The sequence below is a fragment of the Pristis pectinata genome, chromosome 29 (genome assembly GCF_009764475.1).
Source record: "Pristis pectinata isolate sPriPec2 chromosome 29, sPriPec2.1.pri, whole genome shotgun sequence".
Taxonomy (NCBI): domain Eukaryota; kingdom Metazoa; phylum Chordata; class Chondrichthyes; order Rhinopristiformes; family Pristidae; genus Pristis; species Pristis pectinata.
In genome coordinates this window covers 27,846,578-27,990,756 of record NC_067433.1, presented here as the reverse complement: position 1 = coordinate 27,990,756, position 144,179 = coordinate 27,846,578, and the positions used below count along the sequence as shown (strand labels likewise).

Sequence of the window (144,179 nt, the reverse complement as noted above, 5' to 3'; positions counted from 1 at the left end):
CATGGACAGAAAAGGAATGAATGGATATGGGCCAAATGAAGGACATGGGAGCAAGGTAGACAGGCATCTCGGACGTTATGGAGAATTCGGGTGAAGGGTCTGTTTCAGTGCTGTACGATGCTATCTTTCATTAGAGTACCGTCTTCAGATGTCAGCGACAGTGAATCGAAGTAGCAATGTCGTCATGTGGAATATCCAATATGTTTGCTATTGAAATACATATATTTTGCAATGCCTTTATTTTCATTGATGACATGGATTGTGCAAATAATTTAATGACTCTGATACTTTCAACGAAATTATATTTTGCATTTGCAATGTTGATAGTGAACTGAAATCGCAGAGAGAATATTCTCGACATTACATGCATATCACGACATTGTGCATTTCAGCCGCCTACATGTGTTATCTTTCCTTTATTTTGCAGGTAAAACTTACAGAAAATCAGGTATTCATTCTTTCAACTCGAGTCATGATGGAAAGGAAGGAAATCTGTGTTGAAACCTATAGGATGTCCTTTTCAGATTTTCATCAAGATGAACACACAGTTCTTCACTGCGTTACCATCACTCGACTTATTTTCCCAATCAGACACGTTGACACATTAGATTTGAAACCACTTGCATTATTTTGTTCCCTATAGCTTGAATGAAAGCGATTTTATTCTGCCTGATTGACACATGTTGAAACATAACTTATTAAATCATTCTCCGGGAATTAAGACCATTTTTCTTGATGATCGATCGGTTGTAAACGTTTTAGATATCTCCCTGCAGATTCTTAAAACTCCGGAGGGTATTAGATGAATTGTACTGTGATTTGATTATGCTTTGCTTTATGGACCCTGCAATAGTATGCTTGACCGTTTGCAGCAATTGCACACTCGTATTGTTCAATGTAAAATTCGAACAACGTAATAAATATTTCAGATGAAATTTTGTATTAATATGATCGTATTTTGTCATAACACGTGTGCAAATCTCAGAGACACAATACAGCCGTCCATTAATCCCTTGTGATTTCAAAGTATGAGCAGGTGATGCAGTCTGGACTTTCATGACCAGTTAATTTTTCTCAAGTAGCTGCGAATGACGGTTCAACAATCAGTGCAATAAATAGAAACAGGACAATGTGCCGTTTGGTATGACGACTTACCATATTGCGAAACCTTGGTAAACGCCAGCTCAAATGATCATGTGGCGATAAATATTATAGCCAAAACAATAAGGAATAAACAATGAGCAAGCAATCACATCAAAGAGAGAGAAACTGAGAAGAGTATAGAATTATGTTGTTTGTGTAGCGGTTGCTACCGCGGAATAAAACAAGACTCTACTCGGAGGATTGCCAAACAGAACTGGTTTATTTTCCCGCCTTGTGCGGGCCCTTTAAGGGAGAAAAACTCCCGCCCAAAAAAGCCGGCAATGACGTAAGTCCTACGTCATCAGGACTTTCCCGCGCGCGGGTTTTCCCCGTCGCTCGGAAAGACGAGGCCCGCCGCCATCTTGGGCCTCGTCGCTCCGACGCCGCGCGACCCGACTGCCGAGCCGGTTCGCCCGACTAGACGGTGAGTCGCCACATTTGAAACACAAGGAAGCAATGTCGTCACTTTAGTTTCAAAGACAGAGCTGGAGCAGGGGTGCAGGAGGAGATTAATATGAGGAGCTGATTCACAAGATATTATTTCAGAGATGTCCTTGGCAATAATCTCTTGCCTCTTAACTCAATCACTGAACCAACACCATGAATACAGAGCATCTTCCCATTACCACGCAGCTGTTTGTTAATGCTTTCTATACACATAGAGCTTGCGATGTCTTAATATCAGGACTTGTGCTGTACAATTTACCTAGTTATTTCATTCAGTGAAAATGAAACTGACAGTCTTTTATTAACAAATCACGATTTTTTTAGCATTCCCAAAGATGCACAGATAATCTCACTAAAAGGAGTGATAGCTCAGTCACCTTTACTCAGAAAAAATGTTATTTCGACAAATTGTAGAAATCATAGCACTTTGGAAAATTTTCCCCCTTTCTCGGCAACTGTTGGGATTTAACTAAATTAAGAATTCTCATCGACTGTTCCAAAGTTTAATTGCTTACTCTGGTAACAGGACAAGTACATGTTTGTTTTTGAAGCTTAATTTGTTTCTTCAAAGAATGAACTGATCAAAGTTAGATTCTGTGTTGGTTCTGGGTGCGTCAAGGAAGGTAGAAATTCATGCTGGTTCCGTTGGTGCTCCACTGGTTGTGACAGCCTGGATCTTCTTTGTGAGATGCGATCCTCGATTGCAATTCCAACATTTAATGATCACCCCAAATTGCTATTAAAATGGCAATGCTAGACAGGTCCTTAGAACAACAGCCGAGTTATATCGCACGAAAATATTCCCTTTGACCAATCCAGAATTCTCCGATCAGCCTTTTCTGCTCATCCAATATCAATTTCATTTTATTCACCGAGGTTTCCATTAACTTCGCACTGGATGCAATTTAAACTAGCTGTTAACCAATTTATCTTCATGCCTTTGATTGAGATGTGGAAACAAAAAGGAGCAAGGGAGAAAACACCCGTAATCACAAGAAGAACTTTAAATTATTCATGCAATTTATTGTCTTTATTCGAACCCCGAAGACCCTTATCGATACAATTAATTGGAGCTGATCACCCACATTTACCACACCTTGTGAAAAGTGTCGAATGTATCAATTGGCACAACTCTCAGAAACATTGCAGCCTCACGTGGTGGTGTAAATTAATGGTCCTTTGACTGGAAAAAATCCAGGATTTTGGGAAACAGATTCAAAGCCTCGAGCTCAAAGCCACAACGGAAACTGCGACATTTAAAATGAATAAATAATCTCGAACTGAAAGTCCAGTCTCAGTAACAGAAGCTCTGAATATCTGGGGTGTTGCAAGCACCCATCTCGTTCCCGAACATCTTTCAAGGGATACCTTCTGTTGTATTTCTTCCATGGCTCCAATCCAGCAAAGGGCTCAATTCTTATCTGCCGCCTCAATTCAGAGTCAATTAAAGCAAGTCAATAAATGCCGTCCTTACCAGCGATGCCATATGCTATCAATGAATAATTTCAAAAAAGGAGTGGAAGAAAATACCTGAGGGCGAAGAAATACTTTCATATTGTCGTGGTTAGCGGAATGGACATGGCATGATCAGTGCAGGTGAAATGTATGTTTTGCAGAGTAATTTTTGAAATCATTGAATCTTGCAGCACAACAACCTTCAGCCCTTTGTTTATGTGTCAGCGCCTTAACGGAACCATCCACTTTAATCCCATACCATCTTGCTTTCCCCAATAGCCCTTAAACATAATTCATCATGAATATATAGACAGATTTTCTTTTTAGAGTCATCGTTAAATCCCCATCGACAACTCTTCCAGTGTTTGAATTCCACATCATAACATTCGTTGTGTATTGTGTGAACACAGTTTCATTTCCCCTGTGGTTCTTTGGAAACTAGATGCAATCTGTATCCACCCTGTACTTCCCTCCAACAGTTTACAGTTTACGCTTTTTTTTGAAAAATCTTAATAATTTTGAACACTTTCACACACGTGTCTCAACTTCCCCCTTCATTGTTGTCTTGATGAAGTCCCGAATATGCATAAAGAGCTTAGTGATGGCAACACAGATGACATTTGATTTTTGTGTAACATGATGTGTCATGGAAAACTATTTGCCCAATCGCATTCATCGGTTTCCAGGTAAGTATTTTGCGGATTTGAACGGATCCAACATCAGTGTGTGGCGTGCTGAGTAACTCATGTCTCACTCTGCTTTTGTCAAAAGGAAATCTGCCTCTTTCACCGAGTGAAAACTGTGTCTAGCCTGAGCATAGAACTGGAAGCCTCATTAGTTTGACTGGATTTCCCCAGTTGGAGACCAATTGACTACATTTGGTCCACACTCATCTAAATATCTCCTGCCCATGTTGCTGTCAAAATGCATTTTAAAAGGTGCCTCCAGCACTTTCTCTGGCAGATCATTCCATATACCCATCATTATCTGAGTAATAGACTTCGCTCGATGGTTCAGCGTAATTATTTAACCTATGACCTCAAAACTATGACCTCTGGGTTTAGACTACACGACCATGGCGAAATGACTGCAATAATCCGACTAATATACACCCCAATGAGTTTTGGAAACCTACATGTGGTCGCCCCACTGTATCCTTTGCTTCAGAGAAAACAATCACAATATATCCTCCCTCGCCTATTAACTGAAGACCTCCAGTCCGCCAACATCCTTGCGAATCTTTTACGTTCGTGGTCCAGCAGATTTGCAGCCTCACTCTATTATGGCGCCCAGAACTGCAAACAGTATCCAAGTGCGGTCTCATCAACGTGTCGTGAAGCTGCACAATGACATCCCAACTCTGGTACTCAATTTGTCTACCGAAGAAGCCAAGCGAGTCATACGTCTTCTTTACTACCCAATCTGCTTGCGTCGCCACTTTCAGCGGAATATGTGTTTTTAATCTTAATTCCCTGTTCTATGACGCTCTCCAGGACCCTGTTGTTCACTCTGCATATTCTGCCCTGGATTAACACTCGAAACACTATCATTTCACATCTGTCTGATTGAAATTCCATCCGCCATTTCCTTGCCACTTTCGCAGTTGAACAACATCCTGTTGCAACCTTAAACATACGTAGTCACTGTACAAGACGCCATCAATTTTGTTGTGATCCGCAAACGGTATAATCACACCAATTACGTTCTCATGCAAATCATGAAGATGTGTGGCATTCAGCAGGGGACGCAGCACTGATTTCTGCGGCAAACCACCACATAGGCCTTCAATATGACAAGAAACTATCCACTAAAATGTTCTGCAGCCTTTCCAGTTTAATCGGCATTTTTCTGTAGTTTGGCGACCAGAGCTGCACAGAACATTCTAGATGCTGTCTCACCAATGTCTTCTGTAGCTGTAACAAAACCTCCCTACTCTTGCGCTCAAAGCCTCGTCCGGTGAAGTTAAGAATATCATACACCTTCATCACCACTTGTCTACTTTTGTCTCTACTGGCAGGGACCTGTGTATTTGAATCCCGAGGCTTCATTGTTGTACAGCACTCCCTCGGGTCCTGCCCTTCAGTGTGTATGTCGTGACTTGGCTCAACTACATCACATCACGCTTGTCCGTGTTCTATTTTATCTGTTATTCGTTTTCTCACTTTAAAGTTAAACCAGATCATGTTGTAACCTCAGAAAATCTTCTTCACTGACTTGGTGTCATAATGCAATCCTACTAATCATGCCACATACATATGAAACGCATAACAGGGAATCATTCGTAAAACCAATGTGCTGATAATTGATAATTAGTTGCTTAAATTGCTGCCTAATGCGTTCCGATTCCGGAAACTGTGACTTCGAAAGGGAAATGTTGAAATTTTCCTCATTTATTGAAGAAGTGGAGGAAGTTTGGGAAACATAAAACAGCTCTCTGTGTTTGCAAACTGTTGTGGGGAAGTGACTGAGATTTGCAGCGTGGACCAATTTTGTCATCTTGTGGTATATGTGAATTTATGAAATTCACGATGTTTAAATAACAAAAACAAAATCGTTTCAATGTTCTATGTGTACGTTCGGTAATAAGAACGATTGATATGTTGAGAAGAGATTTTGAGAGTAACATCAACAGAATTGTTTCGTGTGTTAATAAAGACATACATTTGCTGAATTGGCCTTTTCTAATGTGAGTGTTCAGACCTGCTCAGTTACTCAGCGGGAAACATCCTTTATAAACGTAAGATTAAGGAACTTATCATGGCGCAGGAGGAGTCTCTGAAAGTTTATCCTCCATTAATTTTTAAATACTCTAATTTTTAAATTTAGTGTTCTTGAGATGTGAGGGTGAGGAAGATTCTGACTTTTATTATCCAAGTACGAATTTCTTTGCCAAGATGTGTCCAACATTTAAACACATGGACGGACTGGAGGTACAGCGAGTTCAGGCAGTGTAGAGATGAAATTAATGTCCACAGTGGGACATAAGTACAGCAAGATGGGCTTTTACAGCAATATGTCACAAATTATTTTAATCAAGTATTTTGATTTTGTATTTGAACTGAGATTCGCAAAATAACATGCAATAATTCAGTTGTGCCATTTACGTTCAGGCCTCCACAATAAACATGCAGTTGCTGAGCCCATCGACTTTTAATTTCAGCTGCAGTCCCAGTTTATTATACTGCCGAACATGCAACAGCAACATACAGAAACTGCTTAATACAACATTGGATTGACATCCTAGATTTTGGGGTTAAATCCATGCAAAGTGATTTCAATCCACACTCTTGGGTGATGAAGAATGAGAAGTATAGGGACCCATTGAGCCAAAGCCAAAGCAAATTCAAAGGTTATACCGAAGTGACTAACAGGTGGTAAGCAAATCACTTTGGAATTGACTGAATGAGAGTGTGTTCAGAGTAAGTTCTTCCAAGGAATTACCTCGGCAGTGTTCTTGGTTGTAGTGGGGCACCTAATGATGCCAACGCTCTTTAGTTTGATTAAGCCTTGCAACGTTAATGCAAACTAAATGGTGAAGTATGAATGATTAATCCTTCGCAATAATCCCACGAGACAAATTTGGTGTAAATAAATGTTAACTGAAACAAGGCACTTCAGAAAGAATAACGGAATACACGACCACTCCACTCAAATTCTCATCAAAAACTTTGCCCAACGTGGCGCATAAAGGAGAACTCCATAAGTGACGTGAGATTGACTGCCCTTGGCAACAAAGGAGTATTTGAGCATTCATGGCATCAAGGAGATCGAGTAAAACTGAAAACAATGGCTGTCAAAGGGAAACAAATCAATGCCTGGTGTCATACCTCGTAGAATGACAGGTTGTTGTGGTTGCAGAAGGTTAATGCTCCCATCCGAAGAAATTACTGTTGTAGTTCCTGAGGGCCATAACTTATTCCCAGCAAACTTCAGATGCTTCAAAATGGCATTAACTCCGGAGTACGGATATGTGTTATGTTCAACTGCATTTACAAACCTTCAGAAGGTGAAGCAGCTCATTCCTCCATGAAACAAGACCTGAGCATCAATTAATCAAAGGTTGATAATTGGCAAGTAACATGAGCACGACAGAGTTTCAAGGCATTGACAAACTTCAACGTGAATGAGTGCCACTACAAAGCCTTGATATTCAGTCGGATTACCATTAGCACCAGATTAGCAAACATAGGGTTGAAGACTGAGCAGTAAATTAAATGGACATGCGACATAAATACGACGAGAGTTGTTCAAAGACTGGATATCCTGCTGCGAATAACACCTCCTATCACTTAAAAGCCTTTCCAATACCCACGTGGACTAAGCGAGACACAGAAAATGTTCTCCACTTGCCTGTATGAGTGAACTTCTATCAATGATCAAGAAGCTCAAAACAGATCAGGCCCAGTGATGAAAAAGTCACTCCTTCCGTATACATTGTCTCCACCATCAGTAAACTTTGTTTAGAGCTACATTTTCGGCTGTGCCAGCGCAATACCAAACCAGTGAGTTCCACTATCAAGAAGGAATAGAACAGTAAGTGCAGGCGCCCACCTCTACATATATCATCGCTACACCAAGGCACACTCCATCCTGATCTGGAACTATTTTTCCAGTTCTCGAACGTCGCTGGAACTGCACGATGCGCTTGCCTCCACCAGAAGGATTAGAGTTTGAGGAAGGAGTTCACCAACTCCTTCCCATGGATATTTGTGTTTGGCGATAAATGCTGGACTTGGTAGCACTGCCTGGATACAGAAAAAAAATACATATATTAAAACAAATCCCTGCAACTAATTCTGTGCATGTTCTCAAAAATGCTGTTTATATTGCTTGAAATTTCATGTAGCTGAGTATCGCATACCATTCAGGTAGTAGGCACCAAATAAAACACCATTTATATAAAACTTTTCTTTTGGTAGTTTTATGGTCTGCCCTAACAGCTTGGAGCTGCCTTTACGTGTGCAAATGTTGTATATTTCAATATATTTCATGGAGCAAATGAGGATAATTATTCCCTTTGCAACAGGATCAGTACCAGAGGATGGAGATAAAAGATACTATGCCTAAAACCAATAAAATAAGAAGAAATCTGTTAGTTTCGATGCTCCAGGAGATTATGCAGGTAAATTATGAAGTTTTGCGCAGTCAATGCATACAATGCATTGTAGTCCTGCAAATTACTTATTCTTCAATTTGTGAAGGACGTTGTTGTACACTCTTGATATAATATGCTTAAAGGCACTGATGGGAAATAGTTATTGACGCTGTAGAATTCACAAATATGCACAATTGCTTGGCATGATGAACCCAAGCCTCTCAGATGAATGTAAACATTCCGCACTTATTAATCTATTTGCTTTTAATCATTCGCCAAATTACATATTTTGGGAAATTGGTGATAGTTAGGTTTCATACGGTCTATCTTGTCTACGCCTTCGGAAACCCAAATACTATTCCGTGATGACAACTTGAGGGCAGATGCGTACCGTGAGTGCAGACCTCCAGAGACTGCTGTTAAACAGGTTTACAAGAAAGATTTATTCTTGTTGAAGGCAATTTCCATTCAGTTATAATCTGCTTCATATCGAAGTTGAAGCAGCAAAAGCTCTGCACAGAACTAAATAATTATAAAACTCAAAGGAGATGAGAGGCTTCGTCAGACCCATTCGTTTCCTCACTTTGAAAAAAATAAACGGGACATTTACCAGTCACAGTGGTACTGGTTGGTTTGTGATTGTGTGATTCAATCCAGTCCGGAGCGTGACAGTTCTTTGTCACTTCTATTCAAAACCTTTCGTATTTTTTCTGTGCCGATATTAACCTCCTGTTGTCGAAGTGAATTCGAGACCGGACGGACTTGCTCAGTTCTCCCATATGCCAACAGACAGGTCGTGACTTGTTTTCGGATTAATGATGCAAACAGATGAATGCAGTACAAATGGTAACATGAGGACAAGAGCAAGCCTGTTCAACATTTCTCCATGATTATCATGGACAGATCTTGAGAAAAGTTCAAATCACAGATGAAGTTCAGAGCCAGAGAGTCATGCAGCACAGAAAAATGCCCTTTGGCCGAGCATGTCCACGTTTTGGTACCAATGGAAATTAATGGAACTTACCAGCGTTCCAGCTATTGTTTAATATGCATTGGCGTTTCATTTTATTTATCAGATCCTTCTTGAAGTTTGTCCTGTGGCTACCGTCACCGTCATCACTCATCAGGTCGTGCACTCCAGAATGGAATTACCGTCTAATTAATAAAATTATTTCTCAGATCAACTGTCAACTACATACATGTTAATACTATGCTGTATAGCCTTCGACACCTCAGCCCTGGAGAAAGAAATTCTTATGATCCACCACATCGACTTGTCTCTCGGCTTTGTACATCTGCATCAGAATCCCGCTCAGTTTATTCTGCGCCAGGAATATCTATCTTGCTTTTGTACCTTGTCCGCGTAACCAAAACATTCCAGCTCAGGTAATATCCTGGTGAATGTTCTCTGCAGCCTCTCCAGTAAAATGGCATTCTTCCTGCAGAGAAGCACGGAAAAGAACATGACAATTGTCGTCCCAGCGAATTTTGTATAAAGTTTCACAAAACGTCCCTGTATTATGCACTGTCCTCGACGAGTGAAGGAAATCAATCAATATGTCTTCTTCGTCAGGCTGTCTCCCTTTGCTGCCACCTTCATGATATTTGTCAGAATTCACAAAATGCATCATCCACACTTGGAGTCACAGAGCCATAGAACTATAGAACAGGGATTCTTCGGCCCAACTTAATCGTGACGACCAAGTTTCCCAGCTGAGCTAGCCCCATCTGTCTGCGTTTGTACCATGTCCTTCTGGATCTTTCAAATCCGGTTCAATTGTTTTTCTTTGATGTGCTCATTGACCCTGCGACTGCCACATCCTCTGGCAGCTCGTGACATAAGACACCGCCCTCTGTATGGTAAAAGTTACCCCTCAAATCCATTTTAAATCTTTATCATCTCACTTTAAAACTATGCATTCTGGTTTTTGACTCACCTACCCTGGGAAAAGATACCGGCAAGCCGCTTTACCTATGCCACTAATAATTTTATAAATCACAAACGCTGGAATCTTATAAAGTAAGGTGGTGATAGGAAGCATTAAAGGAAAGGTGAAGGGCAGATGGAACCAGAATATCGACGGTATTCGGTGGGTAAAATATGCGTGGAACCAGGAAAGAAACGAAATGGGTGATGCTGTGGGAATGCGAATAAAAATTGGAGACCAAAGGAAGTATCAAAATACGAGACAGAGAGGGGGAACACGTGACTAAGCGTTTCCTGACATTGGAAAACTTAGTGTTCACCCAATCGAGTTATACACTCCCCAGGCAGTACGACCACTCACCGTGCGACACTTGCCTTTTACACTTTGTTCCACAGCAGTGTTGCGAAACCTGTCGTCTATTAGGTAATTCTGTGAAATACCACGCTGACCCAAACGTCCCCAGTTCTTTCTGTTCAAACCCATTCTATTCCCTGGTACATTCTAATCCCTGGACAATCCGGTTAAACTGCAATTAAACTTCTCCATTGATGACGGCATAGTATTTGGCAGGTTATATCTGACAAACAAAAGGTAGCTTTGAGTTTTAGGAACTTAGTGTTCTCTGGGGCAGTTTAATGTCAACCTGCAACCATTTAAAGTACTTCTCAACAGACGGGTTCACTGATCGGCTGCTTAATTGTCAACGGATTATGCAACTAGTTCTGAATTAACGACGAAAGCTACCGATGGCTTTGACTGGAAACTCTGCATCAACAGCTCAAATATTTGATTAATGCGAGTTGGATATTACAATAGATTTCGACACATGTTGAGGACAAACTGTGTCTGTTACGAAAATACTCCTAATTGAAAAGAAAGCAGGGAGTGGGAAACAATGACATTGCATGGAATTGGGACTTTGGTCTTAATACTAGTGACTGGCCCCCAGGATGCGTTACCAAGAACGAACGCGCCTCTGGGATTATCGCTAAAAGCGGCCATGATAGTACTATGAAGAGAGATATATTATGGACGGGGCAGTGCTGCCACGAACCTGATAAAATACAGAAATTTGCCTCATAGCTCGATGCTTAGAGGCTGTTAATGAAGGATGGGGTTTTACTGGCTGTGGAAAAGCTGCAGACGCTCACTGCTGAGATGTGGGGCTCGTGGACGCAGTCGCGCCTGAAGGTCAGTGTTGCCAACTGCTCCGTGAGTTGATAGACGGTGCGGGATCCTGCGTCTTCCGAAACACACCATCACACCACGTGATGGAAGCTGATTTTTATGGCCAGGAATGTTTGATATATAATACCTCTTCTGGATGCTAAGTATATCTTTGGGTTTCCATCGTTTTGCAGAAATATTTAAAAGTGGTTTGTTTTCCGCAAATTTGGCTGAACAGGTGATATTTTATGTGAGGTGGAGTCGCAGCGGTTCCCTGAGAAAGAAGACCAATTTACGCTGCTGGAATGTCAGCTCCATTTCAATTGTGAGATCTATTTGCAAGGTGCTCCTGAGATCCAAGATACATTGCAACGTGTTCCCTACAAGATAGATTCATCCAGGACGTTCGTGGGAATTGATATATCTTACCGATTGTCCTTTCCATGTGAAATATATCTCAGTTGATGCCTTGTATACGTAAAGGATTTCTGTAATTTGAGATATATTTTTAAATGAATTCCTGGATTGTAATGTGTATTGCAGGTGGGACCAGAATGTCAGATTGGAACAGGACCTTGCAGAAAATGATCACTGGACTTAAGACTCATTTCATAGAATCTCCAAAACACTGTAGTCCATGACATGGCGATGGGAGGCATTTCACTTGCATCGACAGGATTGTCAAAAATGCATTGTCGTGTCATATGTTTTCATTGCACCCTTTCGGACACAGACATATTACACAGGGCGACGAGGATACAAAATGTATCATGGAGGGTTCCCGTAGTTTATCTTACGGTACAGTATTTCTCTGAAATGTGACTTTTTCGATTTCATTTTCTATTGTACGGCGTTCTTCTTGCAAAAAATTACAATGGCCCACGTGGACACAGATAAAAGTGAAGCAATACATTTTCGGCAGGAAAAGGAGAAAGGCAGCATACTGCTATTTTGGTGGATTGGCAAGTATTGACGGACGATGAGAATTGGATATTCTTGTACACCAGCCACTGGAAGAAAAAAAAATGCAAGTACAGCATGCAGGTAAGAAAAATGTCGAGAATGACTACAAAGGAAATGGACATGATCAGAGGGTCATTCAGTGGAGAACGTTGTAAATAGTCAGATGCCTCTCTCTCAGCAGATTCAGATTTCCAAGATGCATGGTATGTGTATAAGACTTCCGACGTTGTTGACACTACCCACAGCAAACAGGTAACGCAACTGGTTTTAACATTTTTTTTACTGACAGGATGTTGGATCCATGAATTTCATCAGCAAACTGGAACTTTTCTGTCTTTGAAAGATGTTCAATTCATGCGACTGAATTTCTTGGAATGATTTGTTGTTCATGTTAATGAAATTCGTGTCTGAATGTGTCCAATCTCGACAGCAGTTACAGCATCGTGTTAATATTCGTCATATTTTATTTGGATTATTCCATGCAATTTCAAGTGTTCTCTAGGATATCATTAATATTGCTGGTTGATTGTCAACCGACGGTCATTGCTCCATAGACTATTTCCCAAAATCTGAACTGTGGAGTGAAGTAATTTCTGATCTCAGCCCTAGAATGGCCAATGGCAGACACAAGATTTTTAAGGTTATGTTGGAGATGCAGTTATATTCAGAGGGGAAGTTCTATTTCCAAAGATGATCTCTGTATTTTATTACTGACTTGAGGTCAGATAATCTTCAAATTGGTTCACATCAGTTGTGAATGATGCATTTGAGCTCGCAAACCATTTACAAATTTTTCTGTTACAATCCCTTTTTCTTCTTGTAAACCTCCCACTAGCACTTCGTTGACTTCAGAAAAAAGTTTTCACCTGCAGTGAGCTTTGAGTAGTATGTAGTGTCTTATACTTTGTTAAATTTCCAGTTCTCCTTAAATTCAATGCAGAACATAATGATGTTCGTAAAGCAAGTCAGAATTAGAGCCAAGTTTTTAGAAGGTGCATCATTCATCAACCGAATTTAATGGAACTATCCATACTTTCAACTTAATTCATCAAAGTACTTAAATAATTCAATTTTTGTGCAGAGGCAAAATTGGGAGCAATGATGTATAAAATTACTTCATTTTGCGTGTGCAACACAATGGCATGCCACTTCCCTTATTAACCTTTAGTCTTTAACAGAATTTTAGTTTTTCACCCTCTGTGGAACCGCATCTGGATTGACATTTTACTCCTGTGGCTAACTTCATCACTACACACACTTGTACCACATTTCCAGGTATGTTCCATTGTGAAGGCAAGCATATCAATTCCCTGGAAGACTTATATTATAATTTTCCGAAAACGTTGTACCTTCAGCCAAGTGTCTGAGTTACTGCAAAGCCAGTTTGGGACTTTACCCCAAGGTGGGATTGTGTTGCAATTTAGATACAATTAGGTGGCCACTCCTCTTTGTTTTTTTTTGCATTTCCTTCAAGTCTTTTGTCAAGATGTGGGTCATCTGTCCTTTAGCTTTGTGTTATTTTTGGTCAGAGAGGATTAGCAAGAAACATCATTAAAAAGGTAAACAATTGCAAGGTATTTTGCAGTTGATTGCATTATGATATCCTCCTGAACCAGATTGACACCAGATCTCTCAATACTTTATCCCTGGTGGAAAAATGGCAAACGTGCTAAAAGGAGCGAGATGAGACACCTGGTTGAGTGGTGCCGCAACAACAACCTCTCACTTGATGTCAGTAAAACTAAAGAACTGATTGTTGACTTCGGGGGGGAAGGAGGGTGAACATTTGACAGTTTTATTGGATAAAATGTATTTCTTGTAAATGTTGTGTATCTGATGCTATGTGGCTGTGATGCGGCTGCAGGTAATTTTTTCATTGCAAGTGTGCATACATGGACTTGTGCATATCTCTTCTCATGACCCTTCTCTCTAATGAGTAAAGACCTAGCTCCCTTGGATTCTCCTCATAATGCATACTCTCTAAACCAGGCAGCATCCTTCAAATCTCCCCAACATCCTTTCCAACGTTTCCATATCCTTCCTATAATGAGGCGACCCGAACTGGACACAGTACTCTAAGTGTGGTCTAACCAGAGTTTTGTAGAGCTACATCATTACACCATGGTTCTTAAACTCGATCCCACGACTTATGAAAGCTAACATCCCATAAGCTTTCTTAACTACCCTATCCACCTGTGAGGCAACTTTCAGTGATCTGTGGATATAAACCCCCAGATCCCTCTGCTTCTCCACACTTCCAAGAATGCTGCCATTAACTTTGTTCTCTGCCTTGGAGTTTGTGCTTCCAAAGTCTACCACCTCACACTTCTCCGGATTGAATTCCATCTGCCTCTTCTCAGCCCAGCTCTGCATCCTATCAGTGTTCCTCTGCAATGATCGACAATCCTCCAGACTATCCACAACACCACCAACCTTTGTGTCATCCGCAAACTTTCCAACCCACCCTTCAACCCCCTCTTCTTAGTCATTAATAAAATTCACGAAAAGTAGAGGTCCCAGAACCGATAATTGTGGGACACAACTAGTCACAGCCATCCAATCTGAATGCACTACCTCCACAACAACCCTCTGCTTTCTACAGGAAAGCCAATTCTGAATCCACACGGCCAAGCTAACATGGATCCCATGTCCTCGGACCTGCTGAGAAAGCCTATCATGTTAAAACCCTGTCAAATGCCTTACTAAAATCAATGTAGACTACGTCTACTGCACTACCCTCACAATCTGTCTGGTTATCTACTCAAAGAACCCTATCAGCCGTGTGAGACAAAATCTGCTCTTCACAAAACCATGCTGGTTCTCCCTGATCAGACCATTATTCTTCAAATACCTATAGATACTATCTCTAAGAATCCTTTCCAACATCTTGCCAACCACAGACGTAAGGCTCACAGAATATCAAATTAGTAAAGATACATGTTTCCCATTTATCATCGGGAAAAGACAATCAGCGATTACGATATCTTTGCCTTTAATGTGAGTTATCATGAGATCAAACTCTTGCAAAATTAAACTCCAGTCTAACAGCCTTCTGTTTTCGTTTTTCACTAGGCTCAGGGACACCAATGGGTTATGATCTGTATACATAGTCAATGGTTTCTGAGCGGTGCAAACATATACACTGAAATGTTGCAAGGCTAAAACAAGTGACAGTAATTCTTTCTCTATGGTGGAATAATTCTTTTGATGCTCATTAATTTTTTTTGAAAAGTAACCTACAGAATAGTCAGTATCATCAAGGTCACCCTTCTGCAACAACACAGCTCCTTCAGCTTCATCACTGGCATCGACAGCTAATGAAAAAAGCTTTTCAACGTCAGATGACTTGAGCACATGATGGCAGCATAAAATGGCTTTCAGCTTCTCAAATGCTTCTTGACAAGGATCTGTCCAAACAAAGTTCACTTCCTTGTTCAGAAGATTAGTTAGGGGAAGAGCAATATCAGCAAAGTTTTTACAAAATTTACGATAATATTCAACCATTTCCAAAAATCTTCCAACAGTCCTCGTGCCCATGGAAACAGGAAACTCATATATTTCTTGAACCTTTGCCTGAACAGGAGCTAACTTGCATTGACCTGCAACATAACCAAGTCACGTCACAGTGGCATGGCCAAATTCACTTTTAGCCAAGTTAACTGTAAGGTTGGTCTCGGAAAGTCATTCAAGCAACCTTTCTAACGTAGAGATATGATCTTCGCATGTATAATTCCCTGTCACTAAGTAGTCAATGTAGGCATCTGTATGCTTTAACTCATGAATCACTGAATTAATCATTCTTTGAAATGTTGCCGGAGCATTTTTCATTCCAAATGGCAAAACATTATATTCATACAATCCAGAAGGGGTTGCAAATGCAGAAATCTCCCTTCCTCTATCTATCTGTTAATGGAACACACCAGTACCCTTTTAATAGGTCAATCTTCTTTGTAAGAAATTTAGCCTTTCCCACTCTGTCTTTGCAATCATGCACTGTCGGAATAGGGTAAGCATCTGACTTCGTTACAACATTCACTTTTCTGTAATCTGTGCAAAATCAAATAGTTCTATCAGGTTTAGGCAGAATAATACAGGGCGAACTCCAGTTTGAAGTGGAACGTCTAATAATATCATTTTCTAACATATATTCAATTTCCTGGTCAACATTTTACTCTTTTCCACATTCATTCGATATGGGTGTTGTTTGATTGGTTTGGCATCCCCAACATCAACATCATGGGTAATTATCGACGTTCTGTTTGGAACATCTGGGAACATATTTTTAAATTTTAAAAATAATTCTCTCATCTGTTGTTTTTGTTAAACCTATAAATGGACCAACTTCGTTTCAAGGTTCTCTAGCATATTTTGCTTTTTTTTAGTTTTGGTGGAACAACATTTGTTCCAAATTGGCCTTCCTTAATATCAACATCAGACATCTCAGAAACAACCTTCATATCATACACCATGTCCACAACTGAACTTCTCTCATAATAAGACTCAAACATGACAGAGTTTGTTTTCTTGTGTCTATCTGGTGTCTGGATTATGTATGTCAAATCAGTTACTCGGGATTCCATAATATGGTCCGATAAAACGAGATTTAAATGGGTTGTTTTGGCTTGGGAAAAATACTAACACCTTTTTCCCCACTGCAAATATCGTTGGTCGAACACGTCTATCTAAACATTACTTCATTCTTATCTGGATGGCTTTCAAATTCTCTTTCGCGAGCTGGCAGACACTCTCTAACCGAGTTTTATATTTTTGGACATAGTCCAACAGACTCAAATGCACTTCCTCATTAACCCACTGTTCTCTTAACAAGTCTAAAGGTCCTCTCACCCGATGTCAAAATAGAAACTCAAACGGACTAAATCCTAATGACTCCTGTATTGATTCTCTCACTGAAAACAAAAGTAAATGAACGCCATCGTCCCAATCCTTTGTGTTTTCAAAGCAATAAGTCTTCAACATATTTTTTGAGAGTAGAATGAAATTTCTCCAGATCTCCCTGAGATTCTGGGTGATATGCAATTGATTCAATCTGCTTTGCACCCGCTCATATACCAGTTGTTTAAACAAGTTAGACATAAAATTACTGCCCTGATCAGATTGGATTTCTTTTGGCAAACTAACCAAAGTTAAAAATAAAAAAAATCAAAAGAGCCTTTGGCACAGACTTGGCCTTAATATTACTAAGTGGTATTGCCTCTGGAAATCTGGAATTTGCACACATGATGGTTAACAAATACTGATTCCCAGCCTTAGGCTTTGGCAATGGGCCTACACAGTCCACAATCACCTTCGAAAAGGGTTCACCAAAAGAAGGAATTGACTTCAAAGGAGCCACAGGGGGTCTTTGATTTAGGTTACCTCCAATATGACATGTGTGACAGGTTCGACGAAACATCACCACATCTTTTCTCAAACCAGGCCAACAGCAATGTTTCAAGATCTTCCCTACAGTTTCATTGACACCGAAATGACCACCTAAAGGCATACTATGGGCCAGGTTTAAAATCTCTTTCCTATAAATGTTAGGAACCAAAACCTGATGAATAACATCCCATTCCTCATTAACAGGGACATGAGGACGTCTCCATTTCCTCATTAAAACTACATTTTAGACATAATATCCAATTGGCACTTTCTCAATCTCATCACATGAAAGTGCTTTTTCTCCCAATTCTGTAAGCTCAGGGTCTTTAGTCTGTTCCACCATAAATTCTTCCTTCGACAAATACAAATATTTATATTCAGGCCCAATACAAGGATTTTGATCCTCCAGTGAAGGCAGAAAAGTCTCAGACAAGTCATCATAACTTTCTTCCTGTTTAGGGCTGTCTAAGGGAACAAATCAGACTGCACAGAACTATCGACCTTTGCTAATTCTTTAGCTCTAGCTCGAGTCAGCGCACAGGATGGGTAAATATCTGGATCATTCTCAGACTCATCAACCCTTGGTTTGTTCGTTAACCGTACCACAAGGACAAATTCACCATCAGCAAGGTCATTCTCCAATAACAAAGAAACTCCTTCCACTGGTAAACTAGGTCGTATCCCCATATCGACAGGTCCTTCTACGAACTTCGACTTTAAAATCACCTTGTGCAAAAGGAATTACATCGTGTCACCTGAAACATTTCGCACTAGATTTACCTCACCAGTGTCAGTTTCTTCACCAAAATTTAAAACATCGTCCAGCAAGAGAAATTGGCAAGCCCCTGTATCTCTGAGGATTTTCACTGACATCTGCGGTGACTCATCATTCAGTGAAACAAAACCCTCTGATACATGAGAACGGAATTCCTTCCTCACCTCCTCCAACTTTTCAGCTCTTACCTTTGCCGATGACTGATCTTTAACAACAACCCCTAAAACGTTTTGATTTTCAGGTTTAATTACTTTAAAAGAAGCATTGGGCAAGCCTCCTTCCTTTTCTTCAAAAGGACACAATTAGCTATCAGATAACCAGGTTTCTGACAGTAATTACAAGTACGCTCAGCAGGTTTCTCCAGCACTGGCTTCTTTTTTTCCTTCCCTTTTTGAATACCTCCCAATTTAAACTACGGTTTACCTGGATTGTCCTTATAAATCCTTTGAAAGGTTTTAGCTGGTATCCATTTGGATTTATGGGTTAAAGAATAATCATCTGCCAAACTAGCAATTTCTTGTAAAGTGGACACATCCTTCTCATTTAATATGTTGTTGTTTCAGCTGGAACACACCTTTTAAAGTCTTCAACTTAGATTAATTCTGTTAATTTATCATAATCCCCAACTACATTGTCAGCCGTGCACTATCGTTCAAAATATATTGTCTTTCCATTGGAAAATTCCATGTACGTCTGATCTGCAGACTTCATCAGGATCTAAGTATTTGCCTGTCAGCTTCCGGTACTAATTCGTAAGCTTTCAACACAACTTGTTTTACTTTTCGATAATTATCTGTAACCTCAACAGACAAAGCAGAATAAGTTTGATGAGCTTTACCTTTAATTATACTCTGTAACATAAGGGCTCATTCTTCCTTTGGCTAGTTTGAACTCACAGCAACCTTTTCAAAATGTTGGAAATACTAATCAACCTACTTCCTCAAAAGGATGGACTAATCGAACTTCCCTACTGGCTAAAAACCATCATCAGAATCAGATTCCAAACTCCTTCGCTTCATTTTAACTCATGCTGCCGCTGTTTCTTTTTTCCCTTTTCCTCCCTATCCAACTCCATCTTCTTCATTTCTATCTGGGCATTTATCTTCCTTTGCTCTGCCTCAGCCTCGAATATCGTTTGTTCTCGTTCAGTCTCTATGTTTGCTAGCTGCACCTGGGCCTCAGAAATTGCTGGTTTACTCCCAGAACACTGTTTTAACACATCCTCTCCAAACACCTTCTTCTCCATATAATGGCAAGTTATCAGTCTCTAAGTATCTGCTTTTTTCATAAACTGCGTTACCGCTTTAAGTTTTCGGGCCTCAGCAAGGTTCAACAAATCAGGCTTCCTCATCCCCTGCAATTCCACAGGTGTTGGCTTTTTCAAAAATGTTTCCATTGTTGCTGGTTTCCACACACACAAATCAATCAAAATGAAAATTATCAGATTAACCAACAATCAGTTGACCAATAAAACCCCAATTTATTCAAACCCAGACCCCTCGTACCAGTATGGAGTTAGATTTCAGACCAGCAACAATAGGAACACACAGAGTCATGTACAAATGTTAAAAACTATTTCATTAATAACTACTTATGATAATAAAAAAGTAAAAATGTTAGATATTAATCATTAACCCGAAAACTAAATTCGAAGTGTGTGTGTGGCAAATTCCCAAACTCCAAATCCAGGAATAGGTCTCAAAGTTCAGTTCAGCAAGTCATATGATGAAACTAGAGCAAAGGCTTTTGCAAAACCACAGTTGACTGAAGAGAAAATATAGAGAGAGAATAGAGAGAAATTATGAAATCCAAATTTTCCACGATGGAACCCATACGACACCTCAATCACTGATGATCTCCATTCCTTTATTTCAGTGTGTTTCTTCTCCGAAGGCATTCGAGACGTGGTCATCCACACAAATACTTGTTTCCCTCTGCAGGTTAACAACAAAGTGGATTCCACCGTATTACTCAAAAAATCCGTAAGTGGATTGTAGTGACAGACAGTTATTGTTCTTCATCCATCGATACAGAAATCAAGTGTCAGTCTCTCTCTCTACCTGCCTCTCTTTCTGACTCACTGAGCAAAACCTTCAGTACGTTGTTTCTCGTTGTCGTGATGACATCACACACACACCACTTCTCTGCTGTACTATATTTTAAAGGGACATTCACCAAATCACAACGTAATCCGTCACACCTATATTTAGGGCCAAATCACGATTACATTTTACAAGAAGAAGCATAGTAATGTATTGACTCAGGTGATACGTCACAATCTTCCATTCATAAATATACCAATAAAATAGAATACTTATTTCAAAGTCAGAGACTGTGAGAAATCTTGAGATGAAGTTCGACACCTTCTTGTTTCAGTTGTTTCAATCTTCGCTCTCATTCAGCTCATTATCTGACCTCCACAAACGACATGCTGTAAATATTGTCTTGCTCCTGCACCGGTATTGCCGTTTGAATGAATTTGACTTAGATAACTTCCCTGCTTTTCTTCTGGAACTTACGTTATGTTCATCCTGTTGTTCACGTGACTTGGTCAGGCGATAATAAATATTATCGTTACATTATTTGCAAACATTTAAGTAACTTACATCAAAGTGGTAACAACGAACAAATGCGATATTGACAAACTGTTCCTCGAAATCTCAGTTGCTGTCCTCCTTGCGGAGGAGGACTTTTTCTCTACTTTGCTGGTTCTCATCCTTCCATTTGTGACTGTTCTTCTTCGATTCCGTTGTATTACACATTTCCTTTCTTTGATGATATGAAACCCAATGATGCTCCCAGCCAAATAATCCCTTTTCCCAGTGGTATTATATTCGGTTATATTTTGCTTCTATAGGTTCAGTCGACATCGAAGGTAGCCATCATGTCTGTGCTAAGTAATAGGACAATCTCAGTCCCCTTTAATTTTCACCGGAACACGCTCTGCTACCCTCTCATTTTTGCAAAACATGTCTCGCCTGAAGTGCTGGAATCGACTTCTTAATTGTGCTCCACATTGTGATTAACGCTCAAGCGGCTGATTGATCAGAAACAATTCCTTACACTTCTCTCAGTGTGGAAAAGCTGAAGGTCTTCAAATGAAGTAAATTGGCCCTTTCTTTTGTTTTGGTTCCTGTCGATGGGCATGACGTCAAATGATGAAAACCACACAGCAATAACGTTATCGGTAAGATGTTTTCTTTCCCATAGAACATAGAAGAGACCACTGCAGAACAGTACAGGTTGTTCCGCCTACAATGTTGTGCCGTCATTATATTCTGCTCCATTTAACCGTTCCCGCCCACATAGTCCCCAATTGTTCGATCATTCATGTGTCTAAGAGTCTCTTAAATGTCACTAATGTACCTGCGCCCCCCCCCCCATCCTCTGCCGGCAGTGCGTTCCACGCACGCACCACTCTCTGTATAAAAAATCTTACCCCTGACATTCCCCTTATACCTTCCTCCAATCACCTTAAAATAATGTCCCATCGTGTTAGCCATTGTCGTACTGGGAAAAAAGTCTCTGACTGTCCACTCGATCTCTGCCTATTATCATCTTGCCTATCATCTTGCCTATTATCATCTTGCATCTATGAAGTAACTTAGCCTCCTTCTCTCCAAAGAGAAAATCCCTAGCTCGCTGAAGCTATCCTCATAATACATGCTCTCCAATCCAGGCAACATCCTGTTAATTCTCCTCTGCACCCTCTCTAGAGCTTCCACAACCTTTCTCCAGTTAGGCGACCAGAATTGAACAAAATACACCAAATGTGGTCTGACCAGAGTTCTATAGATCTGCAACATTACCTCGCGGCTCTGAAACATAACATTCCGACTAATGAAGGCTAACACTCCATACGCCTTCTTAACAACCATATCGACCTGTGTGGCAATCTTGAGGGATCTATCGACGTGGACACCAAGATCCCTCTGTTCCTCCACACTGCTAAGAGACCTGCCATTAGCCTTGTATTCTGCCTTCAAATTCGATCTCCCGAAGTGTATCACTTCAGGCTTATCCGGCTTGAACTCCATCTGCCACTTCTCAGCCCAGCTTTGCATTCTATCAATATCCTGTTATCATCTACAGCAAACTTCTACACTATCCACAACGCCACCAACCTTTGTATCATCAGCAAACGTACTAACCCACCCTTCCACATCCTCATCTAAGTCATTTATAAAAATCACAAAGAGCAGGGATCCCAGAACATATCCCTGCGGAACACCACTGTTCACGGACCTCCAGGCAGAATACGCTCCATCTCCCACCACCATCTGTCCTCTATGTGCAAGCAAATTCTGAATCGACACAGCCAAGTTTTTCTGGATCCCATGTCTCCTGACGTTCTGAATGAGCCTTCCATGGTGAACCTTATCGAAAACCTTATTAAATCCATGTACATCACGTGCATTGCTCTACCTTCATCAATGTGATTTGTCACATCCTCAAAGAATTCAATCAGGCTCGTGAGGCACGATCTGCCCCTCACAAAGCCATGCTGACTGTCTCCAGTCAGCCTATGATTCTATAAATGCCCATAATTCCTGTCTCTAAGAATCTTCTCCAAAATTTGCCCACCACTGAAGTAAGACTCACTGGTATGTAATTCCTAAAGTCATCATTACTCCCATTTTTAAACAAAGGAACAAATATGCCACCCTCGCATCATATGTCACTGAGGCGATTGAGGAAGCAAAGATCGTGGCCAAATGCGCAGCAATCTCTTCCTTCGTTTTCTGTAAAACCTTGGGAAAATTCCTCTCCGAACCCGGTGACTATCCTAATATTTTTCAACAGTTCCAGCACATTCTCTTTCCTCAGGTCGACATACCCTTGCATATCAGTCTGTCGTACGCCATCCTCACCAACGTCAAGATCTCTCTCTACGGTGAATACTGAAGCAGAGTATTCATTAAGGACCTGCCCTGCCTCTTCCCACTCCGGGCACATGTTTCCTCTTTTATCCCTGATTGGTCTTCCCCTCACTCTCATCATCATCTTATTTTTCACATACGCGTTTAACGCCTTGGGGTTTCCTTGATCCTACTTGCCAAGGATTTCCATGTCCCCTCCAGCTCTCCGAAGTCCATTCTTAAGCTCCCTCCTGTCTACCTTGTGACATTCCAGAGCCCTGTCTGAGCCATGCTTTAAAAATCTTAGGTAAGTTTCTCTTTTCCCCTTGACAAAATATTCTACATCTCGTGTCAACCACGTTACTTCACTCTACCAGCCTTACCCTGCGTCAATGGGGAAAACCTATCGTCAGCCCCATGCAAGTATTCCTTCAACAAGCTCCACATTTCCACTGTGCACTTCCCCAAGAACATCTGCTCCCATTTTAGTCTGACAAGTTCCTGCTTCATATCATCATAATTCCCCCTCCCCCAGTTAAATACGTCCTCATATCATCTGCTCCTGTCCCCCTCCAAGGCTATGGTAAATGTCAAGGATTTATGGTCATTATCTCCAAACTGCTCTTACCGAGTGATCTGAAACCTGATCAGGCGTAGCAGGTCTAGTATAACGTCTTCTCTAGTCGGCCTGTCCACATACTGTGTTAGGAACCCTTCCTTTCTTTGTCAATATTTTTATTAATTTCAAATAAGATGTACAAAAAGCATGAAACAAAGGAAAAAAGAAAATGTTTCAAAATGAATTCACAATGATTCATATTGATAAACAGAAAATAATCAAGTGATGTTGATATGATGGAATAATTTTATTATAAACAAATCTTACCCCACTACCAAAACCAAAGCTGTTTAGTAACATCCAAAAGATATAGTAATATTGGCCAGTATCTGTACGTTTAGCACCAAATCAGTGGTTTTAAAAGAAGTTCAAAAAAGGACCCCATAATATTTCAAAGTTCAGAATAGATCCAGAAATAGAGCAACAGATCTTCTCTAAATTTAGATATGACATAACATCCCGTCACCATTAAACATGTGTCGGGAAAATAGTTTCCTTCCATTTAAGCAATACAGCCCTCTTGGCTATAAGAGAAATGAATGTAAGTCGGAAGTCTCCAGATTTATATATTTTTCTCCAAAAGTCCCGAATAATGCAGTTAAAGGATTTGGCTTAAAATTTATTTTAATAATTACGTTCAAAGGGAAAAGTTCGCTCTTCTGTAAATTCAATTTATACCCTGAAAATTGGCTAAAACGAGAAAGTAAAGAAAGCATAGAAGGTAACGAAGTCTCAACATTCGAAGTGAAGAGCAGTAAATCATCAGCATAGAGCGAAACTTTATGGATGGTTCCTCTCCTAGATGTACCAGCAATCTCTGTCGATTCTGGAAAAGCAACAGCTAAAGGTTCTAGGACTGAGTCAAATAGCATAGAACTCAAAGGGCATCCCTTTCTAGTTCCGCGTTGAAGTTTAAAAGGTTCAGAAAGTTGAAAATTAGTAAGAACACGGGCAGAAGCAGATAAAAAAAGTAAGTTAATCCATTGAATAAAATTGAGCCCAAAATTTAATTTCTCTAATGTTTTAAATAGGAAACTCCATTCGGCCCGCTCGAATGCCTTCTCAGCATCGAGAGAGATCACACATTACGAAATTTCATTGGAAGGAGAATAAATAATATTCAATAAGCGACGAATATTAAAATGGCAAAAGCAGTTTTGGATAAACTCCGTCTGATCATCGGATATAATTAATGGTAAAATATTTTCTAATCTACGAGCCAAAACTTTAGATAAAAAAATTAACAACAACATTTAGTAATGAAATTGGTCTATATGAAGAACATACCGTTGGATTTTTAGTATTCTTAAGAATAAGTGAAATGGTAGCTTCATAAAAGTATTGTGGTAACCTTCCCAATTTAAAAGAATCCGAAAAAAAACAGAACTTAAATAAGGTATAAGCAATGAAGAGAAAGCCTCATAGAGTTCTGCCGGAAATCTATCAGGGCCTGTTGTATTTCCAGAGTGCATTAATCGTATAACCTCGGCGATTTCCGCATGTGCAATACTTTTCCCTAATTGTTCTCGATTATCAGCAGAGAGTGTAGGAATATCTAATTGGTCGGAAAAAGTTGTTCACTACTGTATCTTCAGGAGAATCAGAACTATAAATTTTAGAATATAATTCTCTGGAAGTATCATTTATTTCTAAATGATCTGTTGTCCTTTGACCTTTGACCTTGCGAACTTCTTTCATTTGTCGTCCAGCTACAGAGGTTTTTAATTGATTAGCCAATCAATTACCAGTTTTATCTCCATGGATACAAAATTGAGTATAATCTTCTAAGAGTTGATTCTCAATTGAATATGTTAAAAGAATATGGTATTTGGTTTTAATTTCAACTCGCCTTTTATATAAAGTGGGACCTGGATCCAAGGCATATTTTTGGTCTAAAAGTTTCAATTGATTGGCTAAATCAATCCTCTCTGCATAAGCTTTATTCTTAACGTTTGCCGGTAAGAAATAATTTGTCATCTGATATAGGCTTTAAAAGCATCCCATATAATAAGACTAGAAGTCTCTCCCGGGGTATTCCCTTTAAAAAGAATGTGATATGTTTCTCCAAAAATTCTAAATAATCTTTATCAGATTGCAAAGTTGGACTCAAACGGCAAGATCTGTTTACTTGAGGGAGTTCGGGGAGGTTTCAAGATAAAAAGACAGGAGCATGATCTGAAAGAGCAATCTCTTTATATTCACAGGCTCGGATTGATTAAATCAATTGACTATCAATAAAAAAAATCGTCTGACCATTTATCTGCTTCCGTTAACCGTATGATTGCTTTTGTTACATTAATGGCCAAACGATCCATCTTGCTTAAATGGAAGGATCCAATACCCCCTACTACTTTTCAATGGTTCTCTAAAACTATATCATGTTTAAACTTGGAAAAAATTAAGAGTAGTACTGTTGATCCTTCGCTTAAATTTGACGATGTTTGGAGTTCATTTATTCAATGTTTTCACATGATGTAGATCCCCTTTCAATAACTTAGAGGAATGGAGCTGACGACATAATATTGCTCTGCTTCTACTGAGAAATTTTAGCCGATTTTTTTTCCTTTTTTTGTTGTTTGTTTTTTTTGCTATATTTATGTTTGGTTTAGTTTATATTGTTTATTTTTTTTCTTATTGATTTGGGTTTTTTTCTTTTTTTCTTTTATATAATAAACATTTTCTTTCCTTTCTTTTATATTATATTAATTTACTAAGAGTTTGTTGGATCTACAGATTTTTAAAAATATTTTATTGTTCTTTCTGATTGTCTATGCCATTATTGTTCTCCTGATCTGTTTGTATTGTATGTATACGTATTGATGTTATATATCAATCTGTATTAATTTGAAACTAATAAAACGTTTGAAAAAGAAAGAAAGAAAAAACTAATCAATCCTGGAATATGTGTGGTAAACATGAGAAAAAATGAATATTCCCTGTCTTATGGATGTAAAAAACGCCAGACATCAGTAACACCAGTTTTCCGTAAAAATATTGAAGAAAAATAACTGATTTCTTAAGAGCTGCTGGTTTAATAGATTACCTATCTAACCTTGAATCTAACCAACAATTAAAATCACCTGATAGAACCAGAGAGTAAAAATTTAAATCTGGCAAAAGTGCAAAAACTCTTTCAAAAAATCCTGGATCGTCCGTATTCGGAGCATAAATATTGGCACAAAGAACGAGTCTATTATCTAACTTCCCTGATACTATAAAGAAACGACCATGAGTGTCCGTTATAACCTTATGTTTAGCAAATGAAACAGTACTATCTATGAAGATTGAAACCCACCTGGGTTTAGCCAGTAAAGAAGAATGGTATTGTAACCCTCTCCATCGGATGAAAAAGCTTAAAGTATCGCAATTGCGTGTGTGAGTTTCTTGTAACAAAGCAATTCAGGCTTTGAGTTTTTTTTAATATAAACAAAAATATTGTTTCGCTTTACAAGATGGTTTAGTCCTATTAACATTAAAACTCATTAAATTAATCACTCAATCCATTTTAATATTGTTTAACTGTGAATAATAAACAAAGTCAAATACAAGCCATATTAAGATGTAGATTCAAATCAGACACTGAACTTTCTGATAAGGTAGCTACGCAACACACTTGGCTAAAAGCTCAAACCAGCTTGCAAAGAAAGAACCCAATACCCCTCCCCTCACCCAAAGAGAGAAATCAGCTGACCAAAAGAAATCCAGCATCTCTATCCACAAACAGTACAACCCAAATACACCTGTTGCACGTTCATTCATAATTTTAAGTGAGAAATCCTCAACGATTCTAATCTTATAATCTTGATAGTTAATCATTCCTCTTCGGCGAAATCCACGAATCAAAATGTCTTTAATTTTAAAGCCATGCAGTGAGATTATGACTGACCTGGATTTGCCTTCCTTAAGAAATTTGTTCATTGGTGACCTATGTGGTCTGTCAATCTTACGTGCAGCTTTAAAAATAGAAGGAAACAATTCAACCAGAAGGTTTGCAAAAAATTCAGTAGGTTGATTGCCTAACTCTGTCAGTGGAGAATTCTGATGTTGTTCCGTCTGGTCCTGCTTTCTAAGTCAATAATCTTCTGTTTAGCTTTCCATTAGCTTTCGATTGCTTTTCACAAAGCTTTTACAAGTCATCAATTTTCTCATCCAGAACCGGGAGAGATGCTTCATGCTGTTTAATACGTTCGTCATGATCATGTAAAGTTTCTTGGAAAAAATCCAATTTGGAACTAATCTGCTGAAGTTACTTTGAAATTGTTCACATTTCTCGGAAGAATCATCCATTTGTTTTGGAAGCAATTGTAAAATAGATTACAGAGATGCAGAAGGGTCATCTTCTTCAGTAATCTTAGTACCTTTGGCAGTCCTTATAGCCATGGTGACGTAAAATTGCAATTAGAGAAAAAGTTTCAAACCGGGTTGAATAAATAGGAGATAAATAGGAGATCCGGCCTGTAGCTGTTACTCCATTGACGACCAGCAGGATTCCGTAACCCTTCCTGTACACCCCGAACAATCTCCGTCCCATCCTTCCCCTTTACACTCAGGAGGTCCCATTTTGGTTTCTTGAAATTAAATCCTGTCCTCGTCCCATCATCTCTTTTGAAATTCTTACACAATGGCTTTGTCCTTATATCTCTTTTGGACTTGTTTCGTAGTGGGTATGAAACAAATGCTGGTGAACATAATATCTGTGCCTGTTTCACCTCAACGCTAAATGCATTGCAATTACTATTATACTCTTCTACCTTCCGTATTTTAATAGCTCGGCGCTATTAGCTCAAGAACAGCTTCTATCCTGCTGTTCTTGGACTATCGAACGGTCCCGCAGTACGAGAACTATAACTATTGACCTCAAAATCTACGTAGTGGTCTTGAATCTTGCTGTTGCCTGCACTGAACTTTGTCTGTAACTGTAACTCTATCTTCTGCATTCTGTATTTGCTTTCCCCTGTACAGCCTCATTGATCTGATGCGATATAATGATTACTATGGCATGCAAAACAAATTTTATCATCTTACCTTGTCACACGCGAAAAATATAAACCAATGTACCAATATACCAATTTGTTGGATTTGGTCAAAATTTACCTTCAAAGTTTCTCTTCCACATCTCGGACCGATAAGAAGTCGATCGTGTACCACATTTGTTCAACTAGCATAGTCTAACTCGATGATCTTTTCGATATTCATTCTTTCAGGTCATTGTTATTATTTGCTGACAATATCACCAGATTGCCCCCTTAGCGCTTCTGAACTCTGTGTCAGTAATTCTTTCAATATCATGTTTACAATTCTCTACCTGCCTCACTCAAACATTGTATTCTATTCTTTACCAGCAGATTAGTTGTCTAATTTAAAAATCTTGTTTAATCTGATCTGTAAACTGTTTGATATTCATGCTTTCCACCTCTCTCTCTCTTTCTCTCTCTCTCACGCTCTCTCTCTCTCTCTCTCTCTCTCTCTCTCTCTCTCTCTCTCTCTCTGTCCATTTCTGTGTGTGTGATGAAAACTGGAGAATATGAGTTATTTGTGTGGATGTGACTATGATCGCGACTGTCAGAAACATGATGATGGTGGATGTGCCGCAGTCTATTTCTATCTCAGTCATGGAAGGTCAATCCTGCCACAGCATATCTCCAATTCAGAACAATAGTTTGAATAATCTGTCCCTAAAGTCTTAAATTACTGATGACATTCATTTTCGGAGAACTGAAGACGGGGCCACAGTCTCGCTCTGCCACTGGTACTTAGATAAAGTATTGTCTGTTCTGCAGATACAATAGGTGGGGCAGATATTCTATCCAGCGGATCGATGATAAAGCTGAAATGCAGAACGTCCCATTGCAGATTATGCGAGTCATGCCATCGGCACTGTCTGGATAATTAACACACTGGAATGGTACCATGCTCGTGTCAAAGACAGGGAGAATCATGCAGAAGCGAAACCGGTCTTTCGGTTACAATGTCCATGACAATCTTCGTACCCATTTATACTGTTACGGACTCAGTGAAAGTCCCTTTAAGATAGAGAGTGTGTGTATATGTGTGTGGGGCGTGCTTACGTCAATAGAAGATAAAGGACGTAATGACGTTGTTGAAGAAGTCAGAAGAAGAAGAAGAAAGAGAGAGAGAGAGAAGGGAGAGAGACACCAGCCTGCTTGTTTTCTCTATCGATGGATGAGAAACAATAACTGTGTTTGCCATAGAAATCCATGTATGGAAGTTGGAAGTAATCCGGTGGAGTTCACTTTGTTGCTGACCTGTAGAAGGAAACAGGTATTTGTGTGTGGACGAGCACGGTTCGGATGCTTTTCGGGGTGAGGAAGTCACTACCGAGTAAACACTGGAGTGTCGTTTGGGGTCCATCGTGGAACATTTGGATTTCGTATGTACTCTCTCTATGCTTTTCTACATCTACATCTTATCTTCAGACAACGGTGGTTGTTTTAGAAGCCCTTGCTCATGTTTCACCTTATGGCTTGCGGAACTGAACTTTAAGAACCATTCCGGAACTGGGAGTTTTGGACTTTGTCACACACACACACACGAAGAGTTTAGTGTTGGGGTTAACGTTCGAGGTTTAACATTTTTGAATTCTAACAGACTAACATTTTTTTTACTTTTATTTTACGTATTATCATAAGTAGTGATTGATAAAATAGTTTTTAACACTGAATCATGCTCAGTGTGTTTCTTTTGTTGCTGGTTTGTGACAATACTATTCCCTTTTGCCAGCAGTTAGCCCAGTGCCTACTGTGCATTGGCTTGGCATTTCAAGTGCTTGGGCACATACTTCTTAATTTTTGAGAATCTATATCTTCACCACTCCTTTTGGTAGTGTGTTCAATATTCTCATCACAGTCTGCATAGAAGTCCCCTCAAGAGCCCGTCCTTCTCGCTGAATTAAAGACATCACCAGTTATTGATTGTTTGATACCACAAACAGGTCCCCATTTGCATTGCTCTGCTCCCAGGAAAACAACCCAAACCTAGCCTGTATCTTCTGATCACTGAAACACTCAGCCAGTGGTGCAAAAATACATGATGAATCTCCTCTGCATGTTAACTGGTGTACATACGTGTCATGTAACAACGGGAACTTCACTCAACGCTCCAGCTGTGGACTGATACAAATTTTTGCTATGATCTCCCTGCGCCTCTAACCTATGGACACAGCTCACGAACACAATGACCCCCTAATCAGCTTCATCTAACATCACAAACTGTATTGCTATCTATAAGAATAGTTGGAGCCAGACGGTAATTTCTCCTGTTCCGGCACTCCCACGACGACGCCACTGTGGCACCTGTGTGTATATAATAAACAGAAGTAATGTCATGTAGAATGTAGTATTAGCAGCGGCAAGCAATGGATGAAATGATCCGAGTTAATGAGCGTTTAATGACACATGTGTCGTGGTCGAATAAAACATGCGAACAAGTTACATTGTGTCACAGTGGAAAAATAGGGACTGATAAAATGCACACAATGACAAGGCAAATATGAAGCAAAGAGGAGAACGGGTGAGGGTAAGTGGAAACGATCGAGTCGACCTAAGCAGAAATACTGACGGTTGTGCCGCAAGAAGGCTGCAGGAGGAAGTTTGAGACTGACACTATGCAAAAGGTAACTCATTTCTTGACACCTCAAACTGGTTCACTATCTACAGGGAACAAATGAAGGCTGTGTCTGGCTCATTACAGATCCAATGAAACCCAATTCGTCACCCATCAAATTGTTTAAAGCTGGAGTCGGTGCTGACACCTGTGATTTATCAAGCTGCATAACCAGGGGGTAGAGAGGATGTCAAACTGGCTGTCACGGGTGAGGACATGTTTGCTGAATTTTCTTATGGCACAGAGGTTTACAGTAAAGTACGTTATGAACCGAGCGCGCTGTGACAACAGAGATATTTAGAGTCATTGTGTCAGAGTCATAGAGATAAGCAGCACAGAAACAGTCCCTTCACTCACTCTGTCCTTGCCGTCTATGGATACTCATTCATTGATACCAATCCCACTCGACAGCGTTTCATCTGTGGCCTTGGATCACAGCTTTGATTTCTTAAAAGCCTCTGTGTCCACAGCCCTCTCAGTCGTGGTGGCTGGAAATCTGGTCATTGTATTCAATTTCAGAAGATGTGAAAACGAAGTAAAAATACATGATGACGTATTTCAAAGCTGAGAATCAAAGAGCTTTTCAAAGCTGAGAACAGAGATGTCCCAGTGCATGATTCAAAAACGTCTAACCTGAAGATACAGCAGGTAAGTAAGGAGCAGCTCTGTGCATTTTGTCTTTATTATGTATTGCAAAAAAGTTGTAGACCCCGGAATATGTCCACTGGTGTTTATAATAGAGAGACGTGTAAGGGATTTATGATGATTTCGAGCACGTGCATGTGGAGAACGCCAACTTTCAAAGCGTTATCCCTGGGTAAAAATTCTGAATTGGTAAATCGGTACGGTGAAAACGTTTAATGTGCATGTCAGCCAAACTGATCATTTCATTATAAAAGCACAATGAGGTAGTACAATGGAAAACGATAACAGAATGCAGAATAAAGTGTGACAGTGAGAAGAAAGTGCAATGCAGGAGGACCATAAGGTTCAAGGCCATAACGAGGTGGACTATGAAGTCAAGAGTCCATCTTCTCGTACCAGGGAACAACTCAGTACTCTTATAAAAGTGGGATGGAAGCTGTCCTTGAGCCTGCTGGCCCGTGTGCTCAGGTTTTTGTATCTGCTTCCTTATGGGAGACAGGAGAAGAGAGATTGTCCGGGATGGCTGGGGTATTTGATTACGCTGGCGCTAACAAAGGTAGCAAGGAGTGTGGACAGAGTCCGTGGAACGGAGGCTGGTTTCCGTGATGTGCTGAGCTGCGTCCACAACTCTCTGCAATTCCTTGCGGTTTCAGGCAGAGCAGCTGGCACACCAGGCCGTCAAAAATCCGGATGGTATTATATCTATTGTGCATCAAGAACAATTGGTGAAGTCAAATGTGTCAAGCCAAAAGTATTTAACCTCCTGAAGAAGGAAATGAGACAGTGCGGTTTCTTGGCCGTGGTGTCCACGTGTATTGACCAGTACAGACTACTGGTGTTGTTCACCCTTTGAAACTTGTAGCTCTCAACTCATTGACCTCAACACCGTTAATGTAAACAGTAGACTGTGCACCACTCTCTTTCCTGAAGTCAATGACTAGTTCTTTTGTTTGCTGACATTGAGAGAATATTTGTTGTCATGACACCATGTCACAGGGCTCTCTCTCTCCTTCCTGTGCTTTGACACATCGATGTTTGAGATTCGGCCTACTCTGCTGGTGTCATCTGCAAACTTGCAGATTGTGTTACGGTAGAAACTGGCCACGCAGTAATGTGCATTTCGGGAGTAGGGGAGGGGGCTGAAGACGCAGCCTTTTGGGGCACAAGTTTTGAAGATAATCGTGGCGGAGATTTTGCTGACTATCATTACTTCTGTTGGCCTGAAGTTTGGGATCCAGTTTCAACAAGAGTCGTTGAGTCTCAGCTCTTGGAGTTTGGAGATGAGTTTGGTCGGAATTATGATATTGAAGGCGGAGCTGTAGTCAATAAATATTAGTCTTTCGTAGGTGTTTTTAACCTCCAGATGCTCCAGATATGAGTGTGGTGCCAGGGAGATGGCATCCTCCGTGGACCTGTTTCGATGGTCGGCGGGTTGCAGTGGATCGAGGTGGTCTGGGAGGCTGGAGTTCATGTGGGCTATGACCAGCTTCTCGAAGCACTTCATGATCGTGGATGTCGGAGTCACCGGGCTATCGTCATAAAGACATTTACCTTGCTTTTCTCAGGTATCGAGATGACAGTCGTCTTCCTCACGCAGGTGAGAAGTTAGGAGTGTTTATTCTCCCAATAACGACAGAAGTATCGTGATCTTTCGTCTTTTAAGATTGCCTGTCATGAAAGCGAGAGAAATGCAAGTTATTGGATAGTTGTGGTTAAGCCAGGCGTAAAAAGTTAGAGCGACAGACAAAAATTCAGACTGGAAGATGGATCAGCCATAATCAGGCTTTCAATCCCAATCGGAAAACTACTGCTCCTGATTCATGTGCTCTTACTTCTGCATCATCAATTCAAAACAACTGTTTCATTGGTATTCTTTTCACCAGCCTGTATGGTTATTACATTCAGCATCGAAGCACATTGGGTACCATTCCGAAAATGCACTGCAGTACAAACTTCTTCAGCGACTTCATCAATGAACTTTCTTCAACCGTGATCAGAATTAGGGATGCTTGCAGTGATACAGCAATATTCAGCAACATTCTCGACTCATCAGATCATAAAACAGTCAATATGCAAGTGCCACAAAACATAGACAATATCCAGGCCTGGCCTGGTCTCTGAAGTGACAAGTAAATTACCGGCCACACAATTGCCAGACAATGACGTTATACAATCAAATAAAGTCCAGCCACCGACCCCCGACATTCAGTGGCATTACCGTCACTGAATCCAACCCTATCAATGCACGGGGTGTATCATTGACCAGAGATTGGACTGGAGTAGGCCGACACTCAGTGTGGCTAAAATAGCAAGATAGAGGCTCGGAGTCCTGCGGCGAGAAAATCACCTCCGAACTCCTCAAAGACCGTCCACCATCTACACATGTCAAATCAGAGTGTGATGTAATACACCCCACTTTTCCATGGAGTGCTGCATCAACAATACTTAAGAAACTCGAAACATGCAGGGCATTGACTGCCTGGTAAGCATTCCATCTGCAACCACCCACTTACTGTGCCACTGACGCACAATCTACACGATCCACTGCAACAGTTTGCCAAGACACCTGACAAAGCTGATGCCAAACCCACGACCTCTCCCACCGAGAAGGACAAGGTCAAAAAACAATAGGAATAGCACATCTGGAAGTTGCCCTCCGAGCTACCTACCATCCTGACGTGGAAATATAGTTGCTCTTCCTTCATCATCGTTGGGCCAATAACCTGTCCTTCACTAACAACTTTTTGATTATACCCACATCTCAAGGACTGCAGTGGTTCAAGAAGCCAGTTTACAGCCATCCTTTAAAGGGCAATCAGGGTTAGGCAATTAAACGCTGGCTCACCGCGAAAAGCCCACATCTCCCAGCATTTAGCAGTTCCCAGACCTACGACTTCCGCCACCAGAAAGGTCAATGGCTTGAAATGCACTGAATAAGCGCTAGCTGCAACTTCCCCTCCAAGTCGCTCTACACGCGGACTTGCAAACAAAGTGTTGCAACTTTATTGTCGACGGCTCTATTTTCTGGAAATCACTCCCCAGAAAAGCCGTGGAAACAACTTCCCATGAGGACGGTGGTCGTCCTAGTGGTTGTCTTCAGATACCACCCTCAAGGCGAATTCGGGATAGACAATATAAAATTACCCTGCCAGCGATCCTCACATCCAGAAAAGTGATTTTGGAGATTGCCATCGCCGATTCACGTTGAAAACACCACGGCCGGAAACATTCTAAAGTTTAGGATGACGGCCTCTGTTTATGGGTACCATCCTTTAATGCTTCTAAATGTTGAGACTTGTCAAATTGTGCAGCAAATGGACACATATCTGATTAACATTGCGGCTAACATCAGTCGGACGTTCGACCTTGTTAGTACTTGGAAAACTCAAATTAAGCTAGGTAGTCAAGAAGTACTAGGGAGTTACTATTTATAAGTCCGTTCACCCAGTTCAACATGTGAAGGTGGTGCATGTGACAGTTCAGTCGCATCGATTCTGTGGCGTTTACAGATATTAAAATTGCTGACTTCGTGTTTGTTCGAACGAGGTGAACACGTTTGAAAAGAAATTTACAGTTGACTTTTTGAGGAAATTCAATAAAATTACAATTCTTTCGTGTTTTTGGATGTATGCTAAACCGCGGAATATTAATTCCATAGGGAAAATCTGTTTAATTAAATCAGTTGTTCAGGAGAATGAAACAAAAATCATTCCTCCCTCTGTGACTCTCCCTATGGACCATTATCTAAAGTACAAGTTAGGCTTCTTCCAGCATTTCTATTAATTTACTGTGCCTGGTCTCGTTTCGCAGAAGTAATGGAATATCACAAGATCACAAGATCACAAGATAAGGGAGCAGAAGCAGGCCATTCCGCCCATCGAGTCTGCTCCAAGGAAAAGGGAAAAAGAAATGGGGTGGGGAAAAAGAGAGAAAAAAAAACTATTCTAATCCCATTTGCCAGCCTTATCCCCATATCCCTTGATACCCTGACTATTTAGATATCTGTCTATCTCCTCCTTGAATACCCCCACTGATCTGGCCTCCACTGCTGTGCGTGGCAAGGAGTTCCACAATTTCACCACCCTCTGGGTAAAGAAACTTCTCCTCATCTCTGTCTTGAAACTGTACCCTCTAATTCTAAGATTTTGCCCTCTGGTCCTGGACACGCCCACCAAGGGAAACAGCCTAGCCACATCTACTCTATCCTTACCTGTCAACATTTTAAATGTCGCTACGAGGTCCCCTCTCATCTTTCTGTACTCCAGCGAGTACAGTCCAAGAGCCGACAAACGCTCATCATACTTAAGCCCTTTCATTCCTGGAATCATTCTCGTAAATCTCCTCTGAACCCTCTCCAACGTCAGCACATCCTTCCTAAGATGCGGGGCCCAAAACTGCGCACAGTATTCCAAATGAGGCCTCACTAGCGCCGCGTAGAGCCTCATCAACACGTCCTTACTTTTATACACTATACCTCTCGAGATGAATGCCAACATAGCATTCGCTTTCTTAACCACCGATCCAACCTGGTGGTTAACTTTTAAGGAATCTTGTACGAGTACCCCCAAGTCCCTTTGTACTACCGCACTATCAATCTTCTCTCCTTCTAGATAATAATCTACCCGCTTATTTCTACTTCCAAAGTGTACAACTGCACATTTCTCAACATTGAATCTCATCTGCCATTTCCTTGCCCATTCTCCTAAACTGTCTAGGTCCCTCTGCATTCTTTCTATTTCCTCTATGCTCCCTACTCCTCCACTTATCTTGGTGTCATCCGCAAACTTAGCCACACAACCATTTATTCCATCATCCAAATCATTGATGTACAAGGTAAAAAGGAGAGGCCCCAACACCGACCCTTGCGGCACACCACTAGTAACTGGTAACCAACCAGAACGAGATCCTTTTATTTCCACCCTTTGCTTCCTGCCAACCAGCCAATTCTCCACCCATTTTGCTACCCTGCCCATAATTCCATGACCTCTCATCTTATTAATCAGTCTCTTGTGAGGCACCTTATCGAAGGCCTTTTGAAAGTCTAAATACACAACATCTACCGCCTCTCCCTTATCCACCCTACTTGTGATTTCTTCAAAAAACTCCAATAGGTTGGTCAGACAGGACCTCCCCTTCACAAAACCATGTTGACTAGGTCCTATCTTGCCTTGCGCCTCTAGGTATTCGGTAACCTCCTCCTTGAGGATAGACTCCAATAATTTTACCACCACTGACGTCAGACTAATAGGTCTGTAATTGCCTTTGTGCTGCCTCCCACCTTTCTTATACAACGGAACTACATTCGCTACCCTCCAGTCCTCCGGAACCATGCCAGAATCTATCGATTCCTGAAAAATAATCGCCAACGCCTCCGCTATCTCCACAGCCACCTCCTTCAGAACCCGGGGATGCACCTCATCCGGTCCGGGAGACTTATCAGCCTTAAGCCTCTTTAGTTTTCCAAGCACCTTCTCCCTATTAATCTCAATTGAACTCAGCTCCAATTCGTGAGATTCCTGTCTAATGGGCACATTGCTTATGTCCTCCACGGTGAAGACCGATGCAAAATATTCATTCAATTCCCTTGCCATCTCACTATCATCCATTATAATACCTCCTGCACCGTTATCAATTGGTCCTATGTCAACCCGTGTCTCTCTTTTATTCCTTATGTATTTAAAAAAACTCTTAGAATCCTTCCGAATGTTGTCCGCCAGCTTCCTTTCGTAACTCATCTTTGCTTTCCTAATGACCTTCTTAGTTTCTCTCTGCAGATTTTTAAAATCGTTCCAATCCTCTGTTTTCCCACTATTTTTGCTACTTTGTACGCCGCCCCTTTTGCTTTTATTTTATCCTTCACCTCCCTCGTTATCCACATCTGTGCCTTTTTTTCATTCAAAACCTTCTTTTTTCTTGGAATATATCTGTCCTGCATTGTCCTTATTTCCTGTAGAAATTTCTTCCATTTTTCCTCTGCCGTCCCTTCAGCTAACTTACTCCTCCAATCAATTTGGGCCAACTCATCTCTCATACCTTTGTAATTTCCCTTATTCCACTGAAATATCAATACACCAGTTATCAGCTTCTCCTTCTCAAACTTGAAACTAAACTCAATCATATTGTGATCACTTGTTCCCAGTGGTTCCTTTACCTTTAGTTCCCTAATCACCTCGGGTTCACTACACAGCACCCAATCCAAAACAGCCGATCCCCTGGTGGGCTCCTCAATAAGTTGCTCCAGAAAAACATCCCTTAGACATTCCACAAACTCACTCTCCTGAGTACTACCACCTTGCTGCATTTCCCAGTCCACCTTCATGTTAAAATCCCCCATAATTATCTTCACATTGTCACTCTGACACGCTTTTTCTATCTCAATCTGCAACTTATGGTCCACTTCCTGACTGCTGTTTGGGGGCCTATATATGACTGCTATTATTGTTCTTTTACCCTTGTTATTTCTCAGCTCCACCCATAAGGATTCCACCTACTCTGACCCAATGTCCTTCCTTTCTATTGATTTTATATCGCTACTAACCATCATGGCCACACCTCCCCCTCTGCCTACCCTCCTATCCTTCCTATATACTGTATACCCCTTGACATTCAGTTCCCAATCACATCCATCATGAAGCCACGACTCAGTGATTGCAACGATGTCATATTTATTAACCTGTAGTTGTGCCACTAGATCATCTACTTTATTCCTGATGCTACGTGCATTTAAATATAGTATGTTTAGACTGGTATCTGCTATTGATTTTATTGTACCTCTATTGATCAGCAGATTATCCTGACTTTCTACCTGTCCATCCTTCTTACTATCTTCGCGACCTACTATCTTAGACATGTTCGTGTAGACCTCATCCCCTATCCTAACATTCGGTATCCGAACATTCTCATCCCCGATCCTAACATTCTGTATCCTAACATCCGGATTTGTTGTACTTCTATTATTCACTAAATTATCCTGACTTATCACCTGCCTGTCATTCTTGCCATCCTCAATGGATTCGTTTCTATACACTTCCTCCCTCACCTTAGCATCTTGTAACCTAGCATCCTGGTTACCGTCCCCCTGCCAGATCAGTTTAAACCTTCCCCTACAACTAAATTAAACATTCCCGCCAGGATATTGGACCCTTTGGAGTTTAGATGCAACCCATCCTTAGCAAATAGGTCTTGCCTCCCCCAAAAAAGGTCCCAGGTATCCAAGAATCTGAAGCCCTGCCCCTTGCACCAGTCACTCAGCCACGCATTTAACTGCCAGAGCTTTCTATTCTTCCTGTCATTGATACGCGACACGGGTAGTAGTCCTGAGATTACTACCCTTGAGGTCCTACTTTTCAACCTTCTCCCTAATGCCCTGTATTCCTCCTTCAGGACCTCTTCTCTTTTCCTACTTACATCATTGGTACCTACATGTACCAAGATTTCTGGCTGCTCACCCTCCCCCCTCAGAATTTTTCAGATAGATCTGATTCACTACCTGTTTCTTGCAGCTGTCGGTGTTCCCGGTGAGATACAGAAGTTAAATGTTGATATGCGACTGTTTATTTTTCTTCTCTGTGCATTGTTGTCCATTGCATATAAATTGATGATGTATATTGTTCGTGTCACATTAACTAAAAGGGGAAAAATACAATGTTTCATCAAATTTCAACAAAATAACTTTACGAGTGTAAAGGAAAGCTTTACATTTTTACCGGTTTCAACACAGAAGTGACTTTTTAAAGTTAAATGTGTAGTTAAGCCTTGTGAGACATATAAAATAACTGACACTTTGCAACATTTCCTATTCAATCGGGTGTTGAATCAGGCAAAAGGATTGGGATGTGGATTCTCCGTGTGATTAGTATAACTCAAGAAGAAAAGAACGTGTTCAGCGTGTTCTCGAGACCATAAAGGTAAACAGGGAGCGTGGGTTCCTCCTGCAGTCAAACTTCTGCAATACGAACGACAAAACCATAAGACTATAAGAATTAGGAGTAGGGTAATGCCAGTCGGCCCCTCGAACCTGCTTGCCAACTGGAGATGCTGATTGTGGATTATCTGACTGAACACCATTTCTCGGTCATATATCTTTCAATATTTCATCTATACAAAAATGTGTTGATCTCTGTTTTGAATAAAATCAGTGTTTGGACCTTCTTGGCATAGAATTCCAGAGAACCGAGATCTTCGAGTGAGGCATTTTCCTTATTCTTACCCCACATCATGACTGTACAGTTACCCCAAAACAGTGAGAAACGTCTACCATTTATACGGATCATTAGTCACGGATGTCACAATGCGTTTGGCACAGTGAACAGTCATTTGGCGACCAATAGCTTAGGGGAAGTCTGTAGTTAACTGGATTCACAACTTCCTATTTTCATAAACCAGATTTTTTTCAGAACTACGCAGAGTTCATGAAATAAACAAAGAAACAGCAGATGCTGGAAGTACTCAGCATGGCGGGAAGCGGATGTGGACAGAGAAACAGTATTGAATTTCCATATCGATAATCTATCATCATGGAGTTGCGGCTGTTCATCATCTTCTGTGTTTTTATTCAAATTCCGATTTTCACAACAGCTCTAACTTCAGTGATTAGATATGCTTCGGATTTTTTTTCACCTCGAGCTAACGTGTTAAGTAAGAAATGCATTTAATTTGCAGCTAGAAATCTTGCACTTCGATGCTGTTTACATTGTCTTTATATTCTCATCAGAAAACATTGTGGCATACTTTCAAATATAAAGGAAAGGTTTCCTATTTCTTACAGTGAACTTGGTGGCCATTGTGATCCTCTACAGAGGTAGGTGCGGTTTATCCAGATGCATTACTCTTTACCTGGTGGCGATGGCAGCGGCGGACCTCCTTGTTATTATTATCGAAGTGATACTGCGTCGCATTAATAGTATGTATTTGTACTTCGACTTCCTCATCTTGACTCCGGTGTGCAGCATTAATTTTGTTGCATATAATATAACTGTGGACTGTTCTGTTTGGTTTACTGTCGCTTTCACAATCGATCGCTTTGTCGCAATTTGCTGTCAGAAGCTTCAAGCAAAATATTGCACCGAGAAAACAGCTTCGATTGTTATCGCCGCCGTGGTTATAGTAAACTGCATGAGGACGATTCCTTTCCATTTTTTTGCATGAACCTTTCGGTATAATTAATAATGTTGGATGGGGTTGTGTTCCAACGAGACATAATTTCACCTCTTCGTTGTGGAAAGCTTACGAGTGGATTGACAGCATCATCACACCCTCATCACCAATCATTTTAATGTTCTCGTTCAATGCTCTGACCATCAGGCATATCGTCGCGGCAAACAGAGTCCGCAAGCAACTTCGGAGCAATGCTGAGGATCCAAATGATGCTGAGGTCACAAATCGGAAAAAGTCCATGATTTTACTTTTCACCATTTCTGCTAATTTCATGTTGTTATGGATGAGCTATGTAGTACATTCGTTGAATTGGCCGGTGAGAAACTTTTATTACATGGACAAATACTTCAGTAACCCAGTGTATGTCTGCCAGCAGATTGGGTTTATGTTGCAGCTTCTGAGTTCCTGCACAAGCACTTGTATCTACGGATTGACGCAGCGGAAATTCAGAAAGGATTTGACAAATGGCGTGCAATATATATTTGCATTAAACGATAAGTTGCGCAATCAATAATGAATTGGATAAACGTTTGCGCATAAGGACGTTCATTTGATGTAACTGAAACATTCGCGGGTAGGTACCGAATGTATTGAACGTTTATTATTTTCCATGCGATATTGTTAATGAATGGGTTGCGCGAGGCATGGGGAGTTACCACACAGGGAATTGAGTTAATAAGAATTCAAATGACTATTGGCCTTTATTTTAGAGGAGAGATTGTATGCCGGATTGGAAATATTGTTCCATTTTACAGGGAGCTGCAGGGACTACATCTGGATAAATACTTAATAGCCTTAGTGAAGAAGAACAAATGTTGTGGCAGATCCTAGAGTGCTGACTGGGTTGTTTCAAAGTCTCAGCGAAGTCTCGTATTTATACACAGATGATCCCTTGAAAAAAAAGCAAAGGGAAAACATAGTTGAATAGCGTGTCGGAACATTTTAATAAAAATAAAACATGTATTCATTTGTAACATAGCAACTTTTCTCCAGGACTTTACTCCGTGTTCATTTTTTCATCCTCATCCCTCTCATTGATAGCGAATGATCTGAATTCAGCAAATGTGTTAACAATGCATCCTGAAATCACTTTTCAAAATTTTATTTACAGCATGGTAACAGGCCCTTCCGGCCCAACGAGTCTGTGCCGCCCATTGTAAACCCAAATTAACATACCCGCACGTCTTTGGAATGTGGGAGGAAACCGGAGGACCCGGAGGAAACCCACTCAGACACGGCAGAACGTAGAAACTCATTACAGACAGCGACGGGAGTCGAATCCCGATCGCTGGCGCTGTAATAGCGTCACGACTAACCGCTACGCTTCCACGCCATACCGTTCCATAGAAATAACCAAATTCCCACCACCAATCCTGTTTCTTATTTACATTGATCATCTGCGAGTATAGACTGCGACTGTCGAGAAAGGGTTCCATTGGAGGACCCAATACACGACACAACACTACTCTGCGAGAGGCAGCGTTGTTCGGAAACAAACCTGAAAGTTTTCTTCCTGTTGTCCCTCCGCATTGAATGTCATTACTGAACCTCCGATCCGGGTCAATTCGGCGGACGTTTTTAATGGGAGATCTCATCCCTAGTCCCTGGGTATCAGAACAGTCTCATCATTGTTAGTACTTGTGGGAAGTCAGCTTTACATTTCGGATTTTTTTCTTTCAAAGTCCACAAACTTCCGTACAAATGTATCCACAAGACAGAAATTAAAACGGTCGACCGCAAAAGACACCAGTTTAAACTCATCCATCCCCCCACCCCCCGACGCTGCCCTGATGAGGGATCTGCACGTGTGTTCGCACCCGCCCTCGACATGTACGAATTGGACCGAAGGATCTCTTTCCATGCTGTATAACTTTATGACTGTGACAGTTCAGTTTTGGAAAGCAATGTAAAAAGGTTAGAGCCCATGGTATCCAAGGCAAGTTAACAAATTGGATCCAAATTAGCTTGGTAATAGGAGGAAGAGGGTGATAATTAAGAGTTGCTTTTCTTTCTGGAAGTCTGTGACCAGTGGTGTATCACAAGTTTTGTTGCTGGGACCACTGACGTTCATTAGATATATTAACCAGGGATATGAATGTAGGAGGTATGGTCGGCATGTTTCCAGATAACACGATCATTTGCGGTGATAAATATAGTGAGGCTGATTCTCTTAGGCCACAAGATGACACATAAACTGGAACATCAGGCAGAGCAATGGCAAATTGAAGTTAATCCTGACAAGAATGAAGTGTGGAAAATGTGATAGGGTAGGAAATTCCAAGTGAATGGTAGAAGTGTCGATGAACAAAGGGACGTTGCACTGCAGTCCATATATCCATGAACGTAACAGTAGAGGTCGATACAATGGTGAAGGAGGTATGTGGGATGCTTGCTTCATGAAGTGATGGATGGTCGAAAAGGGCAGGGACGTTATTTTGAAACTTTATAAAACATTTGTAACCCGACAGCTGAATTATCGTGTACAGTGTCATCACATGTAGGATGGAGAGATTGAATAGATGGGTTTGATGTCCTTACAGTGGAGCAGGCTGAGGGAAAATCTGATAGAGGAGTACAATCTCGTTGTCTTGGTGAAGCAGCTTGCAAAATCAAAGACCCCACCCGCCGCGACATTCTCTATTCTCTCCTCTTCCATCGGGTAGAAGATACAGGAACCTGAGGGCACGTACCACCAGACTTAAGACTGCTTCTAACTCACTGTGATAAGACTATTGAACGGTTCACATACACAATGAGATGGACTATGATCCCACGATCTACCTTGTGTGACCTTGCACCTTATTGCACTGCACTTTATCTGTAGCTGTGTTACGGACTCAGTGAAAGTCCCTTTAAGATAGAGAGTGTGTGTTTTTGTGTGTGTGGGGCGTGCTTACGTCAATAGAAGATAAAGGACGTAATGACTTTGCAGAAGATGAAGAAGGGAGAGAGAATAGAGAAGAGACACCAGCCTGCTAGTGTTCTCTATCGATGGATGAGAAACAATAACTGTGTTTGCCACAGAAATCCATGTATGGAAGTTGGAAGTAATCCGGTGGAGTTCACTTTGTTGCTGACCTGTAGAAGGAAACAGGTATTTGTGTGTGGACGACCACGATTCGGATGCTTTTCGGGGTGAGGAAGTCACTACCGAGTAAACACTGAAGTGTCGCGGGGGTTCCATCGTGGAACATTTGGATTTCGTATTTAATCTCACTATGTTTCTCTACGTCTACGTCTTATCTTCAGACAACGGTGGTTGTTGAAGAAGCCCTTGATCATGTTTCACCTTATGGCTTGCGGAACTGAACTTTCAAACCATTTCTGAACTTGGAGTTTGGGACTTTGCCACACACACACGAAGAGTTTAGTTTTTGGGTTAACGTTCAAAGTTTAACATTTTTGAATTCTAACATACTAACATTTTTACTTTTATTTTACTTATTATCATAAGTAGTGATTAATAAAATAGTTTTTAACACTGAATCATGCTCAGTGTGTTTCTTTTGTTGCTGGTTCGTGACAGCTGTGACACTTTACTCTGTGCTGTTATTGTTTCACCGGTACTACATCAATGCACTCTGTACTAACTCAGTTTAACTGCACTGAGTAAAGAATTGACCTGTACAATCCGTTTGAAAGACACGTTTTTTCACGGTTCCTCGTACAATTGACAAAAATAAACCAATCCCAATCCCAAAAATATGAATAAGATTTATCAAGTGAATAGGAAGAATCGTTTGTCCTTGGTAGGGTATCTAAAACAAGAGGGCAGAGGTAAGGTTTGAGAGGGAGAATGTTCAGAGGAGATATTTGGGGGAATTCCTTCACACAGACTGTGTTTAGAATGAGGAACGTGCTGCTGAGGAGGTGGAGACAGGTTCCATCACAACAGTTCACATGTATCTATACCAACCCGTGATCACCAAGACTCAGAAAGATATGGACCAAATATGCGTAAATGCGACTCGGATGGGTGAGTATAATGGTCGAGATGGACATGGTAAATTGTGTCTGTGCTGTGCACCTCAACGGCTGTGTCAATGAACTTCACTGAGAAGTATTACATTTCCGAATACAAATGGTTGAGACAGCAGCAACGTTCCAAAAGCAAAGAAAAGAGTGTTTAGCATCTTCTTCAGTGTTCCGTGGTCAGGATAAGAGAGCCGGAAAAGAACATTGGGAATCTGTTCGGATTTGTTCCTGTACTTGTACTGGATCAGCTGGTGTTGTGTTTTGTCGGGATTCGGTTAGTTCTGGTGGGGGTGTTGAGGGGATGTATGTGGTGCTCAAGCTGCGACTAGACGCAGGCCGGTTTTGTGGAAAATGACGGTCACTCTAATCATTGTTCATGTGCCGTCAAAGGCTTTTATTTGTTGGTTGCCATCTTGGATTACTTGGTTGAGAGGAACTGTTTAAAAAAACGCGTGCATTGTGGGAATGTTAATACTGAAGAGAACCTGTTAACTGTTAACTGTGCCGATCAACAAAGAAAAAAGAGTAAGGTGCCAAGCACTGAAACTTGCCACACATCACTCTTCAGAGTATCCCAATCACAATTTCCCTGCGCTTATCAGAACCTCAAAATATGAAACCTCTCTCTTCCCAGGATTAAGTCCCATCAGCCATAGCCCTGTTAATCTTAGTAACAGATCAACATCCTCCTCTAGTGTTCGACTATTCTCCTCTCTAAATTAACATCTCATATGGCCAGACATTACACATTAACAGGCATTTAGGCCCACCCTCTCTACTGACCCATCTACATTGATCGCACTTACCAGCACCTGATTTGTAACATTCTGTGCTTTGGCGATTCAATTGAATGCATCTTAAATGTTGCGAACATATGTGCTTCACCACCACCTCAGGCACCCGTTACAGATTCCAAACATTCTCCGAGTGAGGACATTCCTCCTTGACGCACTCTGACACCAATTCTATTTTATCCTTCGCCCTCACCTTTTGTAACCTCAGCAATGGGAAATATTTTACAAATGTGAACACTATTCCCTTCATAATTTCGAAAACACTATCAGATCGCGTCTAAGCCTCCTTCGTTATAAGGTAAAGCCGACATATGTTTCTGTCATCAGTCATCCTACTAAACATACTTTCTAATATCGTACTGCATCAAGTACAGGGTTGTTTTATGTCACTGGAAGCCCGTGGCTGTCTGTTCTCCTCGTTATCGAGTCTCATGTCACTATCGCCGTGTCTGATTGCACCTTTTCCCTCTGAGTATCAGAACTGATCACAGAACCAGATACCTGACTACTGCTGCGAGCCCCTGAAAGAATAGCCCTCTCAACAGAGTCCGTAGAGGTAGACCACAGGGGAAACCTGCAATAACTTCCTACTCAGCTCACGCATGAGATATTGAATCATTTTGTAGCAAAAAGGATATCAAAATCATTGTATCCTCTATTTCAAAAGTCCCCCCCCCCACCGGTAAAATTCGATTTCCACGATTCCAGTTTAATTGATTTTTCAAGTACATGTCTCCATCAAATATCTGATTTGTTTCACTCTTAGTTCTCCTGTTTATTTAGGAAGCAGTGTCTGTACTCCTCCATGAACACGGAACCAAAAGTTGTGCTCAATTACTTTGCCATGCCTTTTTTTCTCTATTTGAAGTTCATTCGCCGTTATATACACCATAATATGCTACATTGACTTTACAGGAATTCCAATAACAACAACGATAAAGTACAATATTTTTCCGACGTTCTTGTATATTTGCGACATTTTCCATATGAATCGTTTATCCCTTAATGGTGCAGTCAATCTCTCCAAATTCAACCTTGAGGTTTTACTCTCATAGTGCTTTTATACACATTACAATCTCCACAGGGACATAGAGATTTCAAAGCAGTTAAAGTATCAGTTTCGGAAATATGAAGGAATAGATGACGACGGCCGATTAAATCCCCGCTGTGATAAATTGCGTTTAACCGACAGCTTTAATTACGGAAGTCCACTGCCTGGAAAAATTCTGCCACTCCTGGGCAAAAATTGGGAGCGGAATACTTCCAACAATGGGGATATTGTTTCAAAAACCATCAGACTCATATCTCCAGCTAACATTGTATGGAAGATGTCCTGCAATCAGCTTCATTCAACTATGCATTTCCAAATGCCACGAGCCTTCTCAGGACACTTGAATACCATTTCTGCCAGTGAATATCATGTTTTTGTGCCCATGGATTAAACATCTAATTTGATAGATCTCATCAACTCTACGCTCCGAATTAAACTGATAAATTTACTAAAACCAAGGTAGCATTGTGGGAGTGTTGCGACCCATAATAGCATAGCACATCTCTGGCGCATTCCAGTATTTTAAAATCACAGCGTTTTAAATGGCATTTTTTAAAGGCACTCTATCCAAGTTGAGCAGAACTTGGCGCAGAACTTGGATAGCGGGATTAGGCAGAATCTGGTTCGGCAGATCCGACTCTACAGGAAACAGGATGGGTGATTTTTAAGCAGTGGAAAGACAAGCTTCTAGAGACAGTGCAAGATGGATCCTTCATTAGCTGGTTAATATGTTTTGGTCCTCGTCCGGAATCTTCCGATGGCAAAGTGCAGGGAAGACTTTAGTCTCTGAGCAAAAGGTGTTGCACCATCTTCGAGCTGTGTGTTGCAGCTGTCCAGGCGAAGCTTCACTTAATGGGTAACCTGTCCTGGGCTGGTCTGTGAAGGTCTTGTCGTTCAGTGCATGGAAAGCTTCAATATATGAGCAACAGGAGTTGAAACTGACCTTACATCCGTCTTCATGCCCCCTTACTCTGAGACTGTATCATCTGTACCATGGCTCTCCCAAGAGGAAAAACGCCAGACCAGTATCTACACTGTCAAGCTCCATTTGAAAGTTGGATATTTTGATTAGATCACCTCTATATGCTTAACTTGAAGGAACAGACAGAACCTGTTCAATATTTCCTCGTAAATTAGTACATAGTATAGGAGATTCTTTTTGACATTATTGCACTCATTGATACTATAACCTCCATAGATTCATAGTCATAGAGTTGGTCAGGACAGAATCGACCCATAAAATCCACCAAGTCCGTGGCGGCCGTTACACCTCTGTGTACCAATTCCATTTACCTGCATTAATCGGCATCTTTCTGTGCTTTGTCCATTCACACCCCATTTTGGTGACTCTTAACTGTTGTGAATTTATCTTCCGCGGCCACTTCCTCTGGGAGCACGTTCCGGATAACAACCAGTCTCAAAGTTGTAACACGACGTCCCAACGACAAATTCTGTGCGCCGTTCCATGAAGACAAGCGTGCATTTCGCGTTTTCGCTACTCGATCGACCTTTGTTTACATTTTCAAGAAGCGAGGGATTATACCCCGAGGCAACTTAGTTCAACAACATTCCTTAAAACCCAACCAATTATTATCGATGTTCTAACCTTATTTGACATCCCAAAATGCATCACCGTCATATGCCTGGAATAAAATCCATCCGCGGTTCCACCTGACCAATTCGCCTGCTTTCTAAATCCTGAGGTAGCCAAGGACACCTTCTTTTGCTATGTAGGCGCAATTAATTTTCATGTCATCCGGAAACTTACTAATCACACCACCCACAGTACACCCATATCGTCAATACATGTCACTAACGTTACAGATTCTGGCACAGATCCTTGTGGTAAACCATGCGTCAAAACCTTCCAGTCAGAAAACCATCCGCCCACTCTCTGTCTCCTATCATCAAGATAAGGTTGGATCTCATTTGAAAGGCTGCATTGGATCCCAGGTACTCCAATGTCCTGATCAGCTGTGAGACGTACCGTTGTCAAAAGCCTTAAAGTCCACACAGAAAAACATCGACCGCCCCGCCCTCATAAATCCCCTGAAATAATCTCTTCAGTAAAAACACGATCAAATTAGTGGTCAGCATTTCCGCACACAATCCCATGCAGTTTATCTTCAATCAAACACCACCTTTCCAAGTGTAAACAAGACTTGCTCCGTAGAGGTTTATTTTCGAGTAATTTGAACCATATCTCTCCGCCCACCCTCTGTCATTCCACCATTATCACCGCACTCTCCTCTACAAATAAGCCGTTTCTCTCAGTGCAGTCAATATTGTTTGACCATGCATTGCCGAACTAGAGCGGCCGTGTTCTCAGATTCAGGCCAACTGGAGCTGTGACCACGGAGACATCGAGCTTCTGAACGACACTGCAGCTTAACCAGCTTATTTTCTCTCCTCCCCAGTTCTGATGAAGGGTCTTTCACCTGCATTTTTAACTCTGTTTCCAGAAAACGCTTGGCAAGAAGAACTCAAAGTTTCGAGCAACCAAAATGGCGTAAAAGTAATTTTCGACTTTTTCTTTCGGAACCTTGCATCAGGACCGAGTCGTCCGTGCGTTATTTTGTTCATTCATCAATTAGTCCAATATTGTAGGAAAGTGTCACAATGTCAAACGAAGAGCGAGATCTCGGAGAACCCAAATGCGGAACACCGGGACGAGACTGGAGTCAGGATGCTTCTTCGGAACCGAACACAGACGGCGACCGGGAGGAATCTTGCCTCGGGGCTCTTGAGGCAGAGTCCCGACACGGAAACAGGATATCCGAGGGAAAACAGTGAAACCGGGACTGGCCTAGAGTTGACAGCTCTAAGCAGTCGGGAGATGAAGTAGACCCAAAGATTGACCAATAATCTGACAATCAGTGCTAGTGGAACCAGGGTTCGAATACCAGTCTCCGGATGGAAGTCAGGTGTGTGCTATTATGCAATTAGCAGATCCGTCGGGAAGTTTCAGCTCGAAATGCGGCGACTGCCAGTGTGTCCAGGAGAAATCGAGTGGTGACACCCTGGGAGAAGAGCCGGCCGGATATTCAGCAAAAGCAAAGCGTTGAATGCCAAATGGAGAGAGGACTATCTGCCGTGAATCGGATTCGAACCAAGGTTGCTGTGGCCACAACGCAGAGTACTGACCGCTATACAATCACGGCCTCACACTTGATCTGTGCGCTTCGTGCACTGTCAAACCCTCTGATACTGGTGTGACTCACACACTGCCGCACCGCGGACCAACATCGCGCTGCCCGTCGGCGCTTCCACAGTGACAAACACAGAAAATACTGGAAATTCCTGGCTGATCAGCCGGATCTGCGGCAGGAGAAACAAAGTCCGTGTTACGGACCCGAGAACCGTCGACAGAACAGAATATGCGGACAAGCACGTTTGTGTAGTGAGTGTGTGGGAGTGGGGTTTCACTGACAAGGTAAAACCGGGGAGGCCACGCAGAAAAAACCTGCTGGAGGAACTCAGCTGGTCAAGCAGCATTTGTGGAGCTCAAATGATAGATGGCGTTTCGGGTAGAGACCCTACATATGAAATTTGACATCAGGGATCGACTGTAATCAAGGTTATGTCGTCAATGAGTGGCTGTGAGCAGTTGAAGGGTGAAAACATTGACAAAAGGCCCTTGAAAAAATAAAGTAGAATAGGAAATGCAGAGCAGAAAGGCAATCCAATAGGTGAGGCTGGGCATGTGCTCCAGTCCCAGAGGGAAAATAGACAAGGTAATGTCACAGATGGATGACCGATACAGACGAGGAAATCAAACTGACAATTCCTGTTCGAGTGAATTGTAAGGCTGGCAGAATTAGGAACCACCAGTTGATAGGGCATATTGAGAATGCTCAGTAAAAATGAATGAGGTATATATCAGCTGTTGGGAGCTGGAATGCAGCGAATCCCTTGAGGGGTAGAAGAAATGTAGGGGTACACCTGAGAGAGAAGTCAGGTTAACATAGAGGGGACATGCGATAGCGTTGCTCGATAAGGTCAAGATGAAACCCAAGATATTGAATGTATATTAAGAGCAACGGGTAACACGGGACAGACGAAGTCCATTTAATGATCATTGAGCTAATCTGGGAGATGACCTCAATGAGCCACAAGGGAGATGGGCGAGGTCTTATGTGAATATCTCTCGTCTGTATTTATCGTGGAGAAGATCACGGAAGCTCGATAATTCAGAAAAGAATATACTGATGTGCCATCATATCTACATGATCGCAAAGGAGGTGTTGAGAGTCTTCAGGCGTATAATGAAGTGTAAATCCGCGGGGCCTGACCAGGTGCAACCTAAGACATTGTGGAAATGCAGAGAATATATTGCTGGGGCCCTGGCAGAGAGATTTCTATCATTGTTACACCTGTGTAAGCTGCCGGAAGACGGGAGGGTGACTGATGTAGTTTTACAGAATAAGGGCTGCAAAGACAAGCCATGGACTGTAGGCCGGTGACGATGGGAATGTTACTTGAAGGTAGTCATAGTGACAGGATACACTAGCATTTAGAAAGGGAAAGACACAATAGCGATAGTCAGCACTGCTTTCTGCGCAGGAAACAGTGACTCAGGGCCTTCATTCAGTTTTTGAAGAGGTGACCAGGGGTATTGACGAGGGAAGGGCGGTCGACGTTGTCTTCATGCCCTTTAGCAATACCTTGCACAAATCCCTTGTGTTTGGCTGGTCAGAAAGGTTGGGTCAAATGTGAACCAGGGTGAGATAGCCTATTGGATTGTTATTTGGCGTGCTGGGGGGAGACTGCTTGTGGCAGTGCAGTGTTTTTTTTTCATGGAGGCCTGTGACCATTGGAGTTCTGCATGTATCTGTGCGGTGACCCTAAGGTATACACATGGGCTGAACATGTCGGTGGCACAGTCATTACATTTTCGGGTGACACCAATATTAAAGTATAATGAAGAAGTTTATCTGAGATCACAACAGGGCCTTGATCACCTGGGTATGTGGGCCAATGAATGTCAGATACAATTTGACTTAGACAACTGCATAGTGTCGCATTTTCAGATGTTAAACCATGGTAGGAATTGCACATTAAATGGGAGGGCCCTGTGCAGTGTTGTAGAGCAGAGAGACCTTGGAGTTTTATTTATTGTGTGCATAGATCCCGGAATTTGGCGACACAGGCAGACAGGCTGGCGTTAACGATGTTTGGCACCCTTGCTTTCATCAGTCAGGGCACCAAGTCCAAGAGGTGGGACGTCGTCTAAGAGCTGAACAAGACGTTTGTGAGACTGCAGGTGGAGAATTATGCGCAAATCTGGTCTCCTCGCTACAGGGAAGATATCGTTAACAGGGAAAGTGTACAGAAAATATTCATAATGGTGTTGTCGTGACTGGACAGTTTCACATATAAGGAGAGATTGGATTGGCTGGGTCTTTTCCCACGAGAGCAATGAAGGCCGAATGCCGACCTTATAGAGGTTTACAAAATCATGAGCGGAATTAATAAGATGTATTCTCACTGTTTTTTTTTCCTGGGTGGAATCGTTTGAAAACGGAGGGCACACATTAAAGTTGAGGGGTTAAAGATTAAAAAGGGCTTTACAGTTGTGTTAGGAACATGATAAAATTATTCTCCGAAAAGAAATATTAACAAATAATATATTTAAGGAAACTGCAGATATGCCACGAAGGTGTTGCCGTGTAAAATCTCCTATTCCTTCAAACTCCACCTCACGGGAAATGTCCAAAACCTCAATTAGAAATTAATTAGTTAATTCTAATTATTTTTAATCCATCAATTAGAAAACGATGTAAAATTCTCGAAATCTCGTGCTGTTAATTTGCAACGAAAGCACAGAATGGGGAACGGAATTAAGTATCTTGATTTGTGTCCCTGCGCCGTTACATTGTCCGTCGATGGGCTATGGCATCAGCTGTCTCTGTGGCCCAATCGGCCAACGCGTTCGGCTGTTAACCGAAAGGTTGGTGGTTCGAGCCCACCAAGGGCGGTGAGCTCAGGTTTTCTTCCGGACATTCAACACTTCTCTGTGCTCTGAAACAGCAAATCGCCATTTCGTCGGAGGTGAAAACTTTAAAAGGTGTCGACCGTGGTGACTGATAAAAGGTTGCACAAATTTTAAAACGCAAATTCCATGGTTTCATGCAATCAAAAGATTGAAATGAAACGAAACGAAGATACATTGCTGTTTCCTGACGCCGAAAGGAAACCAGGCAATGTCGGATTGTTCTGTTGGTCACAGACAACGGCTCTCCAAGTGTCGATGACCACTGATAGTTCTGAAACTATAATTTCCTCTATTTCCACATGTCACATTTCGCTTTTCAATTTTATTTCAGCATAAATCCACAACTGATCAGGAGTATATCTACTTACATTCATTTTCAAAACTTTCAAAATCAGCAAAAAGCATTGTTATAGGAATTGGTCAAGAATTGTGATTTCAGTCATTGTTGTACCGATGATGCCGGTTCATTCTTCTATATGTTCGCACAGTTTTTCCGGAATATACTCCCAGCGACTGCGATGCTGAAAATACAAAATGCGATGCAGAGACATCATTCACCTAGACTGGGTTGAGAGCCAGACAGTCATGGGGCCACAGAGAATGGAGCACGGAAACAGGCCTTTCGGCCCATTCAGTCCGCAGAAACATTTATCACCCATCCACATCAATCTTACTTTACTCTTACCACATTCCTGTCAATTATCCCCAGGATCCATCGCTCCCCTGCACACCTGGGAATTCTTACGGCGACCAATTAAGCGCTCAACCCATACGTCTTTGGGACATGGGAGTTTACCGGTAATCCTGCAGGAAAGCCACAGAGTCATAGACCGAATTGTGCACTTCACCCGGGTAGTAATGGGTCTCGATTGAACTCGGACGTTATGACTGGGCTTGGTGGTGTAATAAACAACGCGCTGGACTTCTAACATTTAATTTACCTGAAACTGAGCCGTTTCACTTGTCATGAAAAGGTGTCTTGCAACTGAATGGTGCGGCGATTTAAAGGACAGCTCAGGCGTTATTCGTTCTACCCTGGGCTTGAGAAGCATTTCTTCGACCACTGTGCTCACAATCCAATAGCTTTTAGTTATTTTCTCTCCCTGAGAACACAGTTTTATTCCACTTTTATTCCACACGCTTTTCCTCTGTATTTTCCTCTTTTCTGATCAAACTTTATGCAGCCATGGCCAAGTCAATTAATTTGCTGCTTCCTCTAAGGTCTTTCCATTTCAATCACTGCACAATATTCGGCTCTCTCCATCATTTATCACCGAATGCCAGTCGCCTTTCGACGCTTCATGAGATTTTTCGTCTCTTTCCGTCTGTCAACTGGTGCATCAGGAGGCCTGTTTCAGGGAAGGAATCGAGAATATTTACCTATTCAAAGATGTTAACTCGGGTTTCGTCAGGGTAAGTGAAAACACTGTAACAAAGAGAACGGGGACCATAAGCAGTGACACATTGTGGGTTCTCTTCTGAATTTTAGTTTAATCCTTACGCAATTTGAAAGGATACCCGAATTCTGCCGTCAGCGTGCAGGAGACGGCAGTGTGCTCACGGCGACCTCACGCTGACAACTGCGCATGTCCTCTTCCCCGAAATTCGACTGCTTCGGGAGAAGCTATTCACCACGACGGCCTCTAGGGGATTTCAAACGGTACCCAGGTATCTCTGACCCTACGGTAAAATGCTGCAGCAGAAATGCATGCTGCACAATATTTTTCAAAACGTCATTCAGGAATCCGGTGCTTCAATTAGATGGGAAATAGAGGACTGGATTTGCCGCTTTTTCACTGAAAAAAATAAAAAGAGGGTATGAGAGTTTGCCTTTGACAATTTGCGATTTGATCATCAGTAACTTTATCTATATGCAGCACAGTGGGTGATTGTGGCGCAATGGATAGCGTATTGGACTTCTACTGCTGAGTTATGAAGTAATTCAAAAGTTGTGGGTTCAAGTCCCACCAGTGTCGGTATTTTATCAGCACTTGTTACAATGATAAAAAAGATCAGAGTTCGACTGGGTGATGACGTCACCGATAGTGTGTAAAATCTTGAAATCCAGGACATTGTTTGAAATAATCGAGTCGTTCACTCAACACGGACTGAGAATCGAGGTGAGGGCGGAAGGTTGGTATGGTGAGGGGCAAAAGGCAGATGGTGAGGGGGAGAGGGCATCTGAACAGCTGGGAGTGAAAGCCGGGAGAGGGAAACGTCGGGAATGCGGAATTCAGCAGACAATCTGATCACCCGTGACCTTCTTTGATGAGTGACCTGGGTGTCCGTATTCCTCTTGATACGTCTGGGGTAGTTCAGAAAGTAACGTCAATTTTCATCACAGAAATCTGTCTCCTCACAATACCCAAGTGCCGAGATTATCTGGTACCTGAACCCCACATAAACCCGGTAATCTTAATTACTTCTTTATATTAAAATCCCTGACTCCGAACCGAAGCGGCAGGAGAGTGTTGACGGAGCAGTTTCTGGTGCGTTCCACCTTTTGCTATTTGCTGAGAAGTCAACAGGGAATAACCGGTATTGAATCATGAAGACTTCATAAAATGTGTTTCGGCCAACATTGGACGTTGCTTTACACATCTGCTGTCGCAGTCTGGAACCGTTATGAATATCCCAGAGACGGCTGAGCAGAGACTTTCTGGAATCGTGGTCAATATCAATGATTTCATTGGCAATGTTGGGCTGAGGAAGCTGGGATTTCTTCATCTGGATGAAGAACATTGAGATTACACTTTATGGAGCTCTTGGTGTACAAGTCCAAAGGTTACTGAACGCAACAACACAGTCAGATAGGGTGGTGAGGTCACCTTTTGCATCCGCTGGGAATGTGTAAGCTTAACCCTGCAGACCCATGTCCAAACCGAGAATATTCAGGTAAATTAGTGCCCCTGCACTGACGTCTGGAAAACACCGTGTTCTGTCACCCTGCATGACGTGACAACCGTTTATCACTGCTCTCTCCGATCTGTTTTGAAGAAGTATTGGATGAGTTGGAAAAATGGTAAACGCATCAAGCCTCAATCAAAGGATCTGGGAGAGCGAATTTCAAAGCACACACGGAGGGCAGGAAACTACCAAGATTAACACGCTCAGCCTAATGCGCAATTGTGTATGAATGAAAATGGAATTTTAGTTGTGTGGTAGTGTGGCCGAGCGGTCTAAGGCGTTGGATTAAAGCTCCAGTCTCCACGGAGGCGTGGTTTCGAATACCACTACTGCTATTGGGTGAAATCCTTCTCTTCCACGAGCGTTTTCTGTTGCACTATTAAGAATACATCGGGAAATGTTTTGCCGAACAATATCTATCTAGCACAGATCACGGCAGCGTTGATCCTGCATTGGTGCTGTGGTCAGCGGTATCACTGCCGGGCCGCAGAACAGTCCTGAGTTAGCGGGGAGGTTGAGGACGTGCACTGATCGTGGCCCACATTTATACGAAGCAAATGGGTGTAAAGGTATTTAATATCCGTGTGCTTTCCAACGCATATCTGTAGCGCAGCCTGTCTGGTGTTTTGAAATAAGTAGCAAAATAGCAGGCGTTTGAGTAGAAAATACCTGTGCACCACGGTGTGAACCAGTTTGTCAACAGGACAAGGGCAAGGTCACAAAGCAGGACACACCCGCATTATGCAAACGATTATCACCCTACACAAAAACACACAGTGGAACACAAGATAACTGAAACAAAAGTAATCGGAAAAGTAATGTATTTGAACAGATCGCCCATTTTTCTCTCTCTTCAGACACTGCAAGACCGGTAGCATTTCTGGAAGTTTTGATTTGTTCTGTTTCTTTTTGCAGCATTTAGTTTTATGATTGGAGGTGCCTGATTGGCTGTGTTTGCATGGAACCCGCCTTCTTCACACGGCAATTCACCTCATATATGAACGGCCCCGCTGGTACTTGAAACCAGGACCTCCTGTTCCCGAGACAAATGATTTGACTAGTTAAGCCACGGAGCTCACGCGCCGTCCGACAGATGTATCAATGAGATGTAACTTGCATTGCCAGCTTTTGTGCATCAGCTGGCAGGGAATTGCATCAGATCCTGCTGATTTCTTCGGATTCAGGATCCACCCACCTCCGACCATTGTGTCACCGGAACCAGGAATGGATTCTCAGCAGTGCCAATTCGGCCTGACTTACCGAACACTACCTCGCCTCCATTTGCACCTCCCTCAATCCTTCTCCCGCCACCTCGCCACCACACTCAGATCTTTATGTGATCTCACCACAACTTCATAATAAGTCCTCATGACAAATAAAATGAACAAACTAATGTTTTACCGGCGTTTATCAACCGCCTTAAATGGGAAGGACTTTGAAACCAATTGTTCATTTTTCCTGTTGAACGAGACAAGAACAAAGGGTACGGCGACGCAACTGTCATGAGTTTGCTTCCAGCGAGGGGGGTGGCTGGTCGTTCGAATTTGTTCACCTCCGGGAACACATTTCCCCGCGAATGACGTTGGCAAAGACCAATATTATGAATTCTGGATCTCAAGCTGGTCTTCGTACAAATCCGTCGGTCTCTGCACCGTTGCGAGGACGAGAGAAGTGACTCCATGCGTTCTTTAATACCATTCTGTATGTACTAGGCTTGGACACCGAGATTTCTGCCTCGTCTGGCTCTTTCAATGAAGTGAAATTGTGTGACGTTCCCTGAGACCAACTACCCGCTCTGCTTGCTGAATGTGACAAGTACAAGCTGTCGCCGCTACTCACATCCCATCGGCAATTTATCGTGGAACAGGGTTTCAATTCCGCCGAACTTTCTTTCTGATGGAAGATATTACCGTTGTGTGTGAATTATTCCAAATGAACTGCACCGGTCTCTCCTTATAAAGAGAAAAAAAATCAGTGCACATTTTTTTTCCAGAATATGTTTCTCCGAAACTGTCTGGTCATCCTCAAATTACACTGAGCGCAGCAGCAATGAACTGCATTCATGTTGTTGTTTTTTCTCTGTGCGAGAAGCGAGAGTCGAAAATGAGAAGATACTTAATAACGATAGAACTTGCATTTCTCTATGTTCTTGGGATTTCTAACAGGGTTATACAATAATAATAATTCTGTTTCAAAGTTTGATATTCTTGTATTTTCTTCTTCTCTGTTCCACCTTCTCTTCCATCTTCTCTGAAGTTACTTCACTTACTTCTATGAAGAAAGGGATTCTTCTTAATTCGTGAATTTTCCTGGTGATGGTCAGTGTAGAATATTCTTCATTCTCCTGTTTATCACTTCCTTGCTCATCTCCGTCGGATTTCGACATTCAGCAACAGAAATGACAGTGGACTTACAACAACTAAATTTGAACTGTTTCCTTGTGTAATTGTGATTAACAGACGGATCTGGGCTCGTTGGTCTAGTGGTATGATTCTCGCTTCGGGTGCTGAAGTACATAATATGCGAGAGGCCCCGGGTTCAAATCCCGGACGAGCCCATTTATTCACCAGCTGGTGGACATTTTGAACACGGAGGTAACTTTGCGAAATCGGCCTCTTCCCACGCCAGCGTTCCAAGAAAGTCCTTCGTGTAAATGCAAAAGCGTTCGGCGCTTTCTGTAGTGTAGCGGTTGTCACGGTCACCTCATACGCGAAAGGTCCCCAGTTTCGATCCTGACCAGGAACACCATTTTGACTGCTGCTCCAGGCTGTGAGGACAGTGTGTTTGCCTGCCGTTAACATTCACCTTGACCGCAGCTGCCCAAAGATATTGCTATAAATAAACATGCAATGCGATTTTAGCTTGAACATCTGCTCGACCATTCATTCCCAGCGGCGGCCGGACGAGGGACATGACCAGTTCAGTATCGAGAACCCGGCGTGAAACGCAATAGCCTCCATCATGATTTCGCCGTCTCTGAGTTTCCCGCTACTGTTCCTTCCAACTCTTCCACTCCTCGTCTCCATCTCAGTTTCTCTCCAACAGACCCCTCAGTGGACGTCATTGTTGTTAATTTCTCTCTGTTACTGTTTTCCTAGGTCTGTCAGATTTACACCTCTCTCCTTCCGTCTCTCACACACATAAAGGAACGCTCTGTGAAATGTCTGGTGCACTTAGCACCCCTCGCCTTGATTCAGCGGGAGTCACGATATTTAGCGACATAATTATCCCCGGGTGTTGGGATCAGCGGGAATGGTCCGATGGATTCCATCCTTTATTGTGGCAGAGAACGTGTTTTTTTCAGATGTTTCAGCCGCCAGTCTCGTGTTTCAGAAGCACACAACCATCTGGCAAAGTCCGTTGGGCATTGGGATGTTCAGACCTGCTGCTGCAGTCTAGAGGAAGTGTCCGACAGTGCTTCTGTAGTGTAGTGGTTATCACGTTCGCCTACCACGGGAGAGCCCGCTCGTTCGAAACCAGGCGGAAACGTTCTGAAGTAATATTCTGAAAAACGTTGACTACCTGTTTTACTCCACGCATGCTGCCTGGCCTATTGAATTCCTCCAGCATTATAGATTTTCATAGAGATTCCAGCATCTGCAGTCCTTTGTTTCTCTGGTACAAATGTTAAATCTCCGTTTTCCAGAAATCAAGAGGAGTGAAAAGGACACAATCAGACATATATTCAATTAAATGCAACTGTTGCTCTGTCGACAAACCGAAGATCTCAGAGAGTCACACAGTACGGAAATAGGCCCTTCGGCTATCTCGACCGTGTGGACGAAGGTGCCGGTCTCAGCAGGTCCAATTTGCCTGTGTTTGCCCATATCCGAAATTTCCCTATTCGTGCACGTTAATCGAAGTCAAACTGCGCGATCCGCTTCCCAAAGAAAAAGAAAACGAGTGAAGCTCATTATATCCTGCAACAGTGTGGACTTTCCAAATACATAACAATGTTATATTTTGCGAACTCTAGATTCTTCACTTTCTTCCCCACATATCACTGCACGTAACCGGATCCGACATTATCCTGAACTTGGGAATACCCTTGTCTTTGCTCTGCCAAGAATGGGAAGTGTGACCTGATGCACTTCAGTGTAACGCAGAAAGGGAGACGCTATAAACGGCACAGCAGGGTTGTTAGCCCAGAGGTCTCAAGGACGTCAACATTCTGCTCCAACCGGTCACCGGATTCTCATCTGGATTGAAGGTTTCATTCGCAAGTAGAAAGAAGGTTGAAGCTGAATCTGACTGCAAATTTAGCAACAGAAGATATGTCGGAACCATTGGCAGTTTGTCTGGGGAAGGTTGTGAAACTGCATTAAATCTTATGACAATTGTCATGAGATTCAATGCAGTTTCACAACCTTCCAGCTGTATTTATTTCAATATGTAATATATGATCGCAAAGCCCCAAAGCACATTATAAAAGCAATTAAGCCGGGACTGATTGGGGAAATTATAGATTGCACTAAAACGATACAAATAGATAACCTGGAAAAATCGCTAAACCTTTAGGATTCGGAACGGATTAAAATACTGGTCAAGGTGACCAAGAAATGTAACTTGTAATACAAGGAAAACGTGAAAGTGAATGTGTGGGACATAGAAGAAGATTGTTTGAGTTAAAAAAACATAGGCCGATTATGCAAAACAGGTGAGGTGGCCGAGTGGTTAAGGCGATGGACTGCTAATCCGTCGTGTTTTGCACGCATGGGTTCGAATCCCATCCTCGTCGTGAGCTGTTGATTTGGGTAACGAGCTTTAAACGCGTTCACTTAAAAACTTCCAAGACTCCAAATTTCTTCACCCTCACACAAATCGTTATGGTTTGTGAGCCATGAAAGAAAATGTTTGTAAAAAGATTTCTCACGACATTTGGTGGAATGAGAATGGAATGAAAAGTCGAGATAAAATGGGGTGACGACCGGTTTCGCCCGTCCCCTTGACTTCCTCCAGCTGTTCGCAGAGGTGAACACCGAGCGGATGTAGACTTTGGAAACTTCTGAAGAGGGAGCAGAATGCACATTTTGGGAAGTTGGTGCAATTGAAACCTTCCTGCAGAGGGGACGTGAGGAGCGATTGAACACAGAGCCAGGCAGATCAACGTACGAGGCCACTGATTTTGGACCGAAAACAGGTCAATCCGGGAATGGTCCAGGTCGTGATATACTGAGGACTGCGGAAGGGCGGGTCAGTGCTCGGACTGAAAACACCAATCAGAAAACGCTGCCAGACACGTTCCACGTTAACATGGAAAACGCTGTGTGATGAAATGTTGCTTTCGACTTCATCACTGCTGTGTGAGAGACAGGTGAAACTGCCAATTTTCCCACACCTGTTCCTTAACTTCCGGCAACCAGCATTCAGTGTTGTTTTCACTTTTCGACTGTTCTGTAGTCTCAGGTTACATTTCTGCTGACATGGCTGCACCTTCATGGACAGACATTTTACATTCATTATGGGAATGGTGTATGGTAACCTGTGACTGATAATTAAACGGAGAAAAAGTGAGGTCATCATTGCAAAAGGTAGTCCTGGTTGTCCAAGTGAGAGAAAAAGCTCCACAGGAATTTATTAAGGCCTTGGAGGCAAGCGGGTAATTGTGGAATGATCGGGGCTAATTTGGACTGAAGCAGCAATCTGCGCGTTCAGCCTGGAGATGCAGACGAGGTAATAAATTGCATTTTCTCGGTGAGGTAAAGATGCAGTAGAACATTATAGTTGCAGAATGAGTGGAGGGACAGCATAATTCTCGAACACACACGGACTGGAAAGGATGAAGGACTAGAAAGCAAATGGTTTAGTGTGGATACATCCCCACGGTCTGATTAAGGCAGACTCTCGATGTCTTCGTGCAAGTATTACCGTTAATGCTCCGCAATTCTTGCTTTGCATGAACGCATGGTAAGTTCGGCAAGCTTGTAAATCTTGCACTGAAACCTACCCATCTCTATCAAAAAATCAATAGCCCCAGTTCTATCCCCAGATGCCTAGCGATCGCCGATCCTCCAGTCTAGAAACCAATTCTACCCTAATTCCCTGTCCTTCAACACGTTCATTATCCATGCAACACTGGACTATTTCATTCCACTGGACTCAATCATGTGTGTACACATCCTGCGGTGTTAACAACCCAACATGTGATGCTCTGATTTTTCTTCAGTTTTATGATGTTTTTCTCTTTCACAACAGAATGTCACACAATGTCTTCAGCAGTTGATTCATCGCTTTCGACTTTCCGCCAATCAATCAGAAACTGCAAGGAGTAGATCTGAGCTTTCATTTTTCCACAGTTTGTTGACTGGACCAAGAAGCCGATGATTACATCTGTGAATATCAACAGTCGAACGCTCCTAAAGTGAATAACATTGACATCTATACAGCGGTATATCATCCAAACCGAGGCGCTCAAAGACGACGGCGAAAGTTTTGCCTCTAATACCTGGCGTCTTGATGTTCGTTGGGACTCCAATATTGAAATAATTGAAAGTGAACATGTTTGCAGTGGGGTGAGTGCAAACCGAAGGAGGTAATTTATCAAGCCTTTCCATAATAATGTCCGAAATGTTTCATGTCACATGTAGACACAAGAGATCTTGCTCTGATATCTTTATCTCCTTGAACACGCAAAGCGCTGGAGTATCTCAGCTGGTGTGCAGCATCTATGCATGGAAATATCTGGAGCAGCAAAAAACGCTGGACAAACATTTCCCTCCATAAATGCTGCCTGACCAGCTCAGTTCCTCCAGCTTTCTGTGTGCTGCTGCAGACTCCAGCATCTGCAGTCTCGGTATCCCCATCGTAATTTCATTCCCCAGCTCCCAACGTACATCCCTGTGGGCGACATCACTCTTAACTTAGTTTCAACGAGTAAATGCTGTACCACGACTGAACCTTCGTGGTGCGGATCCTGGACTCTACAGATTTCTGGATGAAAAGGTTGGACAGGTAATTCCAGGGTTTCACTGTTCTTATTCACTCTAATTTTCAAACGATATTTCAGCTCCGGTGAAACTGTAACTGCAGACAATTTAAGATAATGATTCTAAGTTACTGACACATTGCTGAAACTTCTGTCTTAGACACTTGTCAACTCAACACGCCCACATAGGTGTCAAGGAAAGATGACGGTTAACTACTTTACCTCAGTTACTGTCAGCCAACGAGAGGAACAATAACAGGCTAACGATGGAGCGTCGAAACCATCCCACCTCATGCCACGTGTCCTTTTCATAGTGTTGGGATCCAGGACACAGAGTACGTTATCGTTATAACACTGGTGATGTGAATGAGGGAAACCGTGTGGTGCCTCAGATGACACACAGAGTAGGGAACGTCACGCCTGACTCAGGTAGTCTGCTTCGTTCACAACTTGTTACGACACTGAAACAGCTCTCCCCACACATCGCACCGAACCAGCGTGCAACCTTAGTATCCGTCAGCAGAAAGGGGTGAAACGCGGAAAGCGAACTCAAAAAATTTCGATCGGAAATGAAGACTCCTCCTCTTCAGGGAGTTCTCTCAGTTCCGTCACGGGAATATTCGACGTCTCAAAACACTTCATACTGGCTAATTGTCCGTGTGCTTGAAAAAAAGCGCCATTCCTTCTTCTCGCTTTCTCACAGAACTCCGGCCCCACCATCATTCTCAATTCTTTTTCCAGCATCCTGGAACAGGGAGGGACCGTGTGGCCGAATGGAGAAGGCGTCGGACTTTGGTGATTGATGTGAAGGTATCAGAATATTATAGATTAGGGTGCTGTCACCGTCGTTTTACCGACCTTACGTTTTTGGTACATTCTGCTGCTCACGCCCTCCACGACATCTGTTCGATCTGTTCAAAACAACCCATTCAAACCCCATCCTTTTCGAAAACGGTTTCCTGCACCGCATGTACTCCGGTTACCGCATGTACTCGTCATGAGGGCAGGAGAGAGGAAAGAGAATGGGCGAGAGGACACGGGAGTGAGATAAACAAAGGGGGAGGTGGAACTCCTCAGAATCAGTTTACAGAAAAGTGCATATTTCCACTCTCAGTGGCTGTTATGTGATGGCGAGAAACGGTAAGTCAAAAACTGTCGCTCTTTTAACCCGCAGTGTTTATCAGCAAGCCACTGTGAGACTTGGCAAGCAATCGGACCGATGTTCTTTTCAACCGTCTCGAATTTCTATGATACACCTGAGGCTTCGTCAATCCGATTGACTGGAGAAATCACCGGCCGTAATGACAATGGCACACGTACCTCCTGGTACATGACACAAAGCGTCTGCGGCCAGTTGCTCTCCCGCATCTTCTCGCGTTGAAACAACTAGAATGTCATTTCTCCCAGCGGACAGTGGAGGAGTCAGAGATAGAGCAGCATATTCCAACATCCTGTCTCCTGAATAAGGGCAGGTGAACATGTCCCCCTGTCGCAGGGTCTGCGATTCTGCACATTTTGTTCCGGGACATTGTTCCAACTCCCTGCTGCATTTTGTGTGATGTGGTGTTGGGAGGAACCGCAGCTGGGAAGCCGGACTTATGATGGTGGAGTGTGCGGCATTTTCAGCAGGTCGGATCGCAGAGGAGGACACACCAGCTGTGAAACTTCGCACCCATTACAGAAGGAACATACGATATGAGATAAAATAGAAATCGCCGTCATGTCATTGAAACTGAAAGTACCTATGTTAACCCAGGTATCAGCCCACTGATAAATCTTCCGCGTCGATTGTGCCGTGAGGCAGCGAGATTCAAAGAAAATATAAAAAAAATGCCGAAACCCAGGACCTTTAGATCTTCAGTCTAACGCTCTCCGAACTGAGCTAGTTCGGCTCCGACTGAAGGCACTGCCCGCACAAATGGGGAGACCAATGAGGGAACGGCAACACGGTCAAGAATGTTCAACACTGGAGAACTTGGCACTGGACCAGAATTGCTTGCAATATTGAACCTGGAAATTGTATCTCAATCCATTTCATAAAGAAAAGCTGGACAGTGGAGGAGATTGTGTGGCTAAGAGAAATATTTGGAAAATCCAGCAAATTAATGAATCTTCTGTTTGGCGATTCACCGGCTCTGGTTGGACACCTTATTGTTCAAAAGTTAGGTGTCCAAATAATCGGTTCAAGCGAAGCAGGGAGTCAACCTTCCAATCCAGTGTACTGCATTTGGAGTTCACATTTGAGAAACCAGACCAGATTGATTGATCTCTTTGCAGAGAACCTGCTTCCAGTCCACAGGGGTAAAGTTGAACTTCCAGTGTCCGCAAACTAATTCAACATCCCACTCCCACACCGAATAATCTGCCTGTGACCTCCTGCACTGCTGTAACAAAGCCCAATGAACATGTGCAGAACAACACCTCGTCTTCCATTTGGACAGGTGCTGTCTACAAATTGGTAGTGGGAGTGTGGGGCAATCATGGCCACCATCAATCCTCCACAAATAAAGTCATTCTGCACTTTAATTAACCGTCGTTCTGGCCACCCCGAAAGACACGCAAATGCGAAGGCAGTGCGTGCAACCTATTTACTGAGAACACCCCAGCAGAGTTGTAACTTGTAACGTCGGCTTTTGAATCAGCCGGATATTTGTGCTCTCTTCAGGTTTTCCGTTTCGGTCTTTGTATATAGAGGACCAATCACCGTGGATGTCGTGGTGATTATTCATTTTAATACATATGGTTGATGAAAAGTTGAAATTCAGAATATTCCAAGACATACAATATTAACGAGGAACGAAAACCTATGGAAGAGGATGTAAGGAGGACATGGAAAGCTCCACCTTGGTCGCGCCAATGGTTCAGTAAAAGCTACCTTACCTCAGGAAAATGTGACTTGAGCAGATTTATTTGACTCGGAACTTGAGAAGAATTTTAAAAAACCCGGATGTTTGAATAGATGGCAGCCCTCGCTTGCAAATTAAACTGTTGAAGGAACCCCTTCCTGCTTAGAAGATTCGCAATAACTACGAGGAAAAGCCGGAGGGTGGGAAAAGTCGGATTTCTCCTGCAAAGTGTGAGGAGATGGCCGATGGCACAATGTCCTCAGTTCCACTGTAATAATTCCATGTTTCTGTTAAACAGAACCTCTACAGCACTTCCGGATTAAAATCGATTTATTTTATTCAATCACTTTTCCCACTCACCAAAACGACTTTCTGGAGGTCCGCACAGATGTCAAGTTGATCATGCAACCGGTTGATATTGAAATCTGTAAAGAGTTATCTCCGTGTTCAAAAATGTGAGCAGCAATTACAAGCGATACACAGTAACCTGAAGTCATCGTTTCATGCAAGATCTGCATTGATCACAGGAATTAGTATTTTAATATTAAAATGCGCGCAACCAGTGCGTTCCCTTCACATTGTCCGTGCCATTGTTCTCTGTCAGCAATACGCTTCCATCTATGCTCCGTTATTTTCTTCAATTTAGTATTATACAAATGATTTGCTGAGTAACTGTGTGGTGTGTGTGTGTGTGTGTCTGTGTATTTGTGTATGTGTGTGTGAATGCATTTCCCTTTGTAGATGAGTTTGCTTGCTCCTGTCTGAGTGTACGTGTCCCTCTATTTGTGTAAGAGTGCATCTGCCCCATCTCTTGAGTGGACATTTCACTGACTCCAACTGCAGCTGTATTTGTATCCATCACCGAGTGTGTCTTATTCTTGCTATTACTGTGCCTGCATCTTTCTATGAGTGTCTAACTGTGTCTATCAGTATCTCAGTCTCTGTATTTGTGTGAAGCTGCCTCGATGTGAGATTGTTCTTGCACAGTCCACCGTTTTCTTGGTGGAACACCAAGATTTCAGCTCATCGCAACAAATGGCAACAAATCGGACAAAGGGGAATGTGACTGTGAACCAGACGGAAGATTCTGTGCCAGTGTGAAGCAGCAGAGCGTGGAAATTACTCATGGGGATGGTATTCACAAAAATAATGCTCTGAACAATTGGAATTTGTCTCAATGCCAGACCAAAGATAACGACCAGCAGATCAGCCGCTTCCATGGCCAACAGGTACCGGGTGACACACCTGGAGAGACCGCACTTTCCCCCAGACAGGACCACAATCGTCACCAGGTTAACTGTGAGAAAAACGAAAGACACAAATGAACAAGAAAGAATGAGAACAATCTCACCATTTTCGTGTAGTCGAAGAATAATCTTGAAGAAGCAAAGCTTCATGTGACAGAATTCGTTCATGGTGCAGAAATCTGTCTGAAGAGGAACATGCTGAAGCTGATATTATGGTTGTATAATTCCAATGTCAGATTATGTTGCCCACTTTCAAATCGAATGCAATTGTCGGTTCTGCTGCTGAGGTGTACACACTTGAAATAAAGGAACCAGAATCTGTTTGTTTTAATGAGGGGAGGATATTTTGTTAACCACGCCCCGAAAGTTACTCCAAACCTTTAATCTTGATGTGTAATTTCATTTGCTGTCTGTATCCAGGCAGATCATCACAAACATCCATTCAAACTGCTGTTGATGAATGTGGATTACAAAGATTTTCGCAGCTATTTGGGTACGAACAGATTTCCGACAACTTTTGGTGGTTTTATTGTATTTTTTGTACCTTTAAGCAGACGATATCTACCTTGGATGATGGAACCATTGCGGCAATTATGTTGGATGCCTGACCCAATTAGTTTGACATGGAACATTAAAGCTGTTGAAAGTAGATCAGAGATCCACGAGATGAAGGACGTTTGTATCAAAAAAGTGATCCAAGCTTTAATGTATTCAAGTCACAATAAACACAAACAATTGAAGGGAGATGGGGCTGGAGATGGTACAGAGACAGTTGCAGTCCCACCACAAAGTATTACCCAGCCGTTCCGAATGGCGTGGTAGCCTGTTATCTTCAAACATACAATTGTAAAACATCCCATAAAAGGACAAAGAGAAAGGCAGTTAAATAAATCTGGAATGAAAACTGCAACAGAACAGTGTTCACTGCAGCGCAAGTGGTATCCACGTCACTGGTAACACGTGTGACTGGTACTGGATCAGGGAACCATTGTCAATCACCCACTTACCTTCTGATCTGATCCACGCAGTCCACGTTTCTTTTTCTGGCCATGTTCAATAAACCAGTCCACACACAAACACACCTGTCAGGTCAAATTGAAGGGTTAGGTGCTCACCTGACAATGCAACCTAATAATGGTTGATTTCAGTCAACTCATATTGCGCTGAAAAAAGATTGACGTGTCCATTTACTGGTCCGTTGCAGCTCACCAATGAGAGTGTGGATATAACTATCAGTGCAAGGAGCGGCTGAGCGTGAACAGACTCATAGCGAGAGTAAGTACGGGATGAATCCCATCTCCGCAAATCGGGAATTCAGTTAAGGATATTTCATAGCACAATAAAGCGATTTACTGACTTACTGGTGACACCAAGAACAGCCAGGAGAGTACAGTATATTATCTCAAAACCAGAAAAGAGCTCATGTATCTCGAAATATAAGTACATCTTCTTGCTTTCGTCGAGGTAATTGCCGGAAACGTCGGAGGTAATATGTGTCTCTGACACTGGAACGGCAGCTGGAAAGGACTTCTATTTTAATAGAAGAGGAAACCTCTCCATTCGAATATTCCGAACTAAATCGCCTGATATTCACGGTCACAGAGAAAATACAACTTTCAATCCGTCTTTTTGAGCCTGTGATATTTACAGCACAAACTAAAGTGACATAAGTGAACTATCTCTGACTTTAATAACATTGAGGTCACCACGTGGTCGAAAGACAAGGGTTCACTACCTGTCATCTGGATCAAACTGCGTCATTCGTAAAAATCTCGCTTCCAAGTCCACTAAATCTACCCCGAGTTTAACACAATTTTCTGTTCAATACACATCTTTCTCAGTCCCTCGGTCCACTGAAATTTCACCCACGTCAGAGACAACAGAGGCCCTCCAAATTGGTCAAGTAACGCACGATGCATCAGCTCTTTATTTTCCCTCTTACTCAAACAGATGACTCTCATATATGGTAGCGTAGCGGTTAGCGCTGCGCTATTACAGCGCCAGCGATTAGGGTTCGATTCCCGTTGCTGTCTGTAAGGAGTTTGTACGTTCTCCGGTGTCTCCGTGGGTTTCCTCCGGGTTCTCAGGTTTCCTCCCAAATTGCAAAGATGTACAGATAGGTTAATTTGGGTTTAGAATGGGTGGCTTGGACTCGTTGGGCCGGAAGGACCTGTTACCACGCTGTAAATAAAATGTAAAAAAAATTAAATTAATTCAGAGAAAAGACTTTCTCCCTCAACAAAATAACACCGACCATGCTGTCAGCATGCAGTTACTGACATATGGTCAATGTAGAATTCGTCAGGACCATACCCCTGCAGACCTGATCATGAATCAAAGAACTGATATCCGGATGCGGGATGTGGGGGTGTACCAGTGAAAATGATGAACCACCCATGGTCAACATGGGAAGTGAAGGAGATTGTTAAGTCAAACACAAGATCATACAAGGTGGACAAGCTGGTAATAGATCCGAACACTAGGACTTTAAATTTATGAAACAGAAGTGAGTTTAAAAAATCAGGAGAATGAAGCGCTAGCAGATGCAGTTCTGTGGATTAGCTATTATCAAAATGGAGAGAAATTCAAATGAGGATACAGAGGGAATGGGGTGTCCTTCTGTCTTCAACCACAGAAGGTTCGCAGGCGGGTGAATCAAGATTTTAGGGAAGCAACTGGCTGATTGTCATTTCTTGCAAGGAGACTGAAGAACAGACATAAAGAAAACATCTGTTCAAATTGTACGGGTTTGTAAGGCCGTCCCTGGAGGAATGTGTACAGTTTTCCTCCTTTTATTCGGTGAAGGATAGTGTCGCCTTCCAGGCGGCTCGGACACCATGGATCAACTTTATTACCGGATTGAGTGCGTTATAACGAACAGCTGATGAAGTTAAAACTGTGTTCTTTACATGATAGAATTAGAGTATTCTTTTCTGAACCGCGTGAGGTTCTAATGGGCCATCACTGAGGAGACGTTGAGGTGTTTCTATATTTCGTAGAGGAACGGTCGCGGAAAATATGTCACAATAAATGCAAGGGATTCTCTACGATTTGGGGTTGTGAAGGATCAGTCACTGGGCGAGTTAAAGAGGACGTAGATGCACTTATGAATGATCAAGGATATCAAAGCTTTGTGGAATTGTCAAGACCAGATGTTGAGGCCAGGGGCAAAGCAGCTATGATCATTTCGAGTGGCCGAACTTAGGTACCTCCCGCTGACGTGGTCACCCAGACTGGAAGGAGCGTCTCGGAATTCTCACATCCAGCAAGATTCTAAACCTAGGGGACTGAGCTCCCCTGAGTTGTATAATTTGGAACGGGACTTAAAATGTAGTCAAATCTTTGTCCCCACGCTTCATTTCAACATAATGTTAACAAAACAGTCACAAACAACCTGTCCAAAGCGGACTAACGTCACTTTGTCCAATCGATGGCCAGAGATGAGAAAAAGCCACGGAGTCTACTCACCAACGCCCTCTCACTCATCAAAGCCGCACTCTGTCCGTTGCACTGCGATCCATTGTGAGAAAACCACGCGACGATTTTATACCCATTCCTTTATTTGCTCAAATCGCTCTGGTCCTAGTCACTGGAAATAATTGATCTCGATTGAAAAGGTCAAAACTAGAAATGCTAAAATCAGCAGAGGTCAGGAGTGCGATTGGGACCCACGCCCCCAGCTGGAGACCAGAGGACCCGCTTTAGTACGGAAGGAATTTTATTCCTTGAGTCTTGCACCTTGTAACGAAAGTCCTCCCGGTGCGGCCTCCGGTACTTTGTTGAGACCCGACATAGATTGGGTGACAGCTTCTTCAAGCATCTTCGCTCCGTCCACCTCAACAGCCAGGAACTCCCGGTGGCCAACTACTTCAATTCCACATTCCTCTCCCATACTGACATGTCCATCCATGGCCTCCTCTACTACCAACTTGAGGCCAAACGCTGGTTGTAGGAACAACACCTCATATTTCGCCTTGAGGGTCTCCAACCTGACGGCCTCAACATCGATTTCTCCAACTTCCGGTATCTCCACCCTTTCTTTTTCTCCAACATCCCACGCGTCTGTGCATCCAACACATCATTCTCCACAGCTTCAGCCACCTCCAACAGGATCCCACCACTGGGCACCTCTTCCCCTCCCCCATTTCCGCTTTACGCACGGAAGGATCTCTCCGCGATCCCCTTGTCCACTCGACGCTCCCTGCAAATTAGTCTTCTATTTCCACTTTCCTCGCCCTCATGATCTGCCCATCTATTCCCCTGCTCTCATGACTTGCCTGTCCTTTGCCCATCTCCTTCCCTTTATTCCATGGTCCACTGCCCTCTCCTACAGGATTCGTTATTGATCAGCTCCTTACCTCTTATAACTAGAGCCTCTCAACTTCTTAGTTCTTCCCCACCTCTACCCCACCCTGTTATATTTCCCCTCTTCCCTGAACTCGCCTGCCCCCGCCCTCGCACTTCTTGTTCTGGGTGATGTCCTCTTCTTTATCAGTCCTGATGAAGGGTCTCGAGCAGAAGCGTCGACTGTTTATTTCTCCATGGAGGCTGACTGACCTGCTGAGTTCCTCCAGAAACTGCAGAATCTCTTGTGTCTCCAGGTTGCCTTATTTCTTGTGGGGCAAACGTCTGCCCCAATCTGCGAGGAATGGGAAAATCCTGACTAGAGGTTAAAACTACCAGCGGCAGTTGGACGACTGGTCCCTGTTGTCTAAATGGTGATCGCTACGGGCAGGGTTCGAACCTGTATGAAGGAGGTCCAATGGATTTAACTATTCAGCTGTCGCAGCGCTGGCTGCGTTTAACCGTTCACCGTTAAACTCTGTCGGAGTTGTCGTTGTTGCCGCTGAGATGAGTATTGAAAATGTTTTGTTTTCGGCAAGAAAAATCCGTGAGGGGGTAAATCCTTATTCAGATACTATCAGAAAGCGCGCCGTTTGGAGCTGTGTTTTTCTGCATCGTTAGTTCGGAAGGTGAGTGTGTAGTGATGTCCTTGGCTTCTGTGCAGAGAGTGAACGAGTTTACCACAACAAGGATGAAAGTGGAGATCCTGCGTCGTGAAACAGGTACTTTCATGACAGTGAACCAGGCGTGTGTGTTCCTTCAACTTCTGAGTGTAGTTTGATGAGCAGAGTTAGTTGATGCATCCTCGGTGTTCCTTCCGTCCCTGTCGATGTTCAACAGTCCAGTTAAGTCCATTCGATGTTCCCCAATATCCCCCCCATGTGAGTGACTGTAAAAAATATTAATTCTCGTTCATTACTGAAAGGTCTTAATCTCTGCAGTCTCGTGTAACGACAAGTGGTGTCACCCCACACGAACTGTTTGGACCATTCGTCAGACGGACAGAGGGGCATCGACGACTGCATGGATTTGAGGATATTCGCCAGAGGGTTCATTTACTTGATCGCCATGGAGCTGTCAGGTTATTGCTCATTTGAGTGAGATCGTGGTCACTTCACACATTAGGTGAATACGCCTCTCTATCAGTACTCCTGTACACTTGAATCAGGATTATTGGTAACCGTTCTTTTTAATGTAAGCTACGTGAAATAAGACAAAGTAGATTCTTTGAGAATTAGCCGACTGGTGTATGATACAGCGGAGTTGGGTCCACACACAAGACTGCTGCAAATCAGGCCACTGTTGAATTGATCGAATATGAAAATATATCAGCAAATAATGAACGCTGCAAATGAAAGCTGGTCTGGAATTGTCACTTCCACCTCAATATTATTGGATTGTTTTCATTCCTTCAGTTATCAATTCTTCCTTGTGGAATTCCCCAACAAGCCTCTCAGTGCCGACTTATAACTAATAATCATATCCGTCAAGTGATTTCAGAAAGTCAGAATTACGACACAAAATCTGAGGCGGCAGAAACTGAGGTCAGATTTAAAATCCCAGCTCTCGCAATCCCAAAGTGACGACACAATAAAGTGACCGGTGTGAGCGAGGGCGTTGAATTCGCGGTTGGGACACAATTTCCGTCAGTGTCGGTTAAATTATCTGCAACTTCGAGCCACTCGTGTCCTGGCCAAAAAAACAGTAAGAGATGTTCGCTTCACCTCACTATTTCGGGCTCTTCCACATCAATGCCAACAACGCCCATCAACATGGAAATCCATCATTTTCCACAGGCTCACCGCGCAGACAAAGCTTCTGCATCTCATAACACATCTCCTGTCTTGCTCAATTATGAGTCAATTACCTTGCGACAGTGATAAGAACTACGAAGGAAATCGGTGTTTCTGAAATAAAACAGGGCTCGTCCGGGATTTGAACCCGGGACCTCTCGCACATCAGCCCAAACACGTCCCTAAGCATGAATCATACCCATAGACCAACGAGCCGCTGCTGACCTTTGGTGAACATCGGTGGCTCAGGAAACATGAATGCATTTAATGGAACAGTTTAGCTCACAGATTTGGAGGACAGGAACACGGATAAAGTGTCCTAGCAATGCATAACTATCGCAGCCGGTGGGGCAATCGGAAACGATGAACGAACGTGATGAATGTCCCAATTACACAGGTGGGGGATAAAAGCAGAACGTATTGAAAATATTCATGGATGTTCTTCCTCCAGATTCATTTGGCATTTGTTAGAAAAGTTCAGCAGGGCACATATTTGGCACAGGCCTCACTTAGGAGCCCCCACACACTGTGGCGGGAGTTAGTTGTTGGTCATTAATAAGGTAGTGATCTTTGAATGTAGTTCTGAAGTTTTCAAACCAGATATGAGTCACCTCTCGCCGACAGTATCCTACTATCTGTCCACCAGGTCCAATCAACCGTGGTTATCTCCAAGGTCGCTGCAGTGGACTTTGCATACGTGTCTTGGAGGCAGCTGCGGAACTTCTCGTTGATTCTTGTTGGGTGATCATTCAGGCCTGCTGACAACTGGAAAATTCGCCTGCAATGCTGACACTGTGGATAATAATTTGCATGGGATGAGATATGAGGAAGCTTCGTTCTCCCATCACCTTTGAAACCCGAATGCCTACGAATATATAACCTGTCAAGTACCGTTCGTGGCGTTCCAGTGTCTCCCGTTTGTATTATGTGAGAGCACAGATGAAAGAAGTCTTCCATCCTTGGCTCTAGCCAGACTGCAATTCATGTTGATCCACATGGAAATGCAAGTTAAGGTTTACTGGACAGTGCTGGTCTGGGAGAACGGATACTCTATGCCTCAGCGAGGAAGTAAGTTCACAGCACAGTCCATAACTTGTGTGTGGACAAGTGCCTCCTGCCATCAGTCCTCACCAGGTTTGATAAATGTTTGTTGTGGATTGCCATCGGCGGAAATCTATGTTCATAATTTGCACCGGCAAATCTTTCACATTTATCTAACATAACATTTAGGTCGCAACTTATTCAGTCACTTTCACTCACTTGTCCAAGTGTCTTCCGTGTTCCATCAGAACCGTTTCCCATTTCAACTTGCATTTGCCGTTAAGGACCTGGAACTGATAACAGAAAGGAAAAGAGGAAAAGAAACACCGGTCGCCCATCCCTCACGTTATTTCGATATTAATCCGATCCTTGTTAATGTTTCTTGTGCACATGTATAATCGTCAATTTCTGTTCTTGTAATCGCCAACGGTTCACGTGCGTGACGGTGGGAAAAGTATCGAGGGGGTGGAATTAAAATTGGTTGAACCAGTCAGTACATTGCATGGACCAATCACCCAACCGCAGCAAAGTGGCAACCGAACCCATCCATTCAAAGTACCACGATGAAGCTTCATATTACTGAAGGTATTGGCCAACTGTTCGTCCATGCACTTTAAACCTCATGTAGCTTGCTTCAACAGTTCTCGCGTTTGCTCCCAACGTTTCGAATGCTTTCAAGATCAGTTTCTCTGTAATACTTTGCTGAATTGGAAAACATTCCCAATCTTCAGGATCATTTCTTGTTTAGGAAATTTTAAGTGTTTCCTTTCGGCATTATTCTGTTCCTAACTGCATCTATATTTCATGGTTTTCAACCGTCCATACGTTTCCTGCTACACCTTTCTTCCCTGAGGGTCGCCTTTTGGAATTCAGGCTTTCGATATTCAAGCAATAACCATTCTCCATTCAGAACCGGATCAGTCGGTGTATTTCCGCGATCCACCTCAGACTACCTGCCAACTCAAAGTTCAGAGTTTCCTCTTTGTTGGATTGAAAGTCCTGCAGTCATCCTGAACTACACCAATGTTCGAATTGACTGTGATATTCTACTGTCGTCCCGAAATCAATTTCCCTTTCCGTCCGCTGTAAGTAACACAGAGCCACAAGGTCTATTCTAACAAATACCTTTATTAGCAGTGCACCGCTAGGAGAATTCTCTTCATCACTCACTAAGAGTCGCTTCCCGAGTTCTCCCCGAACAAAGGGCAGACAGACATTTATACAGGAATTGTAACGCACATCCCATGCAAACGGCGCCGCGAGTTTCGGTCAAGCTATAGAGATCCCGAGACAGCTATCACACCTCTTGTCTTAGTATAATTGAGTTATAATCAAGGCTTTCAAAGGCAGGTATCACCCTTCATTGTTCAGACCAAGCCTCCAACTCGATGTTAATTACACTCAGATTCGGCACCGTCTGACATATCGCAATGGTTCGTTACCCGAAACAAAGGCAGTTAACATACTTAACATACCAACCTAACTAGTGGGTCACACTCTTAAGCCTTCACTTCCTCATTCCCTCCTGTTTTATCATTTCATGATAAACTAGAGCGGCGCTGAGAATGGGGCCGAGAGCTCATTAATAAGGACATTGCAACAGGTATTCAGACAGGCCAGTACCACACAGCATACTAGTATAATCACGATTAGTCCCACAGCTCCATGCAGCAGGTATGATGCCCACGAACCTCCTTGCAGCCACACCAACCAACTTGTCGCTCCTGTTAATTCTCGTCTAATGCTATCTACTTGCGTCTGAATGTACTGAATGGCATGGGAGATGTTGCAGGACTCGTCTCTCACGTTGGTGATACATTTGTCCCCAACTATAGCACATACGCCTTCTTGCTGAGCCAACTGGTAGTCCACAGCATACCGGGTCTGCTGGGCATAAAGTCGAAGTTCTGCCAGTTCCCGGTTCACTGCCTTCAGGCCCTCCGTAGTACTGTTTCCCAGTGCAGCCATTTCACAAATAAGGTAGTTCCGGTTTTTTTGCGGAGATAGTTCCGCGGAAACCCCCAGTGAGAGAGCACTCGGGAATCCATAGCCTAACGATGCTAAGGGAGATCCCAATGACATAGGATCTCTCCAATCCTCACAGAACTCTTCACTAACTGACCGCACCACAAGTCTTCGTCGGACATGAGCCTTCTGGGGGCAGGGGACCGTGACCGGCCCGATCGTTCCTATTGCAAACCAAGCTGGCAGAGTGGGGGTGGCTGTGGTGTAAGTGCCATTAAAGAGTAACACATACCCTTCCTTAGCCCGGTAGCATGTTACATTTCCCGATTGCCGTGGACTGGGCATTTGAGAATACCAAGAGATCCCAGCAACATTTCTCCAATGCTCCCCCAGGTAATTCTCCCTGGTTAGCCATTCTAAAGACACATTGGACAATCTCACATGGGTCCCGTTCCCTTCTCCACAAATCTATCGCTCTCCTGCAAGTAACGTAGCACACCTTGTGGCAGCGCACTCACAGCTAAACTATCCCCCTTTAAACCCGCAATTCCGCGGCACATGATATCGTATGCTGTACAATTGATAGCCCACAACCCCACCCTGTGCCGGTGAAGCAGTGGGAGAAGGACTGGTGGTGGGCTGTACTACTAGGTCATGTTACTGTTCCTTGCAAGCATTTACCCGGCAGCACCCTTCTGTAAGTTCCCATCTGTCCAACACACTTTGTTTTTGAAAATTCATACTTTAAGAGGGACCTGGGGCTCCAGCTTGGTGTGGCTATAAAAAGGCCTTCCACTGACTCTGCCAGGGGGTAATAGACGGTGCGATTCCCATGTAGCTGCATATGTATTTTGTAAAACAAATTATCCTCTAACGCCCACACAAGAGTACTGGTAAAGGTGAGAGTTCCGAATTTAAAAGGTATTAGCTTTCCTCCGGTGGTCAGCGTTTGCTGTCGCTGAGATGAATCCAACGTTCCTGGCCTTTTACTTTCACGGCTGTCGGTGTCTGGAAGGGGCCTTTCCACCGAGGCCCCAGTTTAGGGCGCTCCCATTCCCGTATAAGTACAGAGTCTCCGATTTCCAGGTCAGGCAATTCCGTGTTCTGCCCTTCAGGTGGTTTAAAGGCACTCTCCACCTGCGAATGAAGAAACTTTAAAGAGGACGTAAGTTGTCTGAAATACCTTTGTAGTTCATCCCCCATGATATTAAGGTCAACCTTTGTGGTGGGTTGGGTGGCGGCGTCCCATGGGATTTTTCCCGGACGTCCATAGACGATTTCATCAGCCGATACCCCGGTGGCTGAGTGGGGGGTGATTCTCATATGGTATAATGCTAAGGAGAGAACCTTCAACCATTTTAGACTTGTCTCTGACACTAATTTGGTTAGTTTATTCTTCAGGGTGCTGTTAGCTCTCTCTACTACACCTGATGACTGAGGGTCGTAGGTGCAGTGGAACTGCTGTTCGATATGCAGTGCCACGCACAATACCTTATTTATTTGCCCTATGAATTGGGGGTCATTGCCAGAACTTATCCGTCGGGGTAACCCAAACCTTGGTATAACCTCTGTGAGCAATTACTTTACCACTGATGAGGCCCTATTGTTGGTGGTTCGAATAGCTTCAATCCATCTACTAAATACATCAACAATAATAAGACAGTACTTGTAACAATGTACACGCGGTAATTCAATAAATTCGAGTTGTATGCATTCAAAAGGACCACCTGGCAAGGGGGTGTTGCCTGGGGTGCACTTCACCCCTTTCCCAGCATTGGTTTGTTGGCCTATCAAGCAAGAACGTATTTTGCCTTGTGCTGCTTCCTCCAATCTGGGGTGCCACCAGGTACGTAGTAAAATGTTACTCATTCCCTCCTTGCCAAGCTGGGTGTCAGAATGTAGGCAGTCAGTAAGCATTGGTAACAAAGAATCAGGTATACATACTTTACCGACTGGAGTAACCCAGAGGCCGTGTAGCGCGGAGTGCGTACACCGGTGCGCCTTCCACATTTGTTTTTCTGAGTCAGGGGAGTCCCCCTGTAAGTGCTGCACAGTGACCATGTCTGGAGTGCCCGGCGTTGCGATCTTTGGCTTGCAAACAACTACTTGTTTTTCCATAGTGAAAACGGTTTTAGACCCCTAGCGTGCTGCCAATTTCGCTTCTGTATCTACCCTGTTATTGCCCTAGCTTATTAGGGAGGCATCTGAAAGGAGAGCGGAGCATTTAATGATGGCCAATTTGTTTGGGAGGCGGATGGCTTGGAGGAGGGTCTTTACATAAGGCGCATGCTGTATGGGGCTACCTGTAGAGGTCAGAAATGCCCTGTGTGCCCAGAGTTGACCAAAATCATGGGCAACTCCAAAAGCATAGCGGGAGTCAGTGAAGACGTTAGCTTTCTTGTCCTTGGCTAAAATGCAAGCTAGGGTCAGGGCAAAGAGTTCTGCTTTTTGGGCAGAGACTGGGGGCTGCAGCGATGCAGATTCCACACTCTGAGAGTCGTTAACCACGGCATAGCCGCAAAGGCGGATGCCCTGTTCAGAAATGTAGGAACTACCGTCGATGTACAGGTTTAAGTCGGCTGACTGGATGGTCTTATCAGAAAGGTCCGGGCGGGGTGCAGTAAAAAAGTGGTTACGAATTAGACAGTCATGAGGTGTGTCCACAAGATTCGCAGGTGGGGCCTCTAGGAAGGTGGCAGGATTAATGGTCGTACAGTAAGCAAACGTGAAGAGTGGGTTATTCAGGAGTGTTACCTCGTATCTGTTTAAGTGGGCCTGGGTAAGGTGTTGCATCTGGTGAGAAGTTAAGAGTGCCGTTACGGTATGGGAGGAATAAACCATCACTGCCTGTTGCAGGGTTATATTGGAGGCTGCTGTTACTAGATAATAAATGGCTGGAAGCATTTGTGAGCATGGTGGAAGTCCCCTTGCAACTGGGTCCAGCCGAGTGGTGTAGTATTCCACCGGTCTTTTCCTATCCCCATGGGGTTGTGTAAGGACGTCTGCAGCGCAGTCCTCAAGGACATTCAGGACGTGTTGAAATGGGCGATCATGCAAACAGCATCCCAGGGCCTGGGCGCTGCCAAGGGTCCGTTTGAGGCTATCAAAGGCCTCCCTTTGTTCCTTGGTAAGTTCAAAGGGTCCCACGGGCTGGTGTGAGGCCAAGTGTGTGAGGTGCTTAGTAAGGAGCACCACGTTAGATAGCCACTATCTGCAGAAATTTACTAACCCTAAGAAGGCGCGCATACCCTTTGGGGTAGTGGGCGGTGGGCTGGCAATGATGGGCGTAATACGTTCGGGAGTGAGCCGCCGCTCAATAGCACTTAAAAGGGTGCCCAGAAATTTTACCTGGTGCTGGGTTCGGTTTACTTTCTGTGGAGGTATTACGTACCCCCAAGAGTGGAGCGCGTTGAGTAGTCTATTCGTGTCCGCGATGTTGGCGGGGTCCGAGGGGCTTGCTAGTAAAAGGTCATCTACATACTGGACAATGGTGGATTTATAAGAAAGGTGCAACCCTTGGAGCTGTTTATGCAAATCTTGGGAAAAAATAGTCGGGGAGTGTATAAAACCTTACGGGAGGCGCGTCCAAGTGTACTGCCAACTTGGAAGGTGAAAGCAAACAGGTACTGCGAGTCGAGAGAGAGAGGAATTGCGAAAAATGCATGCTGCAAATCCACAATGGTAAAAATGCAAGAGTCGGCAGGGATACTGCTGAGAATGGTAGCTGGATTTGCGACCACGGGATGTAGTGGCTCCGCCACCTCCTTTACCTTACGTAGGACTTGTACAAGGCGCCGCTCTGCTCGTCCGGGTTTGAAGACGGGTAAAATGGGGGTGGTACAGGATGATTGACAAAGAACCAGGATGCCCTGTTTGCAGAACGAATCTATTAACTGAGTTATTCCGTCGACTGCCTCTCTCCAAAGGGAATACTGTGGGACGGAAGGCAGTTGTGCTCCCGGTCTTACACGGATCTGGACTGGGGTCACTGGGGTGTATCCTAGCTCAGACTTCGATGCAGCCGATAAATCGGGGGTGGGTTCATCCGAAGGGAGTCGATGGGGACTGTGATGGTGTAAACTGTCCGTCACCGAGAAAGGGACGAGGTAATAAGTCAGTCCCCCCCCGGAAGAGCCTGAAGAACCCCGAAAAGGCCTTTGTCTGCCTGTATCTCAAGCCGGTGGGCTAGGAATCCCAGTTACTTTGGTCTATGTCCCTCGATAACTGACAGAGTAATGTGAGGGGACATCAAGCGTGACTGATTCCAGAATTCATTAGGCACTTGGACGAGAAGTACTGCCCCCTCCTTTCCCACTACTTCCCCTAAAATAGTGACGGTCACCAAACTACCCAGGAGAGGAGCATACAACACTTCTAGTTCCCTTGAGGCCCCAGTGTGGTCGTAAGCTAGCGTCACATGTGGGTCAGTGGGTTCCAAGGGTGGGTCAAAATCGCTGCTCGTGAGGTTCACCGTCCACCACTGAGGAGGCTGGTGAATCCAGAGGATCCCATGGTTTTTAGGACCAGTAATGGTAATACCGTCATCCAGGCATTGTATTTTGAGTTGGAATTAGCAGAGCAGGTCCCTCCCAGCTAGGTTAACCCCCAGGATTGAGGTTACTGCAAACTGGATCAGACATTCCCGATCTTCAAATTTATTTCTAAGGGTGCAGTTAAGGGGTAGGTTCTTTCCTGTCCCTCCAGTCCGCTCAATGGAACTGAAGCAGTGGACAGTTTAAAATCATGCTGGGTAATAGGAGGGGCTTCAAGGGTCGAAGTATTTGCTCCCGTGTCTATCATAAAGGGAATCGGCTTTCCTTCAACTAAATATTTCACGATGGGTTCATCGTCCGGGTTATCGGTGAGGGCAGGGTACATGGAGAGGCTACTCTCCACGTCTAGTCAGGCAGAAAACGGGTTGTTGGTTGAAAACGTTTGTCGTCTACCAGTGGGTATGGTCTGCCGATGATGGCAGTGGGGGCAGTCCCTCCGCCAATGGTCAGGTGCCCCACAAAGGTAGCATCCTGACGGTCTGGCACTCGCCGATGTGGGTTGTTGGGGTACCCTGGGTCCTAGGTAATTACGAGAGGGTGGTGGTGGTGGCCCACGAGGGGGCCCGTACACTGGGGCTCTTAAGTCATTGGGAACAGTGGGTATCCTTTACCGGACCAGTCAACCCCTTCTGGAACGCACAATTACCGCTCCATTTGATCGCCTGTATTTTCGGAGTAGGAAGGTTGGGGCCGAGGGGGTCTCTGCACCATTTCCTGCTTTGTCTTTGTGGCTTTCGACTCCCGCCGTTACTCCAGAAGTGGACTAGCGCCCTCCTCATGTCTTGTCGTGTGTGGTCAGGCCAGTTCATGTCATTAGTGCGGATAGATGAGGCAACTCCCGCAGAGATGCATTGTAATAGGAGGACGTTAAACTGGGGGGAGACATTGCCTATTTTGTAGGCATCGTCCCCCTCATAGGTACCGTAAAGTGAACAGAAACGGTCCCAAAAGTCTGGGCCGTCCTCACCTTGTTTCGGTCGGCATTCTAAAACTTTAGTTATGCCAATAGGCTGTTGGAGGGTTTTACGAAGGGCAGTTCTAATAGTGGCCTCGTGGTCCTGAGGCCGGACGGCCGCCTGAAAGGCTGTCCAGTCAGCATAGTTCCCCAGGTGTTCTTTCCACTGTGCCACTACATTATTTGTAAGTGTCATGCAACAAAGACTGAAAAGGTCTTGTGGGGCGGTTTGATACATCTGAATTGTTCCAATCACATCATCTATGAAATCCTCCGGGTTGGCTTTACGGTTGGGCGCCTGAGTCATGATTAAGCACATTTCCTGAGGCTTCCAAGGGGTGTAAATTTGGATTGTAGGATTAGCGCTGGCTTGGGCTGGATCAGGATTGGGAACACTCCTGTTGGGGAATTGTTTCTTAACCTTGGCTCTCTTAACCCAATTCAACATGGTTGGTAGGCTGGGATCTATAGGGTGGTCATAATCAGTGGTAGAATCAGAGTCGGTGTCCGTTTGAAAATCTATTGAAGGACCGTCCCTTGCCAAAAAGCTTCGTCGTTTGTCTGTGGCCTTCGAGCCACCTGTCTGTGGCTTTCCCTTTGACTAAGCCACATCCTGGTTCGGGACGCAATAGGGCCATGGACTTGTCCTGTGGGCGGGACCTGGCTCGCAGTCGCCGTTGGTAAGGACGGGACGGCTAGCGGTCTAACCGCATTATATTGGGGCGGCAATGAAACCGTGGGGTTAAGTAGGGGCTGTGGGTCGGACCATCCAATCCTCCTCCTCTTCGTCCCTATCATTACTTTGGAACAACAGGGGCACGCCAGACATGTCGGGAGGTCCCTCCACTTTATCCTTACTACTTTTATTTTTATTTCTGCGTTTCTCCTTATACACCTCATTTACCTTTTCTATCTCCCTTCTGCTCTTTTCAGCATCGTGGTCTCCGCAGTGAGACTTCAGGACTTCCCAACTCTAAGGATTTGCCTGGTCATCACACACACTAATTCCTCTTCTGCGCGCATTATGTTCACAGCTAGCCTGCTTAGATTTACTTGTTAGGTCTTCGGCCGTTTTTCTCCAAGTGGACATTAATAATTTCCATTTTTCCCCTGTATTCCGCTGCAAAATTGCCTTTTCTGCCTTTAGGCATTTATCTACGTCCCAAGTGCCCCCCAAAGGCCATATTTCGTTTGCCAATTTCTTATTGAGGCATGCTGATAATTTACGGACGTTACTCTCGTTCTTCGGATCGTCTTTACATAACTTAGATCGTGGGGTATTGAACCCAGACTTATCGAGAGTTTGTCCCATTTTTGTATTCTAACCGATCGGACTTTACGAATCGTTGCGATTACCTATAAGATCGGTCTTTTTCCTTCACCCACTTCAGGTTCCTGACCTTACCGTGGGGGATTTACCCTCTTAAGAACCGGTCTAAGACAGGGTGGTAGTAACGGAGAACCGATCTTAGAACTTAGAGCTCAAAACCTTGAAATTCACAACTTAAAATCCCAAACCCAAAACTGGGGACTTGAACCCCGAACAGAACTTTACTTAACTGGGGATTCGAACCCCGAACAGAAATTAACTTAACTGGGGACTCGAACCCCGAACAGAAATTAACTTAACTGGGGACTCGAACCCCTCCTTATCTGTGGCGCTCGGACAGGTTCGCGAGAAGTCCGTCAGAGGATTGTCGGTAAGCGAATGCATCGATCGGGTGTCCGACAGCCTGAGATGTATCAAGGTGAATCGTACCTTCTGGGCCCGTCCGTCTCAGGTGACCATTATCCCTGTCGGTCGCTCACGCAGCTTCAGAAACCTCGTCTTGGACTCCTGGCTGGCTCGCCAAATTGTCATCCCGAAATCAATATTCCCTTTCCGTCCGATGTAAATAACACAGTTCCACAAAGTCGATTCGAACAAATACCTTTATCAGCAGTGCACCGCTAGGAGAATTCTCTTCATCATTCACTAAGAGTCGCTTCCCGAGTTCTCCCCGAACAAAGGGTAGACAGACATTTATATAAGAATTGTCACGCACATCCCATGCAAACGGCGCCGCGAGTTTCGGTCAAGCTATAGAGATCCCGAGACAGCTATCACACCTTTTGTCTTAGTATAATTGAGTTATAATCAAGGCTTTCAAAGGCTGGTATCACCCTTCATTGTTGAGACCAAATCTTCACCTCGATGTTAATTACAGTCAGTATCGCCACCGTCTGACATATCGCAACGGTTCGTTACCCGAAACAAAGGCAGTTAAGATACTTAACATTCCAATCTAACTAGTGGGTCAGCAGCTTGCTAGTCCTTGCTGAAGAAATACACACACACACACACACACACACACACTCTCTCTCTCTCTCTCACACACACACACACACACACACACACACACACTCACATATAGATAGATAGATAGATAGATAGATAGATAGATAGATAGATAGATAGATAGATAGATAGATAGATAGATAGATAGATAGATAGATAGATAGATAGATAGATAGATAGATAGATAGATAGATAGATAGATATATTGTTTGCCAGTTATAAGTATCGTTGCAATTCTTAACCCTTCACTTCCTCATCTCTTTCTCACCACCTACCCCCGCCCCCACCGTCTCTCTATCATGGCCGATGTTTTCTCTTTCTCCCTTGAATTAACTTCTGTAGGCAAAATTTAACTGTTTTATAAATGGCGGTAAACAGCCGTTACCTCTCCCTGAAACTTCATCTGTTCCAGAGTCAAAAATGTTACCTCCGTTCCTCCATGTTCTTTTCCTCCACAGCTTAAATATCCCAGTGCTGACAATATCTTCCTACATCGCTCTCCTTCGTCGCTGCAATCTGAGCTTTTGTGGGACAGGATTATCGTGATGGAGTCATGAAGCACAGAAACTGACCATTCAACACACTGGGTTCACACATAAATCATTGATTTACACTGACCTCAGTTTGTTCTCACAACATTCCCATCAACTCCTCCACTCACTTTTACACGAGGAGCATTTCAAAGGGCCAGTTAAGTTACCGACTACATGTTCAAGTCAACTTTGGAAATTCTCTCCTGCGCAGTTGTCCTGGTTGCTCCTGAAAGTCGACTGATTATCTGTGGACTACATGGACGCGATGAGTCAAATGGTCTCGTTGCTGAGCTGCAGAACAAAAACAAATTGTGCAGGAAATACTGAGAACCCGTTGGAAGAGGAATAAAGTTTCAGGTCAAACACCCTTCGTCAGACCTGAAAAGGGAACAGAAGATTCCTGCAAGATGCAGGAAGGGATTTTGACCTGAAACGTGAGATCCTTTCTCTTCCCACAGATGTGGCCTCATCTGCTTATTATTTCAGCATTTCCTGTGACTGTTTTATGTTTCTGCAATACGAGTTTTTTTTTAATTTTCACTCTCATTAGTTCTACAAATCATCCATCGGCTTCTGACAGAAACCCGTGGGTCCATACAGTGTGAGTAGCAATGAGATCACCTCTCACTCACTGAACTCCAGAGAGCGTCGTCTCACTGTGGCACCATGACAGGTTCTGAAGCGCAGCAAGGAAGCTTGAAAGCAGAACCACAATAGTAATATTAGACTAGGTAATTCGGAGGCAGACAGGAGATCCTGTTGCCGCAAAACGTACTCTAGGATGATGTGATGCCTCCCTGGTGCCAGCGTAGAGGATGCCTCTGAGCGGTTGCAGAACATTCTCAAGAGTGAGGGTAGGCAGACAGAAATTATTGCACACATTCGGACCAATGACACAGACGGAAAAAGGGATGAGGTCCTGCAGAGAGTATATCGGGAGTCAGGACACAGGATACAAAGGAGGACCTTAAGGGTAGTGATATCTGTATTACTCGTCGTGCCACTGCGATTGAGGGTAAGAACAGGGCGATATGGCAGACAAATTCGCGGCTGAAGAGTTCATGTGGCAGGAGGGCTTTAGATGTTTGGACCACTGGGATCTCTGTGGGACAGAAGCGACCTGTAGAAGAGCGAACTGTTCCAGAGGCCAATGATTTTTGGAAGGTCACCAACAATTATTCACTTCCTCCAGTACAACTCAGAGGGTGTCTACAGTTGAAAAGAATGCAGCCTTTGACAAAGCACGGCATCAAGTGTTGTTCCAACTGAAGTTAACGGGAACCAAAAAGAAGACACTGCAAGGGTCAGAGTTATCTCCCGCGCAGTGGATAACTGTTGTAGCTGTCAGCTGTCCATCATCCCAGCTCCAGGTCATCACTGCAGTATTTCGCCCCCAAGCTCAGCCACATTAAGCTGTTTCATCAACGTCTTTCCTTCCATCACAAGTAGGGATGATCGCTGACGACTTAGTTATCTTCCCACTCCCCGCAAATGAAGCATCCCATTCCTGTGTTCACCAAGACCATCACTGAGTCCCCGAATACCAAAACCCCGAGTGTTTAAATTGACCAGAAACTAAACTGAGTCAGCGACCGAAACATTATGACCATCGTGAGATCGGAGTGCTCTCGGATATTATTAGAAATCTCTCCTCTTGGAGACTTGCCGGGAGTGAGACTTAATTTTGGCGTAAACTGAGTATCATTGAAAAGCTAGAGTTTTGATTGATTCACAGCTGATGTGAGTTACAAGACACTCTATTCACAATTAATCAGCTGCTGCAGGTGTCGACTCTCAGCTGAATAATTCCTCTGCGTTGTGCAAATGCAATCTGTTGGAGGATGGGGACATCAGGTGGACGGAACAGGAACTGCAAAGGCGGACACATTTAAATTGAGGACATCTGAAGCTGCAAAAGATGAGATTCGCCGCGTCAGCACAGTCAGGGGTTAATTTCCGAGTAGAAATTCATACATTTCTCAAAAATTGAGATTGGTAATGAGTGTAAGAGAGATCACTTCTTCACTACAGGTGCCTGGCATGTCCCAGATGATGTGCTCACACTGAGTGACCACTCGCTCCTGTCTATGTTTACCCTTTGGAATCTCCGTCCTCACACCCCCTCCATTCCCGAGGGAGAACCTGTCCCTTTCTTTTGCACAGACCGATTTCATGTCTTCATTCTGAGTCTCAGTCACACTCCCTGTTCCACAGGAATATTCCCGTTTGTTTCCTGAGCACGCGCACTGAACGTTAGAATTCCCTCTCCTGTCTCAGGCCACATTCCCTGTTACTTCGGTGTTCAGCCCCCCCTCCCCCCCCCCGTCGTTTTCCGATAATTCACCTCCAGTCCAGGTACTCTTGTTCCAGTCCCATCGCCAACGGGAGCGGCATCTTTTTCCTTTGTCACTTCACGTACCCCAATTACATCACGTCGCAACCTCCGCTGTTCGAAAGGGAACAACATTTATAATGGAAGAGACATCGTGGTGAATCTTCTCTGCACCCTCTCCAGCGAAATCTTGCCCTCCCTACAGTGTGGCGAACAGAACTACACAAAACACTCCAGTGTGGGCCGACTCAAGCTCTGACATGTTTGGAACAAAGCCACCATGCTGTTAAATTCCAGGCACCGCGTCATGAAGGAACTCCCCGTTTAGATGCGGCGCACTCTTACCTGCATTAGCTGTCACGTTAAGGCTCTCTGTACTTGAACACCAAGGCTCCTCCAGCCTCTTAATACCCATTAAATCAGGGGAGAATTTAACGCACTGATGTCAGTCTCGCCCCAGTCCATGTCCGCCCTTGTATATCCAGTCAGGTCCAAACCGCCCATAAATACTGTAGTTGCTGGAAATTTGATATGGCAAGAAAAACATGTTGTAAAACTCAGCAGGACACGCAGCGCCCTTGGAGATAGAAGAGAGACGTGTCCGGTCAATACACTTTGACAACAAACGGGACATCAGTTCAGCCCCACCAACCGATCGCAGTCTCTCCCACCTGCTGACTCTCGGGTACTGGGGGACGAAAACCCGCCGACCTCATCCGCTCTGGACTGTATCTGACTCCAGCCCATACCAAATAGGGTTACCTGGTGACTGCCCTCTGAAGCGGCCCGGCAAGACCGTCGGGTAGATTAGAAAGGAGGAGGGGAGTGAAACCGGCCCGGCCGCCCAGCTCAGGCCACCTGCAGGTTCACGCATCGCCATCACTGCCTGGGCGCCAGGTCAGGATCCTGGAGCCACGTCATTGAGAGACCAATGGGAGCTCCCTCACTACACGGAACGCAGCTGCAAAGGGAGGCGGCCCGGCTCCAACTTGTCCAGGGCAGCTAGGTCGGCACGGTAGCGTAGCGGTTAGAGCGACGCTATTACAGCGCCAGCGATGGGAGTTCGATTCCCGTCCCTGTCTGTAAGGAGTTTGTACGTTCTCCCGTGTCTGCGTGGGTTTCCCCCCGGTGATCCGGTTTCCTCCCACATTCCAAAGACGTACGGGTAGGTTAATTTGGTTTTAGAATGGTCGGCGCGGACTCGTTGGGCCGGAAGGGCCTGTGACCACGCAGTGAATAAAATTTAAAATAAAAATAAAACGATGCCCCTGCTGCTGATGCCCACATTCAGAGGCTGAGAGCAAACTGGGAGATCTCGGGGTGTGGTGTCGGCGTGAAGAAACCCTGTCCCCCTCTAAGTGATCTCCCACCGTCCAACTTGCCACCTGTAGTTCAGGGTGAAAGGTCATCGACCTGAAACGTTAACTTCGTTTCTCCTTCCACAGACGCTGACTGACCTGCTGAGTGTTTCCAGCAGTTTCTACTTGTAGTTCAGGATCAGTCATGTTTCTCTGACTGCGAGATCGGTGCTGTGCCCGTCCGTCCTGGGATCAGCTGATTTCATCCAATGGCCGATGTCCTACTGTCTGCCCAGCTGTGGGTCAAGTGGTAATCGTGGCCAGAGTGGTTAAGGCGATGGACTAGAAATCCATTGGGGTTTCCCCTCCCAGTTAGAATGTTGCCGACTACGTGTTTCCAGCATTTTCTCTATTATATATTTTTCCGTGATCCCCGGAACCAAATAATTGATGTAGCTTGTGAAAAGCCGGATCCCAGCTCCAGTCCCTCGTAGCCGCCTCCCAACCCGGCAATAAATCATTCATTAACACAAACGAAATGGTCCTGAGAGAAATAAAAAGTCGGCGTTTCAGGCCGAGACCTTTCATCAGGACTGTTATTCATCACCTCTTCCTTCAGCTTGACTCTGTGGCGCAATCAGTCAGCGCGTTCGGCTGTTAACCGAAAGGTTGGTGGTTCGAACCCACCCAGGCCAGGCTATAAGGAGAGAACTTGGGAGTGTAAATTGGGATGTCCTTAATGAAGGTAAAATGTACCATGGTGATGTGGTCGATATTCAGGGATCTTATGCAGGATGTTATGGATAAATATGTCCCGGTGAGGCAGAGAATGAATGGCGTGGTGAAGGAACCGTGGGTGACGAGAGAGTTGGAACGACTTGTTAGGGAGAAGAAGGTAACATATGTGAGGTATAGGCAGCAAGGTTCAGAAAGGGCCCGTGAGGAATATAAGGTAGCGAGGAAGGATATTAAGAAAGGGCTGAGGAGAGCTAGAAGGGGACATGAAAAGGCTTTGGCTAGTAGGGTTAAGGAAAATCCCAAGGCCTTTTTCAAGTACGTGAAGGGTAGGAGGATGGTTAGGATGAAGGTAGGTCCGATTAAGGACAAAGGTGGGAGAATTTGCCTGGAAGCCGCGGAAGTGGGAGAAGTTCTGAATGAGTACTTCTCTTCGGTATTCACCAGGGAGAGGGGTCTTGATGATGCAGAAGGGAGTGCTGGTAGGGGTAATGTTCTAGAGGATGTTGATATCAAGAGAGAGGATGTGTTAGAGTCGTTAAATAATATTAAGACAGATAAATCTCCGGGGCCTGACGGGATTTTCCCCAGGCTGCTTCGAGAGGCTAGGGAGGAGAATGCTGAACCGCTGGTAAGGATCTTTGAGTCCTCGTTGTCTACGGCGGTGGTGCCGGAGGATTGGAGAATTGCGAATGTTGTCCCCTTGTTCAAAAAAGGTAATAGGGATAGGCCAGGGAATTATAGACCGGTGCGTCTCACGTCTGTGGTGGGTAAGCTGTTAGAAATGATTCTCAGGGATAGGATTTATGAACACCTAGAGAATCATGGACTGATTAGGGACAGCCAGCATGGCTTTGTGAAGGGAAGATCTTGCCTCACAAGCCTGATAGAGTTCTTTGAGGAGGTGACCAGGCAGATTGATGAGGACAGTGTGGTGGATGTGGTTTACATGGATTTCAGTAAGGCATTTGATAAGGTTCCTCATGGTAGGCTTCTTCAGAAGGTCAGAGGCCGAGGGATCCAAGGAAGCTTGGCTGTGTGGATTAGGAATTGGCTTGCATGTAGAAAGCAGAGGGTTGTGGTGGAAGGAGTGCCCTCGGATTGGAGAGAAGTGACTAGTGGTGTCCCGCAGGGATCAGTTCTGGGACCTATACTATTTGTGATATTTATAGATGACTTAGAAGAGGGGGTGGAGGGCTGGGTTAGTAATTCTGCGGACGACACTAAGATAGGCGGTGTTGTGGATAGTGTGGAGGCCTGTTGGAGCTTACAGAGGGATATTGATAGGATGCAGAGCTGGGCTGACAAGTGGCAGATGGAGTTCAATCCGGAGAAGTGTGAGGTGGTACACTATGGAAGGACAAACTCCAGGGCCGAGTACAGGGTAAACGGCAAGGTACTTGGCAGTGTGGAGGAGCAGAGGGATCTGGGGGTTCATATTCACAGTTCATTGAAAGTTGCCTCACAGGTGGAAAGGGCACTTAAGAAGGCCAATGGGATGTTGGCTTTCATAAATCGAGGGATTGAGTTTAAGAGCCGCGATCTTATGATGCAGCTTTACAAAACTCTAGTTAGGCCACATTTAGAGTACTGTGTTCAGTTCTGGTCGCCTCATTATAGGAAGGATGTGGAGGCATTGGAGAGGGTGCAGAGGAGATTTACCAGGATGCTTCCTGGATTGGAGGGTATTGAATATGAGGAGAGGCTTAAGGTGCTAGGGCTTTATTCACTGTAAAGGAGGAGGATGAGAGGAGACATGATAGAGGTATATAAAATATTGAGAGGAATAGATAGAGTAGACAGTCAGCGCCTCCTTCCCTGGGCACCAATGCTCAAGACGAGAGGTCATGGCTTTACGGTTATGGGTGGGATGTTCAGGGGAGATGTCAGAGGGAGGTCTTTCACCCAGAGAGTGGTTGGTGCATGGAATGCACTGCCTGGGGTGGTGGTGGAGGCAGATACATTGAACAGGTTCAAGAGCTTGTTGGATAGGCATATGGAGGAACGTGAGATAGAGGGATATGCGGGAGGAAGGGGTTAGGTAGTGTGAGGGTGGTCTGATGGACGGCACGACACGGTGGGCCGAAGGGCCTGTTTTGTGCTGTATGGTTCTATGGTTCAGGGACGCTGGCGAACCAGCAGCTTTTGCTGTGCTTGTCAAAATCAGCTGGGTAACACTGCGCTGTCCGGAGGCGGACGCTCCCTGCTGCTGCCTCCCTGCGGGGTCTCACGTCCGGGAGCCCCGATGTTCCGCTTCCCTTTCATAGGGATGTGTGTGCTTCCTCTGGCGATATCCTTGGAACTGACTGACTTGCCGGGACTATCGTGTTTTGATTTAATTTTGGCTCTTCGATAATTCAGTTGGAATCTAAATGGTTTCATCCCACGAGGTTTGGGGAGAGAAAGGGATAGAGGATTGATCAACCATGATCGCACTGAATGGTGAAGTGCCGAAAGGCCGGTGGCAGCCCTACTCTCTATGTTCCAACGTCTACGTCTTTTGATCAACAGTTGAGACACAGCAAGCAGCGGCTTTTTTTTAAATTACGGAGTGGCCGTGGGGATGCAGCTCAGTGGGGGCACGCATGTTTTGCATATATGAGGTCCCGAGTTCAATCCTTGGCATCTCCATGCTGGTGACCTTGAATTTTGAACAATTCCCGGTGAACGTTCCTGGTGAGACATCCGACTGACCTCAGAACGGATCCGGCCAGTAAAATCCAAACGTGATGTGGGCCCAAGCCACAGATAGCTGGGAAAGTGACATCTGACACGGATAACTCACCTCTAATATTTACATCGCCAACTGCCATAGATGTGCTTCTTAATCTTACCACGTGCAATACCAGAGAATGTGCACTGAAGGTGAGAGGGGTAAGTTCAAAGGAGAAGTGCGGGGCTTTTTTTTACACAGAGTGTTGTGGGTGAGTGGAATGCGCTGCCTGGGGTGGTGTTTGAGGCAAATACGAAAGGGGCGTTCAACAGGCTCTTAGGTGCATGGATGTGCAGGAAATGGAAGGTTATGGACATTGTGCAGGCAGAAGGAATTAGTTTAGTTGGGAATTTGATTAATAATTTAAATAGTTCGGTACTGTATTGTGGGCCGAAGGGCCTGTTCCTGTGTTGTGCTGTTCCTTGTTCGATGTTGGAGGAACTCAAGGAGTCAAACATCATCCGTGAGAGGAAAGAAATTGTCGACGTTTCCGGTCGACAACCTGCATCAGGAGGGTCACAAAGAGACGAAGTGAGCTGCTGGACCTTCAACACAAGGACATCTGACATTTATGGAATTATAGTGACAGGTGTGGGAAGTTAATGAGACCTCGGAATTCGACAAAATGAGCCACCACCAGATGTGGGTGAAGCCATTGCTTGGCTTCCCGCGGGGTGACCAAAGTATCCCTGGATCATCCCCCATTGCAGCACAGACTGTGTCCTCTGCTCTGTACATTCATATTTGACCGAAAGAAGGCGGAAGAGACACGGAAGAAGAGAAACAAAATGTCCGACAACAGGGCCGCAGTAACAGTGTCAATTAAATAATGTCAAAAACAGTTATTGCTGAAATATTGGGAAAGGGGATCCAACGGGGACAGAGTACAGACAGCACAGAGATGGTAACGGAATGGGACAGGGTGTAAGGAAAAAGAAAGGAAGGAGAGAGAGAGAGAGAAGAGAGAGAGAGAGAGAGATTATGGGAAGAGATAAAGTAGTAAGTGAGGAGAAAGAAAAGAGAAGCCAGCAAAAAAAACAGTGTAAAGTCGGAAAGGAAAACGGCAAAAGAGAATGAAAGAAGAAATACAGGAACATGCACTTTGCTTGTGTAGCAGCAGAGTGGCGCAACGGAAGCGTGCTGGTCCCATAACCCAGAGGTCTATGGATTGAAACGATCCTCTGCTATTCTTCAGCTGAACATTTTACAACAGGACGCTGTCACGTCACACATCCCCACAATATACATTTCACTTCACTTAGAATGAAAACCTTGCGTTTCAATATTATATCTCTCATTTTATGCGGACAGATCCGGAGGGTACAACGACAATCCCTGTTGTGCTCAGCTCTCGTCCAATACACAATATTCTCTGCTGCATGAGGCTGTTCTCTGCTGCAGAACGGAAAGTGCTGAAAACACTCAACAGGTCAGGCAGCGTCTATGGAAATCAAAAGTTTCACTCCCGGGACCCGTCATTAGAACCGGGACAGAGAGAGAACAAGTGAATGTTCAGCAGCTGAGAAAGTGGAGAGTGGGCAGTGGGGAGAACAAGTGGAACATCTCTGACAGGGTGAGACCAAACACATCACGTGACGGGGCTGTAGGACATACAGGGCAGGCCGGCTCTACCCATGGAAAGTGGAATCGCGGAGGCACAATGACAGACGGGTGACGGGCAGAAATTTCCGTTTCCGGGACGGGGAAAGGGTTTGGTGACAGTCTTAGGAAGTTATTCATCCGAAGGGTGGTTGGTGTCTGGGCCGCACGACCAGAGGGGGCGGCGGAGGCAGTAACTGTCACAACATTGATGAAGTATCCAGATGAGCATTTTCATCACTAATGTAGAGGTGTTTGTGAGACGAGTGCTGGACAAGGTGTTTAGCACAGTCGGAAATGTAATGGTCGGTCTGGACACGGTGGGCCGAAGGGCCTGTTTCTATGCTGTGTGACCCTGTGACCATGTTTTACACCTGTAACTGCAGAAGCAGGGTGTAGACCGTGTCGAAACGGAGGGGGAGTGAGGGGAGAGATTGCACAGGGATAGACAGGGAGCTGGGGGTGAATAGACTGACGTCACTCAGTGCCAACACGTCATCTGGGAAATGTTGGGATCATAGAACATAGAACAGTACAGCACAAGGATAGGCCATGCGGCCTACCATGTCTATGCCGAACACGATGTAGAATTAGACTAAACTATTCTGCCTGTACATGATCCATATCCCTGCACTCCCTGCAGATTCATGGGCTTATCTAACAGCGGGTTCAACATTGCTATCGCACCTGCTTCCCTTTGTACTCCAACAGCCCGTCCCAGGCACTGACAGCTGTCTGTGTAAAACACTTAACCATAGAATCATAGAACCATACAGCACAAAACAGGCCCTTCGGCCCTTCCATGTTGTGCCGTCCATCAAACCACCCTCACACTACCTAAACCCTTCATTCCGCATATCCCCCCGCATCACACACTCCTCCATATGCCTATCCAACAAGCTCTTGAACCTGTTCAATGTATCTGCCTCCACCACCACCCCAGGCAGAGCATTCCATGCACCAACCACTCTCTGCGTGAAAAACCTCTCCCTGACATCTCCCCTGAACCTCCTACCCATAACCTTAAAGCCATGTTCTTACGTCTTGAGCATTGGTGCCGTAGTAAGTAGGCGCTGACTGTCTTGCTCTCAATATTTTATATACCTCTATCATGTCTCCTCTCATCCTCCTCCTTTCCAGTGAATAAAGCCCTAGCACATTAAGCCTCTCCTCATATTCAATACTCTCTAATCCAGGCAGCATCCTGGTAAATCTCCTCTGCACCCTCTCCACCGCCTCCACATGCTTCCTATAATGAGGCGACAAGAACTGAACACAGTACTCTAAGTGTGGCTTAACTAGAGTTTTTTAAATCTGCATCATCACCTCGCGGCTCTTGAACTCAATCCCTCGATTTATGAAAGCCAACATCACATTGGGCTTCTTAACTGCTCTTTCCACCTGTGTGGCAACTTTCAATGAACTGTGAATATGAACCCCCAGATTACTCTGCTCCTCCACACTGCCAAGTACCTTGCCATTTACCCTGTACTCGGCCCTGGAGTTTGTCCTTCCAAAGTGTGTCATCTCACACTTCTCCGGATTGAACTCCATCTGCCACTTGTCAGCCCAGCTCCGCATCCTATCAATATCCCTCTGTAAGCTCCAACAGCCCTCCACACTATCCACAACACCGCCGATCTTAGTGTAGTCCGCAAACTTACTAACCCAACCCTCCACCCCCTCAACTAAGTCATCTATAAACCTCACAAAAAGTATAGGTCCCAGAACTGATCCCTGCGGGACACTACTAATCACTACCCTCTAATCCCAGGGCACTCCTTCCACCACAACCCTCTGCTTTCTACTTGCAAGCTAATTCGTAATCCACACAGCCAAGCTTTCTTGGATCCCTTGGCCCCTGACCTTCTGAAGAAGTCTACCATGAGGAACCTTATCAAAAGCCTTACTAAAATCCATGTAAACCACATCCACCGCACTGCCCTCATCGATCTCCCTGGTCACCTCCTAAAATAACTCTATCAGGCTTGTGAGGCAAGATCTTCCCTTCACAAAGCCATGCTGGCTGTCCCTAATCAGTCCATGATTCTCTAGGTGTTCATAAATCCTATCCCTAAGAATCCTTTCTAACAGCTTACCCAGCACAGACTTGAGACTCACCGGTCTATAATTCCCTGGCCTATCCCTATTACATTTTTTTGGAACAAGGGGACAACATTCGCAACCCTCCAATCCTCTGGCACCATCCCCATGGACAACGAGGACTCAACGATCCTTAGCAGCGGATCAACAATCTCCTCCCGAGCCTCTGGAAGCATCCTGGGGAAATTCCCATCAAGCCCCGGAGATTTATCTGTCTTAATATTATTTAACAACTTCAACACATCCTCTCTCTTGATATCTACAACCTCGATAACATTACCCCTACCAGCACTCCCTTCCGCGTCATCGAGACCCCTCTCCTTGGTGAATACCAAAGAGAAATACTCATTGAGAACTTCTCCCACTTCCGACGCCTCCAGAAAAATTCTCCCACCTTCGTCTTTAATCGGACCTACCTTTATCCTAGCCATCCTCCTACCCTTCACGTACTTGAAAAAGGCCTTGGAATTGTCCTTAACCCTACTCGCCAACGCCTTTTCATATCCCCTCTAGCTCTCCTCAGCCCTTTCTTAAGTTACTTCCTCGCTACCCTATATTCCTCACGGGCCCTGTCTGAACCTTGCTGCTTATACATCCTGTACGCTACCTTCTTCTCCCTAACAAGTAGTTCCACCTCTATCGTCGCCCACGGTTCCTTCATCCTGCCATTCCTCTTCTGCCTCACCAGGACATATCTATCCCTAACATCCTACATAATATCCCTGAATATTGACCACATCTCCATGGTACATTTTCCTTCAAAAGGACATCACAATTTACACTCCCAAGTTCTCTCCTTATAGCCTCATAGTTTGCCCTTCCCCAATTAAAAATGCTCTTTTCCTCTCTGCACCTGTCCCTTTCCATGACAATTTTAAAGGTTATGGAGCAATGGTCACTGTCCCCCAAATGCTCACCCACCAATAGATCCTTCACCTGTCCCGGTTCATTTCCTAAAACTAGATCTAACATGGCATTCCCTCTAGTCGGCCTGTCAACATACTGCGTCAGGAATCCCTTTTGGACACATTTAACAAATTCCGTGCCATCTAAACCTTTGGTACTAAGCAGGTTCCAGTCTATATTTGGGAAGTTGAAGTCTCCCATTATAACAACCCTGTTATTTTTGCTTCTCTCCAAACACTGCCTGCCAATCTGCTCTTCCATATCTCTACTGTTACAAAGGGGCCTATATAATACTCCTAGTAGAGTAACTGTTCCTTTCTTGTTCCTTAATTCCACCCATACGGACTCTAGAGATGATCCTTCTACAACATCCATCTTTTCCACAGCCGTAACAGTGTCCCTGACCGGTATCAACACCCCTCCTCCTCTTCTCCCCCCTTCCCTATCCCTCTTAAAACACCGAAAACCAGGAACATTCAATATCCACTCCTGTCCTGACCTCAGCCACGTCTCAGTAATAGCCATGATATCATTGTCCCCCATACTTATCCAAGCCCTCAGTTCATCCCCCTTATTCCTGGCAATTCTTTTATAGCCTGTATTCTGCTTCTCCTTCCCCAAAGCTTCTCGACCTGTTTGATCTAACTTCTCCCCATCCCCTTCTTCCTCTGACCTACTCCTCCGGTTCCCTTCCCCCATACAAACTAGTTTAAACCCTCCCAAACCACCCTAGCAAATCTCGGCGCAAGGATATTGGCCCCCTTCTGATTCGGGTGTAACTGGTCCTCTCTGTACAGGCCCACATTCCCGAGAAGAGATCCCAATGATCTAGAAATCTAAAACCCTCCCTCCTGCACCAGCTTCTCAGCCACGCATTTATCTGCCACCTCCTCCTATTCCTGCCTTCACTATCGCGTGACACACACATCTCCCTTGAACTTCCCACTCTCACGTTAAATGCATGCCCTCCAGTATTTTACATATTTACCCTGGGAAAATTATTCGGACTCAGTGCCTTATCTGTGCCTCTCAAATTTGAAAAACCTCTATCAGATCTCCCTTCAGCTCCTGGCGCTCCAGAGAAAACAACCCACGTTTGTCCAACCTCTTCTTATAGCTTATAACCTCCAATCCAGCCAGCGTCCTGGTAAACCTTCCCCGCACCTTTTTCAAAGCCTCCCCATCCTTCCTGTAATGGAGAGACCACATGTGTCCTAATTTGTGATGGGAATCTGGGACAGAGTGAGAGCAGGAAGCTGCAGTGATCCGTTCATGATTTTTAGGGAAAAATTGAGGGTCGGAATTCCTACCCTGATCCACTGGCCTGCCCACAGTAAGTGATAGTTAATGAAACAGCAATGGGACTCTCTTACACTCACCTCGTGTTCTGCCGAAGGTTGAATTCTGAGGCAATTAAAACAACCTGCAATGGCCGGGAATCAAACCCGGGTCAATGGATTGGAAGGCAACTATTCTCACCACTATACCAACAGCACTCCATGATGCGGCAGGTGATTCGTATACTGGACCGTCTCCAGTGCTGTTTGATTCTGTGACTCGATCACCAGTCCCCGAGCTGCTTTCTGACGGGTTATTCCTCACTCTGCTGCAGTCCCTGTTCCGTCCAATTGATGTCGCCACCCTCCAAAAGACCGTAGTTGCACAGCACCCAGTGATGATTCATCCTGGATCGGACTGAGGTGAGAGTAGATCCCTGAAATAGTCGATAAAGTACACATATTTTCCTGCCTCTCACATCTGAAAATGGGACATTAAATCCTGATTGTATATGTTATTTCCAATCACACGCAGTTGAGCCCCAAAAGGTCGCCCAAAGTACGCTCAATAAGAGACTGAATCTCTGGAGAATCCTAGACCTTACAGTCACACAATGAGGTGGTAATCTGAAAGGACCCTGCCTTGCAGTCAACGAATAAAAATAGTTATGATCCTGTGATTCTTCCTGTACCCTGACAACCGAAAGATAGGCTACATCGTTCTATCGCATCCTCGTTAGTATAGTGGTATGTATCCCCGCCTGTCACGCGGTAGACTAGGGTTCAATTCCCCAACGGGGAGATGTTTATTTCTGTTTCCCAAGTTAACTGGAAATACAAGAGAATTTTGAATAAAAATATTGTAAAAGTTGTAACGGGTTTGTTGTTTAAGTGATCAGTTCATCGGAGACTTACAATGTAGAACAGCCCGGTCTGCAGTAAGCTCGAACGGGAGTGTCTCACAAGAAGATGGTACTTTGTGTTCGGCCTCAGAGACAGCTGAAACATTTTGCAGAGAACGATCCCAAGTGGATATGTTTTTAAAGTGGACGGATCCCAGGTTTAAAGCCGCCCTGTCCCTCCCCTAGCCCCGGAACATTCGCTCTGACTCTGATCATAGTGAACTCGGGTAAGGTCCGGGAGGATCCAGCTCCATGATTCAGGCGAACAAGAGCGCATGCAGCGCGTTAGCCCTACCCTGGCCCTGATAGACAGCCGGCAGCAGAGCACGTGCGCTGTCTGCTGCAGCTCCGCTTCTGAGCCCCATTCCCTCAGCGGGCAGAGGGAGCGATTTAAATCAGCTGGGCCCGGCGCAGGGCGCTGATTGGCTGCAACGGACTGTTAACACAAGGGACTGCAGATGCTGGAATCTGGAACAACACACCAAGCACTGGAGGAACTCAGCGGTCAGGCAGCATCTGTGGAGGTTAATGGACTGTGGACGTTTCGGGTCGTGATCCATCATCTGGACCCGAAGGTCGACTGTCCATTTTCTTCAGCTGCCCGACCCGCTGAGTTCCTCCAGTATATTGTTTACTGATCTAAATTGCAGCATCCGTAGTCTCTTGTGTCTCAGAACCTGCTCACTTGTGACGGGGTAGTAGCTCAGTGGGAGAGCGCATGCTATGCATGTATGAGGTTGCGGCTTCAATGTCCGGCACCTCCACGATGGTGACAGTGAATTTTAAACAATGTGCTGGAATTCCTGGAGAAATGTGATCTTACCCCGAGCTCCCAGTGAGCTAGAAAAGTGACATCTTGCAGGGATAAATCACTTCCAATATTTCGCTCATCATCACAAGATCACAAGACAAGGGAGCAGAAGTAGACCATTCGGCCTATCGAGTCTGCTTCAGGGAAAAACGAAAAATAAATGAGAAATTGGGGCACGGGCAGGTGAAAAAAAAACTATTCTAACCCCAATTTCCGACCTTATCCCCATATCCCTTGATACTCCGACTATTCAGATATTTATCTATCTCTTACTTAAACGTCTCCAATGATCGGTACTCCACTGCTGTACCTGGCAAGGAATTCCACAAATTCACCACCGTCTGGCTAAAGAAATTTCTCCTCATCTCTGTTTTATGCCTGTACCCTCTAATTCTAAGATAGTGCCCTCTGGTCCTGGACTCACCCACCAAGGGAAAACCGCCGAACCGTATCTACTCTGTCCAGTCCTTTTAACATTTTAAATGTCTCTATGAGGTCCCCTCATTCTTCTGTACCCCAATGAGTACAGTCCAAGTGCCATCAAACGTTTATAATACGTAAGCCCTTTCATTCCTGGAATTATCCTCGTAAATCTCCTCTGAACCATCTCCAACATCAGCACATCTTTCCTAAGATATGGGGCCCAAAATGTGCACTGTATTCCAAATGAGGCCTCACTAGTGCCCCGTAGAGCCTCACCAACACTTCCTTAATTTTATACACTATACCTCTCGAAATGAATGCCAACAGAGCATTCGCTTTCTTTACCACCGATCTAACCTGGTGGTTAACCTTTAAGGTATCCTGCACGAGTACCCGCAAGTCCCTTTGTACTTTGTACTTTGAATTTTTTCTCCTTCCAGATAATAATCTCCCCGTTTTTTTCTGTTTCTAAAGTGTACAACTGCACACTTCTCAACATTGAATCTGATCTGCCATTTCCTTGCCCATTCTCCTAAACTATCTAGGTCTCTCTGCAACCTTTCTCTCTCCTCAATACTCCCTACTCCTCCACCTATCTTGGTGTCATCCACAAACTTAGCCACAAAACCATTTACTCCATCATCCAAATCGTTAATGTACAAGGTAAAAAGAAGCGGCCCCGACACCGAACCCTGCGGAACACCACTAAAAACCGGTAGCCAACCAGACCAAGATCCTATTATTCCTACCCTTTGTTTCCTGCCAACCAGCCAATGCTCCACCCATTCTGTTATCCTACCTGTAATTCCATGACCTCTCACCTTATTAATCAGTCTCTTATGCGGCACCTTGTCGAAGGCCTTTTGAAAGTCTAAATACACAACATCTACAGCCTCTTCCTTATCCACCCTACCTGTGAATTTTCAAAAATCTCCAATAGGTTGGTCAGGCAGCATCTTCCCTTCACAAAACCATGTTGGCTAGGACATAATCTGCCTTGCACCTATAGGTGTTCCATAACCCTATCCTTGAGGATCGATTCCAATAACTTTCCCACCACTGACGTCATACTAATAGGTCTGTAATTTTCTTTATGCTGCCTCCCACCCTTCTTATACAGCGGAACTACATTTGCGACCCTCCAGTCTTCAGGAACCATGTCGGAGTCTATCGATTCCTGGAGAATTATCACCAGTGCCTCCGCTATCTCTAAAGCCACCTTCAACAGAACCCGGGGATGCACCTCATCTGGTCCGGGAGACTTATCAGTCTTTTGCCCATTTAGTTTTCCTAGCACCTTCTCCCTAGTAATCTTAACTAAACTCAGTTCCATGCCGTGAGTCCCCTGGCTAACCAGTATATTGCTGATGTCCTCCACAGTGAAGACCGATACGAAATACTCATTTAGTTCTTCCGCCATCTCTTTATCATCCATTATACTATCTCCCGCGCCGTTATCGATTTTTCCTTTATCAGACCGTGTCTGTCTTTCACTCCTTATATATTGGGAAAAAAACTCCTGGTATCCTTTCGAATGTTGTCTTCCAACTTCCTTTCATAATTCATCTTTTCTTTCCTAACGAGCTTCTTAGTTTCTTTCTGCAAGTTTTTAAAAGTTACCCAGTCTTCCGTTTTCCCACTAATTTTTGCTTCCTTGTATGCCCTCCCTTTTGCTTTTATTTTAGCCTTCACCTCTCTCGTTATCCACATTTGTGCCTTTCTTCCATTCAAAACCTTTTTTTCTTGGAATATATCTATCCTGCATTTTCTTTATTACTTGTAGAAATTCCCTCCAGCTAGCTTACTCTTCCAATCAATATGGGCAAAGTCCTCTCTGATACCACTGTAATTTCCTTTGTTCCACAGAAATATCGATACACCAGTTATCAGGATCTCCTTCTCAAGTTTGAAACTGAACTCAATCATATTGTGATCACTGGTTCGCAATGATTCCTTTACCTTTAGTTCCCTAATCGCCTCCGGTTCATTACACAGCGCCCAATCCAAAACAGCCGATCCCCTGGTGGGTTCATCAACAAGTTGCTCCAAAGAATCATCCCATAGACATTCCACAAACTCACTCGCCTGAGTTCCACTGCCTTGCTGGATATCCCCGTCCACCTTCATGTTAAAATCCCCCATAATTATCTTCACATTGTCACTATGGCAAGCTTTTTCTATTTCAAACTGCAAATTATCATCCACTTCCTGACTGCTATTAGGGGGCCTACATATAACTGCTACTATTGTCCTTTTACACTTGCTATTTCGTAGCTCCACCCATAAGGATTCCGCCTCTTCTGACCCAATTTCCTTCCTTTCCTTGATTTTATATCACTATTGACCATCATGACCACACCGCCCCCCCCCCCTCTGCCTACCCGCCTATCCTTCCTGTACACTGTGTATCCCTGGACATTCAGTTCCCAATCACATTCGTCATAAAGCCATGACGCGGTGATTGCCACAATGTTGTATTTATTAACCTGCAGCTGTGCCACTAGTTCATCCACTTTATTCCTAATGCTACGTGCATTTCAATATAGTACATTTAGTCCAGTATCTGCTATTGATTTTGTTGTACTCCTATTGTTCAGCAAATTATCCTGACTTTTCACCTGCCTGTCCTTCTTACCATCCTCACTGCACACTATCTTAGACATTTTTCTGTATACGTCATCCTCCATCCTAACATCCTGTATCATAACGTCCTGGTTTGTTGTACTTCTATTGTTCAGCAAATTATCCTGACTTCAAAACTGCCTGTCTTTCTTGCCATCCTCACTGCACACTGTCTTGGACTTGTTTCTATAAACCTCCTCCCTTAACCTAACATCTTGTATCTTAACATCCTGGTTTCCATCCCCCTGCCAGATTAGTTTAAACCCTCCCCAACAGCTAAATTAAACATTCCCGCCAGATTATTGGACCCTTTGGAGTTTAGGTGCAACCCATCTTTAGCGAATAGGTCATGCCTCCCTGAAAAATGGTCCCAATGATCCAGATACCTGAAGCCCTGCTCCCTTCACCAGTCACTCAGCCACGCATTCATCTGCCAGAGCTATCTATTCTTTCTACCATTGGCACGTTGCACAGGTAGTAATCCTTAAATTACCACCCTTGAGGTCCTACTTCTCAACCTTCTCCTTAATGCCTTGTATTCCTCCTTCAGGACCTCTTCTCTTTTTCTACCTATGTCTTTGGTACCTACATGTACCAAGATTTCTGGCTGCTCAGCCTCTCTCCTCAGAATATTCTGGACCCGGTCCGTGATATCCCGTACCCTGGCACCAGGGAGGGAACACACCATCCGAGATTCATTGTCGGTTTCGCAGAATCTGTTATCTGTACCCCTTACTATAGAATCACCAATAACCATTGCATTTCTCTTTCTCCGCTGGACCACAGTACCGGGCATGGTGCCAAGGTCCTGGTTGCAGAGGTCTTCCTCTGTCAGGTCATCCTCTCCAACGGAATCTAAGATGAGATACCGATTTTCGAGGGGGACCGCCACAGAGGGACTCTCTACAAACTCTTTTAAGTCCTGTCTATTTCCTGCTCGCTGTCCCTAATCAGGTGAAGGTCATAAAGCTGCTGCTCCAGACTCTCAACCCTTTCCTTGAGGAGTTGCACCTCGGTTCACTTTGTGCAAATATAGTTATCATCTCCTACAAATGTGCCTCTTTGGGCAGTATCATCCTTTTATTGATACAGGTTAGGGATCTGAGCCTCACTGGCAAGGACACAGGGTGAGAAGAAAATATCACCGAGGATGACTCACTCGTTCGCTTTGTGCAGGAGTGAAGCTCTGGTCTTCGCGGACGGGCGGATAACCACCTGCGGCCAGTTACTGAACCGCCCCATGCGGGAGAGTTGAAAACTCGCCCTCTCCGGCTCAGGTGCAAAGTCTCGGTGAGGCATAGCACAGGTCTGGGTTCTGAGCGGACAACAAACTGTGCAGGTAAATGATCATGCCATTGAAATATCATTTGGAGAGGCGGAGACGAGAGAATTGAAAAGGCCGGCGGGAGTATCAGTCACGCTCTGAACGCTGAAAGTCTCCGTTCCCTCAGGCGACGAAGAAGAGGCGCGGGATACCGTAAGAACAAATCCAAGGTTTGACTGAAGATCAGGGAAGCGCAAACGCAGTCCCCAACACCACAGATTTTATATTCGACTGCCCCACATTTCGGACATGGCAGGCGTTAGCCCACCGGGAGTGCACTGGACGAGCCTCAGCCCGGGAAAAAAGCCTTGTGATCACCGTCATTCCCCTGCCGGGTCAGTACACTGGACCCTGAAGCACCCCATCTACTCACCACCTGTCACTACCTGGTCCGGCCGCGTTGCTCTGGGAATTAGAACCGCCGTTAATTCGCCGACCTTTATATCCCTAACACACACAAAGGAAGATAAACAGAATGTCCGAGTTCAGGGCCGCAGTAACAGGCTCAATGAAATCATGTCAAACACAGTCGTTACTGAAATGTCGGGAACGAGGTATCCGATCGGGAGAGAGCACAGACAGCACAGGGATAGTGACCGGATGGGGCAGGAAGTAAAGAGCAGGGAAGTGAAGACAGAGCGACAGGTGAAGAGAGGCAGAAGGAAAATGTCAGGCAAGAAAGAGAAGTCAGCGAGGATAAAGACACAACAAATAAACATGGTCGAAGGTACGGCGGAACATTCATAGCGCAGCCACATACCACAATGTTTAACCAACAGCAGAGTGGCGCAGCAGGAGCGTACTGAACCCATAACCCAGAGGCCGATGAATCGAAACCGCTCTCTGCTATTTGCCTTGACAAACACAGCAACTTACCAAGGAAGAGAAAATTCCAACTTCTTATTCCCAGACACGGAAGATTTACAACAAAAAATGGACCCGGCCGGTCAGCCATAAAAATGGGACATTCCCGTTGGACAGAGGGAGTGACAGGAGGGGCTGCAGGATGTTTTCTGAGCTGGATTTTTTCCGTTATCAGCAGAGACTGGACAGAGTGGGGTTATTTGTCATGGAGAGAAGGGGGTTGACGGGAACCTTGGAAAGTTATCTCACATTATCAGGGTCGGAGAGAGTGGGAAACGGTTCCCCGGATGGGGTTCGCTCTGCGACGTCAGGCGGACATGAGCGCATGCGCCGTTTAGCCCCATCCCTGGTCCTGACATCGGGAGGCAGAACACATACGCCGTCTGCTGCAGCTCCCTCTGTGAGCTTCATTCCCTCAGCGAGCGGCCGGTGCGGGTTTAAATCAGCTGTGAATGTAGTGCTCCCGGGCCCGGCGGCAGGGCGCTAACAGCAGCCTGCTTCCAGCAGCGCATCACTCTGGAAGCGACTCCATAGATTGAGATCGGCATTGAGTCCGGACCCCGGTCAACTGAGGCAGCAGCTGGGGATAAGTTGCGGAGTGGAGCAGCGACTGAACCCGGAACATGGAGTGAGTGGGGAGGGAGAGGCCGTTCCCGGACTGGAGCTGGGCAGAGTGGAGGAGGCGGAGATGGGACGGAGCTGCCGGTGAAGGTCACTGCTGCTTCCTCTGCAGTTCCAGACTCATTGTGTGTGTTGTTTCTGGACTGTGGTTGCTGTAGTAAGTAGTACGAGTACTGGATCTGGAGCTGGAAGTCTTGTTTCCGTGGCAAGTACCGCAAGAACGAGTGCGGGAAGCAGGTTGAAATGGTTGCCCCATTGTTCTTGTTTTTGTTTCTGGGGTGAACTGATGGGTCTGTTGATTAGCTAATTCGCTAGAAGGAAGAAGCCAGGGTCAAGCGGAGCGGCCATTGTATGAGTGGACAGTGGTAGATTGGGGAGGCTTCGGCGTGAAGTGGCGGAGTAGGTGAGCGGAGGCTTCTGGTAGGTGTTCTTTCTTTCTATGTTATTTGTAATTTTCGTTGTACGGAACAGTGGGAATGGCAGTCAGGGAAGAAGAATGTTCCTCCTGTAGGACGTGACAAATCAGGGAGACCTACAGTGCCCTGATGATTTCAACTGCAGGAAGTACGTGAACTTGCAGCTCTTTACAGGCTGCATTAAGGAGCTGGAGCTGCAGCTGAACTCCGGATCATTCGGGTAGCTGAGGAGATGATCGATAGGTGCTCCCAGGAGGTAGTTACATCTAGGGTCCGTGATGTATGTGGTTAGGTGACCGTTAGGGGAGTTAAAATGAATAGGCAGTCGGTACAGGATGCCCCGGTGACCTTTTCTCTTGATAACAACTATATCGTTGTGGATGCTGTTAGGAGTTTGTGTCACCGGTGGAGAGCCACAGCAGGCCGGTCTCAGACTCGGAGTCTGGCTCTGTGGCTCAGAAGGGAATGAAGTCGGGAGGAAGAGTGCTTGTGACAGGGAGTTCGTTGGTTGAGGCGTCAGACAGGATATTATGTGGACACGAACGAAACTCCCGGATGGTATGTTGCCTCGCAGGTGCCAGGCTCAGGAACGTCTCAGATCTAGTGCACAGCATACTTAAGGGGGAGGGAAAGGAGCCAGAAGGTTTGGTGCATATTGGCACCAACGACATAGTTAAGATAAGGAATGAGGTCCTGAAGAGCGATTATTGGGAGTTAGGAAGGAAACTGAAAAGCAGGACCTCAAGAGTAGCAAAATCTGGATTGCTGCCAATATCCTTGCGGGCAGGTTTGCTGGAGCTGTTGGGAAGGGTTTAAACCAGCTTGACAGTGGAATGGGAACTGGAGTGTCAGATTATTGGATGAATCAGTAGGTGGAGAAGTAAATGCGATGTGTACAGAGAAGGTGAGGAGGGATAGGCAGGGGACGGGGCATAAATGCAGTAAGTTAGATGGGTTGAATTGTGATTACCTTAATGCGAGAAGTGTAAAGCAAAAGGGTGATGAACTTGGAGCCATTACAGAGACTGGCTGTCGCAAGGACAGGAGTGGCTGCTTAAGGTCCTTGGGTTTAGATATTTCGGAAGGGATAGAGAAGAGGATAGAATGGGTGGGGTGGCATTGCTAATCAGAAATAATATCACAGCTGTAAGAAGTGAGGACATCATAGAAGGATCGTCTGTTGAGTCAGTCTGGGTTGAATGCAGAAACAGGAAGGGAGCGATCAGTCTATTGGGAATATTTCCCGAAAATAGACATCGGGGCACTGTGGAGCAGATACGCAGGTAGATTTTGGAAAGGTTCAAAAATATCAGGGTTGTTGTCGTGCGTTACTTCAACTCCCTGATATTGATTGGCACCTTCTCACTGCAAACGTTGAGATAAGGCAGAATTTGGTAAGTTTGTGCAGGAAGGATTCTTGACAGAGTATGTGGACAAGCTGACTGCAGGAGACGCCATGCTGGATATGGTGTTAGGCAATGAACCTGGACATGTGAAAGAACTCTCAGTGGGCGAGTATTTCGGCGATAGTGACCACAACTCCCTGACCTTAGTCATAGTCACGGCGAAGATAGTAGCAGACATTATTGGAAAACATTTAACTGGGGGAGGGCAAATTTCGGTGGTTTTAAGCACAAACTTGCGAGCGTAAACTGGGAACGGATGTTCTCTGGTGAATGCATCGCAGAAATCTGGACGTTGTTTAGGGACAACTTTCACGGAGTTCTAGATAGTTTTTTTTTCCCCGCAAAGACAAGGAACGGATGACAGGATGAAGACAGTTGGAGGGTTTTGCCATAGGAGGAAGGAAGCGCATTTAAAGTTTAGGAAGCAAAATCAGATGGGGCTCTTGAAAGTTATAATGTGGTCAGGAAGGCGCTTAAAATGGACTTGGGAGAATTTGAAGTGTACATAAGAAGCGCTGGGCAAGTAGGGTTAAGGATAACCCTGAAGTTTTTACAGAATGATCAGGATGAAGGTAGGATCGCTCAGGGATAAGGGGGAAATATTTGTCTGGAGCTGACTTTGTTAGGGGAGGTCCCAAGCAAATACTTCGCTTCGCGTTCACCAGTGCAAGGGACTTAGGTGAATGTGAGGTGAGCATTGAAGCGGCAAATGTGTTGGAACCTGGCGAAGTTCAAGAAGAAGCAGCGCTGGAGTTACTAAAAGGCATTAGAATAGATACATCCTCGGGGTCGAACAGGATATACCATGGGACGTGAGGGGAGAGATTGCAAGAGGGTTAAAAATGAGCTTTGAGTCCACCCTGGCCAGAAGAGTGGTACCGTAAGATTAGAGGATGGCAAACGTTGTACCTTTGTTCAAGAAAGGTAAAAAGGATAATCCTAGGAATTATGTACCAGTGAGTCTTACGTCAGTGGTGGGCAAACGATTGGAGAGGATTCCTCGAGGCAGGTTTTATGAGCATTTCGTGAAGCATAGTCTTATGAGGGATAGTCAACGCATTGAGAAGGGCAGGTCACGCCTTATAAGCTTAATGGAGTGTTTTTAGAACGTGACAAGATAAATTGATCAAGGTAGTGTAGTGGATGTGGTATGTATGGATTATAGCAAGGCGTTTGTAAAGGTTCCCTATGGTAGGGTCATTTAGAAAGTCAGGAGGTATGGTATCCATAAAATTGGTTGTATGGAATCTAAATTGGTTTGCCCACAGAAGTCGGAGGGTGGATATAGAAAGGGACGATTCGACCTGGAGGTCGGTGACTAGTGGCGTTCCACAGGAACCTTGTCTGGGACCCTTGCTCTTTTTGATTTTATAAATGGTTTGGATGAGGAAGTGGAGCTGGTGTGGGTAAGTACGTTTACATATGACACAAAGGTTGGTGCTGCCGTAGATAGTGAAGAAGGTTGTCGTAGGTTGCAACGGGATTTACACAGGGTCCACAGCTGGGTGGAGAAGTGGCAGATGGAGTTCAACCCGGAGAAGTGTGAAGTGAGACATTTAGAAGAACGAACTTGAAGGCCGAGTGTATGGCTAACAGCAGGATTCTTAGCACTGTAGAGGAACAGGTAGATCTTGGGGTCCAAGTACATCGATCCCTCAAAGTTTCCTCACAACTGAATAGGGCAGGTAAGATGTCGTATGTTGTGCTGGGCTTCATTAGCCGGCGATTGAGGTCAAGATCCAGGAGGTAATGTTGCAGATCGGTGAGACTCTGGTTAGGCTACACTCATCACCTCAGACACATTGGACAGAAACCACTGAACAAACTGTAATCATTAAATACTTCACACATTGTATCATCTTGTGATAGATTTACCTCATTGGAGATATTAAATGCAATTTACTGTTATGACGTTTGGACAGATTTTCAGTGGAGAACTTTGCAAGTTCTGTTTTGTGCCACGAAATTTGCGCCACTTCAACAATAATTTTTGATCGTTCTTTTTTTTTATCATGGGAATGCAGCATTGAAATGACTACCAGCAAAGATTTCAATTGCAGAACTGGCTTGAATGTTCCAGTGGTCCACTGCTGATCCTAATTTCTATACCTGTACATAAGACGTTCAGTTTAGTGCCGGCCAATGCCTAAAATCCAAATCTAGAGAACAGTCAGGAATCCGCCAATCACCTCTCCTCCGACCCAACAGTGTGAAGAGACATCCACTGGACTCTTCTCCGTAAACCACGCTGATACTTCTTTATCGGCCCTGAACCCTGACTCGGCTGTTCCCATGAATTCTCTTCTCACTATATTCGCTTCCTGTGTCAAGCTTCCAGGTTCACGCATGGAACTCAATTTTAAAGATAGTTTAATTGTTTCAACGTTGTACAGGTTAATGGTTCAGCTTCGGCCATGAGATACAAACACACAGATGGCAGATTCAATCATATTCATCCAAACGTTGGTTTTGTTTTGTGTTTCATCAATAATATATCCACATTCTGTCCTCATTCTTTCAGTTAAGTTGGTATTGACTGTCATCCTGTGCCAACGAGAACGCGGTCACTCCAAATGCATGACTCTACGTGGCTGTCAGGAAAATGACGGATTTGCTTGATGTCATCAAGGTTCAAATATTCAGTTGGATTCCTCTGATTTCTTTCGCAGGTTAATTCTATTTCATTGTAACCACTGTACTGTTCCGTATCCTTCCTGAATTTTGCTTCCACTGCGCTTTCTGTCGATGTTTTATTTACATTCGTCTACATAAATAACATCGGATTAAAGTCTGAGAACTCAATCCCCAACCAGAGAACCAATTCTTATCAAAAACTGCCACAGGCAGGCAAAGGATCCCTTTCTTTTGTTAAAAAAAGGCTTCAAATTTACATTTCCCGTGGTATGTTTTCGTGTGTGTTCATGGTTTTTGTGATTAATTCTAATGATATATTTACAACATAGTAACATTTCTAAGAATATTTACTTCTCAAAAAAATACCTGGAAGTCTGTTTGCGGAGGGTACGACAGATGAGCCGTGATGTGAGAGATTCATAATAATGATCATATTTTTCATTCTTGAGTACTCCCGCCCCTCATTCACACTCTCGTGTGTTACAGATAACGTATCACCAGGGTCAGGTATAAAACAAGTGAGACGTGTTTCCTCCTATATCCAAAACCCCGCAATAAAGACTATCTTACCGTTTGCCTTCCTACATGCTCACTGACTTCGCATGTTAATTTTCAGTGTTGTGTTTACAAGAACACCCGGGTTCCTCACAACACAAACACATTTAAATCGCTCTTCCTTAAAGAATGACCTGGATCTGAAGAGCATCTCACAATTTTCCACAGTACATTCTATCCGCCATGTCGTCGTCCATTCCCTTCGCATGTCGATGTCCCCCTGAAACCTCTTCTCATCCTTTTCACACTGACACTGCACTGACACCCAGTTTTGTATCATCAGAAAACCTAGATCTATTGTCTGTGAAAGTCAAATAAACTGCAGTTGCTGGAAATCTGAAGCTCGAACAGATAATACTGAGACACACAGCAGGTCAGGCAGCTTCTCTGGAGAGAGGAATAGAGTTAATATTTCAGCCCTGAAGCCCTTCATCGAACGATCTAACGCGTGTATCTTGTTTCTGTACCCATAGATGCTGCCCTACCTGCTAAGAGTTTCCAGCACTTTCTGTTTTATATTGTACGTGACCTCCTGAACCAAATCATTGATGTAGCGTGTGAAAAAACGGTTCAAAGCGCGGGTCTCTGGTCAGCGCCTCCCAATCGTACAATGGTCCATTCATTCCCACATCCGCCAGGGTGTCTCCATCGCGAAAACGCTCAAGGAATTCTGCTGTTAACTGAAAGATACCACTGTCGCAAAACAGCAGATTTCACGTCTTTTAAGTGAGTGATAATAAATCTGACTCTGATTCAAAGGTTGGTCGTTCCAGCCCAGCCAGGGCCGCTGCCGATCCGGCAGCTAATGTTGTGCGAGTCCATGTCAACTGTGTAATGCTGCACACTCCAGAGGCCGCAAAGGCTTACAGATCTTTTGGATACAATTTCAAACATATTTTATTCGCTGTAATATGATCAGCACATGCCCTCTTTGCATTCCATTGGCCAAAACATCAAATGTTTTGTGCTGTTGTTACACCGGACCCTTCCCCTCAGTGCCGGTTGACGTCAGGCCCCTGTCTCACGGTGTTCATTGGGAGCTCTCCTTATCAATCCTCAGGATCGGGATCCAGGATATTCCATATCCCGTTCACTTAATGTGCATATCAAATGAAGTAACATCATTAATATTAACGCAAATGGGTGGTTGGACTTCCTGATCAACTGAATTCAATGTTCTATTTTCATTTGATTTGAGATAATTATTCATTCAGGTTGAGGGTGAAACTATCTGTTTAAAAATGGGTTCTGATTATAATTAGGTTCACAACAACGAAATATTTTCTCTCATTCTCACATCACAGATGCGAATTTCCACCATTTCTTGTTTTGTTTTTATTTGAATCTACTATACAATGTTAAGTTTGAAGAGAAAGTTTCCTCTATTCGTCCCTGCCTCAAATTAACACACACTATGTTCAATTGCGCGGCGCAAAGTTGGTCGAATGTGTGGCATAAAATACACATTTCAGTTTTGAGTGTGCACTATTGGTTAGCAACTGCCTTCCTTTCACTCGCGCAGTCTCTCCTCCAAACATTGGATGTATGGAGGAATGAATAGGTAGATTTCCGGACACATAAGGCATCAAAAGTATTGGGAGAGGTCTGGAACAGAGGTTCGAACTTAGATAAGCACCATACTTAGACAGTGTCTCTACAGTGTTCTGGACTTGCTTTGCATCTCATTTGAACTGTGCTATTCCTTTGAGTACTTCAAAGAGAGTGAATAAACATCCGCTGTTTATTCCAAAAACTGTGTGTGGATTCCTACTCCGCCATTCTGCTGGACTCTTTTACCTATTTGATTAACACTGCCACCTCCCGTTTCTGGCAACATTAATGTCGCCCCAATGATTTACAACGAGCAATGCTTAACTGCAGCACCTATAATCGTGTAGTCTATACGGCAGTGATGCATTTTAGATCAGACAGCTTCCAATTCAAACTCGTCTCCAATTGCACAAATGCATCCACAGCTTTTGTACATTTGTTGTTTTTCATTATCGAAGCCCACCTCTCGTGGTATCTTTGAGTTGACGCATTTCAGTGCTTTCTCATTCGACTACATGATTCTACTGTTCCGTTTTAATCCACTTCTCGAAACCATGTCGTGCATTTATTGAGAACATGTGAAATATATATCCAGAATAGAGCACAGGGATCCTCAGAACTGGACCGCCAACCATGCACGTCAACGCTGAAACTCAGTTCAACGTTATGTTCCGTTTGGGACCAAGATGTTCCTCACGTTCTTCACAATCAACTCCTCTAATTATCCCACACAGCAGATAACCGAAGATATGTCCACACTTTTCTCAAGCTTCCATGTTTTGTCCATTCTATTAGCCTGAGTCTCTACCTTTGCAGGCTGTCTTCCCGGTCCTGGTAATTCGGTTTGCCGCTCATCCATGTGCGAGAAACAGATCTGGATGATCCCTTCATCCATATCGCTGATACAGAGGCGTCAAGGGACGGAATTCTGGGGCTATAACAAAGACTTTTTAACTTAAATCGGGGCACACGTGATGATTCCGTTGAATGGAGAATAGTAAGTGTGATACCCTTAACCGAGAAGGACGGCAGAGATAAGGCACGTAATGATGGGTCTGTCGGTGTACAGTCAGTGACAGGAAATCTAATGAAATAAATATGACTGAGAAGGTAATTCCGCATTTGGAAAGGCAGGAATTATTCAGTGACAGTCACCATGGTTCTGTTTCCCTCAGCGATCGGCTGCAACGTTTCCATATTAATCACAATCTCCCGTCGCCCTGGATTGATTTTACTGCGCCATTCAAACCCGTTTGTTCACATTGGAAGGTAATCTTGTCTTGTTTCTCCAACACACCCTTCTCCATTCCATTTCGATTACTTGCCCAGCACCGAGAATGTAAGCGCATCGAACAGACACAGTCGGTTAAAAAAATTCCAAAATTACTCATGTTTCTCCTTTAATCCAGACACCGATGAAACAGTGTGCGGCTGTTACCCAGGGCCCAGCCCGTCAGTGTCCGGGGACAGAGGGCTGCTACCTCACTGGGCTCATTGGAGCTATCCCTGTCATCCTGGAGCCAGATGTCACACTTCATCTTCACCTTAATATGCCTGTTAAGTTCAGCAAAATCCATTAAAACAACAAGACTTGGTTGTTGGGCTTGGGAACGCCGTGGTTAATGTTATATTGTCATTGTTGTGAGGTATTTATTGCGGCAGTCTGTTGTGCAGAGGGACTTGGGAATTCCTGTGCATGAATCGCAAAAGATTGGTTTGCAGGTGCAACAGGTTATCAAGAAGGCAAGTGGAGTGTTGGACGTTATTTCAGAGGGATATACTTTAAGAGCGGGGCGATTATGCTGCAAATGTACAGGGTATTGGTGAGGCCAAAGATGGAGTACTACATGCAGTTCTGGTCTCCTCACTTGAGGAGAGATACACGGGCTTTGGAGCCGTTGCAGAGGAGTCTCGCCGGGTTGATCCTGGAGGTGAGGAGTCAGTTTATAAGGAGTGATTGAGTCGTCTGGGTCTATACTTGCTGGAATTCAGAAGAATGGGTGGGGATAATATCGAAACAAAAATAATTATGAGTAGGGATAAATAAGAGAGGCAAGGAGGTTGTTTCAACTGGTAGGTGAGACTAGAACCAGAGGGCATAGCCTCAAGATTGGGAGTAATAGATTTAGGAGAGAGCTGAGAAAAGAAACTGCTTTTTCCAGAGAGTAGTGAATCTGTGGAATTCTGTCTCCAAGGAAGCAGAAGAGGTTACCTAATTTACTATGTTTAAGACGTTGTTGGATTTGTTTTGCACAGTCGGCGCATTAAGGTCTGTGGGGTGAAGGCAGGAAGGTGGATCTGTGTCCGGTGGAGGCTCGACGAACCAGATGGCCGAGTTTGATCCTGATCCTGTTTCTTTTGTTCTTGTGTATTTCGAATGTTTTGATTCAAAATACAATTTGCAATTCTGATTAAATTTGGAAGGGAAACAAGAAAATCATCTCCCCGTCGGGGAATTGAACCCCGGTCTCCCGCGTGACAGGGGGGATACTGACCACTATACTAACGAAGATCCGATGGAAGTATGTGATATGGCAGTCGGTTGTCAGGACCCAGGAGGGCTCACACGAAGCCCCGATGTTTCTTCGTTGACTGTAAAACTGGCGCCTTTCTGCACCCACATCACCGTGTGACTGGAGTGGTCTCAGGGTTCTCCAGCGACTCAGTCACTGGTTGTGTTCAGTCACAGCCGGAGGTGGGGCTCCGATTCGGACCTGAATGTGTGCTGATGTATGGAACTTTCATAACCAGGGTTTATTTTCTCACTAACTAATGCAAGAAATGATTTGTAATTCATCAACTTATACAGTCGATTCCAACCACCCTCCGGAGAGAATGGAGGAGGGGCGATCTTCCTATGATAGACGTCCCCGCCTCTGCCCGTCATCCCCCTGTGTAACTTCACTTTCCATTAGTGCAGTCTTCCCGCCGGACCGGGCCCACAGTCCTGTTGTTCACAACGCGTCACACAGAATAAATCATAACCTGATTCTAACTGTCACATTAACTCACTTGTTCTCACACTATCAGGAGATTTTCATTTGTTCAACCCACTCCTCTCCTCCACTTCCTCTGCTATAGAAAACTTAACTGTTTTCTCTTTTCCCTGTTCTGATGGGGTCATCCACCTGAAATCTCAATATGTTTTCTTTCCACGGATGCTGCCAGAGCTGCTGCGTGTTTCCTGCATTTTCTGTTTCAATGTTCTCGGAGAATACCTAACGCTTGGTTATGGCTGTGCACGAAGAGGACCATGTTTTTATCTGAACGAAGCTTCCAGAAAAATTGTAAATTCATTGAACAGAAATAAACTGTTAATTTAAATGCCGAGGGTTTAATTGTATTTAGGTGTCATATGACGGTTTCTTGGCGTAAAATGCACTGATGGTTGATGCCAACAAGGGAAATAGCAGAGGATGGTTTCGATCCATAGACATCTGTGTTATAAGCCCAGCACGCTTCCGCTGCGCCACTCTGCTGCTGAGAGGGAATGTGATCGCTGTGCTGAGAGTGTTGTTCATTCTATTATTCTTTGTCGTTTCTTTTTTCCTGAGTTCGCACCGACACCTTGTTCGTTTTTTTTTCTTTCTTTGACTCTCCTGCCGCTTCCTCTTCCTCTCTCCGCATTCTCTTCCTTGGTTCCAACGATCTTTCCCATCAGGTTATTATCTCTGTGACTTTTGTTCTCTCTCCAGGTCCTCGTACCTCGTTCCCAATATTTCACAGGTAAAATACTATTTACATTATAATGGGGGCAATTCATTCCGCTTGTAGGGTTTGTAAAACTTAAGATGTTTTCACCCGCACACGGGGTTCGTATTGTCCAATGCTGAGGTCACATTAACTTCCCAATCCTGTCATTGTGATTGAATAAATGTCAGAATTCCTTCAGTGCTGAAGAACCAGCAGCTCACTTTGTTTCTTCGTGAAACTGAACTCGCGACTTTAAAGCACAACAGAAGCTGACTTTGTTTTCCACACTGTAAGTGCTTGCATCAAACGCAACAACTCCGTATCCCCAGAAGTAGTGGTTTGCAAATTATCGTTTGCCATAATTTTCAAGTCAAATGGCCGTTCAGGACAGTGACAGATGCGGAATGTCGGTGTGCCTCAGGGCCAGTGTATTGACCTGGCGGTGCAGTGACGGTGATCACAAGCCTGTTCTCTCGGGCTGAGGCTCGACCAATGCACTCCGCGTGCGCTGATCTCTGCGATGTCACAAATGTGGGACACTGGACTGTGAAATGTGTGGTGGTGGGTTCAGAGTTCGTGCATTCTCCTGATCTTCCGTCAAACCTATATTTACTTTCAACTTCTTCTGAACTTATCCACCGCCTATCTTTAGTCGCCTGTAGTAATGGAGACGTCCAACAGACAACTGACCGTCTTCGGCGGAGTCTGCTGTCGGTAAAGAGTCGGGTCCCAATGCTGTGTTTAGGCAGCATGGGTTTGCAGCATGATGTCGGTGTGGAACATAAGAATGTCAGAACATGACATGGGAGCAGGAGAAGGCCATCTGGCCCGTCGAATCTTCCTTGCTATTCAATAAGATCATGGCTGACCTGGTCCTGGACTCAGATCTACCTACCTGCCTTTTCCCCATAACGCTTAATTCACCTACGATGTAAAATCTATAAAACTGTGTCTTAAATATATTTAATGAGGCATCCTCCACTGCTTCCCTGGGCATAAAATTCCACCGATTCAATACTCTTTGGGAAAAGCAGCTTCTCCTCATTTCCGTCCCAAATCTATTCCCCTGACTCTTGAGGTAGATCCCCTAGTTACCCCGCACTTCCTGTACTTCTGGCGCTCCTCTCTTGCAAGCTATCGCCTCAGCCTCTTCAAAGAACTTTTCTGTCACCATTTCGATTTACCTGCCTAATCAATCGTCCGTTCAGAACCCAGATCTGGGCTCTAACTCACTGTGTTGCTTATCCCGCCCAGAACGTCCCAACACTTCACTCTGGCAGAAAGGGACGGTGAGTCATCCTTGGGGATACTTCGCGGTTGGAAGTCCACAGTCGCTATTCATTCTAGGCTGGGACAACGAGAATGTTCCCTCACTGTTCAAAAATCCCGGTGACTAACATGGAGATGCCGGGAATTGAACCAGGGACCTCATACATGTAAAGTGTGCGCTCTCCCACTGAGCTACATCCCTGTCTACATGTTCGTACGGAAGCTACTTTCTGAGTCCCCTCCGCTGAGCACAAATCTTAGATATTGACAGCTAGAAAACAGAAACTGGACTGGGTTATTCGGCCCGTCGTGCCTGCTCTGCCATTCAATCCGACCATGGCCGATCACCTAACGTTAATCCGCTGTTCTCTATCACTTCGCACACTTTTTGATGCCTTTGTGATTAATAATCTGTCCGAACCATCCTCTGTTTATTCACTTGTTTGGGAGAGACTACGCGAGTAAGAACAGGGACCGTTTCTACCCGGGGGTGACACACCTTTCAGTTGTATACTTTAAATCAAGATCAAAACCAACTTTATTTTTTTAATTTTCAGATGGTTTGTATTTGTTTAAAACTTTGAGGTGGGGGCGTATGACGCAAGTATTTCACAAAAGATACGAATACACGTCAGTCCCACATAGAACCAGGAAATGTTGTAAACACTGATTCGTGCTGAGAGATTCAAAGTAAATATGTCATTCCAGTGATCTTCCGTCAGATCGGTGCAGACTCAGACAGAATGACCAAGTGCTCCCAAAACAGGATATTTAACATTGCACCCGGTAATCGGGAATCTCAGCAACCATAGGGATAAATTAAAGTTGTTATTTTTTATTTATTGTGTAGGTTAATGTGAATGGGAAGCGGAACGTAGGGGCTCCTTGGTCCGTAAAATATGAGGGAGAGCTGCCAATGATCTCAGTGAGGCAGCGACCTGCCGCCAGAGGGTACCGAGGGGCTGGACCCTGTGTAACTGCGACCTGCCGCCAGAGGGCACCGAGGGCCTGAACGTTGTGCAACAGCCGCTCAACACTTCTTGAATGTATTGATGAAATAGCAAACATGAGCGACACTGGTGCTCTGTAAGGTGATGCATTGGTTCCATGTTCGATAATTTCTGTGATCGCAAAATGAATGTTAGGAAAGACACGTGTGGTGCTATTGTGCGTTCTGCATCCGTATTTTGTTTTTCGTGAACAAACAATATTTTCAATTTTAAACAGCAGTGTTACCCAGCGGAGAGCGACAGACACAGCCAAAGCTACCCGATGCGTTCCGGGTGCGTTCGAACCACCAACTGTTGTGTTAACAGGCGAACGCGCTGACTGATTGCTCCACAGCGACAATGTGAAGGAAACGAGAAGAAATGGTCCATTCCCGGTTCGGGAGGCGGTGACCAGGGTTCCGTGCTGGAACCTGGCTTTTCACAATCTGCATTAATGATTTGGATCAGGTGGTCACAGAAAAATATAAAAGAGAAACTTTTGGGAACACGTAGCCGGCAGGATTCAAACATGCTCGGGTAAATCCCAATGTATTTCTAGTCCATCGCCTTAACCACTTGGCCACAACTACCTGGATATCCACAACTCGGCAGAGAGAAGGACATTTTCCATGGGATGCGATCAGTGTGTCGCGGGACTGAGGGACGGACCGATCCGGGAGTCAGAGAAGCAGGACCGATCCTAAACTGAAAACAGAACCTGCTGGATATACTCGGCAGGTAAGGCAGCGTCTGTGGAGAGAGAAACAAAGTTAACGTTTCAGGTCGATGACCATTCACCCTGAAGTCCGGGCGGGCATTTGGATGCAGGGAGTCTCATTCACATCGGGACAGGATTTCCTCATCCTGCAATAGATCAGCACGTTCATTTGTCCACTGAAAGTTTGGTGATTCGAGCCCAAAAATTTTCTGGCCGCTTCAGAGGGCAGTCAACAGGCAACAACATCGATGTGGGCAGGAATCATAGAGTGCAGAGCGGATGAGGACGACGGGTGTTCCCTCCCCCCAGAAACCGGGAGTCAGCAGGCGGGAGAGACTGAGGGCAAGAAACGTTCTGGTCGGCACATCAAAGGAAGGTCGTGAGTATATCAGGATGTGTGCAGAGGAGGTTCACCGAGATGTCGCCTGGGCCGTGGAGTTCTCATCAAATGAGACTGACTCTGATTTAGTTATTTACCTTCCAACATAAGAGGCTGAGGGCTGACCTGTTGAGGTAAAACAAATTTGTTGGTTCATAGAGAGGTGGATAATAGGAAACGTTTCCGCACAGCAGAGTCAGCCAAACTAGAGAGCACAGGCTTAGTCCCAGGAAGTGAGGCGTTGCAGGTACAGTGTTCACGCTAGGTCAGTAGATACACAATAATGGGGGAACGTGAATAAATGTGCAGATGCAGAGGGACCTGGAAAACATGCGGACAGGTCATTGAAGGCAGTAGGACAGGTCGGTCGGTGGGTTAAGAAGGCCGAAGGGAGACTTGCCTTGGTTGGCTGAAGGCAGAGAATTGCAGAGCAGGGAGCTCTGCTGGAACTGTATAAACACAAGTCGGGCCACAGCTAGAGCGCTTTGTACAGTCCTGGCCACCACCCCATCCGAACAAACAGACACACCGACATCCGAATTAGGAGCAGGAGTCGCCACTCAGCCGCGCAAGCGCGCTCTTCCATTCAATCAAATAAGTCATGAGTTCATTAGATCCCCAACTCCATATTTCATGTACCCGTGGGAACCTGTCACCTCCTTACTCAGCAGGTATCTGACTACCTCTGCCTGAAATACACTCAGACATCCGCTCCCATCTTCCTTAGAGGAGGTGAGTTGCATAGACTCAGGAACGACTGGGGAAATAACCCTCTTGAGTGACCGCATATTTTAAATCGTCCCGACGAGTTGTAGATCCTCCAACATGTGCACAAACTCGCTCCACTTCTGCACTTAAATACTCCCAAGAAATCGGTATGTTTTCATGAAGTAACTTATCAAACATCTGAACTCCAGTTCTGCTGGAGCCAGAGCCGCGCTCACATTCCAACTCACAACCTCATACAGTGCTGCTCAGAGCAATGCACAGTCAGTTCATTGTGTAGGGGGTCCAATATTCTTACGGGTAGGTTTGTTAGAACTGTTCAGGAGGGTTTCAATTAACTTGTCAGGGGGATGGGAACCAGAGTGATGGGTTAGAGGTTTGTGCATTTAATGTACAAGTAAATGCAGAGTGCAGAAAGACTGAGGAAGGATAGGCAGTTGAAAGGACAAAATTGGATGGGCTAAAGAACGTCTACCTTAATGCGAGAAGTATCAGGAACAAGGCTGATGGACCTAAAGCATGAGTAAGTACGTGAAACTATGAAGTGTGGGCCATTACAGAGATTTGGATGTCACAAGGGCAGCAAGAATGCTGGATATTCCGGGATTTAGATGTTTAAAAAGGGACAGGAGAGGAGGTAAAAGAGCTGGGGGTTGCCTTTTCTGATACGCGACAGTGTCACATCTGCAGAAAGGGAGGAGGTCCGAGAGGAATCGTCCACTAAATCAGTGTGGGTGGAAGACAGAAACAGAAACTCTATTGGGAGTATTCTACAGACTCCCAAATAGCAGCAGAGACGCTGAGGAGCAGATAGGGAGACAGAATTTGGAGAGGTGCAAAAATAACAAGGTTGTTGTTATGTGTAATTTCAACTTCCCTATTATTGATTAGCACATCTTTACTGTAAAGGCGATAGATGGGGCGGAGTTGGTTAGATGAGTTCTGGAAGGATTCCTGACACAGTATGTGAACAGACCAAGTAGAGAAGAGGCTATACTGGACCTGGTACCAGGTTTCAGATCTCTTGGTGGGAAATCATTTTGTAGATAGTTACCATAGCTCCTTGAAGTTTTGTCCATAGCCTTGGAGAAGGATAGGAGCAGACAATATGGGAAAGTATTTAACTGGCGGAGGGGGATATAATGATACTATTAAGCAGGAATTTGGGAGTGTAAATTGGGAACAGATGATCATGGGGAAGTTCCCAGCTGAAATGTGGAAGTTGCTCAAGGAATACTTGCTTGGGGCTCTGGGTTATTTTGTCCCATTGAGGCAGGGTAAGGATGGTGGAGTGAAGGAACCGTGGTTGACACGAGATGTAGAATGTCTTGTCAAGAATAAAGAAGCATATCTGAGGTTTAGAAAGCATGAATCAGATTGGGCTCTGCAGAGTTTAAAAAGTAGCCAAGGAGGAGCTTAATAAAGAAGAAACATGTGCCTGAAGTCGGAAGAGTTAGAGGAGGTCCTTAATGAATACTTTGCTTCAGTACTCACGAGAGAGAGAGAGAGAGAGAGAGAGAGAGAGACAGAGAGAGAGAGAGAGAGAGAGAGAGACAGAGAGAGACAGAGAGAGATTTGAGAAGATGGCTTACGACGGGCTGATATGCTAGGACGTGTCGACGTGAGGAAAGAGGATGTGCTGGAACTTTTGAAAAACATTATTATAGATAAGTCAACAGGGACGGTTGGGTTATATCCAAGGCGTGGGCAGATTAAAAAAGGAGAGAGGCAAAAAAACTTCGGAGGACTCGAGGTCTTCGGTTCGGAGGACTTCGGAGCAGCAAAGGTTTTTTTTTCTGTTTATCTCCTTTATTAGGGTTTTAAGTGTAAAAGTTAGTTTTTGTTTGGGTTTTAAGTATGAGGGTTAGATTTTTATAACTTGCTTTTGTAAGTATTTTAAAAGTTTTTTCTAACTCGTCGAGTGGGGGCTGTAATGCGCAGGCGCGGGGCGGGCAACGTAAAATGCAAAGAGCCTATAGAGCGGGCAGTGTCGGAGCGGGCAGTGGAGCGAGAGGCAGAAGAGTGGTCGGGCTTTGGCTCAAGGGACATCGGCGAGAAGGGGCAAGGAGGGTAAGTAGCTGGTAAGTAGGTAAAGGTAAGGTTTACCTGTTGTCTATTTTAGATCTTTAGGTGGGATTAACTAGGGGGTAAAAACGGTACTCAGATGGAGGACATGGTCATATGCTGCAGTTGTTTGATGTGGGAACTCGTGGTCCTTGCTGCAGTCCAAGATGGCCACATCTGCAGTAAGTGCTTGAGGCTGGAGTAACTTCGGCTCAGAGTTGATGAGCTGGAGCCGCAGCTACAAACACTGCGCAGCATAAGGGAGGGAGATAGTTATGTAGACAAGGTCCATCAGGTAACAGTCACCCCCCTTAGAGCTGGTACACCTGAGGTTCAGGATGCAGATAGAATGGTGACTGTCAGGGGCAGTCAGGCAGGCACACAAATAAGGGAACCCCGGAGGCTGTTCTCATCAGAAACAAGTGTCCGCCTTGGAGGCTGTTGAGGGGGATAACCTGCAGGGGCATAGCTGCAGTAACCAGGTATCTGGCACTGGGACTGGTACTTCTGCTCAGAACGGAAGGGCGGGAAAGAGACATGTGGCAGTGTTAGTGGACTCGACAGTCAGGGAAACAGATAGGATGTACTGTGGCAGTGAGCATGAATCCCGGATGGTATGTTGACTCCCAGGTGTCAGGGTCCGGGATGTCACTTGACGGGTTCACATAATTCTTGAGCAGGAGGGAGAGCAGACAGAAACTGTGGTCCATGTTGGCACCAAAGACATAGGTAGGAAGGGGGATGAGGTCCGGAAGAGCGAGTTCGGGGAGCTAGGCAGAATACTGAGGAACAGAACCTCAAGGGTAGCAATCTTGGGATTGCTGCCGGTGCCACGCGATAGTGAAGGCAGGAACAGGAGGAGGTGGCAGATAAATGCGTGGTGAGAAGTTGGTGCAGGATAGAGGGTTGTAGATTTCTGGATCACTGGGATGTCTCCTCGGGACCTGTTCAGAGAGGACGGGTTACACCCGAACCAGAAGGGGTTCAATATCCTTGCGGTTATGTTTGCTAGGGTGGTTCTGGAGGGTTTAAACTAGTTTGTGAGGTGGCAGGGAACCGGAGGAGTAAGTAAGAGGAAGAAGGGGATGGGGAAAAGTTAGATCAAACAGGTAGAGAGACTTTGGGAAGAAGAAGCAGAATACAGGCTATAAGAATAGTAAGATTGATGGGCTGTATGTGTTTACTTAAATGTAAGAGGTGTCAGAATAAGGGAGATGAACTGAGGGCTTGGAAAAGTATGGGGGACTATGATATTGTGGCTATTACTGAGACGTCGCTGACGTCAGGGCAGAAGTGGATATTGAATATTCCTGATTTTCGGTGTTTTAAGAGGGATAGGGAAGGGGGTAGAAGAGGAGGAGGGGTGGCGATACTGGTCAGGGACGCAGAAAGGATGGATGTTGTAGAAGGATCATCTCTAGAGTCCGTATGGGTGGAAGTAAGGAAAAGAAAGGAGAAGTTACTCTACTAGGAGTATTATATAGCCACCCCCCCCCTCACCAGCCAAGTAGCAGTAGAGACATAGAGGAACAGATTGGCAGGCAGTGTTTCAGGAGAAGCAAAAATAACAGGGTTTTTATAATGGGAGACTTCAACTTCCCAAATATAGACTGGAACCTGCTTAGTGCCAAAGGTTTAGATGGGACGGAATTTGTTAAATGTGTCCAGGAGGGATTCAGGACGCAGTATGTTGACTGGTCGACAAGAGAGAATGTCATGCTACATCTAGTTTTAGGAAATGAACCTGGACACGTGAACGATCTATTGGTGGGTGAGCATTTGGGGGACAGTGACCATTGCTCCATAACCTTTAAAATTGTCATGGACAGGGACAGGTGCAGAGAGGACAAGAAGATATTTAATTGGGGAAGGGCGAACTTTGTGGCTATAGGAGAGAACTTGGGAGTGTAAATTGGGATGTTCTTTTTGAAGGGAAATGTGCCATGGAGTCGATGTTCAGGGATCTTTTGCAGGATGTTAGGGATAAATATGTCCCGGTGAGGCAGAGAAGGAATAACAGGGTGAATAAACCGTGGGTGACGAGAGAGGTGGAACGACTAGTAAGGGAGAAGAAGGTAGTGTACATGAGGTATAAGCAGCCAGGTTAAGACAGGGCCCGTGAGGAATATAGAGTAGCGAGGAAGGAACTTAAGAAAGGGTTGAGGAGAGCTAGAAGGGAACATGAAAAGGCTTTGGCTAGTAGGGTTAAGGAAAACCCCAAGGCCTTTTTCACCTACTTGCAGGGTAGGAGAATGGCTAGGGTAAAGGTAGGTCCGATTAAAGACAAAGGTGGGAGAATGTGCCCGGAGGCGTCGGAAGTGGGAGAAGTTCTCAATGAAAACTTCTCTTTGGTATTCACCAAGGATAGGGGTCTCGATGACACGGAAGGGAGTGCTGGCAAGGGCAATGTTCTCGAGGTTGTTCATGTCAAGAGAGAGGATGTGTTGAAGTTGTTAAATGATATCAAGACAGATAAATCTCCGGGGCCTGAAGGGATTTTCCCCAGGCTGCTTCGAGAGGCAAGGGAGGAGATTGTTGAACTGCTGGTAAGGATCTTTGAGTCCGCGTTGTCCACGGGGATGGTGCCGGAGGATTGAAGGGTGGCGAATGTTGTCTCCTTAATTAAAAAAGTTAGTACGGATAGTCCAGGGAATTACAGACCGGTGAGTCTCAGGTCTGTGGTGGGTAAGCTATTAGAAAGAATTCTTAGGGATAGGATCTATGAACACCTAGAGATTCATGTACTGCTTAGGGACAGCCAGCATGGCTTTGTGAAGGAGATATCTTACCTCACAAGCCTGACAGAGTTCTTTGAGGAGGTGACGAGGAAGATTGATGAGGGTAGTGCTGTTGACGTGATCTATATGGATTTTAGTAAGGCGTTTGATAAGGTTCCACATGGAAGGCCTCTACAGAAGGTTAGAGGCCAAGGGATCGAGGGAGCTTGGCTGTGCGGATTAGGAATTGGCTTGCCTGTAGAAAGCAGAGGGTTGTGGTGGAGGGAGTGCCCTTGGATTGGAGGGCAGTGACTACTGGTCCCGCAGGGATCGTTTCTGGGACCTCCACTTTTTGTGATATTTATAGATGACTTAGATGAGGGGGTGGAAGGCTGGGTTCATAAGTTTGCGGACTACACTAAGATCGGCTGTGTTGTGGACAGTGTGGAGGGCTGTCGGAGCTTACAGAGGGAATTTATAGGATGCATAGCTGGGCTGACAAATGGCAGTTTGAGTTCATAAACATAAGCATTCTGTTCTACAAATTCGCAGCAGCAACAACACATTTGAAATATATTTTACCCCTCTGGACCGAACTGGCGGTCAGTTAAGACAACTGAGTCTTCGGTTAACGACAGAATCGAGAGGTCGACGAACAAATATTTATTCTGACCTTGGTTCCCTCATTACCATTATAACCCGGAGCACGCCCGCAATAACACTTCATTCAGTCACCGTCAATTCCTCCGGCTGTTACAAACTGGTCCCAGCCTTGCGCCATCTTCTGGTAACCATACCCGCAGAGCCGCCTCTACCGCATCGGACCAACACTTCACTTCAGACAGACCGGATAAATGGTCACAGCGAGGAGACAAGCAGCAGAAGCTGACGTCTGTACACACGATGAGACCTGTAAGCGGCAGAGTATATATTGTTTTAAAACAACAGATTACTTTTCAGTGCAGTAGGTGATACATTTACCCAATCAGGAGTTCTCACACAATGGTCAAAATATTTACCTATGAGATACGCCCTGAAATGCAAAATTATGTGCACTGCAAAAAAAATCTTCAAGCAGCGTTACATATCGAAAACAGTAGTGAATATCGATACAAAGGAAAACTGTAGATGCCCTGGGACAGTGAGGAGGGAGGTGATGAAGAACAGGACCTGCGGTCTACTGGACAGGGAGAGCGGTTCTTTGGATCTTTTACCATTTACTGAGGCAGGAAGTTGGGTGCGAGGCCATGATAGAGCTTTAGGACTGAAGGAAGGAGGTGCAAGGTTCTGACTGGGGAAACTGCAGGGACAGAGGACGGGGGTTAGTTTGTGTCGCTGGATTCACTTCTCACTGCGGAGAAATTTTCTCAATTTGTAGATTAATAAGTTGCCAATATAATTGTATGAAAACTATTAATGGGCCCCCTAACTTACAAAGATCAGTTTTATGTGATTAAAGATACCGGCCTTATTTCCACAGGGACAATACTGAGTCAATGCCAAGGACTGTGATGTATGTCTGTTAAATCGTCCCTATATATTCAACAGAGGCAATGGTGTTGTTGCAATGTCTTTATTCAAGTGAGTGTAAAAAATGCAATTGGTAGCATCCAACGGAGTCACTAGGGACTGATCCTATGTATAAATCAGACCCGTTGGAGAACGTCAGCTCAGATTATCTGTCCGAGCTGAGGATTCTGCAGCAACAGAATTCGTTACTTCTCACCGAAATGTAATATCCCGTAATCTGGTGGATAGAAGAAATTTACTATCCTGTTCTTTCAGCAGTTGGAATTCCCGGTAAGCTGCAGTCTCAGCTGCCGTAGGTGCAAATTGATGTCTAATTCCAATGTTAAACAAGTTTTGTCTCGATGCTTGTTTCCACAGACACCGTCAGTCCCTGCTTTTCAAAGAATGGAATGGAGGCACAAGATACTGTAGGTTATGGGATCGATAACAATGAAAAACTGCGGGAGGAAATCATCGGGTGGACCAGCTGGCAGAGCAGAATGTTATGGAAGCGGGAGTCTGGGTTAGTGACAGAAATCAGAGAATTCAGTGAACTACTCGCCGTCAGAAATGATATTGCGCTTAATTGTTTTCAATGTTATAAAATATGGTTCTATTATACCGGTAACTAACAGCGCCTCAGACGTCAAACTACCACACCGAGCTTTCTTCTGCCTGTTGAAATCCCCTCCCCTGCCTACCTGCGATGCATACTGTGGGAGACGACATGTCCGGCCGTGAGGTTGTGTCAGGCCGCACATTATCTGTTTGGATCGGCAGTGCTTCGGTTGTAAACCCAAAACGATGGCAGATGATGGAATGTGAAACTAAAGCAGAAACTGCTGGACGCTGTTAGCCCTGCAAGGAGCGTGTGTGGAAAGAGAAACCAGATATCGGTTAGGGTCGGGTCTATTCTCAGAACAGTTCTGCGGAGGGGTCTCTGTCCCAACAAGTTAACTAGTTTCTCTTTCCACGGATGACAGAATTTCCTGATTTATTCCGTTGTTCTGTTGATCTGTCGCTGAAAGGGAGCGCCGGGGACGTTGGTGATCGGTACGTGGAGCTCTGCCGACCTCTGGCGGCCGCGTTTATCCAGTCCATTCTTCATGAGAAGCGGACGGCGACGAAAAGGTGATCCATCCCCTTTTGCTTATTGGGAAACACATACCAAGATGATATTTCCCTGGGATCTGAAATTCCCGTGAACTTGGTGGCGATTGCGATTCTGTCCCGGGGTAAGTGCCCTCTCTCCAAATGTTTCACTAGCAACCTGGTGGGAATGGCAGCGGCCGATCTCCTGGTCGTTATCTCGGACTCTCTGCTGAGGTAGACTGCTCTTATTTATTTTCCGCGATCAATCCTCCGCATCACTCCCGTGTGCAGTCTCGGTCTATCGCTGCTTTTTGCAAGCACCGCGGTCTCAGTCTGGCTGACGGTCGCTTTCACTTTTGATTAATTTGTAGTCATTTGTTGTGAGAAGTTGAAGACAAAATATTGTACCGAAAGAACGGCGGCAATGGGTATAGGGACAGTGAGTGCGCTGGAATGTTCCGAGAGTGTGCCCTGGTACTCCACCGTCCAACCTTCGTTCATAATTGATCATGTTCCCTGGCATTGTGTCAATAAACCGATCTTCCTTGCATCATTCACGTGGGCTGCTTTTGAGATGTTTCACCGCAATTTAACCCTTGTGTCCCGTTCTTTCTGATTTCCCTGCTCAATGTTCTGACGATTAGATGGATTTTAGCTGCCAGTAGACTCTGCAGGGGCTCCAAGGCCGCGGCAATGGAGAGAATGTCAAGGACTTGGATATGGAGAACTGAAGAAAATCCATCGTTTTACTCTTCAGTATAACCGGCAGTTTTCTACTGTTGTTGGTAACAATGGCGGTGTTTTATATCCCGGTAAGCTGCAGTCTCAGCTGCCGTAGGTGGACGTTGATGTCGAATTCCAATGTTTGTCTCGCTGCTTGTGTCCACAGACCTCGTCCAGTCCCTGTTTTTCAAAGAATGGAATGGAAGCACAAGAGACTGTAGATTTTGGGATCTACAGCAAAGAAAAAATGCGGCGAATGTCAAAGATTTACAATTACTCGTCCACCAATCCCCGTTATATCACAAGCCACACATCGGGAATGCTTCAGCTTCTCTGTTCCTGCACCAACACGTGTATTTACGCCGTGACACAGAGCAAATTCCGAGAGGAGCTAAAGAACGCGGTGAAATACCCGCTGAATCGGATTGTGAAGATCATTAAATCATATGGAGAGATTGTGTGAATCTGTGTAATTAAATCTACCTGCTCCCTACACTCCACCTCCCCCCACATGAAAGAAAGTGGAAATTACGTTATCTGTTAACAATGTTTCATGGAAACAACATAAACACATCTTATCCGGATGCATCACGGTTTGGTCTGACATCTACTCTGCCCAAGAGTGCAAGAATCTGCAGAGAGTTATAAACTCAGTTCAGTCCATCCCGAAAACCAGCCTCCCCTCCATGGACTCTGTCTACACTTTGGTACAGCAGCCAACATAATCAAAGATCAATCCCACCGCGGTCATTCTCTGTTCTCCCCTTCATCTGGGCAGCAGATACAACAGATGGAAAAAACACACCACCAAGCGCAAGGACAGATCCTCTTACATTGTTATAAGACCATTGAACGGACCTCTTTTCCCACAAAGATAAACTCTTGATTTCGCATTCCATCTCGTCGTGGCCCTATTACTTTATTGTCTCCCTGCACTGCATTTTCTTTGCGACTCTAACACTATATTCTGCATGATGTTATTGTTTTTCCCTTCGTACTAAATAAATGCACTGATGTTTTGAAATGATGTGTGTGGATGGCAGGCAGAACAAAACTTCTTTCACTTGTCTCTTTCAACATGTGACAAAAATAAACCAATGATAATTACAATTAACAGCGCACCTCCAAAACAACCGATTGCAGCTGATCCGGAAGTCACCCCCGGACTCCCCATCCCAGAGATAGCCCGTTTGACTCACACATCCTTCCCCCACTCATCTCTCATTCTGACACCAGCTGGTTACATCTGTTTTCGGGATCTGGCACAGAGTGTCCACCATGAAGCTTATAGCTGTTTACCTTTCTCCACTGCTGCCTGATCTGCTGAGTGGCTCCGGTATTTTAAGATTTTCTTTACGTTCTGCTGCTCCTTTATATCGCCCTTCTCCCGCCTTCTCTGTCTCTCTGTCTGTCTGTCTCTCTTTGCCTGCCTGCCTGTATGTCCGCCGACCATCGGTTTGTTTTTGTCCCTCTCCGATTCTTTCTCCATGACTGCCCTTTATCTTCGCTTTCTATCTCTCTCTCCCCGTCTGTCCAAATTCGGTAGCTCTCCCGCTTTCTTTTCCTGTCTCCTGACCCTGATACCCTCCTTTCCTTGCTCTTCATTCAAAGACATCTCACGTATTTAGCGGTATTTGCAACGTGGAATTGCAATCCTTGAATTAACTTTCATGTTCTATAAATGTTGATAAACCACCATTAATTCTCCCTGCAGCTTCCTCTGTTTCAGAGAAAAAATATCGCAGTATTTTAATTTTTTCCCACAGCTGGAATGTTCCAGAGCTGGAAATATCCCCATAAATCTCTTCCTCCGTCACCAAAATCTCAGCTGTTCTGTAATAGGGCAATGGTCATAGAGTCATCGAGCACAGAAACAGACCCTTCTGCACCTGGGATCCACACTTCAATCACCCATTTACACCGATAAATTTTATTCTTCTCACATTCCCAGCAAACCCATCCCCATATTCTCCCACTCGACGACACACAGGGAGCATTTTACGGTGCCAATTACCCTACCGACCACATCTCCTTGTAAATACTCTCGGGTGAAGTGGTGTCGGTTACTGCTGAACGTCAACGGATTATCTGCAGCCGACATGGACATGATGGGACGAATGGCCTTCTCCTGAGTTGTAAAACAGTATCAAAACATGGTGGAAATACTGAGCAGGCCAGGCTGCATCTTTGGGAGGAGAAAGTAAGCGACCGTTTCAGACCAAACACCCTCAACAGAACTGAAAAAGGGACAAAAGATGCCGGGGGTGTCGGGGGGGGGGGGAGTGGGATTTGACCCGAGACGTTAGCTCAGTTTCCCTACCCACGGACACGGCCTGGTCTGTTCAGAATGTCAGCATTTCTGCTTTATTTTATATATCCACCATTTTCACTTACTTTCAGATATAACACTCGACCATTTGCTCCGGACTCGGATCCTGTGGCCCAGAGTGTGTGAGAAGCAACGAGATCACCTCTCATTCACTGAAACCCAGAGAATGTCGGCCCACGCTGCTGAAACTCTCCTCACAGGACAGACCGGTGAACATTTTACAGAATTTCCTCGGTCACAGGTGTATCCTTCCACAGGTATGGGCCAGAGATGAAACAGGAGGCCGGGAGTCTTTGGCTCTCCCCATCTCAGAGGATGGTGGAAGCAGAGATGTGAATATTTTCGAAGGCCAATGTGGATACATGGTCAATCAGCAAGGGGCGAAGCGTCACCGGTGGAGGCGGGAATGTGGAGTTCAGTTTCCAATCATATTATCTGTGACTTTACTGAACGACAGAGCATAGCAGGGTGGCCAAGTGACGTACTCCTGCTCCTGATTCGCATGTCCGTGTATCTCAGGTGCTGTCTCAACTGGGCCCTGTTAAATTCCAATGAGATGTTCTTGCTCCGATACCCAAACCCTCTGCAATAAAGATCAACATACCGTTTGCCTTCCCACTTGCTCACCGACCCTGCATGTTAATGTTCAGTGTTTCTTGTCCAAGGACACCCAGGTTAAACAGAACACCAACACATTTAAATCACTCACCATCAAATAAAATCCATTTTCTTCGCAGCATACCACTATGTTCCACATTACATCCCAACCGCCATGTCATCACCCATTCCCTTCAGCTATCAATATCCCCCGGGAGCCTCTCCACATCCTCTTCACAACCCACAGTGACATCCAGTTTTGTGTCATCAGCAAACCTGGATATGTTGTCCGTGCAAGTCAAACAAACTGCAGCTGTTGTAAATCTGAAGCAAAAACAGAAAATGATGAAGGGGCTGCATCTATTAAAAGAGGAAAAGGTAACGTTTTATGTTGAAGTTCCTTCACTTTCCGACCTGAAACGTTTACTCTGTTTCTCACTCCATAGCTGATGCCCGACTCGCGGAGGGTTTCCACTTTTTTGTATTTTATATTCCGTGACTCCCTGCTCCAAACTATTGATGCAGATTGTGAAAAGCCGGATATCAACATTGGTCCCTGGTCAGCGGCTCCAAACCCGGTAATGTAACACTTATTCCCACTTCCTTCCGGGCGTCTTTGTCGCGCAATCGGTCAGCGCTTTTGGCTGTTATCTGAAACGTTGGTGGTTCGAGCACACCCAGGGACGCTGGCGATCCGGCAGATTTTGCTGTGTGTTTCATTTTCAGCTGGTAATACTGTGCTGTCCTGAGACGGGCGCTGCCTGCTGCTACCTCACTGGGTTAAGTGTCAGACCTCCCTGTGGGTTGTCACGTCTTCAGCCCTGATATTCCTCATCCCTTTTACCCGAATATATGAGTTTCTTAAAGCGATGTCCCTGGAACTATTCCGACTGAGTTCTGAGTTTCCGGACTTGCCGAGTTTGATGTTCTGTCTTCAGTTGTCATTGGACCTGTGATCATCTATTTTGAGTCTGAACCGATCCGATGACACGTAAGAGACCTGGAACGTTCATTGGAAATGTCTCCCCACCGACGCTGTCCGACATGCTGAGTGTGCCCACCGTTTCCTCTTGTTTTTATTTGAGCCTGACGTGCGGCGATATGTTTGGTGGAAATATTCGCTTCATCCTCCGCTGTAACAAAGTTTTTTAAACTAACACAAACCACCTTAAATCTAAAACTCGAGCCAGGACTTACAGTTGCCTTAAAATATTCAGTTCAGTGATGTGTGGTCCGCGGAAGCACTGCCCCACTCGGAACCCACGCGGTCTCTCCCCCAACCCCTCTATACACTTGCTAAGGGCAAATAAATACTTACAGATGCAAAAGTCATCGAGGGGCCACGACCTTTGAACTAACCGACTTGCCGCGTTTGATGTCGCAAATATCGGAAATTTGATTTCCTTTGGAGGGTCAATGATCGTTAAGTATGAATCTAAATAGTTTCTGCTCACGGAGGTTATCACGGGATGTTGGGAGAGCGTGGAACAGGGGCATGAACTTGAATGTTCAGCCATGATCTCACTGTATGATGGAGCAGGCTCGATTCGAAGGGTCGAATGGCTTGAGCCAGTTCTCTGTGTTTTAATGTCTCGGCTCTGTGCTCAGCGGCAGAGAGAAGGCAGTTTACCTCAAAAGCTGCTCACTTCTGTCGGGGATGTAGCTCAGTGGGAGAGCGCATGCTTCGCATGTATGAGGCCCGGGGTTCAATCGCCGGCATTTCCACGCTGCTGACCATGAATTTTGACCAGTGATGGGAATATCCACGAGACGCTGTAAGATCCGTAGCGGATAAGAACTGACAGGAAGAAACCACCTCCAATATTGCACACACACTTTATGCCTCAGTCTCTCTCCGCCTGCACACAGCACTGTCACTGGTAAGTTTTACCGATAGTCGACTGCATGGAAGACGTTCACTTGCCCTTGGAACGTCTCCGTTGCTGCAAACAAAAGCATTGCAGAAAGAGGGTTAAATAAATAATGTAACACTCATTGCTGAAATGTCGGGATCGATCGATCTGACTGGGTCGGAGCAAAGAAAGCACAGAGATAATAACCGGTTGTGACAGAAAGTAAGAAACATACAGAGAAAGAGAAATGTGCAAGAGAGAAAGAAGGGAGTAAGTCATGAATGAACGAGAAGTCAGCAAGGGAAAGGATATGATGTGGGGGAAATGACAAATGAAAACAACGAAGGGAACATCCACAACAGAGGAAAATAACACGACGTTTCCCCAACAGCAGTGTGGCGCAGCGGGAGCGTGCTGGGCCCATAATCCAGAGGTTGATGGGTGGAAACCATCCTCTGCTTTTTGACTTCCTGTTGACAACCGCCCATTTTTCAGCGGGGCGATCTGAATTCACTAACACACCCATGCACTGGGAATAGATAAGTAAGAATAATGAGAATGTTCCTGTGGAGCACAGGGCATGACAGGACAAAGCAGTGGGTGCGGGGATATTTACCAGGGTGTTGCCTTAAATGGAGCGCCTCAGTTATGTGGAGAAACTGGATCGACTGGGTTAATGATCCTAGAAGCAGGTAGGCTGCGGGTTGTACAACATGATGGGAGACATAGAAGATAACGTTACCCATTAGCAGAGGTGTCTGAAACTGGAGGATAACCTAGAAACAACCACGAAAGGGGTAGTTGGAATCAGCCCGAAGCACAGCTTTGTTAACCCCGTCACTACTCTGCCAGGTCAGCACACTGGACCTTGCGGCACCCCGCTGATTCCCATGTGTAATTCTCTGCTGCCGTCGTGTTGCTCTGTGAATTATTGCAACGATGAAATCTCGGTAAAGAGATTGTTGCATTTGAGGTAAGGACCTAAAAACATGAAAACAAAAGAAAATCAGCACCTGATCTCTTTGCAAAGTCAACAGTTCAGTTTCACAAAGAGACAGAATGAGCTGCTGGCTCTCCAACACCGACACGGTAATCTGACATTTACTTTACCACATCAACAGGACCGAGAAGTCAATGATACCCAACCAGATGTGGGTGAAAATATCTTGAGGTGCAAAATACCCCACAGGGCAAATAAAATGTTGCTCGCGTCATCCTCGTCTGCAGGTCAGACGCTGTCCGCTGTTCGGTGCAGTAATGTTTGACCCAAAGTACATCCCGGAGTCAGAGAAAGAGAAGACGTAGGAGAAGCAGAGGAAGATAAACAGAATGTCCGACAGCAGAACCGCAGAAAGAGGGTCCAATAAATAATGATAAACACGTTCATTTCTGAAATGTCGGGATCGGGTATCCGACTGGGCCGGAGCACAGAAAACACAGGGATAGTAACCGGTGGGGCAGCAGGTAAGGAACAAAGAAAACAAGACAAAGAGACAGGGAAAGAGAGACAGAAGGAAAATATGTCAGGAAATAAAGAGAAGTCAGCAAGGGACACAATATGATGTCGGTAAATAAAATGACAAAGAAAGATGAAAGAAGGGAATGAGAAACATTCACAACACACAAGGTGAGACAATGCTTAACCAATATCAGAGTGGTGCCGCAGGAGCATGCTGCGCCCATAACACAGAGGTCGATCAATCGAAAAGGCCCTCTGCTATTTATTAAATCATTTCACCGCCCACCAATTTACCGTGAAAGATTTATTGAAACTTCTTTCACACATACGCACCATAAATATGGGCAAGGAAATGGTGGGGCCGGTCAGATATCAAAATGGGGATATTCCCGGTGACCAGGATCTGTACGAACGGTATGCAAGACAAGTTTCTCACTGTACCGCAGGATAAGTGACAATAATAAACCAATACTAAATAGGACATTCTCGTTGAGCAGAGGGAGTAATGGTAGCCCTAAGTGGATAGGAGAGGATGCGGGGGGGGGGGGGGGGGGGGGGGGTGGGTGGTGATGATTGCTAATGATATCAGGAGAATAAATTCCAATCCCAGCTACCGAGGAATTGAACCATCCCACACCGCCATGCAGCAAGACATTCATGGATGGGTTGACCATTCCCAAGTCGTGCTCTCGCAACAGAACTTCCAATGAATGACAATTTTCCATCCGGGGTGGGGGTTAAACATCGAACAACAACATTCAATTATTTTATTACCATGGGTCCCCGAACATCAAAACACTGGATGTTACTATTAACTAGAAACTGAACTAGAACAACGACAGAAACACGGCGACTACTGTGTGACAGGAGGACTGTGGGGTCTTTTTCAGAATTCAGCCTCTTATTGTACTGCGGACAGTCCGGGAGTGGGTCTCAGTTTCAACGTTAACGGCATACCTCTGGAAAGATAATGCTTTGACTCATTACCAACTGATGTGAGTTACAGGAAACTATTTATAACTCGTCAGCTGTTGCGGCTGTCGACTACCGGCTGATTAATCACTGGTTGTGTAATTCCGATCTGTTGGAGGATGGGGACGTCAAGTGGACGGAACAGAAACTGCAGCAAAGCGAGAAATGCTCCGCCAGGAAGCAGTTCAGGAGAACATTTTACCAGGTCTTTCAAATTTCTTTGTGTAAGCTGAAGCATAAGATTCTCGTTGGAGTTGACCCGGTCCCTGTGTCCACACAAAAACTGGGCGATGCTTATTCCCTCTTCGTGAGCATCAGTGCCTTCTGACCTGTTGCTCGCGTTCCGATGCCAGACCATCGTAATTTGCAAAATTTTAAACACATTACATTGGAAAATACAAATCATCATCTTCACCACCTCTGCAGAGTTGGCGTTTTATTTACGAGCAAAGTAAATACAACATCTTTTTTTTAAAATCCCAAACGGCGTTGAGTGCAAGAGAGGCTATTATATGGCGATTTCAAGAAAATGGATCAGGGATGGAATTCCAGACTCACACCCTATTCCTGGTAAATCGATGAACAGAGAAGTGGAGTTTCCCACAACAAACGAGGAACCACCCCAACATGTCCAGATCATATGCTCACACTGATTGACTACCCGAAGTCTATTTTATCCTGTTCTCACTGCCTCACACCACCGTTCAGACATAGTCTCTATCTCATTCTTCCGCACAGACCGTTGTCATGTCTTCATTGAGAGCCTCAGTCACTCTCTCTGTTCCACAGGACGATTGTCCTTTCACCCCTGTCCGGCCCAGTCCTCTTCCCATCTTGAAACTTTTGAAATGTGTGTTTACCCTGGATGTTTAAATCCCCTCTTCTGGCACGAGCTACATTCCCTGATTCCTCTGTTCAGAATCAAATCGATGTATTAATTTGCTGATTATTCACGCCTAATCCATATACCTCCAAACTCGACCCATCCGACAAAGGAACCCCTCAACCTGTGTACTATTCCAAAGCCTTTTCTAACTTTCAGGACTTCGATATTATTTCCTTATAATCTCCCTGTTCCATCGGGAGTGTCGTCGGCTTCACCACTCTATCTACAGAACGACAGGTTTTCATCACTGTAATTATTCCAGAAAATCATTTCATTGTCCTTGTAAACCCAGTATAACTTCTCCTTCTACTGATGGGGTCGTTCCAGATCTTCGCGTATTTGTTTCGGACTTCCAGTTTACTCAGCTTTGTATGCTTTAAAAAAACGCAGCTGTGGCCAAAAGATTTTTTTCTGAAAATCATCAGGAATTCCTCGGTTACCTTTCCAATGTTCTCTGTCTAAGGAGCAGGACACAATGTTTCGCCGCAACTCGCCCCGCCGCTTCCATCAGGTTGCTGTGTAATCCCAATCTGTTGAGTGATGGCGACACCCACTGGGTGGAACAGAAACTGCAGCAGAGCGAAACATGATACGCCGGAAGCAGTTATGGCGCTGGCCCTCCACTCCCTTCTTCTATCAACACTTTTTCTTTGTGGAGTCAAATCATTAAATAACTTAACGAAACAGTTCACTGTCTAAATCCACGGAATCCCCGAGTTGCTGAGATGGTAATTTACGATAATCTCTGATTTTCCAGTGTTCAGCATTGCTGCTTTCAAAAGCAGCGCAATCCTGACCATCATAATCTCCACATAATAAATGTGCAATTTTTCCATTTTCTCCAGGAGTCTCAGGATATGATAAGTGAGTTGAATCTCACTGCGATATTGGGAGCATTGCAGTATCTGTAGAACATTATATCTGGGCGGAAATCTCCTCAATGCACTGCGACCATATGTTGAACAAAATGTTCGTGACCAGGTAAATGGACATGGACCCATTATAACTATAAATCTGTCCTGTTAAAAATGTCTGCGTGGGATTATCCCCGCAAATGGCTGCAAACGCTGTACCGATTGTGAATCATCTCTGCAATGTATAACACACGGGATCTCAAAAGGAGATATTGTATTCAACAAGGCCAACATCTAGTCTTTCGAATTTGTGTCGGAGCCGACATGTTCTGAGGAAAGGTCATCAGTCGCAAATATTGTCCATGAAATAAATATAAATACTGGTTTAAAGAGCACTTCAAACCAGCATTTGGCTATTGTACACGTTAAAATGTGCGGAATCGGTCTAATGGTCATTTTCTTCTTTAATTTCACGAACAAACCTCTGTGTTCACTTTTCTGGGAAACAGCTTTGGTTTATTGCGACCTAGTGGTGACGTCAGACAAGACAAAACACACCCAATGCTTTCCTGCCTCTCAGATTTCATTTGCGACATTCACAGCCCCGTGTTACACCCTGGCCAATGAGGTGAAGTCGTTTGTTCTGAAGGTCATCACCACCAAGTCAAGGACCCTCACAAACGGCGAATCAGTGCCAGTATCGCCAGGGAGAGATCATCCCGGAAATAAACTGGACCTCAATATTCCTGAGGCTTTGGGAGGAGCAACTTCCAGAGCCGAAGGATCTTATCGTGCCTGTGTGCCAGTCAATGAGCTGGTTCTCATCTTCGAAAGGTGGAGTTGATACTGGGTGGTGACTGGGGATAATTGTAAAATGATGACGTGTTATAAAGCTGCCCATGGGCAGAATTGTTTTCGACTTGTGAGCTACTCTAAAGCCGAGTACAGGCTGGTAATGGTCAGGATTATATCCAGTCGGGAATTCTGGAGATAATGATTTAGAGAGGGGTGAGAACCTGCAGAATCAGCATTTGAGGAGAACGTTTCAGTGTACTTTAGGAGTGGGGATAAAGGTACTGAATGTGAAGAAAACCACAGACGAATAGTCTGGAAGTGTGTAATGAGTCGACATTGGAGGAGGCTGATGTGAAGTACCGCCTTTGGTTCTGATCAACCCTTTCTGGGTTGTAAATTACGCATCAACTGTGGCTTAGTGATTAACTCACTCACACTGAGCTCGGGTAACCCGTGATGAAGCTGGTAATATGGGCGTTTGGACTGTGGCCAGTTCCATCCACATTCTTCTTCGGGCTGTAAACCTAAGCTCTGGGCACCTTGTATGGCTCACTGCGCAAAACATGGTGTTCCCCTCACTGTGTCACTGGGTAAAGTTTCACCCTCAAACTTAGATCTGGTTCAGTGGTAAGTTTACAGACAAGGTTACACTGTATATTAAGTTCATTTATTCCGATCCATTTGATTCCTACACATAGCACTTACCCTTCCTCGCAATTCGCTGCGCGCACTCAAATGAATTCCCTTGCCGTAACCTAATGGGGAAAAAAGTAAATAAACTGCATTCGTTACACAATTTATTGCGGTTAAAATCCACTTTGATTCCCTGCTCCACTTACATTAGTCGAGCTTATTTGTTACGTTCATGCTGATACAGATTATGTAAACTTCCACACGCTGAATTTAGGCTAATTTATCTGATATTTCCTGTTATTTTTCTGGAATAATATTCAGAATATCTCCAAGGGAAAATGCCAACATATTATAATATTTCTAATGTCGACATATTCCAGGAAATGAAGGCTTGCACAAGACTTCCCACACGGCGGATGGTGCTTTTCTTCTGTCAGTGTCTAGAAATGGCGCTTCATAAAGATCATCTTTGCGGGATCATTTACAGAGCTTGACACTGCAGGAGCGGATGACACAATCACTTTTGTTCTGGAATCATTAACTCAAGATGAGAAATAGGGACAAGTGATGGTGATTCAGTGTTAGAAGAAATTACATGGCAGAAGACGGATGGGTTAGGAAACAAAGATTAGAATTATAAAACTGAGGTGTTGCTACGTGACGTAAGACCAACCGATGCCATGAAGAACAAGTGTTGATTTGTGGGCAAGACGTTGAATGATATCGGGCAAGGACACTGGGAATTTTAACGTCCTTCAGGAGAACGTGTGTAGTCGAGTAGCGGATATGGACGGCGCGCTTTTGCATACTGCCTAAGGCGAGTAATGCAGAAGAACAGACTGAAGAATGCAACTGCCAACATTCCTTCTGTTGCAACTGACTGGTGGTACCTTTGTGACCCTGTGTTGGGACGGGAACTGGGGCGGTGTTGGTAGGGTTTGATGGAAAGGTGTGGCGTCGTAATTGCGCTGCAACCACCCATTGCTGCGAGCGCCGGAGCTCTCGCAGCCTTTGACTGACAGAGCTGAAGAAGTTTTACCTTGCCCAGACACCGCACTGTCAATCTCTGGGAGAGTTGGATAGCGAGTTGCAGGAGCAGTCAGATCATCCTTCCTTCAGGGAGTTTGCTGGGGTAACGGGGCGACGGCTTCATTCTCTGTTGATCGAGTTCTGAACCTGCCTTTGTATATGATCATAGGCATTCCCCACGGCAACAGTGACACAGATGTAAGGACACAGGAATAAGCCAAAGCTTTATTCGTTTGAAATGTAGCGCTCTCTTTATTGTCAATAAAGAATACCTCATTGTTCAATACCGATGTCCCGCACTCATTTCAATCAGTAATCTCTGGTACTTTGAGAGGGAATTCAGTGAGTGATGGAGAATTCACAAAGAAAAGGCTCATCAGACATTAAATACAACGTAACAGAAATGTTGCATTTGAAGTAAATACTTGTTGAATGCATAATAACACAGGATGTCCAGGTATCTGAGAGCAGAATGACCGCAACATGGATGGGAAGCAAAGGCTGGAGACCAGGGCTTGGATGCGCCACGAATCCGCGGCCAGTCGGGCCCCATTGGCATGTAGAAATAAGAAGGGGTAAGATATGTCTATGTAGGGCAGTGCCCTTTCTCACGGCACAGTTATGTCAGAGGGAGACAAATCTCTTCTGGACAGAGATATCACTGTTTATAGTGACACATCCGTCCAATAACGGATAACAACTTGGCAGGGAATGATTTGTCAAGGTAACTGCTCTGGAGCCGCAGGTCACAGGATCTTGCGTTGTTCCTCTCGCCCTAAGTAACTGGCCGTAGCGGCCGGGGTATTATTGATTGATACCACAAAGTGACCCATACTTCTTCTGACGGAGCAGTTGCACGGGGATGTCAAAGGAAGAGGGAGTAGAACCTCAAGGAAAACATTTCGGGCGATCCTCAGACCATACAGAGGCAAGAGAGAGGAAATGGTGACGTCACTCAGAGGTAATGTGATGACATCAGTTGTCTCTGAACACCGTTGCTTCGGTTGTGTGAATTGTTGGCGCTGATTAATCGTTAATCACAGGTGCAACAAGGATGTCATGTCGAACCGTGTCAGGCAATGGAAGGGGAAGCAACACATGCCCCACATAGGGATGTGTCTGCATAGTCACTGTGGCGCGGACCAGAGTCGGAACCAGTCCAAAACTTCCACATACTTCCAATAGAGGTAGCCCTATTTCAGGAAAATTAAATAATCCTTGTCCTTGTGGGAAAAGCTGACCTCAGGCGGTCTGGGATTTCGGGACTGGTTCCCCGATTTCGGATGGTGTTGCAAAGCCAACACAGGGATTTAGGGGTGAAATTTGGGCTAACATTCACAGCGTTTAGCTGACTGCCCAACCTAACTCCGTCCCTCTATATCTGCTCCTCTCACAGTGTCGACTTTTCTTTTTCTGTATCTTAGTTCCGTACGTCATTAGCGGTAAAATAGGGGAGAGTAAGTGTCAAAATAAGAAACAAAAGTAAAGACCTGCGCGATGGAGGGTGGAGAAGGTGTGGACACAAAGAATCAGAGTGGTTGAGAGGATAGAAGGAGAGGTGCACGCATGAAGAGTAAAAGAGTGAGCGGCCGGGATTGCAGCGAAGGGAGCATCAATAAAGAGGAGACAGAGCAAAGTGGGCTGGTGAGGAGAGAAAGCGAGCCCGACCTGAGCGATCGAGTGCAGAGACCTACCTGGAATAACAGAGAAGAAACTGGAAGTATCAACGGATCAGACAGGATCGACTGGATGAGAGGCAGCGTTCACGCCTCAGTTGATGACCAATCGTTAGAATTGCGAAGCAGAGAAACCATATCGGTGTGACGGTGCGGGAGGAGCGATGCAGGGTATGTGGATAAAGAGAATTGCTCTGACAAAGGGGATACCTGGGAGGCATCGAGATCTGCTGGAAGCGACTGCTTCAGAACTCTGTAAAAACATGATTTACAATTGCTGTCATTTGGGGTGTTAGGGGAGTGAGCACGAAGGTTGATTAAGTTACAACGGTATACACATTTTATTACAGTCATTTCATGAAATAACTACTCAGATTCAGCGGGTATTTCACCGCATTTTGCAGTTCCTCTCGGAATTTCCTCCTAGCTACGGCATAAATATACGTATTGGTGTAGGAACTGAGAAGCTGCAAGATCATTACTGTGTATTGTGTGATATAACGGGCATTGGTGACTTTGAAATTAGTCGACAGGTAGAAAACGTCACCATTGTTACCTACAACAACATAAAACTACGGGTTATACTGAAGAGTAAAACGATGGATTTCCTTCGGTTTTACATCTCCGGGTCCTTGTCATTTTCTACATTGCTGCGGCCCCGGATAGCCCTGCGGACTCGACTGGTCGCTAAAATCCGTCTGACAGTCAGAGCACTGAGCAGTAAAATCAGAAGGAACAGGACACAAGAGGTTAAAATGCGCTGGAGCATCTCATATGCTCCCCCATGCAGGGAATGTAGTGTGGCTTTGTTTCCTGACACAATCCTCGGGAACACTATAAATTATATCTCTTAGCTCGTATTTGATGTATCAAGGGAACGTCTCTGAGCATCCCAACACACTCACTGTCCCGATAACCTCAGCCTGTGTTCTCTCGGTGCAATATTTTGTTTTCAGCTTCTCACAACAAATGGTCACAAATCGATCAAAGGTGAAAGAGGCCGTCAGCCAGACAGAAACCGCGGTGCTCGCAAAAACTAACCGTAGACCGATACAGCACACGGGAGCAATACGGAGGAATGATCGTGGAAAATGAATGAGAGCAGTTCATTCAGCACGGAGTCCGAGATAACGAGCAGAGATCTGCCGCTTCCATTCCCACCAGGCAGCGAGTGATAGATTTGGAGGGACAGCAATTTCCACAGACAGGATCACAATCGCCACCAAGTTAACTGGAAGAGAGAGAGAGAGAGAGAGAGAGAGAGAGAGAGAGAGAGAGAGAGAGAGAGAGAGAGAGAGAGAGAGAGAGAGAGAGAGAGAGAGAGAGAGAGAGAGAGAGAGAGAGAGAGAGAGAAAAGGAAGCAGAATAGAGTTCAGAGACAGAGCCAGCAGTTGGATGGGTTCAGATGATATTTCCGCTTTGTTGCTGCTTCCAGTGGTTGAAATTAGCTCCTGGACCATGAACGGTGCCGCGAGAGGACACGGTGTCGCGCTGAATCGAGAACGGGATGACGGAGCTAAATGACTGGATCAGTTCTGGGTAAGGATTCCATACTAAGGACTGGAAGGTTCAGGTGCAGTGGAGCGCCAGCGGGATAACTGACTCTGCAGAGGTAATACGGGAGGGATCATCTTCTCCGGCGCTGGTCGTATGTCACGGTGAGTGAAATGACTAAATCCGGTCGCTCTTTCGCGGCCCTGTTCCATTGACGAGTTACCAACTTCCTGCCGCTCCCTGTCAGTGGCAGAATAAAGTGAGGTCGGCTGATTCCAACAGATACAGTGCAGGCTCAGCCAACCTCAGCGTCAGACATTCCGATCCATACTGAACTCACCACAGCGAGGCAGAGGACTGTATTTAAAGGACCAGCAGCTCACCTTGTTCGCGGTGCCAGATACAGAGATAATCGAAAAATAATTTCACAACAGTGATCTCGATTCAACGCATTTCAGAAATTGATTGAAGAGAGATTGCAGTTGTTGTTCAATCTCGCCACACTACAGTACCGGGATGGTTTATTTGACTCGTCTATGAACTATCTCATTTTCAAAACACGACGACGTAACGCATATTTATGGAAAAAGAATCGCGGCCTGCATATGAAACATTTAAAGCTGTATTTTTGTTAACAGCTACCTTAACCGGTTCCTGGTCATGTCCCGGGCACACGCCCCCCTGAATATTTACAGTATTAAGTATCAACACGCGAGAAGATTACTTGTAAATACAGTGCAGCTGTTCCAAGACAAAAGGCGCAGAGAACCAGGACATACCATTGTTGAAATGCTTGGACTATGCAGATGGCTGTGGAAAGAAGTAGCGACAGAAACAGTTCAGTGCAGTAGAATTAAATATCAATGTCCATTAACGGCAGCTGAAACAGTGGCTTAAAGGAAACTCCAACAGCTGAAATGACAGGAAAAAAAATGTCTCGTATCCGCCAGATTACTGGGTATCTCATTTCACTGAGAACATGTGCTCCGGTATCCAGAGCTCCGGCAGACACTCTGAGCTGATGTCCTCCAATATCTCCGATTTGTACAGAGGATCAGTCTCCAGTGACACTGTCATATCCCTGACCACAGCTCTACGTTACAGTTGCGTGAACAAATACAGTACATCAGAGCCATTGCGGTGAATATCACTAAATACATCAACGTCCTCTGCTTTACCGTGGCAGGATCTCTCTCGGGAACAAAACCTGAAGCCGTGATCATACGAGACTGATCAAAGAATAGCCATCGGCTCCATTTACAGTCTTCATCGAGGTCCTCTGACATATGTCCATTCTGGTGATGAATACGTAACTGTACCTAGATTTCTGCGGATGTGCGCTATGTTGAGCGATGTCCGCAGGCCATCTCACTCTGTCCTGTAGTTTCCCAGAGGATTGTGCACCTCCTTCCTTCAGTTCTTCAGCTCCCGTCTGGCTGCTGAGTCCTGGTAACAGATGCAGAACTGCATTGTCCTTTCCCAGCTTACCTCCGGTCTCGACTGTGGACTCTCAATTGGAGTCTTGTGAGGATAGGTTGAGAGAGCTATGGATTTTCATTTGGAGAGAAGAAGGATGACAGGTGACCTGGTAGAGGTGTACAAGATGATAAAAGGCAGAGGCCGAGTGGACAGTCAGAGACTTTTTTCCATGGCGACAATGGCTAAAACGAGGGGACATAAACTTAAGGTGATTGGAGGAAGGTATAAGGGGGATGTCAGGGGTAAGTTTTTAACACAAAGAGTGGTGGGTGCGTGGTACACCCGACCGGCAGAGGTTGTGGGGGGCAGATACATTGGGCACATTTAAGAGACTCTTAGTTTGACACATGAATGATAGAAAAATAGGGGGGTATGTGGGAGTGAAGGGTTAGATAGATCTAAGAGCAGGACAAAACGTCGGCACAATATTGTGGGCTGAAGAGCCTGTACTGTGCTGTAGTGGTCTATGAACTATGTTCTATCTTTCTATTGTGTTTTCACAGATATTGATTTGTTTCAATCCCACTAAAGATCTGCGCGCCGACGTAAACACGCACAGACGCAGACACACAGAGACACACACTCACAGACAGACAGACAGACACACACACACATACACACAAACACACGCAC

The 144,179-nt window shown here is 44.6% G+C and overlaps 6 non-coding genes across 6 annotated transcripts; 5 read left to right on the top strand and 1 right to left on the bottom strand.

Annotated features, from left to right (window-relative positions):
- The first annotated feature begins 56,232 nt into the window (after nt 1–56,232).
- trnaf-aaa (transfer RNA phenylalanine (anticodon AAA)) lies at nt 56,233–56,314 on the top strand. The gene has a single exon. It is a non-coding gene; the product is annotated as a tRNA-Phe (tRNA).
- A 2,133-nt stretch (nt 56,315–58,447) lies between these two features.
- On the top strand, nt 58,448–58,536 carry trnap-cgg (transfer RNA proline (anticodon CGG)). The gene is given in 2 exon segments: nt 58,448–58,483; nt 58,501–58,536. It is a non-coding gene; the product is annotated as a tRNA-Pro (tRNA).
- Nucleotides 58,537–60,635: 2,099 nt separating this feature from the next.
- On the top strand, nt 60,636–60,717 carry trnas-gcu (transfer RNA serine (anticodon GCU)). Its single transcript has one exon. It is a non-coding gene; the product is annotated as a tRNA-Ser (tRNA).
- Nucleotides 60,718–88,770: 28,053 nt separating this feature from the next.
- trnan-guu (transfer RNA asparagine (anticodon GUU)) lies at nt 88,771–88,845 on the top strand. The gene has a single exon. It is a non-coding gene; the product is annotated as a tRNA-Asn (tRNA).
- Nucleotides 88,846–103,747: 14,902 nt separating this feature from the next.
- LOC127584459 (U1 spliceosomal RNA) lies at nt 103,748–103,907 on the bottom strand. Its single transcript, XR_007958391.1, has one exon. It is a non-coding gene; the product is annotated as a U1 spliceosomal RNA (small nuclear RNA).
- A 28,162-nt stretch (nt 103,908–132,069) lies between these two features.
- On the top strand, nt 132,070–132,141 carry trnaa-cgc (transfer RNA alanine (anticodon CGC)). Its single transcript has one exon. It is a non-coding gene; the product is annotated as a tRNA-Ala (tRNA).
- Nucleotides 132,142–144,179: the final 12,038 nt, after the last annotated feature.